At 43.8% G+C, this 143,032-nt stretch overlaps 8 protein-coding genes across 13 annotated transcripts; 2 read left to right on the top strand and 6 right to left on the bottom strand.

Annotated features, from left to right (window-relative positions):
* The first annotated feature begins 23,297 nt into the window (after positions 1–23,297).
* On the top strand, positions 23,298–30,879 carry LOC110487305 (hyaluronan and proteoglycan link protein 2-like). Of its 2 annotated transcripts, none has more exons than XM_036945880.2 (6): positions 23,298–23,445; positions 27,604–27,708; positions 27,930–28,286; positions 28,466–28,582; positions 28,702–28,884; positions 30,161–30,879. In XM_036945880.2, the coding sequence occupies exons 2-6, from the start codon at positions 27,630–27,632 to the stop codon at positions 30,436–30,438; spliced, it is 1,014 nt and encodes a 337-aa protein (XP_036801775.2). In that variant the 5' UTR covers positions 23,298–23,445; positions 27,604–27,629; the 3' UTR covers positions 30,439–30,879. The 2 variants fall into 2 exon arrangements, with proteins under 2 accessions (XP_036801775.2, XP_021414913.3); XM_021559238.3 differs by lacking the exon at positions 23,298–23,445 and adding an exon at positions 27,223–27,443.
* A 58-nt stretch (positions 30,880–30,937) lies between these two features.
* bcan (brevican) lies at positions 30,938–57,405 on the bottom strand. 2 transcript variants are annotated; one of them, XM_036945867.2, is made up of 14 exons: positions 56,883–57,405; positions 52,096–52,178; positions 51,328–51,714; positions 50,611–50,785; positions 50,333–50,460; positions 49,951–50,244; positions 48,324–49,835; positions 40,680–42,026; positions 33,885–33,992; positions 33,598–33,756; positions 32,968–33,050; positions 32,559–32,703; positions 32,291–32,473; positions 30,938–32,138 (listed from the first exon to the last, which is right to left on the bottom strand). In XM_036945867.2, the coding sequence occupies exons 1-14, from the start codon at positions 56,885–56,887 to the stop codon at positions 32,011–32,013; spliced, it is 4,737 nt and encodes a 1,578-aa protein (XP_036801762.2). In that variant the 5' UTR covers positions 56,888–57,405; the 3' UTR covers positions 30,938–32,010. The 2 variants fall into 2 exon arrangements, with proteins under 2 accessions (XP_036801762.2, XP_036801766.2); XM_036945871.2 differs by having other exon boundaries at positions 57,236–57,405.
* A 2,594-nt stretch (positions 57,406–59,999) lies between these two features.
* Positions 60,000–68,642, bottom strand: LOC110487327 (interferon-stimulated 20 kDa exonuclease-like 2). Of its 2 annotated transcripts, none has more exons than XM_021559257.3 (4): positions 68,434–68,642; positions 67,062–67,950; positions 60,670–60,870; positions 60,000–60,516 (listed from the first exon to the last, which is right to left on the bottom strand). In XM_021559257.3, the coding sequence occupies exons 2-4, from the start codon at positions 67,758–67,760 to the stop codon at positions 60,415–60,417; spliced, it is 1,002 nt and encodes a 333-aa protein (XP_021414932.2). In that variant the 5' UTR covers positions 67,761–67,950; positions 68,434–68,642; the 3' UTR covers positions 60,000–60,414. The 2 variants fall into 2 exon arrangements, with proteins under 2 accessions (XP_021414932.2, XP_021414939.2); XM_021559264.3 differs by having other exon boundaries at positions 67,062–67,858; positions 68,434–68,533.
* Positions 68,478–72,963, top strand: mettl25b (methyltransferase like 25B). Of its 2 annotated transcripts, XM_021559218.3 has the most exons (9): positions 68,478–68,745; positions 69,072–69,190; positions 69,288–69,504; positions 69,628–69,690; positions 69,811–69,948; positions 70,109–70,201; positions 70,475–71,019; positions 71,284–71,468; positions 71,605–72,963. In XM_021559218.3, the coding sequence occupies exons 1-9, from the start codon at positions 68,641–68,643 to the stop codon at positions 71,718–71,720; spliced, it is 1,581 nt and encodes a 526-aa protein (XP_021414893.2). In that variant the 5' UTR covers positions 68,478–68,640; the 3' UTR covers positions 71,721–72,963. The 2 variants fall into 2 exon arrangements, with proteins under 2 accessions (XP_021414893.2, XP_021414887.2); XM_021559212.3 differs by having other exon boundaries at positions 68,486–68,745; positions 70,109–71,019.
* Positions 72,964–73,951: 988 nt separating this feature from the next.
* Positions 73,952–76,435, bottom strand: s100a1 (S100 calcium binding protein A1). Its single transcript, XM_021559274.3, has 3 exons — positions 76,325–76,435; positions 74,820–74,979; positions 73,952–74,379 (listed from the first exon to the last, which is right to left on the bottom strand). Exons 2-3 carry the CDS (start codon positions 74,958–74,960, stop codon positions 74,230–74,232), a joined length of 291 nt encoding a protein of 96 aa, XP_021414949.1. The 5' UTR covers positions 74,961–74,979; positions 76,325–76,435; the 3' UTR covers positions 73,952–74,229.
* A 4,815-nt stretch (positions 76,436–81,250) lies between these two features.
* On the bottom strand, positions 81,251–96,647 carry tlr18 (toll-like receptor 18). 2 transcript variants are annotated; one of them, XM_021559175.3, is made up of 4 exons: positions 96,414–96,626; positions 85,784–86,785; positions 84,384–85,566; positions 81,251–84,184 (listed from the first exon to the last, which is right to left on the bottom strand). In XM_021559175.3, exons 2-4 carry the CDS (start codon positions 86,776–86,778, stop codon positions 83,696–83,698), a joined length of 2,667 nt encoding a protein of 888 aa, XP_021414850.3. In that variant the 5' UTR covers positions 86,779–86,785; positions 96,414–96,626; the 3' UTR covers positions 81,251–83,695. The 2 variants fall into 2 exon arrangements, with proteins under 2 accessions (XP_021414850.3, XP_090052933.1); XM_090196807.1 differs by lacking the exon at positions 85,784–86,785 and having other exon boundaries at positions 96,414–96,647.
* A 1,418-nt stretch (positions 96,648–98,065) lies between these two features.
* On the bottom strand, positions 98,066–115,684 carry si:ch211-113g11.6 (Sema and PSI domain-containing protein). Its single transcript, XM_021559185.3, has 14 exons — positions 114,941–115,684; positions 112,526–112,665; positions 108,424–108,486; positions 107,873–107,968; positions 107,539–107,644; positions 106,846–106,953; positions 106,158–106,297; positions 105,656–105,840; positions 105,012–105,120; positions 104,543–104,744; positions 103,835–103,950; positions 103,515–103,687; positions 103,218–103,273; positions 98,066–102,407 (listed from the first exon to the last, which is right to left on the bottom strand). Exons 1-14 carry the CDS (start codon positions 115,020–115,022, stop codon positions 102,061–102,063), a joined length of 1,923 nt encoding a protein of 640 aa, XP_021414860.3. The 5' UTR covers positions 115,023–115,684; the 3' UTR covers positions 98,066–102,060.
* Positions 115,685–122,275: 6,591 nt separating this feature from the next.
* lingo4b (leucine rich repeat and Ig domain containing 4b) lies at positions 122,276–140,364 on the bottom strand. Its single transcript, XM_021559194.3, has 3 exons — positions 139,806–140,364; positions 125,592–125,709; positions 122,276–125,465 (listed from the first exon to the last, which is right to left on the bottom strand). The coding sequence occupies exon 3, from the start codon at positions 125,451–125,453 to the stop codon at positions 123,612–123,614; it is 1,842 nt and encodes a 613-aa protein (XP_021414869.3). The 5' UTR covers positions 125,454–125,465; positions 125,592–125,709; positions 139,806–140,364; the 3' UTR covers positions 122,276–123,611.
* Positions 140,365–143,032: the final 2,668 nt, after the last annotated feature.

Genomic DNA, 143,032 nt, shown 5'->3' with positions numbered 1-143,032 from the left:
GGTGCCTTGCCTTGCATCTACCCAAAAGTAGATAAATCCCACTCCTGGTAGTAGCAGTGGGTTTACCGATGTGGTCCCGCTGTTCAAATTAGGATTTGTGGTGCAAGAGGGAGAATAATTAGTCTAGCCTGGGCTAATTGTATAGATTAATTCCACTCCGTCTTGCATCCCATTCCCAAGTCCTAATTTTCTAGCATCCCTGTTTATGAGTGTAGCCTAGTGTGTTCACTGTCAAGTCTCAAGAGGTCTGAACCTTTAATGGTACAACTAGTGCTCTCGCCATGTTAATGCAGAGTTGCTAGTTCAACCCTTAGGCCTGAAGATTATGATTGATAATGTCAAAATCTGCTCTAAAGTCTAACAAAACAGCTCCCACAATCTTCTTATTATCAATTTCTTTCAGCCAATCATCAGTCATCTGTGTGAGTGCCATACATGTTGAGCGCCCTTCGCTATAAGTGTTCTGAAAATCCGTTGTTAACTTGTTTCCTGTGATATAGGTGATATAGCATTGTATCTGATCAAACACAATTATTTTCAAAAGTTTACTTTTGGTTCGTAGCAGGCTGATTGGTTATTGGAAACGGTAAAGGGTGGTTTGCTATTATTGGGTAGCAGAATTACTTTTGCTTCCTTCCAGGCCTGAGGGCACACAGTTTCCTGTAAGATTTAAGAGATGGCAAATAGGAGTGGCAATATATATAGTCCGCTATCATCCTCAGTCATTTTCCATCCAAGTTGTCAGTCCCAGGTGGTTCGTCATTGGCAACAACAACAAAAATCACCTTTTCCACACTCACTTTTCGGAATTGACAATTACAATGCTCGTCTTTCATAATTTGGTCAGTTATGCACGGATGTGTAGGTTCAGAGTTTCTTGTTGGCATGTTATGCCTAAGTTTTCTAATCTTGCCAATGAAAAAAAGTATTAAAGTAGTATCAGTGAGATATGTGATAAATGAGACATCTGATTCAATGAATGATGGAGCTGAGTTTGGCGTTTTGCCCAGAATTTCATTTAAGGCGGTCCAAAACCATTTACGATCCTCCTTTATATAATTTATCTTTGTTTCATAGTACAGTTGCTTCTTTTTGTTAAGTTGAGTCACATGATTTCTCCATTTACAGTACTTTTGCCATTCCTTTTGCCTCGTCCTCTCAACCATACAATTTTTCAATTCCTCATCAATCCAAGGTATTTTTAAAATTTTCTTTAGAATTTTTTTGCATTTTCCAATTAAGAACATTCAAAACAAAAGTGAAAAGATATTAGACAATGATAGGACAAAGTGACAGTAACAGACGAGCGTAACAAAAAGAAATAATAATAATAATAATAATTATATAAACAAACATACAATAAGAAAAGAAAAAAAAGAAAATAACGAGACATTGGCTACATATTATACATTACGTGTGAAACATTATGTGAGGATTATATATAGATTCAATCAATGAGATGTGGGGGGAGATTCTCCATATAGTCAATAAAAGGTTGCCAAATTCTGTAAAATGTCTTTAACTTATTCCTCAAGCAGTAAGTGATTTTCTCCAAAGGGATACAACTATTAACTTCCGATAGCCACATTGCAACTGGCAGGAATCCAATTTCCATTTCAAGGCAATACATTTCTTGGCGATCGCTAGCAATATTTCTGTTAGCTTTATAGTATGGCTTTGTCTAAGATTGGTGTTAGTAAAGTTACCCAGTAGACAGACCTCCGGGTCTAAAGGGAATGCAACCCCGTGAATTGAGGATATGGTCAATCCAAGGTATTTAACTATTTTTGCAGTCATTTTCTTAATGGGTGCATGATTATTAGTAATACGTTTGTAGTGGATCCCCAATAAATTTGTAGTTCAATTTAAATCCTGTAATGCTTTATCAGTCGATCAACTCTCAATGAGTGAAAGAGACTGTAGGTGAATTATCACTGATCAATGATTTGGAGGAAACCAAACTACACTCGTTCTTCTCCCTGCATGTCACATTTTCCCCCCTTTGGTAGGCTACTGTTTAGGCCTATACTGAATAAGAATCTGACCCCTGGTATACATAGCAACCCTGTACAGTCGTGGGCAAAAGTTTTGAGAATGACACAAATATTAATTTCCACAAAGTTTGCTGGTTCAGTGTCTTTAGATATTTTTGTCAGATGTTACTATGGAATACTGAAGTATAATTACAAGCATTTCATAAGTGTCATAGGCTTTTATTGACAATTACATGAAGCTGATGCAAATAGTCAATATTTGCAGTGTTGACCCTTCTTTTTCAAGACCTCTGCAATACGCCCTGGCATGCTGTCAATTAACTTCTGGGCCACATCCTGACTGATGGCAGCCCACTCATTCATAATCAATGCTTGGAGTTTTATCAGAATTTGTGGGTTTTTGTTTGTCCACCCGCCTCTTGAGGATTGACCACAATCCATTGATTGACCACAATGGGATTAAGGTTTGGGGAGTGTCCTGGCCATGGACCCAAAATATTGATGTTTTGTTCCCCAAGCCACTTATTTATCACTTTTGCCTTATGGCAAGGTGCTCCATCATGCTGGAAAAGGCATTGTTCGTCACCAAACTGTTCCTGGATAGTTGGGAGAAGTTGCTCTCGGAGGATGTGTTGGTACCATTCTTTATTCATGTCTGTGTTCTTAGGCAAAATTGTGAGTGAGCCCACTCCCTTCGCTGAGAAGCAACCCCACACATGAATGGTCTCAGGATGCTTTACTGCTGGCATGACACAGGACTGATGGTAGCGCTCACCTTGTCTTCTCCAGACAAGCTTTTTTCCGGATTCCCCAAACAATTGGAAAGGGGATTCATCAGAGAAAATGACTTTACCCCAGTCCTCAGCAGTCCAATCCCTCTACCTTGTACAGAATATCAGTCTGTCCCTGATGTTTTTCTTGGAGAGAAGTGGCTTCCTTGCTGCCCTTCTTGACACCAGGCCATCCTCCAAAAGTATTCGCCTCACTGTGCGTGAAGATGCACTCACACCTGCCTGCTGCGATTCTTGAGCAAGCTTTGTACTGGTGGTGCCCTGATCCCGCAGCTAAATCAACTTTAGGAGACGGTCCTGGCGCTTGCTGGACTTTCTTGGGCGCCCAGAAGCCTTCTTCACAACAATTGAACCGCTCTCCTTGAAGTTCTTGATGTTTGATTTAGGTGCAATCTTACTAGCAGCAATATCCTTGCCTGTGAAGCCCTTTTTGTGCAAAACAATGATGACGGCACATGTTTCCTTGCAGGTAACCATGATTGACAGAGGAAGAACAATGATTCCAAGCACCACCCTCCTTTTGAAGCTTCTAGTCTGATATTCGAACTTAATCAGCATGACAGAGTGATCTCCAGCCTTGTCCTCGTCAACACTCACACCTGTGTAAACGAGAGAATCAATGACATGATGTCAGCTGGTCCTTTTGTGGCAGGGTTGAAATGCAGTGGAAATGTTTTGGGGGGGATTCAGCAGACTTTGTGTAAATTAATATTTGTGTCATTATCAAAACTTTTGGCCACAACTGTATGCCCAGTCTTAAATCGTTGGATAACAAAGGTAGGCTGTAATGATGAGAACATAAACGATTGACTTTAAGTCTGCTGTTTTCTGTCAATTTCTACAGCTTGTGTCATAAGGTGAGGTTCAAGGCCGGTTGGATTCATTTGCATAAAGGAAGGGACCAGGGAATCTGGTCACAATATGGACACATTGGGCAGCTCGAGACATTTTTATATACAGTGGGGCAAAAAAGTATTTAGTCAGCCACCAATTGTGCAAGTTCTCCCACTTAAAAAGATGAGAGAGGCCTGTAATTTTCATCATAGGTAGTGCACTTAAACTATGACTGACAAAATGAGAAAAAAATTCAGAAAATCACATTGTAGGATTTTTTATGAATTTATTTGCAAATTATGGTGGAAAATAAGTATTTGGTCAATTCATTTATTTATTTCACCTTTATTTAACCAGGTAGGCAAGTTGAGAACAAGTTCTCATTTACAATTGCGACCTGGCCAAGATAAAGCAAAGCAGTTCGACACATACAATGACACAGAGTTACACATGGAATAAAACAAACATACAGTCAATAATACAGTATCAACAACAACAAACATACGATGCGAGCAAATGAGGTGAGATAAGGGAGGTAAAGGCAAAAAAAGGCCATGGTGGCAAAGTAAATACAATATAGCAAGTAAAACACTGGAATGGTAGATTTGCAATGGAAGAATGTGCAAAGTAGAAATAAAAATAATGGGGTGCAAAGGAGCAAAATAAATAAATTAATTAAATACAGTAGGGAAAGAGGTAGTTGTTTGGGCTAAATTTTAGGTGGGCTATGTTCAGGTGCAGTAATCTGTGAGCTGCTCTGACAGTTGGTGCTTAAAGCTAGTGAGGGAGATAAGTGTTTCCAGTTTCAGAGATTTTTGTAGTTCATTCCAGTCATTGGCAGCAGAGAACTGGAAGGAGAGGCGGCCAAAGAAAGAATTGGTTTTGTGGGTGACTAGAAAGATATACCTGCTGGAGCGTGTGCTACAGGTGGGAGATGCTATGGTGACCAGCGAGCTGAGATAAGGGGGGACTTTACCTAGCAGGGTCTTGTAGATGACATGGAGCCAGTGGGTTTGGCGACGAGTATGAAGCGAGGGCCAGCCAACCAGAGCGTACAGATCGCAATGGTGGGTAGTATATGGGGCTTTGGTGACAAAACGGATTGCACTGTGATAGACTGCATCCAATTTGTTGAGTAGGGTATTGGAGGTTATTTTGTAAATGACATCGTCAAAGTCGAGGATTGGTAGGATGGTCAGTTTTACAAGGGTATGTTTGGCAGCATGAGTGAAGGATGCTTTGTTGCGAAATAGGAAGCCAATTCTAGATTTAACTTTGGATTGGAGATGTTTGATATGGGTCTGGAAGGAGAGTTTACAGTCTAACCAGACACCTAAGTATTTGTAGTTGTCCACGTATTCTAAGTCAGAGCCGTCCAGAGTAGTGATGTTGGACAGGCGGGCAGGTGTAGGTAGCAATCGGTTGAAGAGCATGCATTTAGTTTTACTTGTATTTAAGAGCAATTGGAGGCCACGGAAGGAGAGTTGTATGGCATTGAAGCTTGCCTCGAGGGTTGTTAACACAGTGTCCAAAGAAGGGCCAGAAGTATACAGAATGGTGTCGTCTGCGTAGAGGTGGATCAGAGACTCACCAGCAGCAAGAGCGACCTCATTGATGTATACAGAGTCGGTCCAAGATTTGAACCCTGTGGCACCCCCATAGAGACTGCCAGAGATCCGGACAGCAGACCCTCCGATTTGACACACTGAACTCTATCAGAGAAGTAGTTGGTGAACCAGGCGAGGCAATCATTTGAGAAACCAAGGCTGTCAAGTCTGCCGATGAGGATGTGGTGATTGACAGAGTCGAAAGCCTTGGCCAGATCAATGAATACGGCTGCACAGTAATGTTTCTTATCGATGGCGGTTAAGATATCGTTTAGGACCTTGAGCGTGGCTGAGGTGCACCCATGACCAGCTCTGAAACCAGATTGCATAGCAGAGAAGGTATGGTGAGATTCGAAATGGTCGGTAATCTGTTTGTTGACTTGGCTTTCGAAGACCTTAGAAAGGCATGGTAGGATAGAAATAGGTCTGTAGCAGTTTGGGTCAAGAGTGTGTCCCCCTTTTAAGAGGGGGATGACCGCAGCTGCTTTCCAATCTTTGGGAATCTTAGACGACACGAAAGAGAGGTTGAAAAGGCTAGTAATAGGGGTGGCAACAATTTCGGCAGATAATTTTAGAAAGAAAGGGTCCAGATTGTCTAGCCCGGCTGATTTGTAGGGGTCCAGATTTTGCAGCTCTTTCAGAACATCAGCTGAACGGATTTGGGAGAAGGAGAAATGGGGAAGGCTTGGGCGAGTTGCTGTGGGGGGTGCAGTGCTGTTGACCGGGGTAGGAGTAGCCAGGTGGAAAGCATGGCCAGCCGTAGAAAAATGCTTATTGAAATTCTCAATTATGGTGGATTTATCAGTGGTGACAGTGTTTCCTATCTTCAGTGCAGTGGGCAGCTGGGAGGAGTTGTTCTTATTCTCCATGGACTTTACAGTGTCCCAGATTTTTTTTGAGTTAGTGTGGCAGGAAGCAAATTTCTGCTTGAAAAAGCTAGCCTTGGCTTTTCTAACTGCCTGTGTATAATGGTTTCTAGCTTCCCTGAACAGCTGCATATCATGGGGGCTGTTCGATGCTAATGCAGAACGCTATAGGATGTTTTTGTGTTGGTTAAGGGCAGTCAGGTCTGGGGAGAACCAAGGGCTATATCTGTTCCTGGTTCTAAATTTCTTGAATGGGGCATGTTTATTTAAGATGGTTAGGAAGGCATTTAAAAATAATATCCAGGCATCCTCTACTGACGGGATGAGATCAATATCCTTCCAGGATACCCCGGCCAGGTCGATTAGAAAGGCCTGCTCGCTGAAGTGTTTCAGGGAGCGTTTTACAGTGATGAGTGGAGGTCGTTTGACCGCTGACCCATTACGGATGCAGGCAATGAGGCAGTGATCGCTGAGATCTTGGTTGAAGACAGCAGAGGTGTATTTAAAGGGCAAGTTGGTTAGGATGATATCTATGAGAGTGCCCGTGTTTAAGGCTTTGGGGAGGTACCTGGTAGGTTCATTGATAATGTGTGTGAGATTGAGGGCATTAAGTTTAGATTGTAGGATGGCTGGGGTGTTAAGCATGTTCCAGTTTAGGTCGCCTAGCAGCACGAACTCTGAAGATAGATGGGGGGGCAATCAGTTCACATATGGTGTCCAGAGCACAGCTGGGGGCAGAGGGTGGTCTATAGCAGGTGGCAACGGTGAGAGACTTGTTTTTAGAGAGGTGGATTTTTAAAAGTAGAAGTTCAAATTGTTTGGGTACAGACCTGGATAGTAGGACAGAACTCTGCAGGCTATCTTTGCAGTAGATTGCAACACCGCCCCCTTTGGCAGTTCTATCTTGTCTGAAATGTTGTAGTTTGGAATTACAATTTCAGAATTTTTGGTGGTCTTCCTAAGCCAGGATTCAGACACAGCTAGAACATCCGGGTTGGCAGAGTGTGCTAAAGCAGTGAATAGAACAAACTTAGGGAGGAGGCTTCTAATGTTAACATGCATGAAACCAAGGCTATTACGGTTACAGAAGTCGTCAAAAGAGAGCGCCTGGGGAATAGGTGTGGAGCTAGGCACTGCAGGGCCTGGATTCACCTATACATCACCAGAGGAACAGAGGAGGAGTAGAATAAGGGTGCGGCTAAAAGCAATATAATAATTGGTCGTCTAGAACGTCTGGAACAGAGAGTAAAAGGAGGTTTCTGGGGCGATAAAATAGCATCAAGGTATAATGTACAGACAAAGGTATGGTAGCATGTGAATACAGTGGAGGTAAACCTAGGTATTGAGTGATGAAGAGAGATATTGTCTCTAGAAACATCCTTGAAACCAGGAGATGTCATTGCATGTGTGGGTGGTGGAACTAATAGGTTGGATAAGGTATAGTGAGCAGGACTAGAGGCTCTACAGTGAAATAAGCCAATAAACACTAACCAGAACAGCAATGGACAAGGCATATTGACATTAAGGAGAGGCATGCTTAGTCGAGTGATCAAAAGGGTCCGGTGAGTGGAGAGGTTGGTTGGGGATCACGGCGATTTAGACAGCTAGCCAGGCCATCGGTAGCAAGCTAGCATAGGATGGAGGTCTGTTATTAGCCACCTCTTGCGTCCCGTCAGTAGATTAGTGGGGTTCCGTGTGGTAGAGGGGATTAATCCAAATCACACAACAACAACAAAAATAAAAACAATAGATATAGTTATAGAGGCCCAAGAAGAAAAAAAAAAAAAAATAAAAAATAAATAAATAAATTGTCCGATTGTCTATTCAGATAGCAGCCGATAAGACAGCTAACGGTTAGCAGGCCGCAGATGGGCGTTCAGGTAACGTCGCGACGGAGGAGCCAGCCGGATAACTCCTTTGGGTAGATAACGTTGGCAGTCCAGTTGTGAAGGCCCGGTGGGGCTCCGCGTAGGCAGTAAAACGGGTCCGGATAGGTGACTGCAGCCCAGGAGTGATTGATGGAACTCTTCAGCTGGCTAGCTCCGGAATAATTGATGTTTGCTCCGGAATCGACTAAAGCCGATAGTCACACGGATAGCAGCTAGCTAGCTGTGAGATCCAGGTATGAATGTCCAGAGTTAGCGGTTGAAATCCAGGGACATGGAGAGAAAAATTGGTCCAGTATGTTCCGTTCCGAGCAGCGCTGCGCTGCGCCGTACAAAACTGCCGATAGATTTTCGAGCTAAAGAATAGCTGATGACCACAAACCGTGGTTAGCTGAATACTAACGATTTGCCAGTAAAGAAGCTAACTAGCTTCTGAACTAGCTTCTGGCTAGCTCTTGGCTAGCTTCTGGCTAGTTTCTGGCTAGCGTCTTGGAGTTTCTGGCTAGCTTCTTGGAGGATTACAGATTTGAGGTAAATCATACTTTTTTATAAATATAAATTGCTGAGGCGGGTTGCAGGAGAGTGTTTTGAAGATGAGTTGATTGAAAATTTAAAAAACTGTATGTGAAAAAAGTTGTAAATATATATATATATATATATATATATATATATATATATATATATATACGGGACACGACAAGATGAGGACAAAAGACGTCTGAACTGCTATGCCATCTTGGAATCAATAACAAAAGTTTATCTCAATACTTTGTTAAATACCCTTTGTTGGCAATGACAGAGGTCAAACGTTTTCTGTAAGTCTTCACAAGGTTTTCACACACTGTTGCTGGTATTTTGTCCCTTTCCTCCATGCAGATCTCCTCTAGAGCAGTGATGTTTTGGGGCTGTTGCTGGGCAACACGGACTTTCAACTCCCTCCAAAGATTTTCTATGGGGTTGAGATCTGGAGACTGGCTAGGCCACTCCAGGACCTTGAAATGCTTCTTACGAAGCCACTCCTTCGTTGCCGGGCGGTGTGTTTGGGATCATTGTCATGCTGAAAGACCCAGCCACGTTTAATCTTCAATGCCCTTGCTGATGGTAGGCTTTGTTACTTTGGTCCCAGCTCTCTGCAGGTCATTCACTAGGTCCCCCCGTGTGGTTTGGGGATTTTTGCTCACCGTTCTTGTGATCATTTTGACCCCACGGGGTGAGATCTTGCATGGAGCCCCAGATCGAGGGAGATTATCTTGTATGTCTTCCATTTCCTAATAATTGCTCCCACAGTTGATTTCTTCAAACCAAGCTGCTTACCTATTGCAGATTCAGTCTTCCCAGCCTGGTGCAGGTCTACAATTTTGTTTCTGGTGTCCTTTGACAGCTCTTTGGAGTTTGGAGTGTGACTGTTTGAGGTTGTGGACAGGTGTCTTTTATACTGATAACAAGTTCAAACAGTGGAGGGCAGAGGAGCCTCTTAAAGAAGTTACAGGTCTGTGAGAGCCAGAAATCTTGCTTGTTTGTAGGTGACCAAATACTTATTTTCCACCATAATTTGCAAATAAAATCATTAAAAATCCTACAATTTGATTTTCTGGATTCTTTTTTTCTCATTTTCATTTTGTCTCTCCTATTTTTAAGTGGAAGAACTTGGTGGCACAATTGGTGGCTAACTAAATACTTTTTTTTGCCCGACTTTATGTGTAGACAAAACAAATCTCGATCAGATTTTTTTTACCTTTATTTAACTAGGCAAGTCAGTTAAGAACAAATTCTTATTTTCAATGACGGCCTAGTGGGTTAACTGCCTTGTTCAGGGGCAGAAGGACAGATCTGGGGATTTGTACTTGCAACCTTCCGGTTACTAGTCCAACGCTCTAACCACTAGGCTACCCTGTCGCCCCTCGATCAGATGACGACGATCACATGTTAATGCAAGGTGTAACCAGGGCTAGAGATGTGCGATATGGACCTAAATGTGATACAGGATTAGGTTGGCTATGCCAAATGCCTGTGAGATTCCAGGAATCCCTGTCATTCCAGCACACTCACTGAGGCGTAGTGGGGAGACACACATGGTGTCCCAACAGTTTTTGTAAGCCAGATGCAAGCCTGTCACGTGCTGGTACAAACACTATCTCTGTTGTCATGTCCTTTGTTCTGCTAAGAGTCTCAAACTCTGTAACATATTTCATCTATTTAACATGAACACTAGACATTGTGATATGCCATAACGCAGTTCCAATAGGCCTATGTATTGAAACATCTCAAGACTGTTCAAGTTTTACCACAGATTCCACCTCAAATAAAGGCCCATTAACATTTGAATAATTACTTTTCATTAGCATAGACCCACAATCCAAATAAATTACATAATATACACACACACACACACCTCAGTTTGTCAACCACCCCTGTCAACTGTAGAATTCCAGCAGCTGCACTACCACAAATATGCGTGCAAGATTTGTGCAATGAAGTGCTTTATTGTCACTCCATCTACAGGCTGGCTCCAGGGCCTCTCAGATAAGACAATCTGGCCATCAGGCATGGCTGATGGGACATGTGGCGACGGGGGAGTTGCTTGTGTAGGGAGGGGTTCAAATAAGGGACGTGCGCGGTAACAGAACCGGCTACTGGAGCCTTGGCACCTGATCCGATGCGATAAGCACAAGAAAGGACCTGTCCTTTATACAACCTGCGATAACATACACCATACAGGTACTTCACACATGGCCTGCAAACCTGTGTGTGTGGAGGTGTCTCTGTTACGGAACGTTATAGTACTACTGTGCTTCCATGCTTAGCAATGAGGCTCGGAGAGAAATTCTAAGGTGGGGGACTCCATCGAATACTGCCTATTAACTCCTCTTCCACAAGTGATATGAGAATAAGTGATTACGCTTGTGTGCAAGTCAAGTATGTGTGTTTAGGAAGGCATTTTTGTTATTACATTCCAAACCAAATGACAGTTCCTCTCTCTCTCTCTCTCTCTCTCTCTCTCTCTCTCTCTCTCTCTCTCTCTCTCTCTCTCTCTCTCTTTCTCATGCAGTGTGTTGCTAGAGCAGAGAGAGGTGTGGAGTAGCTGCAGGGGAAACGGAGCGAGAAAGAGATAAGTAAACAGTCCTATACCTGAGACCTCTCTGATCTTTGACTATGTGACTGCCCATCAAATGAGGAGCACACATGCCCCAAAACCAACTAGACTGAGAATCTATAGGGTTATCCAGTATGCTGTTGTCACCATGGGGGGGACAGTGACCCCTGGGCGACAGGTCAGAAATAACAGAGATGAAGAGATAGCGTCTCACCTAACCTCCAGAGCTTAGGTTCACTATAGTGAGTGAATCAGTGTTATCACTATAAGCTACCCTGATAATAATGTCTAAGTAAGAGATGCCTTGCTGTGCGCTACACATGGAACAGTAGGCCTAGGCATATCTACAAACCACATATAGAAGCTTGGCTTTTCTTTTTCATGAAGGTTGCAGGTGTGATGAGTACAGTTATGCATGCAATATCTTTGGAGAGACAATGTAATGGCACGGGTAACTCATTGAGGGAGAAGGCTCATGACAATAATGAACATATCAGCTTTTACAAGGGAGCACAGAGATAAGCCTCAATAGAACCGGTTCAGCAGCGTTTTGAATGAGCCAATCCATACAAGCTATGTGTGATTGGGAGAAGCATCTGGTTGTCCCCTAGGCCATCTGTATACCAGAACATCACATGACACATTTTAGACAACCGTCAGTAGACCCAAAAACTGAAATTAAAAACACAACCATTCACTCAGGTATGTGTGTAGACCCTTTATCAGTTCTCCCTGTACAATGGCAGTTTGTGAAGTAATAATGCAGTCAAACGCCCAACTGAAAGTGCAGAGAGGCAGACAGTCAAAACAAACTAACAAACGTACCATTTTACATATGTAGATTTTTTTTGTCAGGTCAGCATGCCTTTTAGGTTCACCTGACTAACATTCATATGAAAGGCAAAATGTATGGTAGGTTTCGTGAAACAAATCGAACTAGCAACAGACAAACAGAGAACACGGGAGACAGGCGACAAAGGGCTGTGAGACAAAGGGCTGTGAGACATGGGTTTAATTCTGGAAACATGAAAAGTGTGAGTTATACGGAGGGTACGGGGCAACAGAAGACGAACAGCAGAGGGGCACATAACCTTGGAGATGGGTAAAGGGCCGATAAACCAGGGGGAGAATTTGCGGGATTCCACCCGGAGGGTCAGATCCCGGGTGGACAGCCAAACCTTCTACCCAAAACCATATAGGGAAGCTGGGGTCCTGTGGTGATCCTCTTGTCGTCAATACCTGGAGGTGGTCTTCAGAAGGGCCGACCAGGCTCTCTTCCAGGTACGATGAAAGTGGCACATCTGGGCCGAAGGTACAGTGCCTTGCGAAAGTATTCGGCCCCCTTGAACTTTGCGACCTTTTGCCACATTGCAGGCTTCAAACATAAAGATATAAAACTGTATTTTTTTGTGAAGAATCAACGACAGGTGGGACACAATCATGAAGTGGAACGACATTTATTGGATATTTCAAACTTTTTTAACAAATCAAAAACTGAAAAATTGGGCGTGCAAAATTATTCAGCCCCCTTAAGTTAATACTTTGTAGCGCCACCTTTTGCTGCGATTACAGCTGTAAGTCGCTTGGGGTATGTCTCTATCAGTTTTGCACATCGAGAGACTGACATTTTTTCCCATTCCTCCTTGCAAAACAGCTCGAGCTCAGTGAGGTTGGATGGAGAGCATTTGTGAACAGCAGTTTTCAGTTCTTTCCACAGATTCTCGATTGGATTCAGGTCTGGACTTTGACTTGGCCATTCTAACACCTGGATATGTTTATTTTTGAACCATTCCATTGTAGATTTTGCTTTATGTTTTGGATCATTGTCTTGTTGGAAGACAAATCTCCGTCCCAGTCTCAGGTCTTTTGCAGACTCCATCAGGTTTTCTTCCAGAATGGTCCTGTATTTGGCTCCATCCATCTTCCCATCAATTTTAACCATCTTCCCTGTCCCTGCTGAAGAAAAGCAGGCCCAAACCATGATGCTGCCACCACCATGTTTGACAGTGGGGATGGTGTGTTCAGCTGTGTTGCTTTTACGCCAAACATAACGTTTTGCATTGTTGCCAAAAAGTTCAATTTTGGTTTCATCTGACCAGAGCACCTTCTTCCACATGTTTGGTGTGTCTCCCAGGTGGCTTGTGGCAAACTTTAAACAAAACTTTTTATGGATATCTTTAAGAAATGGCTTTCTTCTTGCACTCTTCCATAAAGGCCAGATTTGTGCAATATATGACTGATTGTTGTCCTATGGACAGAGTCTCCCACCTCAGCTGTAGATCTCTGCAGTTCATCCAGAGTGATCATGGGCCTCTTGGCTGCATCTCTGATCAGTCTTCTCCTTGTATGAGCTGAAAGTTTAGAGGGACGGCCAGGTCTTGGTAGATTTGCAGTGGTCTGATACTCCTTCCATTTCAATATTATCGCTTGCACAGTGCTCCTTGGGATGTTTAAAGCTTGGGAAATCTTTTTGTATCCAAATCCGGCTTTAAACTTCTTCACAACAGTATCTCGGACCTGCCTGGTGTGTTCCTTGTTCTTCATGATGCTCTCTGCGCTTTTAACGGACCTCTGAGACTATCACAGTGCAGGTGCATTTATACGGAGACTTGATTACACACAGGTGGATTGTATTTATCATCATTGGTCATTTAGGTCAACATTGGATCATTCAGAGATCCTCACTGAACTTCTGGAGAGAGTTTGCTGCACTGAAAGTAAAGGGGCTGAATAATGTTGCACGCCCAATTTTTCAGTTTTTGATTTGTTAAAAAAGTTTGAAATATCCAATAAATGTTGTTCCACTTCATGATTGTGTCCCACTTGTTGTTGATTCTTCACAAAAAAATACAGTTTTATATCTTTATGTTTGAAGCCTGAAATGTGGCAAAAGGTCGCAAAGTTCAAGGGGGCCGAGTACTTTCGCAAGGCACTGTATGTCGACCTCTTCCTCCTGCTTTGGGAAGAGCGGGGGCTGATACCCCAGGGAAAGGTCGATAGACCCGTGACAGAGCAAGGAAGGGTGTTGCGGACGTATTCGACCCACACTAGTTGCTGGCTCCAGGTGGTGGGGTTGGCAGAGACCAGGCAGCGCAGAGTCATCTCCATGTCTTGGTTGGCTCGCTCTGACTGGCCGATGGACTGGGTGTGGAACCCAGAGGACAGGCTGGCCGACGACCCAATGAGTGTGCAGAAAGCATTCCAGAGCCGAGACGAGAACTGAGGACCCCGGGCAGAGACCATGTCCACTGGCAGTCCTAGGATCCAGAAGGCATGCTGCACCATGGGCTGGGCCGTTTCTTTGGCAGAGGGTAGCTTGGGGAGAGGATTGAAGTGGGCGGCTTTGGAAAACCGATCCACTACGGTCAGGATGTTGGTGTTGTCATCAGACTGGGGGGAGACCCGTGACAATGTCCAGGGATATGTGAGATCGGGGACGGTGAGGGACAGGCAGAGGTTGAAGGAGACCAGCCGGAGCTTGCAGAGGAGTCTTGTTCTGTGCACAGATTGTGCATGCGGCGACGAATGCGGAGACATCAGGAACCATGGTAGGCCACCAAAAGCGTTGTCGCACAAAGGCCAGGGTCCGCCGGGAGCCTAGGTGGCAGGCAATTCTGGAGGAGTGGGCCCATTCCAGGCCCGAGCAGAGGACCGCATCAGGAACGAACATCCGGTTAACTGCCCCCCCTTTAACTGCCGGAGTCAATCTAGCCCTGCCCAGGTGCCTGGACTCCGAAGGAGGTGAGTCGGCAGCCCTCAGTGATTCCCAAGAGAACTCGGATGACATCGGAGTCACTCGGACATGTAGACTTCAGGGGTCTCCAGGATTCTTCGGAGGCGGGGTGGGAATCGAGGGTGAACAAGGATGACAGGGCACAGATTCCCTTTCCCTTCTATGTTCTCGAAGCCGCCCATCGATCCGGGTTGGTCAAGTCTATGAGAGAGTCAAGGTCCATGGGCAGCTCCCGGGCTACAAGCTCATCTTCGACCACCTCCGATAATCCGTGAAGGAACATGTCGAACAATGCTTCCGTGTTCCAGGCACTCTCAGCCGGCAGCGAGCGGAATTCCATTGTGTAGTCTGCCATACTACGGGAGTTTTGACGTAGCTGGACCAGCTTACCAGCAGCCTCTCTCCTGGACAACGGAGAATTAAATACCTTCCGAACTTCCACCACAAACTCCTCTAGACTGAGGCAGACGGTGGACTGTTGCTCCCACACCACCGTAGCCCATGCTAGTGACCTCCCGGACATCAGCATTATGATGTACGCTATCCTCGAGCGGTCCGAGGGGAACGAAGAGGCTGCAGCTCAAAAATGAAGCAGCACTGGGAGAGAAAAGCTCGGCAGGTTCCGGAATCTCCAGCGAAGCGCTCCAGAGAAGGTAAGCGGGGTTCTCAGGACACTGGGGTAGGCTGGGAGATTATGGATGTGCAAAACGACAGGTCAAGGGCAGGCAGAGGTCAGTAATCCAGATCGGAGTCCAAAAGGTACAGAATGACAGGAAGTCTCAGGGTCAGGGCAGGCAGAGGTCAATAATCCAGTGTGGGACAAAGTACAGGACGGCAGGCTCAGAGTCAGGGTCAGGGCAGGCAGAATGGCCAAAACCGTAATAACTAGAAAACAGAAACTTTAGAGAAGACAAGAGCAAGGAGAAGGCTTGACGAACAAAACGAACTGGCAACAGACAAACAGAGAACACAGGTATAAATACACAGGGGATAATGAGGGGAGATGGAAGACAACTGGTGGGGGGTGGAGACAAGCACAAAGACAGGAGAAACAGATCAGGGTGTGGCAGTTCCAGTGTGATAGCCATAGCCAGCTAGCTAACATGGCATTCCTCTCTTTCTGAGGCGGGTGTTTGAGTAGGCTAAACTAGTTGGCTACTGTACATTCGCCAGCTAAGTGAAAGTGAAAAACACAACGGATTATATAGATAGCTCTCTGTCTCTCTCTATCTCTCTTACTCTCTTAATTTTTATAGAAATGAATTTGTTCAAAACTTTTCAGCTATTGCCTTTCCCTCTCTTTGAGTCAACTACTCACCACATTGTATGCACTACAGTGCTATCTTAACTTGTCCCAAGATGGCATAGCAGTTCAGACGTATTTTTGTCTTCGTCCTGTCGTGTATATAAATATATAGATATATTTACAACTTTTTTTTTCACATACATTTTTAATTTTCCAAAAACTCATCTTCAGAACACTCTCCTGCAATCCGCTTCACCAATTTATATTTATATAAAAAAGTATTATTTACCTCAGATCTGTAATCCTCCGAGAGGCTAGCCAGAAATTAGCCAGAAGCTAGCCGGGAGCTAGCCAGAAGCTGGTCCAGAAGCTACTCTGAAGCTGGTTCAGAAGTTAGTTAGCTTATTTACTGGCTAATCGTTAGTACTCAGCTAACCACGGTTTGTGGTCATCATTTGTCCTTTGGCTCGAGAATCTATCGCCAGTTTTGTACGGCGCGGTGCAGCGCAGCGCGGCTCGGAACGGAACATACCGGATTTCGGCCGCTGGCTCTGGACATCCATACCTGGATCTCACAGCTAGCTAGCTGCTATCCGTGTGACTATCGGCTTTCGTCGATTCCGGAGCTAACATCAATTGTTCCGGAGCTAGCCAGCTGAAGAGTTCCATCAATCACTCCTGGGCTGCAGTCACCTATCCGGACCCGTTTTGCTGCCTACCTATTCCCCAGGCGCTCTCTTTTGACGACTTCTGTAACCGTAATAGCCTTGGTTTCATGCATGTTAACATTAGAAGCCTCCTCCCTCAGTTTGTTCTATTCACTGCTTTAGCACACTCTGCCAACCCGGATGTTCTAGCTGTGTCTGAATCCTGGCTTAGGAAGACCACCAAAAATTCAGACATTTTAATTCCAAACTACAACATTTTCAGACAAGATAGAACTGCCAAAGGGGGCGGTGTTGCAATCTACTGCAAAGATAGCCTGCAGAGTTCTGTCCTACTATCCAGGTCTGTACCCAAACAATTTGAACTTCTACTTTTAAAAATCCACCTCTCTAAAAACAAGTCTCTCACCGTTGCCGCCTGCTATAGACCACCCTCTGCCCCCAGCTGTGCTCTGGACACCATATGTGAACTGATTGCCCCCCATCTATCTTCAGAGCTTGTGCTGCTAGGCGACCTAAACTGGAACATGCTTAACACCCCAGCCATCCTACAATCTAAACTTGATGCCCTCAACCTCACACAAATTATCAATGAACCTACCAGGTACCTCCCCAAAGCCTTAAACACGGGCACCTTCATAGATATCATCCTAACCGACTTGCCCTCTAAATACACCTAAATACACCTGTTTTCAACCAAGATCTCAGCGATCACTGCCTCATTGCCTGCATCCGTAATGGGTCAGCAGTCAAACGACCTCCACTCATCACTGTAAAACGCTCCCTGAAACACTTCAGCGAGCAGGCCTTTCTAATCGACCTGGCCGGGGTATATTCTGGAAGGATATTGATCTCATCCCGTCAGTAGAGGATGCCTGGATATTTTTTTTAAATGCCTTCCTAACCATCTTAAATAAACATGCCCCATTCAAGAAATTTAGAACCAGGAACAGATATAGCCCTTGGTTCTCCCCAGACCTGACTGCCCTTAACCAACAAAAAAAACATCCTATGGCGTTCTGCATTAGCATTGAACAGCCCCCGTGATATGCAGCTGTTCAGGGAAGCTAGAAACCATTATACACAGGCAGTTAGAAAAGCCAAGGCTAGCTTTTTCAAGCAGAAATTTGCTTCCTGCAACACTAACTCAAAAAAGTTCTGGGACACTGTAAAGTCCATGGAGAATAAGAACACCTCCTCCCAGCTGCCCACTGCACTGAAGATAGGAAACACTGTCACCACTGATAAATCCACCATAATTGAGAATTTCAATAAGCATTTTTCTACGGCTGGCCATGCTTTCCACCTGGCTACTCCTACCCCGGTCAACAGCACTGCACCCCCCACAACAACTCGCCCAAGCCTTCCCCATTTCTCCTTCTCCCAAATCTGCTCAGCTGATGTTCTGAATGAGCTGCAAAATCTGGACCCCTACAAATCAGCCGGGCTAGACAATCTGGACCCTTTCTTTCTAAAATTATCTGCCAAAATTGTTGCCACCCCTATTACTAGCCTGTTCAACCTCTCTTTCGTGTCGTCTGAGATTCCCAAAGATTGGAAAGCAGCTGCGGTCATCCCCCTCTTCAAAGGGGGTGACACTCTTGACCCAAACTGCTACAGACCTATATCTATCCTACCATGCCTTTCTAAGGTCTTCGAAAGCCAAGTCAACAAACAGATTACCGACCATTTCGAATCTCACCATACCTTCTCTGCTATGCAATCTGGTTTCAGAGCTGGTCATGGGTGCACCTCAGCCACGCTCAAGGTCCTAAATGATATCTTAACCGCCATCGATAAGAAACATTACTGTGCAGCCGTATTCATTGATCTGGCCAAGGCTTTCGACTCTGTCAATCACCACATCCTCATCGGCAGACTGGACAGCCTTGGTTTCTCAAATGATTGCCTCGCCTGGTTCACCAACTACTTCTCTGATAGAGTTCAGTGTGTCAAATCGGAGGGTCTGCTGTCCGGACCTCTGGCAGTCTCTATGGGAGTGCCACAGGGTTCAATTCTTGGACTGACTCTCTTCTCTGTATACATCAATGAGGTCGCTCTTGCTGCTGGTGAGTCTCTGATCCACCTCTACGCAGACGACACCATTCTGTATACTTCTGGCCCTTCTTTGGACACTGTGTTAACAACCCTCCAGGCAAGCTTCAATGCCATACAACTCTCCTTCCGTGGCCTCCAATTGCTCTTAAATACAAGTAAAACTAAATGCATGCTCTTCAACCGATCGCTACCTGTACCTACCCGCCTGTCCAACATTACTACTCTGGACGGCTCTGACTTAGAATACGTGGACAACTACAAATACTTAGGTGTCTGGTTAGACTGTAAACTCTCCTTCCAGACCCATATCAAACATCTCCAATCCAAAGTTAAATCTAGAATTGGCTTCCTATTTCGCAACAAAGCATCCTTCACTCATGCTGCCAAACATACCCTTGTAAAACTGACCATCCTACCAATCCTCGACTTTGGCGATGTCATTTACAAAATAGCCTCCAATACCCTACTCAACAAATTGGATGCAGTCTATCACAGTGCAATCCGTTTTGTCACCAAAGCCCCATATACTACCCACCATTGCGACCTGTACGCTCTCGTTGGCTGGCCCTCGCTTCATACTCGTCGCCAAACCCACTGGCTCCATGTCATCTACAAGACCCTGCTAGGTAAAGTCCCCCCTTATCTCAGCTCGCTGGTCACCATTGCATCTCCCACCTGTAGCACACGCTCCAGCAGGTATATCTCTCTAGTCACCCCCAAAACCAATTCTTTCTTTGGCCGCCTCTCCTTCCAGTTCTCTGCTGCCAATGACTGGAACAAACTACAAAAATCTCTGAAACTGGAAACACTTATCTCCCTCACTAGCTTTAAGCACCAACTGACAGAGCAGCTCACAGATTACTGCACCTGTACATAGCCCACCTATAATTTAGCCCAAACAACTACCTCTTTCCCTACTGTATTTTATTTATTTATTTATTTTGCTCCGTTGCACCAAATTATTTTTATTTCTACTTTGCACATTCTCCCATTGCAAATCTACCATTCCAGTGTTTTACTTGCTATATTGTATTTACTTTGCCACCATGGCCTTTTTGCCTTTACCTCCCTTATCTCACCTCATTTGCTCACATCGTATATAGACTTGTTTATACTGTATTATTGACTGTATGTTTGTTTTACTCCATGTGTAACTCTGTGTCTTTGTATGTGTCGAACTGCTTTGCTTTATCTTGGCCAGGTCGCAATTGTAAATGAGAACTTGTTCTCAACTTGCCTACCTGGTTAAATAAAGGTGAAATAAAATAAATAAAAAATAATCTAGCTGTAGCTTATGCTTTCAGTACTAGATTCATTCCCTGATCCTTTGATTGGGTGGATAACATGTCAGTTCCTGCTGCAAGAGCTCTGATTAGTTGGAAGACAAAATTCACTGAAGATGATGGTCCTCCCCTTCCTCATGTCACGACTTCCGCCGAAGTTGGCCCCTCTCCTTGTTCGGGCGGCGTTCGGCGGTCGACGTCACCAGCTTTCTAGCCATCGCCACTCCATTTTTCATTTATCCATTTGTTTTATCTTGTTTGCTGCACACCTGGTTTTCATTCCCCAATCACACTACATGTATTTATTCCTCTGTTCCCCCTCATGTCTTTGTGTGAGATTGTTTTGTGTTACGTGTCTATGTTGACATGCTTTACTGGTATGCGTTTATTCCGTGTTTTATTTCATGAGGTATGTTATTGTGTTTATACAATATTATTGTGACTGTTTTGCGCGTTTGCACTTTTGCATTGGCTGGAGGTTTCAACGCAGTGGCGTCCGTCTGTTGGTTTCTTCTGCCTCAATAAAGTGTGCGCCTGTTCACAACTCTCTGCTCTCCTGCACCTGACTCCGCTCCCAGTACGCACGCCATTGACACCTCCTCTGAGGAGTCTCCACTGGCTGAAGCTCATTGTCTTGATCTCAAATTGGTAGGGGGCTGGCCCAAGTGGGTGAACATTTTGGAAAATGTCAATCACACAGCTTTCAGTAAACAGTCGCTTTCAAACGAAGGATATTGTGGCTAATTTAAGTAAGTAAGACAGTAATTCTACTCATAGATTATGCATGTATGAACTGCACATTGACACATCCAGCTCAAAGCAGGAGGTTGTGCCTCCTGGGTGGCGCAGTGGTTAAGGGCGCTGTACTGCAGCGCCAGCTGTGCCATCAGAGTCCCTGGGTTCGCGCCCAGGCTCTGTCGTAACCCCGTGGGGCGACGCACAATTGGCCTAGCGTCGTCCGGGTTAGGGAGGGATTGGTTGGTAGGGATCTCCTTGTCTCATCGCACACCAGTGACTCCTGTGGCGGGCTGGGCGCAGTGCGCGCTAGCCAAGGTTGCACGGTGTAGCCTCTGACACATTGGTGCAGCTGGCTTCCGGGTTGGATGCGTGCTGTGTTACTGTGTTAAGAAGCAGTATGGCTGGTTGGGTTGTGTATCGGAGGACGCATGACATTCAGCCTTCGTCTCTCCCGAGCCTGTACGGGAGTTGCAGCAATGAGACAAGATAGTACAACAATTGGATACCACAAAATTGGGGAGAAAAAGGGGTCAAATTAAAAAATAAAAATAAAAAATAAAAAAAGCAGGAGGTTGTAAAATGACTTAGTAATTACCAAAGTTCCGGAGCATGTATTTAACTGGAGGGAAAGGGCCTCTTGCAAGTTGATAAAGACCTGTCAGAATTTCGTACCTTTGGCTTTGAAAACCTTTCATGGCCGCTTTCATCAACACTGTCATGCACTGGTGATCCCAGTAAACTGATACTACATAAGGGCTTCAGGGCTGGTCGGCCAAACCTGCTCTTTATCATTCTTTCTTATATAGGCAAAGAAAAGGTCATTCAAAAGCTCTAGTTCAACTGACACCCCCAAAATATAAAATGTCACGTTAACTTTTTGTACAATAGGTTTACAGACTATATTTTAAATCTATAATGTAAAACTATATTTCTTCACACTTCTAGAAGTGAAGAGCTAAATTACACTAAAATGTCTAGTTAGGTAAAGAAAAGAAGTGACCTTTTTTACTGTACATCTATTCATTCATGGTTAGTTAGCGTACACTATATAAGTAATGCAGCTCCACTGTAATAGTCATGATACTCATGACCCTACTGTAGCTTCTTGAAAAACCTGTCGGTTTACCACAAAGATTATTTCCAAGAAGCCACAAAAAAGTCCACAAATCAAATTGATATGAAATATCCGAACATGTCTTTAGTTGAGTCAGGATATTTAGTACTGTTTCCCTAAGGGCAAGAGAAATTGTGAGGGTAAGAGTAAAAATGTTTATAATGAGAATGGGAACAAGCGATAACGGAGAGAAGCAATATAGAGAGGTGTCGATACATTTGTGCTAACTTTCAACACAGAGTACATACAGTACACTAGTAGAAAACACAGAGAAAACCTGTCAGTTAGTCTTGTGTTAGTCAATCTACCCTACCTCGTGGCCCTAATGACAGTTGTGAGCATTCATAGATGGCAAGGGAAGCCAGGCTTCTTCCAAAACTTTACCAAGAACAAAACATACAAAAATTACAGCCAGAAAGCCAGTTTGGACTTGGCTTCAAACCAATCACATTAGAAGCCAAACGTCATTGACAGAAATAACTTGAATTGTTGCATTTGCATCTAGCTAGCTAAAATTATCCATTTCCCAAATTAGCCATGGATGGAGATAGGGATTTGGACTTGTGGTTTTATTACATTATCCGTACCGGCCAATGATTATAACGGCGATTCTGATCCAACCCTAAATTCATACAATGACAGGATGGAAGTTCAACATGTAGGTAGATGTAGTAGGCTAATGTTATTAATTAGCTGGCCTGGCACATCATTGCCCATGAAAGGAAGTTAGGCTAGTGATGAACCATTTTAGCCAGGTAGTCTAGGACAACAAAAACTAAAATTGTGTACTGTATGACAGAATCATAGATTGTTTCTGCAACATGAAAGAGAAGGATGGCATTGTGTGTAGCCCATGTACACTGTCTCAGTGAGTGTAGCCAATGTATCTGATGCTGTCTGGACAAAAAGAGTATGACATGTTGCGCCTGTAGCATTAGATTGATTGATGCCAGCAATCATTTGGCCTTTAATAAAACAAATTTAAGATAATTTGCCAATTAGTGCTGAGCTGAGCTCAACAGTGGGTTGTCCTGGTGCATCAAAATGCCCCCAAAGGGAGGCCAGTTTGGATTTAGCTTCACCCCAGTCAAATCTCACCCTAAGCAAAATGTAATTTTAGTTTCTGGTCTTCTTGTGTTGATGTCCTGCAGTAGCTATCGGCCCTTTCCTAATCTATGGATGGAGATGGGGATTTGGACTTGTGGTTTTGACTTAATTCTCTGCACAGGTCAATGATTATGATGTGATTCTGATGTAACCATAAATGAATATTCTGTGCAATTTGCCTGAGAAGATTGAAGTTCAATATGTAGTCTAGATGTAGCCTAGCCCTTTAAGGCTCAAAATTAACTAGCTAGCTAATTTAGCTGGTCAATATTTGCCCATGCGGGGAAGTTAGGCTTGCAAGCATGTTAGCTAGGTAGCCTAGGACAACGAAAACTAAAAGCTTACTTACTGTATGACCGAGCCATGGACCGTTTTGCCAACATAAAAGAGAGGAGGATGACATTGGCGTGCAACTAGTCTACAAGTAGGGTGAGTCCAAAAATGATTTTGCTTGCTCGCACACGTACTCACACACATGCACACACACAACATTGACTAAATCGTTTTTGTATCTTTATGTTTGTTTTCAGTGTATGAAACTAAGCATGTGCAAACTAAGCAACCCCGTTGATTTGACAATGTTTAAATGTTTGTTGAAATAGTGTTGAAATAGCTGAGGCAGTGCTCCTGTTGCCTTTGTGCAGATTTGCAATAACTCTGCGGTTCTAAATCATTAGTTGTTTAGTAAACTGTCAAACATTAACTTGCTTGACCATTCTGCACGTGATATAACGGTTTGTTACATGCAATATTTGCTTTGTGGACTTCACCAGACAGATGTGGCTCTCCGGTTTGTGATGAAACAAACATATGTGTAGTTGATTTTTTACTGGCTTGGCTTGGCTTCCTCTGTGATTTTACCCACATGCCGCTACTGAATGGTACCTCGGTACCGATACCCCCTGTATATAGCCTCATTATTGTTATTTTGTTGTGTTACTTTTTATTATTTTGTTACTTTAGTTTATTTGGTAAATATTTACTTAACTCTTTCTTGAACTGCACTGTTGGTTAAGGGCTTGTAAGTAAGCATTGCACAATAAGGTCTACAGTTGTTGTATTCGGTGCATGTGACAAATACATTTTGATCTGACTTTGATTTGATTTGAATGGAAATAACAAAAACCAGCAAACACTCTGCCCTCCGTGGAATGAGTTTGGCACCCCTGATCTAACCCCTGAACTTAACTCAAATGTACACTGCTCAAAAAATAAAGGGAACACTTAAACAACACAATGTAACTCCAAGTCAATCACACTTCTGTGAAATCAAACTGTCCACTTAGGAAGCAACACTGATTGACAATAAATTTCACATGCTGCAAATGGAATAGACAGGTGGAACAGGTGGAAATTATAGGCAATTAGCAAGACACCTCCAATAAAGGAGTGGTTCTGCAGGTGGTGACCACAGACCACTTCTCAGTTCCTATGCTTCCTGGCTGATGTTTTGGTCACTTTTGAATGCTGGCGGTGCTTTCACTCTAGTGGTAGCATGAGACGGACTCTACAACCCACACAAGTGGCTCAGGTAGTGCAGCTCATCCAGGATGGTACATCAATGCGAGCTGTGGCAAGAAGGTTTGCTGTGTCTGTCAGCGTAGTGTCCAGAGCATGGAGGCGCTACCAGGAGACAGGCCAGTACATCAGGGGATGTGGAGGAGGCCGTAGGAGGGCAACAACCCAGCAGCAGGACCGCTACCTCCGCCTTTGTGCAAGGAGGAGCAGGAGGAGCACTGCCAGAGCCCTGCAAAATGACCTCCAGCAGGCCACAAATGTCCATGTGTCTGCTCAAACGGTCAGAAACAGACTCCATGAGGATGGTATGAGGGCCCGACGTCCACAGGTGGGGGTTGTGCTTACAGCCCAACACCGTGCAGGACGTTTGACATTTGCCAGAGAACACCAAGATTGGCAAATTCGCCACTGGCGCCCTGTGCTCTTCACAGATGAAAGCAGGTTCACACTGAGCACATGTGACACGTGACAGTCTGGAGACGCCGTGGAGAACGTTCTGCTGCCTGCAACATCCTCCAGCATGACCGGTTTGGCGGTGGGTCAGTCATGGTGTGGCGTGGCATTTCTTTGGGGGGCCGCACAGCCCTCCATGTGCTTGCCAGAGGTAGCCTGACTGCCATTAGGTACCGAGATGAGATCCTCAGACCCCTTGTGAGACCATATGCTGGTGCGGTTGGCCCTGTGTTCCTCCTAATGCAAGAAGACACTGCTAGACCTCATGTGGCTAGGCATTGATGCTATGGACTGGCCCACCCGTTCCCCAGACCTGATTCTAATTGAGCACATCTGGGACATCATGTCTCGCTCCATCCACCAACAGTTGCACCACAGACTGTCCAGGAGTTGGCGGATGCTTTAGTCCAGGTCTGGGAGGAGATCCCTCAGGAGACCATCCGCCACCTCATCAGGAGCATGCCCAGGCGTTGTAGGGAGGTCATACAGGCACGTGGAGGCCACACACACTACTGAGCCTCATTTTGACTTGTTTTAAGGACATTACATCAAAGTAGGATCATCCTGTAGTGTGGTTTTCCACTTAAATTTTGAGTGTGACTCCAAATCCAGACCTCCATGGGTTGATAAATTTGATTTCTATTGATAATTTTTGTGTGATTTTGTTGTCAGCACATTCAACTATGTAAAGAAAAAAGTATTTAATAAGAATACTTCATCCATTCAGATCTAGGATGTGTTATTTTAGTGTTCCCTTTATTTTTTTGAGCAGTGTATCAATAAGACCAACACATACAGTATGATATAAAATACATGGAGAGCTGGGGTCGAAGTACAGTGAGAGAGGGAGTGAGAGAAAGAGATAGAGCTGGATGGAAAGAGGGAAGGACAGAGACGGACAGTTGTCACTTAAGCGTGTCCTGATGAATACTAATTGCTGTGAACTAAAGAGCCAGAATGAGTTCCATTGATGGCTGGGCACAATGGAGAAGGGACAGGGGAAGCAGAGGAATTCTATTATTTCATTTTTCCCTTCTCCTCGTGTTTGTATGCCAGCCCGCCGCCTGTTGTCTTTGGGGGGGAAAGGAGACTGTGGCTCTCACAATGCAGCCCTTGTGTCTAGGGCCAGAGTAAGCCAGGGCTCACACAACTTCCTCCCTCCCTGCAAGATGGAAAGGTCCTCAGCGTACAGGCAGGCTTGCGATCAATAGGGTTTTGGGATGATAAATTGAGCTCACTGGCGTAGGGGAAACCCCAGTAGCCCCTGCAAGGTGGGGGTCCCATGAGCTCTGGGTGCCCATGCGCCCATCATCTCACACCTACAGTATGTCTAAATGTTATTATATTTTTTGATAAATAATTTTGACAGTAACCCTCCTTTTCAATGTCAACATGTAGCAAGCAAAGTGTTTGTGTTGTCAATCTACATTGGGCTGTTACATGGAATATTCATTTTACAATCTGCAATGTTTGAATTTCCAACTTTAATTGCTGAACAAGTACATAAAATATTGTCGCCAGCCATCATTCTAAATAGCAGACACAGTAGGCCTATAGCTTCGTGAAACATAAACGTTCGGCTTAACATGAGAAAATGCAGACCAAATAAAAGTAAACATGAATCCATTAAAGCAAAGCTATAGGCTACTACAAGCTTTAGCACCACATAATGTGATAGGCAGCAGTGGAGATGTCGCAATTTAAGAACCATGGACAGCGATCAGTAAGTAGTCTAAACTTCGTGAGTGGTTGAAGCATGAGATTTTCTGAGGTCCAGAAGACTCCAACTTTTCTGGGGTTCAGAGAAACTGCGCTACGCCAGTGGTTGAGCTAGCAGTAGGTTACATCCTTGCTACTGAAAGTCACAGCATGGACTAGCAACATGGTTACTTCCATGGGGCTATGCTGCTGTTTTACCCATAGACAATACCAGGCTCAAAACTAAACATGTATAAAATATCCCTTTCTCTAACTGTTTCTCTATTACATAAATACAGTAACAGACACATAGTTTCAAACCCTTTGAAAACGGGCAACTCTTCCTCACTTCCTCTCACGTGTCCCTTATTGACAAGTAGAGGATGGAGGCAGAGAGAGACACAATGGCTGCCTGTCAGATCACATCCTCATTAACATCTGGAGCAGAAAGGAGAACAAGGGTCTAAGAGGGGGGGGGGGGGGGGAGAAGGGTGATGGAGGAGGCGCTTGAAGAAGGGAGCGGAGGGCGAGGGAGGGAAAAGGGGAGAGGGGGCAAGGGAAGGAGAGAGAGAGAGAGAGAGAGAGAGAGACCCCCACACACACACCTTGAAGGTCAAAGAGAGGAGGGAGAAATTGCAGTGGCAGAAAGGGTCTCAGAGAAACCAACGGTCATGTTTGGCTGAACAACCCTCAAAGGTGATCAGTCACCACTGTTTTGAAGAGAAAAATCAATCTTCATCTCATCTCAACTGCTGCAGGTTAGAGCTTTGGGATTTTCTTTTGGTGTCTGTTGATCTGTTGTGGTCCTCCTAGGGGCAAATGTTCTATGTATAAAACTGTTCTTCTTAGTATAATCAAAAATGCTCTACCACATTATGTAACCATTCTAAATCAGATAATGTCGTTATTCTATTGCAGGGAGAGGGAGGGTGACTTGCTTCATTATGAACTGTGCTGCTATTTTGATACTAACCACAAGTTGTTTCAGTTGGACGTCTGCTATTTATCTCCCAAACAGACAAGGTATTTATCATTTTCTGAGTATAAAAGGTATTTTAGCTTATGACAGGAGAGTATGCAGAATTGCATCCATCTATTGAATCTGTTCAATTTAGGCCACTAGCTATAGGTCAGTGACATTGCTTTATGATGACCATAAAAGAATAACCCAATGTAATGTATGTGACTTTCATTGTTGAATGATGGAGGAATAGTCTACAAGGAAGCTGTTTTAATTCCCTCAGCAACAAAGAAATTGAAGTATCTGCTTGAGCCACCTGTTTATGCCGAAGTAACCGGCCCTCGGGGAGGAAATGCCACTTTGCCATGTGTACTGCGATTCAAACCAAGCCATTACAAGGTGAAATGGACAAAACTGGAACCACTTCGTCATGGAAACGAGAACATTGTCATGATCACAAACGGTTCAGCCCACAAACCCTATGGCCTGCTTGGGCCACGGGCCTCGCTTCGTAAGGCTCATGCCATGGATGCCTCACTACGACTCAGCAACCTGGAACTAGAAGACGGTGGTAGATATCGCTGTGAGCTGATCAACGGTATCGAGGATGAGAGTGTCATCATTACATTGGGGATAGAAGGTACATTTAGATGATTCTTGTAACCTTTCTAAACATTTCAAATGTTGTAAAGAAACCGTATTGCTTGCTATTCAGACAAAAATATATTTGGAGAAAAAAAAGGAAAATCAGACAAAGTTTTTGATATGTTGTGTGACTTAACATCAACATAAAAAGAGACAACTTCTATTTACTTTTAGGGATGGTGTTTCCATATCAGAGCAAAAACGGCCGCTACAAATTCACCTACCAGGAAGCTAAGGAGGCCTGTGTTGAACAGGATGGCACATTGGCCACATTCAAGCAGCTATACAGAGGTATTCAATATTCAATCAGTAAAACATTGACAGTTTACTCTGTAACTTTGCTGATGCCATAGAGGTTTATGTAAGGCTAACTTTCACTAAGTAAACAGTAACACATTCTCATTGTGTAGCCTGGACAGAGGGTCTGGATTGGTGCAACGCAGGATGGCTCATCGATGGGACAGTCCACTACCCCATCCTGCACCCACGAGCAGAATGTGGGGGGGAGCTGCTGCCTGGAATTCGCAGCTATGGCCCCCGGGACAGGATCCGGGACCACTTTGATGCCTTCTGTTTCACCTCTAGAACCACAGGTCAGCTGAGTGGGTTTTGGTGCTTTGTGAAGCTGTCAAATAGCAATGTCAGTACAGTCTTCATGTGCCAAATTAGTTCCACCCCTTTTAATTCGGGATGCTGCTTATTGAAAATGAATAAAAGGAGTTCAATTGGATTTGGGCGATGTGGTACATTTTAAAAATAGTCTGGAACCAACATATTAATCAAACATGAATAAGATTGCAATTATGTTATAGTATTGGCAAAAGACTGTGTTCAGAACAGTTATGTTATTCTGATTGTAAACTTTCCATAGCAACAGGGTGACCTTTGGCGATACATAGGAGTGGGCTCGTTAATGGTCCTGAGAGGATGAGCATGGACAATAAAGGCTGTTGTTCAGGCCCACTTGTGAACAAGTCCATCTGTGAGAAACTAGTTGCCCTTTAGTGACATTAGAACATCCACTGTAATCTGAAAATACAAACCTCAGTGGAAATGTTGAATTATAAAGACAGTGGCTGGTTTTACCATATAGCACGGTTCCCTAACAAGTTTACTTTTTTTATCGTTGGACATAAAAGACTGTACATTTTAATTTAGGAAATATGTTTGAAAGTATTCCCACACATAATAGAGAGATATACAGGTATGTGATCATATAAGCAAGGTTTGAAATGATTATGTTTCAGTCAAATGTTATATCTGGTTGGACTTCTTGCAGTCAATTTGCAGTCTACAAACTATTTGTAATTATTATAATTATTTAAAGAATCTGTGCTGAATCTAGTTGATGATCACTGCCATATAGGGATGGATACAGCACCATACTTAACTTAAATAACAGTAATGATATGGTTGTGAGTGCATGTCAACACTTCAGATTCAGAATGACTGAGACAACAAATGACTTCTAATGCTTTAGCACAGGGGTTATCAACTAGATTCAGCAGAGGGATGATTTTTTTCTTGAGCAGATGGTCATGGTGCAGGGACATACTTACAAATAATTTGTGTTCTGCAACAATTGACAGCAAGAAGCCCAAACAGATACTGTATAACATTTGACTAAAACATAATCATTTTGAACCTTGCTTACATTTGTATACGATCACAGATTTCCAAAATTGAAATCACTTTGAGCTGATTTGCTGATGTTTTTACAGTCTTTTATGTCCAACAATAAAATAAAAAGGCTCATACTTGGGGGGCTAAATAAAATCACCCGCAGGCCCAATTCGAACCGCGGACCGCCAGTTGGCGAACACTGCTTTAGCAGGTTAAAGAACTTGTATTCCCCTTCCTCTCTTCCAGGCTTTGTGTTCTTTGTTGGAGGGCCACTCACGTTTGGGGAGGCAGTGGAGGCGTGCAGGGGTGAGGCAGGAGAGTTAGCTCTGGTTGGACAGCTCTATTCAGCCTGGCGTTTCCTGAGCTATGACCGCTGTAATGGAGGTTGGTTGAAGGACGGCAGTGTGCGTTTCCCTATCACCACCCCTAGAGAGCGCTGTGGCGGTATTCCCGAGGCTGGGGTGCGCACCTTTGGGTACCCCAGCAAGACCCTGCGTCTCTATGGTGCCTACTGCTACAGGTAGCTTTCATGGGACCCATAGCGTGTGGAACCTACATCCACTGACTTCATAGATCCAAGACGCAGCCATTGTGAAGACTACCAGTGACCCCTACAGGTTTCATTACACTTTTCTGCAATACTACAATATGTTATTACAGGAAACCTCAAAGGTTTAACACCTTTTTTTCATGGGACACATCAATAAAAGCCTGCCACTTTTTTGAGCTTTACTGCTACAGGTAACAACTGCTGTACATGTTTCCCTGCGTTTGTGTAACATGCTTTTTGTGATCTTTGTTATCCAAGAAGCACTATTCTAATGTAACAGGAAAGTTATTACACAATGACAAATTCCTAAAATGCTGTTAGCTTCTTATCTGATGTAAGAGAGTGCGTGAATAGCAGAATGGGAGAAAGTATATGCATTGAACATAACTGTAATACAATAAAAGATCTTGAAAGTGTATTTGAACAATGGCATTAAAATATAATTCAAATGCAACTATATTCACATGGATAAATACATTGTAATCGTTTTATTAGATATTTATTTTCTATTCTCCAATAACTCAGACTACATTAACAAAATTACGTTTTAATTCGTTTTACAATGACCTTTTTTCTTTCATAACAAGTTCATTGTGTAATTGTGCAGTCACAAATGGGATTAACAATTAGAATGATTTGATTACTGTTAAACACTACCAACGTAAAATCGTACTTCCACTGGAACTAAGACAATGATGTAATTGATGCATGAAAATTGAAATACCATTGTGGACATTTTCACATGTTCTTCCTAGTATCTTAGTGATTACGTTTTAAAATAACAAACTTTGGATTCTGGCTATTTTCAAACCAAGTACTTTTAAAGTGGATATCGGCTTCTAATATTGGGTCTAAAGTTTAAGACACCTGAAAAGCAAAGAGCCACATAAGAGGACATGTTGAGAAAATGCTTTGGGTTGTGGGAATTGAGAAGATGTGGATTGATTAGGAGATCTTCTTATACAAAAGCATACAAAAGTGGAAATCTTAATTCTGTCTTTGTGGCAGAGAGTGGGAAAGTGGCTTCAGTTAATGTCAGACCAGCTGAGGTTGAGATTTAGGTTGCACATTACTAAAACTCTCCATCAAAATCATACTGTATACCATCATAAACATGTCATAATATATGTTACTAGCAGTCAAATACAGTCATCCAACAGTGTCGTAGCACAGGTGGATATTGAAGTATTTCACTAGTCAACAATCACACGCAACATACAAGCCCAATGATGGATGGGACATCTTCGTTAAAGCTCATTCCAATGACAAACTGTACTGTGCAAATGTGATCAATTTCCTCTAATAGTGGCCTTATGTTGGGATGTACTCTTATTGTAAGTGTGATCGATCAAGTCTGTTGATGTTCTAAATGGGTTTATTCTGGAAAGAGCTGGTGACAGGAATGTGATGACTCGTTCTCAGGGAGAACATTTATTTTACAAGGCTCCACCTTGTTGGAGGGACAAGGTTGGACAGTCTTTGAGTGGAACATAGGATTCCAGGGAAGGGGGCAGAGGGAAGGGGCATATTGAGTTTGATGAGCTTATTAGTTCCACTTGATGTCCCAGAACTCTGAAGTGGCTTTCTCCGTGGCTGTGTCCACCACCTCCACCCCCTCGTTCTGATAGGGTGGCGTCGTGACCTTCTGCTCTCCCTCTGCCAAGTTGGTCTGGGCTGGAAAAACATTGCAGGTACATCATGTCATTATCACAGTGAGCATAAAATAACTTAAGCGGGTCATACAATGATAACATTAGAGACCTATCCCACACATCATACATTTATTTAGTTGTATGTCAGTCAATAGAATTAATGTCTGTCCTCACCAGGGTGACAGGTGATCAGAGCCTCCTCCCATTGGCCGTTGGATAGGCACTTAATGACGGGGTTCTGTGTCTGGAGGAATCCTTCTTCACAGTAGTAGCGAACCTTGGAGTTGGTCTCGTAGCGCAGACGCGACTTACCAAACACCTTGGCATTGGCAATGATGGGGGGCTGGCCACAGAAAGCTGAACAGAAATAATGCGGTTAGGAGTGCAAATACATTAAAACTTCTATGCTACACTACCGTAGTGGTTTTGGTTGTGTACTCACAGGTGCCCTTCTTGCAGGTGTAGGAGAGGTGGTAGTTACAGGGCACATCGCTCCAGCGCCCCCCATCATGCCATACCATCACCACACAGTCCTCTCCAGACAGGAAGTAACTGTCAGGCTGGCCCCGGTACCAGTTCTCATACAACTGGCAGAGAAAGATGGGAAGTAGGATGAAGAAGTAGGGGAGTTTTAATAATGTTAGTTGACATTTAAAGTAGCTGAGAAGTAGTATAAGAAGCAGATCACATACCAGGAGGAGGTTATTTTTGCATCAGGTCTTACAAACCATAAGTGAGGATGTTCTGTATACCAATAGGATACAATCCCAGAGGCATGTTCATGCAAATAACATTATGTTTATGGAGAACCTAGACATATTTCATGGGTACACAGACTATGTGAGATTTACCAGAGGATTCCCGTCAGACCAGCGGAAGTCTCCCTCTATGGTTCTGTCATTCAGTCCCGTCCACTGGTACTCTCTGTACTTATCTAAAGGGAAAGAGAGAGCGCACTGTAACTTTGGGCCTGCAAACACTCGCTCACTAGCAGATAGGGGTCAGTGTCAGTCTACAAGCCATGGGAAACAACTAAGGAATGCTAGATAATCTCTTCCATATTTCCAGACATAATACTAACACTGGCATCCAAGCCCTCCCATGTTTCATGGTAAAATGAGTGAATGGCAGGTAAAACATGAAAGAAGACAAAGTTGCCTCTTCTTTGGACGATACAACCTTAAACAGTCAAAGCCATCTGTTTAAACAATTGTTTTTAGTTTACAAAACATTCATCACAGATGGTACTGGGGTTACAGAGGGTTCATTACGCATTCAGTTTATGCATTTTGGGACTGTAAGTTCTGTTCACACTGAATAAAGCTACGACAAAGAGTGAAATTAACACATTTCCCCATTTAAATGTTTGAATTACACCTTTTTAACAATCCACGGATGAGGGTTTACAGAGGTCAAGTTATGCAGAGCACTTGGAGCTGTCTGTTACAAGATCAAAGTACATGTTTTCAGGCCCGCTGTACCATTAATGTAGTTCTGTTCCTCAGGGGTCATGACCGAGATCAGGTGACCGCCACACATACGACAGTGCTGCTCTGCCACCTCCCAGCCCTGACGCTTGGTGAAATGTTGGTAACAGAAGCCCATGAACTTTTCCCAACCCGGCTCACACACCTCCAGGTCTGACCAACATGACGAAGAAGAGGTTAGATGCACACAGAGGAGACAAAAATATACACAAGGGGGAGTGATATGTTAATTGTTTGAACATTATCTTTGAGAAAACAAAACATGAAATCTGTTACTGTACCTGTCTGGCACATGTGTCCTCCATAGGTGTGCAAGCAAAGGCACTTGGTTGAAGACCCACTGTCAACACATGTTCCCCCGTTATAACAAGGATTCTCATGGCAGGAATCTGAGACAAAGGTAGGAGAGAACAACTATTGACACCAATGTAAATGCAGTAACAACGTATCTAAAATATTGTTGGTGTGTGTGTGTGTGTGTTCCATTTTTGAATCCCCTCTTTATAGTGTCAAAGTAAAGGACAGATATGATGGGATCACTTTATTGTTGATTTACATGGGAATTTATTTGGCTGCCACTGGAGGGAGCCATTATACCAACAGTACTCAGACTGACTGACTGTAGGCCTACAGTGGCCTGAGAGTTCAGTTTACAGAAAATATAATTTTACCTATTCAAGCCCCTGTGCTGAGGAACTTTTACACATAGGTGACCTTTTCAAATGTTTTCAGCACATATGCTTCCATGCTCTTTTTTACCATGCCATTTTGTTAATGCCCCCATGCAGCCCTTTTAATTTAATTGTTTAAATCATCACTGTATGTCTAATAAATCACTGTGTTTATTTCATGAAAATAAGTCCCCGAGTCTCCTTTTGCCATTAAAATGCCCAGTATGATCGTGTGAGCGTGTTGATACAAATTGAAATATATTTACATATACAGCCCTGCTTGGCGGATATGATTGTCTAGACCAGGGGTGGGAAACTCCAGTCCTCAAGGGCCTGATTGGTGTCACACCTTCTCTTCATCCCTAGCAAACACAGCTGATTAATCAAATTGCATTCTAAACAAAAGATCATGATTAGGTGATTATTGGAGTCAGGTGTGTTAGCAGGGGCTGGGGGAAAACTGTGACATCAAATAGGCCCTTTAGGAATGGAATTTCCCACCCCTGGTCTAGACTCTAGAGCCCCTTCAAAGTAAGAGGATACATATGCAAATAAAAGATGACAGGTCATTGGTCAGAATAATCAGATCAGATTGTGATGTTATGCTGTGGGCCAAAAACTCCCACCCACCTGAAAAGGTTTATTCCTCTTCAAAAAGCTCTTCCACTAAAATGGAATTATCATCATTTTTTACAATTTCAGAGTGTTATTTTGACCTCATCGTGTGGAAATATCATTACAAAAAAAACAGGAAATCATGTTTTGACTGCACTGACCCATTTATTTTTGTTTTGGCTCGGTACTCCAGCACTTTGAATATATACAATGAATGTGAGCTTAAAGTGCAGACTTTAAACTTTAATGTAAGGGTAATCTCGTCACTCTCTCCCAAGATGGCATAGCAGTTCAGACGTATTTTTGTCCTCGTCCTGTTGTGTCCCGTATATATATATATATATATATATATATATATACGCAACTTTTTTTTCACATACATTTTTAATTTTCCAAAAACTCATCTTCAGAACACTCTCCTGCAATCCGTTTCACCAATTTATATTTATATAAAAAAGTATTATTTACCTCAGATCTGTGATCCTCCGAGAGGCTAGCCAGAAATTAGCCAGAAGCTAGCCGGGAGCTAGCCAGAAGCTGGTCCAGAAGCTACTCTGAAGCTGGTTCAGGGGCTAGTTCAGAAGCTAGTTAGCTTATTTACTGGCTAATCGTTGGTACTCAGCTGACCACGGTTTGTGGTCATCGGCTGTCCTTTGGCTCGAGAATCTATCGCCAGTTTTGTACGGCGCGGTGCAGCGCAGCGCGGCTCGGAGCGGAACATATTGGACCAATTTTTCTCTCCATGTCCCTGGATTTCGGCCGCTGGCTCTGGACGTCCATGCCTGGATCTCGCAGCTAGCTAGCTGCTATCCGTGTTACTATCGGCTTTCGTCGATTCCGCAGCTAACATCAATTGTTCCGGAGCTAGCCAGCTGAAGAGTTCCATCAATCACTCCTGGGCTGCAGTCACCTATCCGGACCCGTTTTGCTGCCTACGCGGAGCCCCACCGGGCCTTCACGGCTAGACTGCCGACGTTGTCTACCCGAGGGAACTGTCCGGCTGGCTCCTCCGGCGCAACGTTGCCTGGGCGCTCATCTGCGGCCTGCTAGCCGTTGGCTATCTTATCGGCTGCTATCTGAATAGACAATCGGACAATTATTATTTTATTTTTATTTATTGATTTTTTTTTTCTTCTTGGGCCTCTATAACTATATCTATTGTTTTTATTTTTGTTGTTGTTGTGTGATTTGGATTCATCCCCTCTACCACACGGAAACCCACTAATCTACTGACGGAACGCAAGAGTTGGCTAATAACAGACCTCCATCTTATGCTAGCTTACTACCGATTTAGCTGTCTAAATCGCCGTGACCCCCAACCAACCTCTCCACTCACTGGACCCTTTTGATCACTCGACTGAGCATGCCTCTCCTTCATGTCAATATGCCTTGTCCATTGCTGTTCTGGTTAGTGTTTATTGGCTTATTTCACTGTAGAGCCTCTAGTCCTGCTCATTATACCTTATCCAACCTATTAGTTCCACCACCCACACATGCAATGACATCTCCTGGTTTCAATGATGTTTCTAGAGACAATATCTCTCTCTTCATCACTCAATACCTAGGTTTACCTCCACTGTATTCACATCCTACCTTACCTTTGTCTGTACATTATACCTTGATGCTATTTTATCGCCCCCAGAAACCTCCTTTTACTCTCTGTTCCAGACGTTCTAAACGACCAATTCTTATTGCTTTTAGCCACACCCTTATTCTACTACTACTCTGTTCATCTGGCGATGTAGAGGTGAATCCAGGCCCTGCAGTGCCTAGCTCCACTCCTATTCCCCAGGCGCTCTCTTTTGACGACTTCTGTAACCGTAATAGCCTTGGTTTCATGCATGTTAACATTAGAAGCCTCCTCCCTAAGTTTGTTCTATTCACTGCTTTAGCACACTCTGCCAACCCGGATGTTCTAGCTGTGTCTGAATCCTGGCTTAGGAAGACCACCAAAAATTCAGACATTTTAATTCCAAACTACAACATTTTCAGACAAGATAGAACTGCCAAAGGGGGCGGTGTTGCAATCTACTGCAAAGATAGCCTGCAGAGTTCTGTCCTACTATCCAGGTCTGTACCCAACAATTTGAACTTCTACTTTTAAAAATCCACCTCTCTAAAAACAAGTCTCTCACCGTTGCCGCCTGCTATAGACCACCCTCTGCCCCCAGCTGTGCTCTGGACACCATATGTGAACTGATTGCCCCCCATCTATCTTCAGAGCTTGTGCTGCTAGGCGACCTAAATTGGAACATGCTTAACACCCCAGCCATCCTACAATCTAAACTTGATGCCCTCAATCTCACACAAATTATCAATGAACCTACCAGGTACCTCCCCAAAGCCTTAAACACGGGCACCCTCATAGATATCATCCTAACCAACTTGCCCTCTAAATACACCTCTGCTGTTTTCAACCAAGATCTCAGCGATCACTGCCTCATTGCCTGCATCCGTAATGGGTCAGCGGTCAAACGACCTCCACTCATCACTGTAAAACGCTCCCTGAAACACTTCAGCGAGCAGGCCTTTCTAATCGACCTGGCCGGGGTATCCTGGAAGGATATTGATCTCATCCCGTTAGTAGAGGATGCCTGGATATTTTTTTTAAAATGCCTTCCTAACCATCTTAAATAAACATGCCCCATTCAATAAATTTAGAACCAGGAATAGATATAGCCCTTGGTTCTCCCCAGACCTGACTGCCCTTAACCAACAAAAAAAACTATGGCGTTCTGCATTAGCATCGAACAGCCCCCGTGATATGCAGCTGTTCAGGGAAGCTAGAAACCATTATACACAGGCAGTTAGAAAAGCCAAGGCTAGCTTTTTCAAGCAGAAATTTGCTTCCTGCAACACTAACTCAAAAAAGTTCTGGGACACTGTAAAGTCCATGGAGAATAAGAACCCCTCCTCCCAACTGCCCACTGCACTGAAGATAGGAAACACTGTCACCACTGATAAATCCACCATAATTGAGAATTTCAATAAGCATTTTTCTACGGCTGGCCATGCTTTCCACCTGGCTACTCCTACCCCGGTCAACAGCACTGCACCCCCCACAACAACTCGCCCAAGCCTTCCCCATTTCTCCTTCTCCCAAATCTGCTCAGCTGATGTTCTGAATGAGCTGCAAAATCTGGACCCCTACAAATCAGCCGGGCTAGACAATCTGGACCCTTTCTTTCTAAAATTATCTGCCAAAATTGTTGCCACCCCTATTACTAGCCTGTTCAACCTCTCTTTCGTGTCGTCTGAGATTCCCAAAGATTGGAAAGCAGCTGCGGTCATCCCCCTCTTCAAAGGGGGTGACACTCTTGACCCAAATTGCTACAGACCTATATCTATCCTACCATGCCTTTCTAAGGTCTTCGAAAGCCAAGTCAACAAACAGATTACCGACCATTTCGAATCTCACCATACCTTCTCTGCTATGCAATCTGGTTTCAGAGCTGGTCATGGGTGCACCTCAGCCACGCTCAAGGTCCTAAATGATATCTTAACCGCCATCGATAAGAAACATTACTGTGCAGCCGTATTCATTGATCTGGCCAAGGCTTTCGACTCTGTCAATCACCACATCCTCATCGGCAGACTCGACAGCCTTGGTTTCTCAAATGATTGCCTCGCCTGGTTCACCAACTACTTCTCTGATAGAGTTCAGTGTGTTAAATCGGAGGGTCTGCTGTCCGGACCTCTGGCAGTCTCTATGGGGGTGCCACAGGGTTCAATTCTTGGACCGACTCTCTTCTCTGTATACATCAATGAGGTCGCTCTTGCTGCTGGTGAGTCTCTGATCCACCTCTATGCAGACGACACCATTCTGTATACTCCTGGCTCTTCTTTGGATACTGTGTTAACAACCCTCCAGGCAAGCTTCAATGCCATACAACTCTCCTTCTGTGGCCTCCAATTGCTCTTAAATACAAGTAAAACTAAATGCATGCTCTTCAACCGATCGCTACCTGTACCTACCCGCCTGTCCAACATTACTACTCTGGACGGCTCCGACTTAGAATACGTGGACAACTACAAATACTTAGGTGTCTGGTTAGACTGTAAACTCTCCTTCCAGACCCATATCAAACATCTCCAATCCAAAGTTAAATCTAGAATTGGCTTCCTATTTCGCAACAAAGCATCCTTCACTCATGCTGCCAAACATACCCTTGTAAAACTGACCATCCTACCAATCCTCGACTTTGGCGATGTCATTTACAAAATAGCATCCAATACCCTACTCAACAAATTGGATGCAGTCTATCACAGTGCAATCTGTTTTGTCACCAAAGCCCCATATACTACCCACCATTGCGACATGTACGCTCTCGTTGGCTGGCCCTCGCTTCATACTCGTCGCCAAACCCACTGGCTCCATGTCATCTACAAGACCCTGCTAGGTAAAGTCCCCCCTTATCTCAGCTCGCTGGTCACCATTGCATCTCCCACCTGTAGCACACGCTCCAGCAGGTATATCTCTCTAGTCACCCCCAAAACCAATTCTTTCTTTGGCCGCCTCTCCTTCCAGTTCTCTGCTGCCAATGACTGGAACGAACTACAAAAATCTCTGAAACTGGAAACACTTATCTCCCTCACTAGCTTTAAGCACCAACTGTCAGAGCAGCTCACAGATTACTGCACCTGTACATAGCCCACCTATAATTTAGCCCAAACAACTACCTCTTTCCCTACTGTATTTTATTTATTCATTTATTTTGCTCCTTTGCACCCCATTATTTTTATTTCTACTTTGCACATTCTCCCATTGCAAATCTACCATTCCAGTGTTTTACTTGCTATATTGTATCTACTTTGCCACCATGGCCTTTTTTTGCCTTTACCTCCCTTATCTCACCTCATTTGCTCACATCGTATATAGACTTGTTTATACTGTATTATTGACTGTATGTTTGTTTTACTCCATGTGTAACTCTGTGTCGTTGTATGTGTCGAACTGCTTTGCTTTATCTTGGCCAGGTCGCAATTGTAAATGAGAACTTGTTCTCAACTTGCCTACCTGGTTAAATAAAGGTGAAATAAAAAATAAATAAAATAAAAAATATAGGGTGAACTTACAGCACTTTCTGTAGATAGTCCCCCCACTTTAGGCAACCAAAAGTATTTGGACAAATTCACTTGTGTATTTGGTCCCATATTCCTAGCACGCAATGACTAAATACAGTATATCAATCTTGTGACCCTACAAACTTGTTGGATGCATTTGTTTTAGTTGAGTTTCAGATTATTTTGTGCCCAATACAAATGAATGGTAAATAATGTATTGTGTCATTTTGGAGTCACTTTTTCTTGGGGGGGGGGGATGTTATCTATGTCTCTGTAACTTTCTCAGTCATCATCATTCACAATTCATTCATGGTTATCCGTAATCATGGTAGCATCCACATTAATGTAGAAGTGGTTAGAATTTCATAGTCATTGCATCATTTCAAATCCAAGGTGGTGGAGTAGAGCCAAGACAAAAAGAAAAAATGTCACTGTCCGAATACCTTTGGAGCTCACTGTATATTATGTTCCCAATCCTTTGCTGCTATGAACAGAGACAGCTCCTCCTGCTGTGTGTTTACCTCCAACAGAAACAATGATAATCCCCTTCTTTCTAATGACTTTCTAATGACTAAGCAGAGTGGGGGAGGCAAGAGACCATAAAATAAATACAAGAGTCAAGTGAGTAATTTAAGGTGAGGTATATGGTAGAAAGTATGCAATTATGATTTGCATTAACACATGTATTCAAATAATTGTCATGGTTTGAGTTACATTGAACGTTACCTGAAATGTTCCCAAATCTTGGAGTAGTAGGAATGGTAATCAGTTTCTCCTCATCAACGTCCTCTGGATATAGGGGTGCTGCCGTCGTAGTCTGGTCATCGTAGTCCTCTGTGGTGGGCGTCGGGCTGGGGGTCTCCTCAGGCTCCTTAGTGAGTGGAGTGATGGAGTCAGGGTCCTCAGTGAGTGAGGTCTCCCCACTGTAATCCAGATTTACATCAGCCCGGGACTCTTGGGGTATGGTGGGGGAGGGCAGGGGGGTCTGGGACAAGTCAGAGAGCAGCGTGATCTCCATATCAGTAGAAGGCGCATCTGTGCTCGACTCAGGCTCGCTTTCATCTGTGCTATTGACAGTTGTGCTATTGATGGGAATGACAGTTTCATTCATGTATGGGACTTCTGGTTCAAGGATCCCTGAGCTTTCTCCAGATTCAGAGTGCTCCTCGTCTGATCCTGATCCTAGGCCGGACTCCACTCCCTCTTGGCCACTCACCTCCTGGTCACTGTCCTCATCTCCACTCACCTTCAGATCACTCTCCTTGCCTCCACTCGCCTCCTGACCACTCTCCTCATCTCCACTCGCCTCCTGACCACTCTCCTTGCCTCCACTCGCCTCATGACCACTCTCCTTGCCTCCACTCGCCTCCTGACGACTCTCCTCATCTCCACTCGCCTCCTGACCACTCTTCTCGTCTCCATTCGCCTCCTGACCACTCTTCTCGTCTCCACTCGCCTCCTGACCACTCTCCTTGCCTCCACTCGCCTCCTGACCACTCTCCTCATCTCCACTCGCCTCCTGACCACTCTTCTCGTCTCCACTCGCCTCCTGACCACTCTCCTCTTCTCCACTCACCTCCTGACCATTCTCCTCATCTCCACTCCCCTCCTCACCAGAAGCTGTCTCTGGAGTAGTAGTTTCGACTACTTCTGGGATTTCACCCAACCCCTCTTGCTCCACCTTCTCCAGCCCTTCCTCCAGGGGTTCAAACCCAGATGGAACGCTGGATTCTGGGATGACGGTTATGAAGTCACCTGGGGAGCTGGCCCCTGCTTCCACGGAACGCTGGGTCGGGGGGGAATAGGTTATAGGTATGGGGGATGTCAAAAGGGTAATGTCAAGCATTACCTTGTGGACCCCAGAGGTTTCACTAGAGTCAGTGTCATAAATAACTGTAAGGACTTTGTCAGTTGGAACTGAACCCAGGTCAGTGTGCTCATCCTGGTCAGTGGAACCATTGGAAACGTCTGGTAATGAGTCCACTGTGCCTCCTGCCTCCTGCTCCACATGGTCATCTAGGGTAGAGGAGTCGGGTGACGTGACACCAGACTGCTCCTGAGTGGGGTCATAAGCTGCCAGGAAACAGATCACAAACATTATTCAAGCCTACAGTTAGTGTAACCCTGTCCACACTTGAGTGTTCAGCTCTTTAAAAACATTTTAGCACACATTACATATGCACAAAGGTTTTATGTAATTTAATAAAGTCTTCTGGTCAGGCTCCGTAGACGGGCACATCGCCCAACGCTCCCGAGTATACTACTCGCCAATGTCCAGTCACTTGACAGCAAGGTAGACGAAATCCGAGCAAGTGTTGCCTTCCAGAGAGACATCAGAGATTGCAACATTCTCTGTTTCACAGAAACATGGCTCACTTGGGATACGTTATCAGAGTCGGTACAGCCACCTGGTTTCTTCACGCGCCGACAGAAACAAACATCTCTCTGGTAAGAAGAAGGGCGGGGGTGTATGCCTTATGATCAACGAGTCGTGTTGTGATCATAACAACATACAGGAACTCAAGTCCTTTTGTTCACCTGACCTAGAATTCCTTACAATCAAATGGCGACCGCATTATCTACCAAGAGAATTCTCTTTGATTATAATCACAGTCGTGTATATTCCCCCAAGCAGACACCTCGACGGCCCTGAAAGAACTTCTTTGGACTCTATGTAAACTGGAAACCACATATCCCGAGGCTGCATTTATTGTAGCTGGGGATTTTAACAAGGCTAATCTGAAAATAAGGTTCCCTAAATTTTATCAGCATATAGAATGCGCAACCCGGGCTGGCAGCATTCTGGATCATTGCTACTCTAACTTCCGCGACGCATACAAAGCCCTCCCTCGCCCTCCTTTCGGCAAATCTGACCACTACTTCATTTTGTGGCTCCCAGCCTATAGACAGAAACTAAAACAGGAAACGCCTGTGCTCAGGTCTGTTCAACGCTAGTCTGACCAATCTGATTCCACGCTTCAAGATTGCTTCGATCACGTGGACTGGGATATGTTCCGGATAGCGTCGAACAACAACATTGATGTATACTCTGATTCGGTGACTGAGTTTATTAGCAAGTGCATCAGTGATGTTGTACCCACTCCTACTATTAAAACCTTCCCCAACCAGAAACCGTGGATTGATGGCAGCATTCGCGCAAAACTGAAAGCGCGAACCACTGCTTTTAATCAGGGCAAGGTGTAACGTTCGTCGTTGGAATGAGGTGAGGACCAAAGCGCAGCGTGGTAAGTGTTCATCATTATGTTTATTAAACAGAGAACACTCAACAAAATAAGAACAAAATGAAAAAGTTCTGTAAGGTGACATACACATAATAGAAAACAATCACCCACACCACACAAGTGGGAAAAGGCTACCTAAGTATGATTCTCTATCAGAGACAACGAACGACACCTGCCTCTGATTGAGAACCATACCAGGCCAAATACAAAACCACAACATAGAAAAAAGAACATAGACTACCCACCCAACTCACGCCCTGACCATACTAAAAACAAAGACATAACAAAAAAAAAGGTCAGAACGTGACACAAGGCGACCGGAAACATGACCGAATACAAACAGTGTAGCTATTCCCTCCGCAAGGCAACCAAACAAGCTAAGCGTCAGTATAGAGAAAAAGTAGTGTCGCAATTCAACGGCTCAGACACAAGAGGTATGTTGTAGGGTCTACAGTCAATCACGGACTACAAAAAGAAAACCAGCCCCGTTGCGGACCCCGATGTCTTGCTCCCAGACAAACTAAACAGCTTCTTTGCTTGCTTTGAGGACAATACAGTGCCACCGACACGGCCCACTACCAAAACCTACGGGCTCTCCTTCACCGCAGCCAACGTGAGTAAAACATTTAAACGTGTTAACCCTCGCAAGGCTGCCGGCCCAGACGGCATCCCTAGCCGCGTCTTCAGAGCATGCGCAGACCAACTGGATGGTGTGTTTACGGACATATTTAATCAATCCCTATCCCAGTCTGCTGTTCCCACATGCTTCAAGAGGGCCACCATTGTTCCTGTTCCCAAGAAAGCTAAGGTAACTGTCACACCCTGACCATAGTTTGCTTTATATGTTTATATTTTTTGTTTGGTCAGGGTGTGATCTGTGGGCATTCTATGTTGTGTGTCTAGTTTGTCTGTTTCTGTGTTTGGCCTGATATGGTTCTCAATCAGAGGTAGGTGTTAGTCATTGTCTCTGATTGGGAACCATATTTAGGTAGCCTGTTTGGTGTTGGGGTTTGTGGGTGATTGTTCCTGTCTTTGTTACACCAGATAGGGCTGTTTTCGGTTTTTCACATTTCTTGTTTTGTATATTGTTCATTTATCATCTTCATTAAAGATGTATCACAATAACCACGCTGCGTTTTGGTCCGCCTCTCCTTCAACAGAAGAATCCCGTGACAGAATCACCCACCAAAACAGGACCAAGCGGCGTGGTAATTGGTAACAGCAACAGCGGCGCAAAGGGGAATGGACATGGGATGATGTGTTGGACGGCAAGGGTTGCTACACATGGGAGGAGATCCTGGCGGGAAAGGATCGCCTTCCATGGGAACAGGTGGAGGCTGCTAGGAGAGCAGAGGCAGCCGGAGAGAGGAGCCGGCGATATGAGGGAACACGGCTGGCAAGGAAGCCCAAGAGGCAGCCCCAAAAATGTATTGGGGGGGCACACAGGAAGTATGGCGAAGCCAGGTAGGAGACCTGCGCCAACTTCCTGTGCTTACCGGGGGGCTAGAGAGACCGGGCAGGCACCGTGTTTTGCACGGTGTCCCCAGTGCGGGTGCGAAGCCCGGTGCGGTACATACCACGTATCGGCCGGGCTAGAGTGGGCATCGAGCCAAGTGCCATGAAGCCGGCTCTACGTATCTGGTCTGCAGTGCGTCTCCTTGGGCCGGCTTACATGGCACCAGCCTTGCGCATGGTGTCCCCGGTTCGCCTGCATAGCCCAGTGCGGGCTATTCCACCTCGCCGCACTGGCAGGGCGACCGGGAGCAGTCAACCAGGTAAGGTTGGGCAGGTTCGGTGCTCAAGAGCTCCAGTGCGCCTGCACGGTCCGGTCTATCCGGTACCATCTCCACGCACCAGCCCTCCGGTGGCAGCCCCCCGCACCAGGCTGTCTCTCCGTTTCATCCTTACAGGTGCTCCCACCTGTCCAGCGCTGCCGGAGCCTTCCTCCTCTCCAGCGCTGCCGGAGTCTCCCGCCTTTCCAGCGCTGCCAGAGCTTTCCTCCTCTCCAGCGCTGCTGGGGTCTCCAGTCTGCCCAGCGCCGCCTGAGCTACCCGTCTGCCCAGCGCCATCAGAGTCGCCAGTCTGCCCAGCGCCATCAGAGCCACCCGTCTGCCCAGCGCCGCCAGTGCCGCCAGTCTGCAAGGAGCCGCCAGTGCCGCCAGTCTGCAAGGAGCGGCCAGTGCCGCCAGTCTGCAAGGAGCCGCCAGTGCCGCCAGTCTGCAAGGTGCCGCCAGTCTGCAAGGAGCCGCCAGTGCCGCCAGTCTGCAAGGAGCCGCCAGTGCCGCCAGTCTGCAAGGAGCCGCCAGTGCCGCCATTCAGCCAGGATCTGCCAGAGCAGCCAGTCAGCCAGGATCTGCCAGAGTCGTCAGCCAGTACGGAGCTGCCCCTCGGTCCCGAGCTGCCCCTCGGTCCACTGGGTTCATTTAGAAGGGTCGCCGTGGTCAGGAGGCCACGGAAGCGGACAATAGGGCGGACTAAGACTATGGTGAAGTGGGGGCCACATCCAGCACCAAAGCCGCCACCGCGGACAGATGCCCACCCAGACCCTCCCCAATAGGTTCAGGTTTTGTGGCCGGAGTCCACACCTTGGGGGGGGGGGGGGGGGGGGGGGGGGACTGTCACACCCTGACCATAGTTTGCTTTGTATGTTTCCATGTTTTGTTTGGTCAGGTTGTGATCTGAGTGGGCATTCTATGTTGTGTGTCTAGTTTCTCTGTTTCTGTGTTTGGCCTGATATGGTTCTCAATCAGAGGCAGGTGTTAGTCATTGTCTCTGATTGGGAACCATATTTAGGTAGCCTGTTTGGTGTTGGGGTTTGTGGGTGATTGTTCCTGTCTTTGTGTTTGTTACACCAGATAGGGCTGTTTTCGGTTTTTCACATTTCTTGTTTTGTATATTGTTCATTTATCATCTTCAATAAAGATGTATCACAATAACCACGCTGCGTTTTGGTACGCCTCTCCTTCAACAGAAGAATCCCGTGACAGTAACTGAGCTAAACGACTATCACCCCGTAGCACTCACTTCCGTCATCATGAAGTGCTTTGAGAGAATAGTCAAGGATCATATCACCTCCACCCTACCTAACACCCTAGACCCCCTCCAATTTGCTAACCGCCCCAATAGGTCCACAGACGACGCAATCACACTGCCCTAACCTATCTGGACAAGAGGAATACCTATGTCAGAATGCTATTCATTGACTACAGCTCAGCCTTTAATACCATAGTACCCTCCAAACTCATCATTAAGCTCGAGACCCTGGGTCTCGACCCCGCCCTGTGCAACTGGGTCCTGGTCTTTCTGATGGGACGCCCCCAGGTGGTGAGGGTAGGAAACAACATCTCCACCCCGCTGATTCTCAACACTGGGGCCCCACAAGGGTGCCTTCTCAGCCCTCTCCTGTACTCTCTGTTCACCCATGACTGCGTGGCCATGCATGCCTCCAACTCAATTATCAAGTTTGCAGATGACACTACAGCGGCAGGCTTGATTACCACTACAGGGAGGAGGTGAGGGCCCTCGGAGTGTTGTGTCAGGAAAATAACCTCACACTCCAGAGGGTAGTGAGGTCTGCACAACGCATCACCAGGGACAAACTACCTGCCTTCCAGGACACCTACAGCACCCAATGTCACAGGAAGGCCAAAAAGATCATCAAGGACAACAACCACCCGAGCCACTGCCTGTTCACCCCGCTATCATCCAGAAGGCGAGGTCAGTACAGGTACATCAAAGGTGGGACCGAGAGACTAAAAAACAGCTTCTATCTCAAGGCCATCAGACTGTTAAACAGCCATCACTAACATTGAGTGGCTGCTGCCAACATACTGACTCAAATCTCTAGTCACTTAATAATTAAAAACTGGATGTAATAAATGTATCACTAGTCACTTTAAACTATGTCACTTTATATCATGTTTACATACCCTACATTACTCATCTCATATGTATATACTGTACTCTATACCATCTACTGCATCTTGCCTATGCAGTTCAGCCATCGCTCATCCATATATTTATATATACATATTAATAAGAATATTCTTATTAATTCCTTTACATTTGTGTGTATAAGGTAGTTGTTGTGAAATTGTTAGATATTACTGCATGGTCAGAACTAGAAGCACAAGCATTTCGCTACACTCGCATTAACATCTGCTAACCATGTGTATGTGACCAATAACATTTGATTTGATTTGATTTGAAAGAGAGTCGCACAGTCTATATACTGTACAAGCTTCCAGTAATTTATTGGGTAAACCACCAACGTTTCGGCATCACTGTGCCTTCTTCAAGGTAATGTCATGAATGCTTGAAGCAGGTTATGTAGACATTCACGTTCAAGCATTCATGACATTACCCTGAAGGCAAAGTGATGCTGAAATGTTGCTGGTTTATCCAATAAATTACTTGGAGCTGGTATATAGACTGTGCGACTCTCTTTAAAAAAACAAAAAAACATTTATAGCCTATAATTTTATAGCCTTTTATAGAGTACCACCCTCCATCCCACTGCTGTCTTGGCTCTGAAGCTAAGCAGGGTTGGTCCTGGTCAGTTCCTGGATGGGAGACCAGATGCTGCTGGAAGTGGTGTTGGAGGGCTGGTAGGAGGCATGCTTTCCTCTGGTCTAAAAAAATATCCCAATGGCAGTGATTGTGGATAGTGCCCTGTGTAGGGTGCTGTCTTTCAGATGGGACGTTAAACGGGTGTCCTCTCTGTGGTCACTAAAGATCCCATGTCACTTATCGTAAGAGTAGGGGTGTTAACCTCAGTGGCTAAATTCCCAATCTGGCCCTCATACCATCATAGCCACCTAATCATGCCCAGCTTCCAATTGGCCGTTCATCCCTCTCCTCTCCCCTGTAACTATACCTCAGGTCGTTTCTGTAAATGAGAATGTGTTCTCAGTCAACTTACCTGGTAAAATAAGGGTTACATCAAATTAAATAAGTACAATTTACTCGCCGTTAATCAGCACCTCCACCACATTTTTGGGGGGTGTGCCAGCTCATGCTTTTAATGTCATTCAATACCATATAAATATTTACTGCACTAAATCTTCAGTACATTACATAAAGAAAAGTGTAAAAAAAAATACACAAAAAGGCTTGTCTATGGACTCACCATATTCAGAGGTAGGGATCAGTTCATAGGGGTCCATCTCCACTGGGCTTCGGGTAGCCAGGTCTCCTGACTCAGCCGTAGCAGAGCCACTGTTCTCCCCTGTCTGGAGGACCAATGAGTCCAGTGATGTGGTATGCTCCTCAGGGAGAAGGACACTGGCACTGTGGTCCACAGAGTTGGTTTGGTGGTATTCAGGTGTGTTCTCCCAGTATGGAGGCTGAGTGGTGGACTGGTCAGGGAAGAGCTCCGTTTCCTCATGAGGTGAAGTGGAAGATACAGATGTATCCTCGACATTCCCAGTGATGGCTCCCTCAGGCCTGAAGGACCCTCCTGAGAGGTCATAAGAGGTGCTTGGGTAGACCGTGTCCGTGACATGCTCCACCTGGATGGCATGCTCATCTCCGGAGTGGTCCTCCTCAGGAGGTATGGGCAGCCTGCTTTCCAGTTGCTCCTCTGGAGAGCTGTCATAACTAGTAGTGGCTTCAACTCCTGATACATTAGAGCCTGTGGTCTCAGAGGTAAAAGTGTAGTGTTCGGTCTCCTGGGTGATCTCTGTTTGCATATGGCTTTCCTCTGAAATACCATACTGAGACTCTGTTGGCTCACCACTCTCAGGGGTTGTGCCAGGAATGGGATGTGGATCACTGGACCTGTCCACCTCCTCATATGCTGTGGTGGGCACGGGGGCCTCCAGAGCAGTCCCTGGTACACCCTCTATAGAGGGCTCTCCTGATTCCATGTTTGACTCTAACGAGGGCTGGTAGAGATCGGGGATACCAATGTTGTCTTCATGAGCAGTTGTAAGATCATCTGATTCATAATTTGTCTCGGGAGAAGGTGGATAAAGTGTTGGGTTTGCATTCAGCTCATCATAGTGTGTGACTGGGTAGTTTGAATCTAAGTTTGCCTCCTCAGGGGCAGGCTGATATGATTCTGGGTTGCTGACCTCTTTCACCAGCTGCCAGGTGTCCTCTGTGGGCTCCAGGTCTTGGGGGAAGGATGTGGGGGTGAATGGGTCTTGGGGTTCAACCGGAAAGGGTAGCTCCTCGTGATAGACTACAGTAGGGCCCGGGCCATCGACAGCCCCCTGCTCCTCTCCAGGCTGGTCTGGGTACTGCTCCCCATGATGAACCCCCTGTTCCTCTCTGTGCTGCCCAGGCACAGCCTCCTGCTCCTCTCCGTGTTCTCCAGGAACAACCCCCTGTTCTTCTCCGTGCTCCCCAGGGACAGCCCCCTGCTCTGGGTACTGCTCTCCAGGGACAGCTCCATGCTCTGGGTACTGCTCTCCAGGGACAGCCACCTGCTCCTCTATATGCTCTGATGGGTGCTGCTCCGCTGGAATAGGGAGCGCAGTCAGGTAGCCCTGAACTTCTTCGCTCATCACCTGCTCCGTCACCTGACCCAGGCTGAATTCCTCCAGAGGCTCAGACAGCGTCACAATGTCCTGGCCGATGTCCTCTGGCTCTGTTGCTAGGTAATCATGGGGAGATTCGGTGTGAGTGTTGCTGTTGCCTGTCAGATGCAAGGGCAACGAAACAAAGTTAGGCCAGAGGATGAGTTAGAATACCGTAGGAACTGCGTTGGGATGCCACTACTGAAGCCCAGCATAACTTTCAAAACCTCTTACCTCGGAAGCAGTAAGTGTCATGGCGAGTGTGTGCCTCTGGAAAGCCTGTCTGGTTCAAATGGCGATAGACAGTCCTGACCCCAGGCTCCCCTCCACCACAACGCTCCCTGGGAGTGACAATGGGGTAGCGTACACTCCCATCAGCCAACCACCCCGGGCTGCAGGCGTTCAGTCCGTCATTCCAGGCTGCATACAGCTGACCTGTGGTAGCCAGCTCCGCTCCCTGAGCCAGACAATAGGCCTTAGCTTCCCACAGGGTGAAACTTCGGGGGGAAGAGCCATGGAACACTTCCCCTGTAGACATGGAGGGAGAAGTCAGGTTGTAATAATCTGCACTTGATCAAATTCATGAAACACTCCAATAAATAACATATTTTCCTACCCTCTATGTTCTCCACATAACAGTATACATCGTACAGCTCATCAGGTTCCAGCAGCCCATAGTTCCTCACTCCAGGATGCCCGTCCATGTCTCCAAAACATCCCTCTCGTGGCATCTGGATGGGATATCTGTGGAGAAGAGTGTTGATATTACATAGTGTTATACAACTGTTATAACAAAGGGGAAAGTCCATTGAAGTGCATGAAAGCATCTCTCTATCTGTGTCCACTTGATATGAGAGAACATTTACAGTGGTCTTTTATCTGCCTGGCCCTTACCTCACTGAGTGGTCTGAGAGCCAGCCCGCATCACACTGCTCATAGCCACTGTGGTAGGCTGCCAAGAGCTGCTCTGGGGTGGCGATGTGAGCCCCGATCTCTTCACAGGCGTCCCGGGCCTGCGCAAAGGTAAAAGCATAGCGACTGGAAGCATCCCGGTAGTGGAACACCACCCCTGTTGAAGGTCCACAGTCTTGCCGTTATTTCAGATTCAGTCATTTGTGTGAACTACAGCTACATTCACAAGCATAGGCTATATCTGATTCATTAGGTTATAAACTGCTCTAGTCTTGCCCATTCACCCTCTGAATGGCATACATACACAATCCATGTCTCAATTGTATCAAGGCTTAAAAATCCTTCTTTAATCTGAGTCTTCCCTTTCATCTATACTGATTGAAGTGTATTTAACAAGTGACATCAATAAGGGATCATAGCTTTCACCTGGATTCACATGGTCAGTCAATGTCATGGAAAGAGCAGATGTTCTTAATGATTTGTACACTCAGTGTAAATGGTAATGTACAGTCAGTGTCTATGCTGTGTTTTGTAGGACATTCTCTGTTTCTCCTAGAGCCGTCCTGTGACTGACAATTCTGGCTGGCTCACTGCCTGCTGAGATACAAGCATTGACACACACACTCCTGAGTTGTTACTGTCATAGGTCAGGAACTCTGGCTTATCCCCAACATCTATGACATCAACCCCTGGCCTCACCTTTGACCTTGACCTGAGCCACACCGTCAGCATCCTCCAGGCCCTGCTGCACCTCACAGCGGTAGAAGCCAGAGTCGTTGTACTGCAGGCCATCCAGCCTCAGGGTGAGGTCGGCCGAGGAGGAAGCGTAATGGAGCAGGGAGGCTCTGTCCTTGTAGGCCTCGCTGACCTTCACCCTGTCCCCTCGGGCCACCAGGATCTCAGTCTCGTGCCCCTGGGACAGCATGCTCCACTTGACCCTGGGTAGGGAGAGGACGGCGTGGCGGCCATTCGTGTTGGGGGGCGGGTGGGACAGAGACACCAGGCAAGGTAGGGTAAGAGAGCCCCCCAAGACGGCAGATAAGGGAGGGGTCGTAGGGATGGTCACCTGTAGGAGTCTGGAGTCATCTGGAGAGTGCAGACCAAAGGGGTTCAATTGCTGACTTTATACAGTCAAAAAGTTCACAGGTTGTCTCAGGTTGCAGTTGATGTTATTTGTTAAAGTCTGGAACCCATTTAAAAGTCTTGTCAGTTGCCATTTGCCGTCATGGTGTTGTTGAAACAAATACCGGATGAGATACTTCCTCTTCACACCTGTGCACATCAGTTAACCTTGATTTTTGCTATTAAAGTCACACCCTCTAAAATAGTTTCCAGAGTGTGTGTCAGCAAAAATGGTGAATGACCGAGGAGTGATTAGAAAGTGCCCCTATACCCTTAGAAGTCAAATGTCATAGATCATTGAATGGATGTCAGTATAGCCGAGGCTGACGGAGGGTGGTCACGCACCTGAGGCTTGGCTGGGGGTAGAGGAGGACGGTAGGATGAGCAGACAGATGGCACACAGCAGCAAAGACAGGAGCATCTCCAATCTGCAATAGAGAGAAATAGAGAGGTGAGGGGGGGGGGGGGGGGGGGGGGAAGACACAAAGAGATAGACATTATCATTATCGTGAAAGCTTAATAGACAAATGGAGAAGTGCTGTAAAGAAAGTGAGAAAGAGGAAAAGAGGTAGGGATGACTCCCTCAATAACTCTGAGGGTCCTGTGGCCTCTTTGGATACCTGGAGACAAGTTAAGACATATACAAATATTGATTCAAGCTTACAGTCATTCATCAACCTCAGAGTATATTACTAGACAGTGGCAAGAGGCCAGCTTTCACCAACCACCTCAGCCTCTACGACCGTAAAGTAAAAGCCGTGGCTAAGACGTCAGCGCTGTCATTTAGCAGAGACCTTGAGAACGGATAGGATGGTGTGTTAATCCATCACATGCAACGTCAGTCCTGATCAAGCTGAAGTCCTTTTGAAATAACAAATATTCATTCTTCATTTTGACAAATTGATTTGTATGACAAGTGTGAGGGATTGTTCTTTAGTTCTGCAGAATTTTGTTGAGCTTCCAATAAGTTAATTGATGAGTCTATGGATATGTCTTTGTGGGGTTTTTGTTTTGCATGTGTATATAAATCTCTTTAAGTCAGGGAGTGTCTTTAGTCAGATAGTGTGTGTGTGTGTGTGTGTAAAGTAGCTATGTACTGCATGTGCCTTTTTGCATCAGTCAACTAAAGTGTGTTAGAGAGTTACTGTCTGTGTGGCCTTGGTGTTATCCAGCTGGCATGAGTCAGCCTTTGGGAGCTCTCGAGTGTGAGCAGAATTCTGATGTCCCACAAATTCCCCCAGGATGGCATGGCACAAAGCCCTTTCTCCAACTCCACTGCTTTATCATCGTTATATCCCTTTTAGCAACCTAAATGTTAAATCCCAACCACCCCCACCCCATTAACATTACCCACGCACCAAAGACACACAGACACAGTGACACATTTCCCCCACTGACTCGATAGGACCGCCACATTACCCATTCTGAGCAGGCCGGTATATTCAAATAAGCAGTGCGCTTCTTAGAGGGTGCAAAAATGTAACGTGAATAGAGTCCCCCCCCCCCCCCCCCCCCCCCACTGGATGTGTTGGTGAATGAACTGCGCAGTCATGCTGCAAACCCAGTGCACTGGGTGCTTTAGTGGTCAGTCACAATTAGAGAACACCTTCCTATTATTGATCAGACCCCTTTTGCCCTCAGAGCAGCCTCATTTCGCCGGGGCATGGACTCTACAAGGTGTCAAAAGCGTTCCAAGTTGGCTGGATGTCCTTTGGGTGGTGGACCATTCTTCATACACATGGGAAACTGTTGAGCATGAATAACCCAGCAGTGTTGCCGTTCTTGACACAAACCGCTGCGCCTGGCACCACCTACCATACCCCGTTCAAAGGCGCTTAAATATTTTGTCTTGTCTAAGGAGGAAGTGATGAAATGTCTACTGACAGCCCACAGTAGATTGTTGATTTACTGTAAACGTCACATCCAGACCCTTTATTCTTTTTTACAAGCAACCAGTGATGAGGTTAGAGGAGGAGAATCTCAACCTATACACTACATTGCCTGTCTGGATTGTTGCTTCACTTTTATATAGAACCCTGATATTTTGGAAAATCACATCAGGAACTGGAATTAGGTCAAGAAGAACTAAATCCACTCAAAATCAAGGCAGAAATGATTGTTGGTTTTGTAGTAATCCGACTGCGCTTAATGATCAATTACCCAAAGTTCCCGTGTAAAACTCTGTTTTCAAAGTTTGAAGTTCAGTGACCTGTTGCATAACATAAACTGTAAATCCATTAGTAAACATGGGGGTTGTCAGAGTGTGATCTCGACTAATACAGTAGAGAGGAGTGGTGATGATAGAAGAGTGGGTCAATTGCACATGAACGAAACGGTCTCGAACCTGTGAAGAACATCATTGGGTAAATCATCCACATCATAACTGTTGGTTGAAATGAAATTGGGGAGCTGATGGATCTGTGGCAGTATCCATAACAGTAGATTGTGAGAATGTGGACAAGCAAATGAACCGTCATCCTGTCAGCCTTCCCTCCCCTACTTGTCTCAGCTCCGGTTTCTAGGAGAATTAAGTCTTTTTTGTCCGATTCCTCAATTACCCTCCATTCAATCTTCCTCAATCCTTTGACTGTTAATGAAGTATATAAGCAGACAGCACTGATATGTGTTCATTTCCCCCAACACCCAAAACATCCTCACCCCCCCCCCCCCCAATATCCACACACACATACAAATAAACCCCAAAATGATCGATACAGACCGCACCAACCGTTCCTCGAGGGCATTTTACTGCTATCGATAATAATGATAAGTAGCCTTTACTAGAGAAATGTGAAGTTTGAAATTAAACGGCACAATGGTAGCCACAACATTCAAAGAGGTAGAAGTAGTTTTAAGTGTAATATAAAAAAAGTAACTAGTGCACATTAATGTTGTAAACTTACCGTTCAACTCATCATGATAATTCAGTAAATGTATCATGATATGGATTTTTGTTCATACCGCCAAATTCTCACACACACACATAAACACACGGAAATATACACACGCACACACACACACAGTAGTTTTCTTCCCTGCTGTGTTGGGCACATGGCCCTTAGCCACAACCACATTTCCATACTCCAAGGAGAGAGGGAGAGGGCTTCCTCTGGGGAGGGAGAGAGGGCTTCCTCTGGGGAGAGAGAGAGGGGAGGACGCATCCCAGGCAACCTCAGACATGCATCACAAGTGGCTGGAATAACCAATGACTTCACCTTGGTCTGACCAAGAAAGGTAATTTCAGGCTGATGGACTGCAGTATACAGTGTTGGTGATGGGGATGATGGTGGTGGGAAGGGGGAAGTGTGTGAGTGTGGAAGTACCTCTGTAAGTGGACTTATGCTTTCTTGAACTGAATCAATGAGGGTTAGTAACAGATTATTTATATTTTGGCTTATGTAATGGTATGATACGTCACTCTTTATGGTCAAATAGAATGAGATACTGTGAACATGAACACACACCCGACACACACAGTCTTTCTCCTCTGTAGTTTATCAAACACCAGCTGTCCTAGTCATTATTTTTGACACACACCACCACCTCTGCCAGTCTGCCACCCTCCATTACCCAGCCTCGTTCCACCCCACCACCACCACACCCACCCTCCAATCCTGCCTCACGTTACCTCGAATGACTCCATCTGCACATCTCTAGGGGCAACCCATACCCCCTCACAGGCCCGGGCTGGCAGGAAGCAAAGTTTTGGGGGGGGGGGGGGGGTGGAAGAGAATGAGAAAGAAAGGGGCTATGAGGGAGAGAGAGATAGGGGCCCTCCAGCAGGGCAGGACACAACAGAAGGTCCAGCTGAGGAGTGGTTTTAGCCATATTGCTATTAGCTTTAGCCGTTAGCCACTCCAGCCAAAGGAACTGACTCATGGAGGTGGATGGGGGGCAGGGGCCTTGGCCCATTTGTAGCCTGTGCCACGGGCTGATTAGGCAGAAATGTAGGGCTTCTGAGCGCTTTAAGGGCTTATGGGAGACTGTCAAGGCAAACTGTGGCAACTCTCACAGCAGGTCACCAAATCAGTCCACTTTCTTCAGTCAACAACACAAAGACCTATTTAGAAACCAGTGATATCACATTTGCAATGGACAGTCATATTTGCAAGGTTAGTCAAACTGAGAAGAGTAACCCAGATACCACAGCATCAAAGCATCTTGTAAAAGTACAAGGCTTGTTGACATGTATCAGACAGGTCCTGATTGGGGCATAGTACTAAACTAGGTTAATGTACTGTATGGGTCGATGTTCTTTTAAAACGACAACATCAACTTAGAAACAGAAGTGTTGATAAATCAACACTGAGATGTCATGCGTGGAACCCAATCACTTGAAATAGCCTAAACATTGTAAGTGCCCCTTACTATGACGAAAACTAGCAAAATATGTATGCTGACTGTGACAGGTGTAGAGCAATTACCTAGCCCCTTTCCCTTTCCAGTTCAGAGATCTGTATGTCTTAATCAATATTTTTAAACAAAGCCACTGGTATTAATGGCAATACAGTAGTTGGTTGGGGAAAATAGGCTTTATTCCCTGTCACAGAATGTCCATATGTAGCCAGTTTGGAGTACAGTACAACATGTATTTCTATAGGTACAAGTAGGCCTGCAACGACAGTGTGCATTGCCCCATGCCCGTATGATTTACTTAATAAAATCAGTTTGGAGGGAATCCTTACACAGCACTATAGCAGGTACAATCTGTCTGGATCCTGCTTAACTGTGCTCAGAAAACAATGCATGAGGAAAATGTTATTTTACATTGAATAATTGAGATTGTGGGTTCAAGGGTAAGTCAAAATAACTTTATATATAAACAAACTTCAATAAAATTGTCCTTTTGACCTACAGAATAGCATTAACAGTAGGACAAAAGAGGTAATAGAAAATATTTAAAATATATATTTGACGAAAAATAGGCTGTATTGTTTAAAACGTTTTTCGAAAATGTCTCTCATTTGCTCTAATTATGGCAAATGTATTGAGGATTTTATGTTTGACTTATACAACTAAAAAACATTTGTTGGCTAATTGATGAGCAAAACGTGTTATTTTGCGACAGAAATGTATTCTTATATTTATCAAGGACATGCCAAAAATATATGATTTATAAATCCATCACCTACCTCATTTAAACGACGCACTCAAACGATCCTTTCTGTGTACCTTTGTATTTTGAAGCAGACTCGACAGGTGCAACTTCTAATAAATATTTTTCCGGCAAATTTGAATGAAATTAGACAATGAGTTGTCAGGTACGAGGATTCCCCACGTTGAATTGAAAAAGCTAAATAACGATTTGAGCTCCGTCCGCCAGCGAAGGAAGCAAAGTAAAGAGGGATTGGGGGGCAGAGAATTATGCACACCAAAATCTTGAACAGCCCACTTTCTTCCTCCGACCAAGAACACTTTCCCATTTGCGGGATAATGGAGAAAGGGGGATGTGGGGGGATAACGAAAAGACAAATCAATCACTCACAAGGATGCAGGTTGAAGGAATCACTTTAAGGGAAAATAATATCAGAAGTCAATAGCCTGAATTCAAAGTTGCAAGTCAGTCCGTCAAAGCAGGACTCAGGATGCTTTGCGGTCCGATAAGCAACACATGTGAAAAGCATGATCCCACACCATCTTGCAGCAGAGGGCACCACTGAGAATGCTGAAGTGGGAGTACAATAGAGCCCTATAGGCTACCAGCAGCGCCCATTCACATACTCCAGTTACCGATACTACAATTAAAAGAAAACAGCACTTCAGTCTGCTGGTTTTTCAATCTTTCAATTTTTATTTAGAGAAATATTGCATAAATGTTTAAATTTATCAACCAAACTTGTAAACCACAAATTATTTGTTTCCATTCTGCAAATTCAGTGAGAAGAGAACATATCATGGTGATTTGATTAGGCCTATTCATTGTCTGTCATGAAGAATATGACCAGTTATGACCATCGCTGATCACTCATAAAAAGGCGAGAGGGAATCTTCATTAAAATACTCCTATAAGCTCCCCTGAAATATTGCAAGGCTCTCAAGAAATTTGTAATTCATGCAAGACTGAGGGTTAACAGCTAATGGTGAACAATCTAACATTATCCTCATTATGTACCCCTGCACAAAGGGATTGATTAAGGGTTAGTAATCTAGGATAATCTTGACTAACGTGGATGATAGCAGATGTTTTTGCTCAACCTGTCGACATGAAAGGCCAAACAAAGTGTCACAATCACATTGCTTTGAGTTCCATTTGGATGCTTATGCAATTCCAGTTTCCAATTTAACTAAATCTCTATGGTTTCATCAAGACCTGTATTGGATTACTTGCACAACAATATTAGTGTGTGGAGGAACTATTTGTCCTTTCACAGCTATCAGAGTTAACCCAGTTTCCTATAAGTCAAACACATGATACAGGTTGAAAGTACGTGGGAAACGATTATGTATAGATTTCCAACTAGACACAAAGCAGGACCTTGCTTTCTCGTGGACAGTGCTGCAGAGTCAGAGTCGTGATTCATGTCTGCTATGCTCACCACTTGTGGACAGAGTGTGGATGCTGGCCACCCACAGAGGTTTTAATGGCCCAACAGTATAAACAGACAGAAGTTAGAAAAGTGGGTGTAGCATAGTAGTAGTGCTGAGCAAGAGGTCTTGGTAAGAGGGGAGGGTGAATACCGCTTTGTTCATAGCCTTGCTCAGCTGACAGTTGCGGCTGAGTGGCAGGCTGTGAAGGAATTTAACATATAGGCATGGTGCGGGATGGTCAACATGGGTGCTGGGAAGCCAGTGGAACGGACAACGCTGTTGGACTGCAGGCCCAGAGGTATGGATATGATTGTAGGCTGGCTCAGAGAAGAGTCGCCCGATATTTTCACCATGCACTTCCCACCCCCAGTCTAGTTCATTATTGGTTATTGCCACCATCCATGTCAATGTTATAAATTGATAATGTTGTGAGGGCCAAAACATCATTGTAGAAAACACATGTATGTTACAACTTTAACTTGCTCTGGACATACTTTCATTCCAGGCAACATTGCCCAATTCATTCAGCTATATCCCTTCATGGCACAAAGACATGCATTCCACCTGCGATTAAATCTGATCACTGACCTGATTGTTCCACTGCTATAATACTTTACTGCCTTTTCAAATCAACATTAATGAGAACTTGTTTGGCTCATCTCTCAGGCTGCAAACCTCTTCTGCTGTGTCACTGATGAATGCGTTGGTAGAAGGTCATGTCTCAACCTTTTGCAATGACTTCTCTGCACAGCACCTACAGGCATTTTGTGGCAGAATTTAGAGCTCAGGCTTCTCTGCCATTTGTAAAGGTCCACTCTGCGGTGCCTACACAAGTGGGAGTAGAGTTAAAAGTAAATATGCATGAGACAATTTATTCCTTGACGTGAAATGGTAAAAACCATCTGACAAGAGGAAACGATGGAAAGCTCCAACAAGTCAAAAAAAGTATTTTAATCTCAGTGGATAGTTGTGAAGAGTCAAGATGTCCGTCCAGATAAAACAAGGGTCCACATAACCAGTGAATGGATGGCAGCCGGGAAGACTGGCATAGAGTGGCGTGCCCTCTCAGAATCACTGGTACATTCTGGCGAGAAGGTGTAATGTCCTGGATTTAGCCATCAGGAGCTCTGGCACCAGCGATACCGTGGTTTTCAGTTGCCTGCTCAGTCAATAGAGGTTAGGCCAAGGCTGACATGAGAAGAACAGAACGGTTCTTTTTGAATACCTAGCATAGGTCTTCACAGAAGGAGGGGGAAAACAGAACAGCCAAAGGCAGTAGCACAGTTCACACCCTGACCAAGGCAGGAGAAGATACAACAGGGGCCTCTCTTTATGGGTCCCACAGCACTGAAGTCCACAGTCAGCTCCAACAGATGCAAACAGCAACATGAATCAATGGGATTTCTAGTTGAAATCTTTTTTAGTTTTGACACAAATGCTTTTAATTGAGTATTGCCATTAAGCTAATGCGTTGCTAAATTATCCACTGAAAAGAAACTGGACGACAATGCATGATGTCTGTTTAATGACTACTGGGGCTGTAGTCTAATCACAGTCTGGCACTGTTGTGTTGAATGGTGTCTTGGTAACAGTTGTGTCAATAGGACCAGTCTACTTTCACAAGAACCCCTCAGGAAAGATTCTAGAAATATCAAGTCCCTGGACAGACATACAATTGCCTCTGTGTAATGGTTATTATCAATAAGTAATGTAGGCTTAAAAAAGTTTGCAATGGTAATTTATTTATTTATGTTAACAATTGAATATATAAAATTAGAAGTGTCTGAACAAATAACTCTAGACAATTCAAAGCAAAAAAAAATGTATAACAGTACTGTATTAGGAATTCATTAATTAAACCGAGAAAATAGACTGCACCCTTGTGGCAGAGGACTGTCAGCTTGTGGCATAGGTTATCCACCACAAAATAAACAACTGCAACCCTGAAGGCAACTGTTTTTTTTGTGTGTTTTTTTACAGAAGTAGAAAAAGAGACAAAAGTGGCTGAGGTGAGAAGTGGAAGACCTGATAGTGATTTCTGAATGTTAAAATTATGTTAAACATGATAGGTCCATACCATCGCTCAACACGTTCACCAGGTCAGTCAAAACAGGCTTTCACTGGCTTTTTAAAAATTTATTTGGAGGCTAAGGTCCTCTCCCACTCCACCTCCACAACTTTGTACAGTTCCATGGTGGCTTTGGCATCCTCCACAGACGAGTGCCCCTTCTTCCCAGTCTGAGAACACAAGGGGAATTCCTTGTTACTACAAATAACATAAGCTATACAATGAGGTTTACTAGCTTACAACTTTTGTCGAGAACAACCCAGACTGAATCACTGTAGATTATATTCAAATCAATCCCGTTTCAATCAGAAGTCTCTTCTCACCTGGATGTTGCGGTTGAACAGGGCCTTGGTGAGTCTTTTCAGTGAGGCAACATCTTTCTCTGGAAAGCCAGCCTTCTGGTTGAGGAGAGGAATGCGGGAGGTGTCCCGCGTTAAGACAGCAGGATGACTGTAACTTAGGGACTTGAAGTCATTGTGGACAGCATGCCCTATCACCACCTTTCCTGCAAGGATCTTCAGAATCTATAGGAGGTGGGAATACAAATAAGAGATCAAATGATATCATGGTCATGTTCAGTAAAGTAAAGGTCCAAATAGAATCGATTAAGGGGCAATTCCACAGTAACGGATTTACTCTCACATTTTCAAGTGAAAAACTATGCCAAACAAAATCCATTGATTTCAAAGTTCAACAAACCATACAACCAATGTTCCATCAATTCTTTTTAATCACTGAGCAAATTTCAGGTCTGCTGAGTGCAAACCTGAACATTGTGAAAATGCAGTGCAACTTCCGGTGCACGTTTGCTGTGAACACTGATGCTGTACCCACTTTAGGTAAGTTTAAACAGTGGTCAAGTAGGCTACTGTGAGTATTTGATCATAATGTAGTTCTACTAGAGTGGCCAACCATCAAAAACAACAGGCCAATGTGTGGGTTCAATGTAGGCCTACATTACAAGAGACTTTTGAAAAAAACATGCAGGGCTTGACATTAACCTGTTAATCCACTTGACCTTCAGACAAGGTGACTAAAATTATATTGTTTGATGCAAGAAAGTACTTTACAAAATAAAATGCATAATTATTCCGAAAGCATTGTTACAGAAAATCAAATTATGCTACCCTCTGCCTATTGGCTACTTAGTTTATTCAAGCCTGTCTCAAAATACAACACTGCCCCTTTAAGACAAAAAAAAAAAAAAAAGCTCTTTACCTGACTCGCTTTTCAAAAGAAAATACTCATGTTTGTGCTCTTCTATGCAGCAATAAATCCCCCATTGCTGACTACAAATTATCAATAATTGGGCTAGTAACTCACTAACTAGCAAAGGATATGAACAAATATGCACGCCACTACATGTCACTCTCGCTTTGATCTCAAAACAAGCGCATCTACTCATTCTGTAAAAACAAAGGTTACGTATGTAACCATGGTTATGTCAGCTATTGGTATCACTCCGCAGCAGAGGGATACATTTGAGGTGAGGATTTACAGATTTACTCCCTGGGGTCCGCCCATATATATAGACCCCATGGCCGCGACAAGTTCTCTACATCATTTTTAAGTGCCTATAGCACCGTTTAAGTGCCTCTAGCGCCACATAACTGTGGTTACATACGCAACTTCATTATGTTTCACTATATTGGATCACTCAAATATATTGGCATACACATACCAGATTAGTCAGGGCTAGAGGGACCGTGTCCGCTCCACAAAGGCAACCAGTGCTATCACAGGGCACAGCATGCCAGAGGGAGGCCCAGGATCCCCCGCAACTGCCGGGGGGGATCGTAAGCAGACAGGATAAAAGGTATGTTCACATGCCTGTCTGACAGAACCGTCGGGAGGAATGGAGGGTTGGGGCGGAGTGATATACTCCTCCCCCCTGGGTCAATCCGCCACTCAGAACTTACCGAAAGAGCATGGAGGTGTTTTAGGGAGGTAGACTCCAACGGTTCGAAAGGTGGCTTTGCCAAAGCTGCCAAGACCACATCCAGATCGCCATTGAGCGGGTCCTAGCTGGACGCAGGTAACAAACCACCTTCATAAACCTGTAGACCAAGGGATGGCGCCCCACTGGCCTGTCCATCCACCCCACATGGCAGGCAGATATAGCAGCCAAGTACCCACTCAGTGTAGAGGCTGTCAAGCCCTCAACCAAGCGAGACTGCAGGTATTGGAGGACATACTGCACCCCGCATGACTCGGGCACAACCTCAATACCAGTGCACTAAGAGCAGAACAACCGCCAACGCAACTGGTATGCTGCGGTTGTAGCCGGCGCTCTTGCGCTCTGCATGGTGTTCATTACACCCTCCTGTAATCCTAACATGGATCATTGGTGCCGTTCAGTGGCCAAGCCCACAGACCAAGGCAGTGCGGCCATAGGATGCCACAGAGATCCCCCAGCCTGAGACAGCAAGTCCGTTCTCGGGGGAAGTTTCCAGGATGTCCCAGACAACAGGGACAGGAGAAGGCTGAACTAGGGTCGTCTGGGCCAGTATGGGACCACCAGAAGCAGACGATGCTCTGCCATCCTGGTCCTGTCCAGCATAGCCTGGATCAGAGGAAAAGGGGGGCTCCAGCTCTGGTCAATCGTGAGCCAGAGCATCCAAGCCCAGAGGCCCTGGTGGCGCCGAAATGGAGTACCACAGGGGGAAGTGTGCATTCTCCAGGGAGGCAAACAGGTCCACATGCACCCTCCCGAACTTGCCCCACAGGTGCTGCACCACCTGGGGATGTAGACACCAGTCCCAGGGTGGCGGACCCTCCTTTGAGAGGATATCCGCTGCCACACTCAGGATGTCAGGTACGTGTGCTGCGCGTAGAGACGTTAGACAGCCCTGAGCCCAGAGAAGGAGCTCCCGTGCTATAAGTTTGAGGCAGTGGGACCTCAGTCCACCCTGATGGTTGATGTAAGCCACCACTGTGGTGTTGTCCATTCTCACCAGGACGTCTTCCTTTCAGATGTGTAAGGAAAGACCGCAGGGCCAGCAGTACAGCTCAGAGCTCTAGTGTATTGATGTGCCTGCTGCTCCAAGGGAGTAGCCAACAGCCGCTGGCCGACCTGCCCTTGGTCACAACCCCCCAGCCAATCTGGGAGGCGTCGGTGTTGACCAGCTCCCGGCGGCACATCCTCAGCATCTCCACCCCACCTGAGAGAAAGGAGCGACAGCACCACCTCAACAATGCCCTGAGGCTGGCAGTGACGGTGGTGCTTTGGGTGCAGCCGGTGGACGTTGAACCACTATTGAAAAGGCCAGAGATGGAGCAGGCCCAGGGGAATCAGCAACAAGGACACCGTCAGCAAGCCCAACAGACGTTGGCAGGTCAGGGCGGACACCACCCGCCTCTGCAGAAAGTGGCCACGGCAAGATGGATCGCCTGAACCCTTCTCGTGGGCAGGCGTGCTCTCATGAGGACTCCAGTCCAGTTCCATGCCAATGAAGGCCCCCCTCTGGGTGAGCGTCAGATGACTCTTCTTGCCGTTTACAGTAATGCCCAGCCTGCCGATGTGGGTCAGGAGCATGTCTGTCTGGCAGGACCTGGGTCCTGGTCAGGGCACAAATCAGCCAATCATCCAGGCAATAGAGGATCAACAATCCTCGGGATGTGTGAGGTGGCAGGACAGCGTCCATGCACTTTGTGAAAGTGTAGGGTGCCAAGGAGAGCCCGAAGGGAAGAACCATGAATTTGTAAGCTGTACCTTCGAAAGTTAATCGGAGGTACTGCCAATGAGCTGGGTGACTAGGAACATGGAAGTACGTATCCCTCACGTTCAGCGCCACAAACCATTGGTCCCTGGACATGGTCTGCAACACTGCAACATGGTGACGCCATAGGTCCTGAAGGACGGGGGCCGGCACCGGAATCAGTGCCCCTTGAGCATTGTGGTAACACCCAGGGGGACTCCACACCCTCCTCCCACTTCACCCTTTGAGACCTGGAGAAGCGCCAAGGCCGGGGAAGGGTGTATCAGGGGTCCTGCCGGGGCCCGCCTCTCCTCTGGTGCCATGAGCACCTGGGTCGTGCAGTGGCACGAGTGAGTAGGCTCCTCATAGCCTCTCGAGTTGCTGGGGGCGATGAAGCCCTGCTGGTGGCTTCCGATGGCCTGTCAGCCCCGCTCAAGGTGGTGAACAGTGCCAGCATTGTCCCCCGGGAACAGCTTATCACTGGCCAACAGGGAACAGCTGTTGCCGCCACCAAAGCCATCGACCTCCTGACGCAGAGCATGTGCCCTCCGTTCAAGGTGGTCCCAGCTCTGCCTGCGGTGGCTCTGGCCACGCTTCCTGGGAGGGGTACTGGGCCCAGACTAACAGCTTGCTGTCGCACCACTCCTGGGGGGAAGCTTGTCCCCAGCCTGAGCCCAAGCCTGGCCGACCCACTCGCGCATGGCCTCCAATCGCCAGGCGCAGGCGTTCTGAGAACACCACACAAAACAGGCATCCAGTAGGGCGCTCCACCACCCTCTCCGCGTGGCTCAAACCCAGACAGTGCCCAGACAGTGCATACACGAGGTATCGCACCATCACACCTGTCACAAAGATAAGCCATAAGCCCAGCCAATCCAACAAGTCCACTGACACCCTGGGAGAGCTACAGTGGGGCAAAAAACGATTTAGTTAGCCACCAATTGTGCAAGTTCTCCCGCTTAAAAAGATGAGGCCTGTAATTTATCATAGGTACACTTCAACTTCCATTTCCTAATAATTGCTCCCACAGTTGATTTCTTCAAACCAAGCTGCTTCCCTATTGCAGAGTCAGTCTTCCCAGCCTGGTGCAGGTCTACAATTTTGTTTCTGGTGTCCTTTGACAGCTCTTTGGTCTTGGCCATAGTGGAGTTTGGAGTGTGACTGTTTGAGGTTGTGGACAGGTGTCTTTTATACTGATAACAAGTTCAAACAATTGCCATTAATACAGGTAACAAGTGGAGGACAGAGGAGCCTCTTAAAGAAGAAGTTATACAGGTCTGTGAGAGTCAGAAATCTTGCTTGTTTGTAGGTGACCAAATCCTTTTTTTCCATCATAATTTGCAAATAAATTCATTAAAAATCCTACAATGTGATTTTCTGGATTTTTTTTTCTCATTTTCTGTCATAGTTGAAGTGTACCTATGATGACAATTACAGGCCTCTCATCTTTTTAAGTGAGAGAACTTGCACAATTGGTGGCTGACTAAATACTTTTTTGCCCCACTGTATGTCGTGACCCGCTTGGAGGAATAGGAACCCTGTGAGGGATAAATTACCCAGTACCTCTGCAAACACAGGGGAAGACTCCTGTGGTAAAAACAGGCAGACAAAAAAAAAACAGCAACCTGGTAATGGATTGATTTATTTTACTCCAACATTACCTACCGGTTTAATATTCAAGCAGTAAAAACAGCACCATATAGAGTAACACCCGTTAAGGAACCCAAAGTTAATGTCTCAACGTAGTTTTCCAGAATACTCGCACTCTGCAGCGGAATGAACAAGAAGAAAACCATGTAAGATAATTAAGAGGCGCGGGGATCAGCATGAAAAAAAGCTATTCACAACACACACATTGTACAAGTCAGTCGGCAAGTTGTGTAAGGTAAATTACAGTTTGTGGCAGCAAGAGCCACCAATATATTAATGCACACGGAGTCGTAGTGTAACGCTAACGAAACACAAGCACGACAAACCACGGGCAGAAGATACAGATCAACCGCGAGTGGAGCACTCAAGAGGGTCTGGCCATGTCGCCAGCTGCTTCAGGCTACAAACAGCCAGTGAGTATACTTCCACGCAAGATATTACACTTACCAAGCGAACTTCAGCAAGTTTGTACCTCAAACCATACGGACATCCGCCGAGAAAATGAAAGACATGTCGCGGCCATGGGGTCTATATATAGGGGCGGACCCCAGCCGTGACACAGGTGTACACCGGAGAAAATCTGTAAATCCTCACCTCGGATGTAATCCCTCCGCCGCGGAGTGATACCAATATATTGGAGTGACCCAATACAGTGAAACATAACAGTCCAGTTCAAAATGAATGACCACCGCTTCATGGTGAGAGAGTGAGGCTTATCCAGACTGTTTTAACACTTTGTGACTTATGATTTCCCATTGTAGCCAATTCAGTTGCAGTAATTCCGTAACTGATTTGCTGAGTAATTACGTTAACCATTTGGTAACAGAATTATGAGTTTGAATCACTTAATTCATAAACAATATTTATGTCAGTAAAATCACTATAACTTATTGGTAGGTCTACCATTACTTGTTACTACTGTGAACTTTCATTATCCTCCTTCCTCATGAGGGAGAGAAGTTTGAAAATATTTTAAACATGTGGGCTTTGGTAATGGAATTACAAGGCAATATTTATTAAACTTACAGGAGGTAAACAACTTACCCAAAACTAAATATAAGTGTTGCTATTAATTGGCAGGGGTCTTTACATTACTATGTTTTGATGTATTTCTGATACGTTTTAAATACTTTTTTTGGAATATGTTTTCTAAGGCCCCTTTTCCATCTGTTTATCCAGAAATCAAAGCCTTTGCTAATATCACATTTTCAAGATAGAAAATGGTTGAAAAATGTATCTATGCCTTCAAAATATAGACTCTGCTTTCATTTGACACCGAATTTGATATGCTCATAGGTCCTTTTCGGTGAAAAAAAACAAACATTTTTCATCCTCCTTCGAACATTCTCCCCAGGGAGGCTTCTTACCTCCTTCCTGGCATGTTGAAATGGCATGGCTTTGACCAGTTGATGCCAGGAGATGCCACTCCAACGAGTCCGGTAGTCAGTGACTGCGTTGGTGGGCTTGATGTACCTGTCATACACCACGTCTCCATCATAGGAGACAATACTGCATCGTGCTAGCTCACTGTTGCGACCCTTGGGGCCCGTGCCAACCATCTCACAGTCCATGGCAAGGTACTTCAGGGGGTTACAAAATGGGGCTGACCCTCTTGGGACAGGGGCGCAGTGGGCAACAGTCCTGGTGGGTGGGGGTTGGTGCCCCGGGGTGATAGTTGAAGTGGATTGCTCAGGATTGGTCGAATTCTTCACAGTAATGGTCAAGGATGTTGAGCTGCTTGTGGATGATGCAGGCTTGGAAGCAACACCTCTGCCATGCTCTGAACTGGGTATGTGATATGAACTTTTACTGTGAGTATTCTGAGTGTGAGCAGAGCTTTTGTTGTGTGCAGCATTGGGTTGAGACGGCCGATTGGCCCAGGGAGGCGGGCCCTGATGTTTATTCCCCTGTCTATGATTGTGCTGGTTCTGCTTCTTGTTGAGGTAACTCTTTTTCTCCAAGAGTCGCCGCCTGTTGTTGAATGCCTTGTGTTTGTTGCTTCCCGATGAGTCTTTACAGGGCCCTCTGCTGCCAGAACAGTCCAGGTTTAACATCATGTCCGACATCTTGGAGGGGAATCTTCCTCAGCTGGGGGGGACTAGGTTTGTTCTTGGACTAAAACTGTTGACGTCCCACTCCCTCCAACTGGACATAAAGGCCTTCACTGCTGTGCAAAATTAGGTTCAAATATTTGTTTTAATAAAATGTCATTCTGACCCAATTGTCATGACGTCAATTGAAGCGGTATTGTGATACCTGGACAAAAATAAAATTGATGTATGTTAACAAATCAGCTGGTATGTCTGAAATTGTGGGAAAACATTCTAGTCATGGCAAACAAAGAAGTTTGTCGCCGTTTATATAATCTAGCTAGTTTGGTACTAGCTTAGCTTGAAACACAGAGGCCACGTAACTAACTAGCCACAATTAACTTGAGGTATTTTCGAAAAGTATGTGTAATCCGTGAGGTGTAAATGTTAGTTGTCAGGATATTACAGTAGAAAATACGGCTTAGGCGAGCTAGCATTGGGCCCTTGGCTAGCTTGCTATCAAGCTACAGTAATACTAGCTAGCTCTGATGCTAAACTACCCGAAACAGTGACTCGAACATTAGCTAGCTAGGAATTCAACCTTATTCTCCAGACAGACTAATTTAACTGTATGTCTAAACGTATATTGTGTCCTGATAATATGGTGCACAAATCAGCGTTATACAACAAATTACACATATACACCGACCTATAAACATAGCACCATGCTTCCGACATCCTTAACAGCCAAACAATCGACTACTTCCGGTTCAGAGGTCGTGTTGTGAGGAAGAGCTACAAACAAACACTTCTTATCGTCGTTATATAAAACTCTTTCACTCGGTTGTAATAGTGTATTGTTGAAATGTTTAATGTTCACAATTTATAACCGGTCAGTTGCCGATTTGACGGTCGAATGATGTGCTCACCGACACTTTCAGCAGAGCAGCAAAGAGAGTTGGCAAGAAATCTTACATATTTTCTGTCGACATACAAACACATCTCCGATTCCTTCATAATTGTACGTAGCAAACAACTCATTATTTTTCTCTGTTTTCTAAGTTACGCTGCTGCAGATTTTTATAATGTTATTTGATTATAAGATGATCACGTCCTCTGCTCCAGGTTGAAGTTTCCCCTACAGATCTAGGATTAACTTCCCCTCCCTCAATCCTGACCTAAACCATTATTTGGAAAAATGCTAAACTGACCAAAAGTCAGCGTCTAGAGGCAACTTCACCTACACGCTCCCATGAAGCTTGATCCCTGGATCAAAGGGCCCCTGAATCGATTTCTCTAGCTACTCTTCAATTAATGTGTTATTGATCATGTTTTCTCCTGCCATAGGAATTCTTCAGTGAGGATCTATGGGCTACATTGCCTACCAGATGGCAACAGATCCTCTGTGACCTGTCACCCCCACAAATAGCTGACCTCCTATTGGACAGATTGAATGTGAATAGAAGGTATTCAGTCATACCAGTGTATTTGTTCAATTTGAATTTGATTCTACATCATAAAACAGTTTGAAATAACTTGTACAATTTAACTTTTTTATTTCAGCTACTCTTGTGTATGGCCTCTTTCACTATTGGCTTTCCGGGCCACCGCGCATGCTCTGACGTTCCCCAGGACACCCCAAGGCAAGCGGAGACATGAAGTGGGCATGCTGAAGACAGAGGAGTTCTTGGAGAACAAGAGTCAGAGCTCACTGCTGGGACACATATTTAGGAAACATGTGAAACCCAAGAAGCAGCATGAGATCCGGAGTCTGGGAACGGTAAAGATGTGCATACTCATTTGCATAAATATGGATGTGCATACTGCTTTTTTTATATATGCTGCTGATTCAAATAAGCATTTCAGTTGTTGTTGATAGTGATCTGTTCATCTCTCTCCACAGTTGGTGAAGCAGCTTTGTGACCTGACAGACTGCAATAGTGTGGTGGATGTGGGTTCTGGACAGGTAACCTAATATTCAGTCTTGTTATCAGACCTAGGTGTCACACAATATTACTTTTTGTAATCTGCCTAACAATGAGATTTGTCACGGTACATGATTGTGTATCCCTACTGGTCTCCCTAGGGCCATTTGACTCGTTTCTTGTCTTTTGGGCTTGGTCTGTCTGTGACTGGAATTGAGGCTGATCCCACTCTAGTTTCCATGGCATCCAAATATGATGGACAGCTTCTGTGGACGCTGGAGAAGGAGCGGCAGAGGAAGGTAATGCACCAGGACGCTCAGTAAAGTGCAAAAAAGGCACAGCTGATTGGCTCAGACTAGGCATTTTTTGTAAAACCAGGGTTATTAAGAAATTAGGTGAATATTGCTAATATGCAATGTAATGAATAATTAAATATTTATACTGCTCTTACTCTTTCAGAATGGACCTCCAATCTCTAGATCTGGCCCCTCACCCTGCCATGTGGCTGGCTGGGTCAACCCCAAAGCATCATGGAAAGACTTCGTCAAGCAGGTAGGAAATGGTAAATGTGTCTGTGAGGATCGGACCGCTCCGGCTGGATCCAGTAAGAAGAGACAGCGGGAGTCCATGTCAGAAGCTGATCAGCAACATGGTCACGGAGACCAGCCTGTGTTGACTGCAGAATCAGAATTCCTGGGTTGTTCAGACAATGGCCAGGCTGCATCCCCACTCAAGAATAATGACAATACATGTACAAACTCTTTTACTAGTGTAAAACATGAACCCCGGTCTAGCTCACTCTTGTTTCCAAAACGTCTCTGCAAGATTGAAGCCGGGCAAGGCCCATATGTCCACCCACTCTGCCAAGAGAGTTCATCCACAGAAGTTGTTGTCTGCCCTGTAGAAGAGGGGCAGGAATGTCCAGATTTTATCCTAACGGGCCTCCATGCCTGCGGGGACCTCAGTGCCACCCTCCTTCGCCACTTTGTCAGCTGCCCTCACGTTCGTGGCATCACCTCCGTGGCTTGCTGCTACATGAAGATCACCACCAGTGAGAACCCCAACCCCCCTGGCCTCATAGCCCCTCCCCTATCCCCTTTGCCCACCAGTGAGGCTTCTCACTCAGAGTTTGGCTACCCAATGAGCTCCTGGGTGCAGGGGTTGCCGGGACACCAGCTGTCCTATAAGGCACGGGAGGGGGCGTGTCACGCCATAGAGGACTACATGCACAGGCTGCGGGAGGAGAGTGGGTTGCTAAGGATGCACTGTTATCGGGCAACCCTAGAGACAGTTATCAGGGAGGCGAAGCCAGAGCTGCGCAGGCCGGGAGTCCAGGCAATAAAGAAAGCACATCTACTACCCTTTACAGAGTGAGTGTTTACCCAAGTTTGTATCCATACCTCTTCAGTCTATCATTAGGCAGCAGCTTTCACTGTATGTTAGGATGAAAACTTAAGAAATGTATACTTTGCATATGTCTCAGAAACTATTTGGTATTATCCATGTGTATAAGGATAATTTTTATGATCACATTTAGGAATTCAATATCTGCGTTCTCTCTATATTGCTTTTAGGTCAAACATGATCATCTATCTTATATGTACCCTTGACCCCCTCTCACCATGTACCCACAGGTATGCCCGTCTGGGTCTGCCCCGCGTTGGCCTGCCCCCTGACCTGCCCCTGGACACCTGCAGAGTGGGGGCCATGCTGAGGCAGGAGGGTCGTGTGGTGGTCTACTTCAGCCTGGCTCTGCTACTGGCACCGGTGGTGGAGACACTGGTGCTGCTGGACAGGATGCTATACCTGCAGGAGAAAGGTGAGGAAATGTACAGAGACTGTATTATCAGATCTTAATGTATTAATGTATTATTGTATCTGGAATCCATACATATTTTCTTGTGGGCCCAGTGCTAACAGTAAAGGTGTTATTTGTTATTGCTTGATTGATATAGGTATAAAGAGTCAGCTGGTGCCACTCTTTGACCCTGCGTTCTCTCCCCGAAACCTGGTACTGATGGCTTTGAAGCAGCCGACAAGGGACAAAGAGACTGAGTGCACCCTTCCGTAACCAAGGACACCTCTAGAACCGTGTGTTGTGTTCAGAGTTTACACCCTTACTCATTGGTGCTCAAGGACTTGAGTGTAAGTTTAGAAGTGAGTAGCTGTCTGAATATCCATACTAGCGTACTACATACTTCAACTGTATACTCTGTACTCATTGTCACAAACTATTTTGCACGTACTGTCTGAATAGAATAGTAATGGAGTTATAGTTGTCTTGATGTCCTTTGGGTTGTGAACCATTCTTGGTACACATGGGAAACGTGTGGAAAACCCAGCAGCGTTGCAGTTCTTGACACAAACCTGTGCACTTGGCACCTACTACCATACCCTGTTCAAAGGCACTTAAATCTGGTTTTCGTTTCATTAACATATTTAGTCAAACCCAAGTGCATATATAAATGAAATCAAATACCCTAGTACACACACAAACTTTTCAAATGTTCAAATCGACAAAAAAAACGTTGTCGGGTGCATCGCAAATTCAAAACTGCTGGACAGCAACATAAAACTAAAGCACTGATAATTGGGAATGACAGAACACTTTAATGAGAACAGAAATCCACTTTGGGTTAAAAAAAATAATAATTCAAAAGATGTAGCCTATGACGCTACACTCATGATCACTTTAAAGAGAACAAAAAACTACTTGGCCAACATTACATTTGAACACCACTGCAGAAGCGTTGCTATTCAGCATCTTCCTAATTAAGTTGTTTAATTTTGTTAGGCCCTAGTTCTAAGTAGCCAATCACTCGCAGCCCCCCTCTTCCAATGCATTGTGGGAAAATGTGCATTGAATTCTACTAGATGAGCTGAATGAGTAACATTTAAACCATACTTGATATTTGAAAATTGTATACTATAAAACTTAGTTTTCCCATACTGAGAATGCATCATGCAAAATGCATTGTTTCATGTTATTGGTTAATTTTGGTAGCACATCCCCATATCTAGTTGTCAAAGCTGAAATAAGGATATCTGGCTATTTAAAGTATACTTGATTTTCATGTTGCATACTATAAAACCTTTTTTTGCATAATCAAAATATTTAGGATGCAAGTATGGGTATTCAGACATGGCCAGAGTCAAATTACTATTTCATCACAGAATGTGGAAAGAAGTGAAGGGCACGCAACCATACACAATGTAATTGCTTTTTCATATTCATGTCTGGACAAACTTGCTTTAATGGAATGTGCCCCTTTTTCAAATTGTGTAAATGAATAAAGACTAGTATTTAAACTTCACCAGAGAATCGTTATTTTCCAAAGCCTGTTTCCAGTAATTGTTCATGAATATTTTTCGGGATTGACACATTTGTCGCGGACACTCAAATCGACCTGTAGTTTTGAAGGATTAGTCCAACGTAGCCAATGTATTTCACACAGCAGCCATACATGAAACCCCTGACCTGTTGCTCAGTGCACGCTCATTTTAAGCCGGCAAGCTCTAGACGTCTCAACCTTATCCACAGACCTTGTTTGTTGGTGCAGGGTGGTGCTATTGTTCGATTTATTCAACCCGCTAGAGTTACACCAAGTACATCGTGATCAGCCACATTTTATAAGAACAGTCGCCACATACCATTGGTCGTATCCTACTTGTGTCCATGACTCATGACCACAAATGTGCCATATAGACAGTATCTTGATGTACCTCTATTGAACCAAAAAAATTGTTTGAATTTTACAGTCTGCACCACGTGACAGTTTGTTACAGGGCGTGTTTAACACATGACTGAAGCATCCTGACTTAGGCCTCAGACGCCAGTATTAAGTTGTCAGACTGCAGTGTTCTGTTGCTGCCAACGCATCGTCACACACAAGTTAGATTTATAGCAAGCCTTGCATGTAATTAAGATTGGCTGGCTGCATTCTAATCAGTTTCACCAGTCTGCTGTGTGGGAACTTGGAAATTGGTTTAGAACCGTTTGTTTTTAGCCAAACAGAAGGAGTTAGGTATTTCAGTGGAAATCCTTCACTATAATGTTGGGTGCAGTTTGCCATGTTTAAGCATAGGTAGCAGACTAGGGGCCAGATGAAGAGTCTCAGTACAAGTGCTGTTCTAGGATCAGGCCTCTACTGTCCATGTAATCTTAGTCATTGTGATCTAAAAGGCATAACTGATCCTAAATCAGCACTCCTGAGAATGTATTCATACTGCCCCATATTCCGCATGCAAAAGACATGTACCGGTATTGTGCATTCAAGTTTACGATGAGCTGAGTTTAACATATTTAGACAGCAATCACCTTTATTGAGCTGAGCAGAATGTTAACTACTAGTGCAATGAGAGTGATAGTACACTGAAAGTGGTCAGTCCATTGCAGGATTCTCTACAGCGGCAATCATTTTACAACAGTCAAAAGAGCCTTTGTTAGAAATAACCATTATGTGACAATATTGAAACCTTTGCTGGTTTCTGTCAAAAAGTATTTAAAAAAATTAAAGCATACATGTTTTATTAACAAGGAATAATGAGTAGAAAGCCGAGGTCACAGACTGTTTCCAAACTCATTCATTCAGGCTCTCGACAAAGAACTCGTTACAGGCCACGGTCAGCGCAGCAACCAAGATGACAAACTCCTGAAAGTCCACTTCGCCATCTTTGTTTTCATCCAGATCACTCATGATCTTCTCTACTACCATAGGGTCCTTACTTGCCTGAGGGAGAAGAGTAGGAATGGTTAATGAAATGTAGGTCCAGACCAGAAGCAGCCGCATGACTCTTGGAACAGTTGTAGATATGAAATAATTGGAATAGGCAATACACAGAAAATTGCACAAAGCCAATCAGATGGAAAGATCGATGTCATGCCATATTGTTATACCCGTCAAATTATTTCAGATTTAATTAATGTCTAGGTGATAAGCGTTGTTTCTAGGCAAGGCCATAGAATTATTTAAATTATTCTAGTAGAATATGTCTTGAAGGTGATGGGTCCCACAACTGTTCAATAAATCAAGACTTCCCCAATACTTGTTTGTATGACTTGCTTTGGGGCAGTTCATTTTGTTTATGTCCATAAAAATGTAATTGATCAGAATGTCATATTGAAACCACACATATCCCTCCCCTCGACAGCATTAGGAATCAAACTCACCGCCAGGAAGTCACTCAGTTCGCCCTGTAACAGATTCTTCAGCTCAACTTTGCTCAGCTTGTACTTGTCCCCTTCTTTTGAGGAGTATGAGTGGAACACTCGAATTAGCCCCTCCATTGCACTCTCGAGTTTGGAACCCATTTTACAGCACTGTGGATACCTAAAAAAAGGGATAGGTCAATCCATGACAGTGTATAAGCTGTATGGACAATTAGATTTTACAGTAGAAGTGAACCCCTTACTGGTTCCTGTTTATTTGAACACATTTTTCTGTGTAGACTATTGTAAACTGTATGCAAAAGCCACTGGGGCAAGTAGTCTTTTCATTTCATCCCGTTCCAAATGATCATGTAGGTTAAAATCTAGCCGCCTTTCAAATTCTCTTTGAAAAACAAAGTACATGCTAAACTATGATCTAGATACAGGCAGCTGATAACTAGCAACCCATGAATTACAATGTTTAAATAATATTGACACCAGCAGCAACTAGAATTGAAAAATATTGATCCAATGGAGAATGAGACATTGCTATTGGTTGCCCAGGTGAGCACACGTCACCAATACAGCCCTGGTGGGCCTACACAGAGGAAACCGTCAGACCTTGCTGTTCTCAGGGGTCCAGTATAAACCGCAAAACGATCAGGTATCTCAGTAACTTTCTAGATGGTTTCCAAGCTATTGATTGTCATCCCCAGAGATGCATAAATAATGTAGCCCAGTCTTTTGTGTGCGGTGGGGGAGTGATGAGTGCAGCTATCCTAGTAATTCAAGCTCTGAAGGGGGGGGGGGGGGGGGGGGTAGGCCTAATTTTATCTTACCTTTATTTAACTAAGCAAGTCAGTTAAGAACAAATTCTTATTGTCAATGACAGCCTAGGAACAGTGGGTTAACTGCCTTGTTCAGGGGCAGAACGACAGATTAACCTTACAGTTACTGACCCAACACTAACTACTAGACTACCTGCCATTCAGAGGGTGAGTGGGCAGACAAAAGATTTGTGCCTTTGAACCGGGTATGGTAGTATATGCCAGGCGCACCAGTTTGAGTGTGTCAAAAACTGCAACACTGCTGGATTTTTCCACTCACAATAGTTTCCCATTTGTATCAAGAATGGTCCACCACCCAAAGGACATCCAGCCAACTTTACACAATTGTGGGAAGCATTGGCATCAACATGGGCCAGCATCCCTGTGGAACACTTGACACCTTGCAGAGTCCATGCCCCAACAAATTGAGGCCCTGCTTAGAGTAAAAGGTGTACCTAAAGTTTTGTACACTGTATAGTTATCAACAGGCAATTATAAAACAGATGTCAAAATGTGCAATAATCAAAAGAGAAGCACTATAAAATAAACTCAATGCTACCCCCCACCCACATAAAAAAAAGATTTCTCACCAGGTAGCCTATAGGCTGCAATGGCACAGAAATATACATATGCTCAACAAGAAATAGGAATGCAGGTTATGTTAAAAATCTATTGACCACAAACACGTTCGCTACTCACCTCAACGCCGATGACAAACGAAGCAGAAGTGGCGTCGATCCTCATCTTACCTGTTTTATGCATCTCACCTCTGAGAAAATTAAAATCAGGCGCCTCCCATCGGTGAAACCTGCAACATCACGGATACAAATGACACGGGTAGACCTAATTCATTTGACCATGTAAGGTTACATTTGGCGGTGCAACTACTAATTACAATTATTATACAGAATGTATTAATTAGCCTACCGCAGAAACAATACAGTATCAGTATACTATCGTATAGGCTGTATTTAACAACGACGTCTTCAAATGATGGGACCTATTGGTTTAAAGCAACTAAAACGACGGACTTCCATTCCGAGTTTATTAGCAGGTTTGTATTCATTACGTCTGGAAGTTGCAACGGAAACCGTTTACGGTTAAAGAACCAAACTGATGGAAACAAAGGAAACGGGAATGGGACCTAACTAAATTTGGCCAATAGAAACTCTCAAGAAACTTGGAACAGAATGAACGTAGTGAATGAATATACCCCATGTAACCCTTATTCTATTGCATTACATGAGAGATCGGACTTTCTCTTTAGTCTTCTGAGGGAAATGCCATGACGCTTCCCAAATGCTCTGTCTAAACGCAAATAGGCACGAAGGATACCGTTTTGGAAAGATTTGGAATAACTTTCACGTCTGTGAGAAAGTATTTATAAAAATAAATACAAAAAGGTTAAATGACTACACACATTTTTAGGATTAGAGTTCCCATGCCGGGCGGCCATATTTCCATGTTATAGCGCTTGTTTAGGCCCATGGAAGACAGAGGCAACCGTGAGAAGTGTGCAGGAGGGCATGTAACAAAGGAATATGTAGTATCGGTGGAAACAGTTGTGTGTTAACTGTGGGGGTACCCATGATACTGAGGATCAGAAGTTTCCAGTGAGAGAAAGGCAGACTGAAGTTGCCAGGATCAGAGTAGTACAGAAGGTGTGGTATGCTGAGACGGTGAAGAGAATAGGAGAGGAAGATGGGTACAGGGCTAGAGCTCCAGAGAGTGTCCCTGTGCAGAGGCTGAGGCGAACAGAGAGTGAGGCATAGCCATGGTTATTAACTGTACCACAGAAATGGAACGTAAATCACATAAAATATATGCTGTGGTGGCAGCTGCAGAGAAGTACTTGGGTGTACGAGATTTTACTGCAGAAGATTTACATGGTGTGTTTAATGATAGTGTCTCGTCCTCCCAGGATTGTTGGCCTGGTGTCGGATCAGATAGAGCCAAGTAGTGGAAAGGTGGTGAGGTTTTTAATGGGTATAAGGTTAGTAGGTCCCTTTTCCCTGTCCCCTTCCCTTTTTGTGTCACAAAGTGTAATGAATTCACACTCCAGAATATTAGGCGGAAACACAGGCCTAGATAAGGAAATAGATGAATAGGGAGGCTGTGACCGGTCTCACACTCCAGTACACTAGGTGGCGCTGTATGTACCTTTCAGTTTGTTGCGGTCCTCCAATACAAATTTGTAGAATAATAATGATAATAAGAAGATGAAGAGCAGAAGATGCGACCACCTCTTCTAATTAGCTATCGAAGCATCTCCTAACATTTGTGTGTAATAGTGTTGTAACTGAAAAATACTGTCGGCTGCAACTGTGTTAAAAGCGGTTTAAACAGTGTACAGTAAGTATTTGTTTTGCATTTGTGAAATTATTTTGATGTGAAAGTGAAAGGCTTTATGTTTCCAAAACCGTATCGCAAGGGAGGATTGTTAACGTTTCTAAATGTTTAAACAGAGCGTCAGGATTGTAATTCACATGGAGCCAGCTGTGTTCCATACCATCTGCTGAGAACCCAAGACGGGGACCGACTGTAAGCAGAGAGAAAGAGGCGAAGCAAGAGGTTTTACTCTGCTCAAAATCTGTCCACAAAAAATAATCCCCCGAATTTATGCACAAACTGACAGAAACCGTCTCAGGGAAGCTCATCTGCGTGCTCGTCGTCCTCACCAGGGTATTGATCTGACTGCAGTTTAGCGTTGTAACCAACTTCAGTGGGGAAATGCTCACCTTCGATGGCCACTAGCACACTGGAGAAGTGTGTTCTACAAGGAAGAATTCCTGTTTCAACTGTACCGGGCAGATGGCAGGCGTGGGCGAGCGGTTTGCTGACGTCAACGTTGTGAACAGTGCCCCATGGTGGTGGGTGGCTTATGGTATAGGCAGGCATAAGCTTTGGACAACTAACACAATTGCATTTTATCAATGGCAATTTGAATGCACAGAGATATCGTGACGAGATCCTGAGGCTCATTGTCGTGCCATTCATCCGCCACCATCACCTCATGTTTCAGCATGATCATGCACAGCCCCATGTCGCAATGATCTGTACGCAATTCCTGGAATGTCCCAGTTCTCCCATGGCCTGAATTCTCACCAGAGATGTCACCCATTGAGCATGTTTTGGATGCTCTGGATAGACGTGTACGACAGTGTGTTCCAGTTCCTGACAATTACCGCACAGCATCTTCGCACAGCCATTGAAGAGGAGTGGGACAACATTCCACAGGTCACAATCAACAGCCTGATCAACTCTATGCGAAGGAGATGTGCCACACTTCATGAGGTAAATGTTGGTCACACCAGATGTTGACTGGTTTTCCACTCCCCTACCTTTTTTTTAAGTATCTATGATCAACAGATGCATACCTGTATTCACAGTCATGTGAAATCCATAGATTGGAACATAATTCATTTATTTAAATTGACTGATTTCCATAGATGAACTGTCAAATCTTTGAAATTGTTGCATGTTGTGTTTATATTTTAAGTCAGTGTAAATTGAATCCTAATTTAGGGGATAGGCGTACATTAGCCATGGGATATGACAGTACATTAGCCATGGGATATGACAGTACATTAGCCATGGGATATGACAGTACATTAGCCATGGGATATGACAGTACATTAGCCATGGGATATGACAGTACATTAGCCATGGGATATGACAGTACATTAGCCATGGGATATGACAGTACATTAGCCATGGGATATGACAGTACATTAGCCATGGGATATGACAGTACATTAGCCATGGGATATGACAGTACATTAGCCATGGGATATGACAGTGCATTAGCCATGGGATATGACAGCAGCAGGTCAGATATGTATAGGCCTAATACAGTATGTTCCATACATTCACTCTCTCTCTCACACCATTGTCCCTTGCTGGGCACCCAAAATGGTTTGCCAGCATTTATCACCTCAAATGGCATCACATGGAAATAATCTCCCTCTGTATGCTTCTGCGCTCATATCAGACGCTAACTACCATATTCAAATCAGCTGTAGCCGATGAATGAGCCATCTTTCATCACACATGCTATATTCTATGAGACTGTAATTCATTCATATGCTAATGTACACGTTGACATACAGTGTCTGTCCTTTTTCAAGATTACATGCTCTTATGCCACGACTATGGTAGATTAGATAAACACACGCAATAAAACAAACACTACTTCAGAAGTATATTTGCAGAATACAAAACCAAGGGGTCAATTAAGTGATAATGCCTGAGAAGCCGTGGTTTATAGGATATCTTGGCAAAGGTGCTAGGCCTGATATGTGTTAACTGTCCATGTTGTCAGAATACAGACCTCTGTCATAAGTATTCACATGTCATATACTTTGTGTTTTACTTTGTAGGCTATTCTTTGTGTTTTACTTTGTAGGCTATACTTTGTGTTTTACTTTGTAGGCTATACTTTGTGTTTTACTTTGTAGGCTATACTTTGTGTTTTACTTTGTAGGCTATACTTTGTGTTTTACTTTGTAGGCTATACTTTGCTTAACCTTCCAAGATTAGACAGCTCCAGGACAAATACTGTAAGTCTGGTGGAAGTCATTCATCGAGGCTTGGCCATGTCGAGGCCACAAAAGCGGGCTGTGCAGAGTGCGTTTCCGAGGTGATCTCACTTAAGTAGATGTCAACCTGAGTGACCCGGAAAAAGAGCACTCACCTTTCCCTTTTGTGTGGGAAACTAAAGCCACCGTCTCTCATTACTGTGCAAAGAAGCATAACCAACTGTTAGAATCTCTTACAGCCTGTGCAATCTTCAACTTAATCATACCTTCAATTATCTTGTTGATAAACACAGTTCACACGGATTATTCCAGAACACTGAAAATACAGGTAGAAATGATAATGCACATGGGATTGAAAAATGCATAGAGTGATACCATGTTTTCTTCTTATGTTCTGTGCTCAGGTGGCGATTTCTGTAAATAACCAGCACATAATACATTTTGATTTAGTCTGGGTAGCAATTTTCAAATTTAACAATTGGAAAAACACAAAAGGAGACGTACTAGAATAGGAACAGCCATATTTAATACTGTACATCAAATCAACGTTCAAAAATTTGGATATTGAATCTGGAAGCATTGCAAGATATCAAAATTGTATAAAATAAAAATATACACCCAGATAGTAATATCCCATGCGAAAGGATCTCAGCATATTCTTCCCAGAATCGTTATTAAAATCAATCTGAACTTCCTGTGACCCCTGTGGCATTATGTCATGTTTGTTGTCTTGCTGGGCATATAACTACAGGCAGATGCTGTTTGTTATATCATGTCTGACATCTGCCAGTTTCTGTGATATAAGTCGGATCTCTTCCTCAAAACACACACACACACACACACACACACACACACACACACACACACACACACACACACACACACACACAAACACACACACACACACACACACACACACACACACACACACACACACACACACACACACACACCAACTAAATGTGAAAATGTAAAAGGGTGTCATCTATTGTTTCACAAAGCAGCCCTTCACACTGATATTGTAACACAGAATTACACTGCATTTTAACACATCCCTATTTCTAAATACCCACTCAACAGTCAAGTATAAAACACACCACTGTTTTATTAGAGTTATTGGCTTAAATTCATTTGCATTAGGCAATATGTTATGATAAGCAATTAACTCATTTGTTATTTACTTAATTAGTAAATACCATTCACATTAACAATAACATTCACATGTACATTAAAGCATGTAAAGAGTATAGAAAAGTAAAACATATTTAGGAAACTATATTTCATTATTATAATGTATTTTGTATATTGTTTTAAATATTTGGATCACATTTTTCTCAAAATTACTGGACATGAATACATTGCATAAGCTACATTTTTCATTCTAAACAACTGTCATTTAACATGCAGTCCCCACTGGTTCCCTCTTTCATATGAGATTTGTGGCTTGCATACCCAGAGCAGATTCTACATGGCATGTGTATGTGGCACCTGCACATAAAATGTAATTTGCTTTGAATTAAAGTGTCTGCTAAATGGCATCCATTTTGTGTTACAGTAATTGTGATCAGTGGCCGAGTGGTGTTGGGAGTGTAACCACGCTGCATGACACCTGTCACCACATCTTCCTGGCACCTTGCTTGTTATCTCAAGTGTGACACGGGAGATCCCATTTGAGCTGTTGAGTTTGTGGTCTTTCAACACCTGTCAGCAGGGCCCTTGGCCTGGGTCGCTTAGAGAGCACATGGGGCAGAGAGCTTACAGTGCCTATAGAAAATGTCTACACCCCCCTTGAATTTCTTCACATTTTATTGTGTTACAAAGGGGATTTCAAATTGATTTAATGGTCTTTTTTTGTCAACGATCTACACAAAATACTCTATCAAAGTTTTTTTTAGCATAATTGAAAAATAAAACGTTCATGCACCTTGATTAGATACGTTTTCACCCCCTGAGTCAATACATGTTGGAAACACCTTTGGCAGTGATTACAGCTGTGAGTCTTCTTGGGTAAGTCTTATACGAGCTTTGCACACCTGTATTGTGCAATATTTCCCCATTATTCTTTTCAAAATTCTTCAAGTTCTGGGAAGGTGTTGGGGATCACGGCTAGAAAGTCATTTTCAAGTCTTGCCCTAGATTTTCAAGCAGATTTAAGTCATCTGTAACTTGGCCACTCAGGAACATTCACTGTCTACTTGGTAAACAACTCCAGTGTAGATTTGGCTTTGTGTTTTAGGTTACTGTCCTGCTTCAAGGTGAACTCCTCTCCTAGTGTCTGGTGTAAAGCAGACTAGCAGGTTTTCCTCTACGATTTTGCCTGTGCTTAGCTCCATCCTGTTTCTTTTTATCCTGAACAATTCACCAGTATTTGCCGATGTCAAGCATACCCATACCATGATGCAGCCACCACCGTGCTTGCAAATAAGGAGGCAGTTACTCAGTGATTTGTTGTGTTGGACTTTCCCCAAAGATAAAGGCTTTGCATTTAGTCCAAAAACTGTATTCCTTTGCCTTGTTTCTTTTTCTTTCAGTATTACTTTAGTGCCTTGTTGCATACATATGCATGTTTTGGGGAAAATATATATTCTGTGTATTTGTATTATTCTTTTTCTCTGTCATTTATTGTGAAGTCACTACAATGTTATTGATCCATCCTCAGTTTTCTCCCATCACAGCCATTGAACTCTGTAGCTGTTTTAAAATCAGCAATGTCCGCATGTTGACATCCCTAAGCAGTTTCCTTCTTATCCTCCAGCTCAGTTCAGAAGGACGACTGTTTCTTTGATGTGTCTGGGTTGTTTGATACATCCTCCACAGCATACTTATTAACTTGGCCATGCTTAAAGATATATTCAATGTCTGATTTGTTATTGTTACCCATCTACCAACCACTGCCCTTCTTTCAAAAGGCTCCTTGGTCCTTGTAGTTGAATCTGTGCTTGAAATTCAAGACTTGACTGAGGGACCTTACAGATGTTGTGTGCGTGTGTGTGTGTGTGTGTGTGTGTGTGTGTGTGTGTGTGTGTGGGAGACAGAGGAAAGGGTAGTCATTCAGAAATCACATCAACCCCTATTATTTCACAGAAAGTGAGTCCATATAACTTATTATGAGATTTGTTAAGATTATTTTTACTTCTGAACTAAATGCAACGACCATATTTTAGTTATTTAAATTGTGTTCATTTGTAAACATTTGTATAACTTTTTTTTCACTTTGACATTGTGGAGTATTTTGTGAAGATCAATGACAAAAAAAATACAATTAAATCTATTTCAATCCCGCTTTGTATCGCAACAAAATGTAAAGAGTTCAAGGGGGAGTAAGCACTGTACATGTCAGAAGGGTGGGTGGCAGACGGATCGTGTTATTCACTGTCATCATTATGAAACACTTGCTAATGCTACAAGCAGCTTGGAAAACACATTATCTGCCACAGCATGGCCAAGAAGTCACTCAAGCTCAGCACTTCAGAGAGAGATTGGTCTTGGGACACTTTGCACATTACAAGCTACATGCTTGGCTTATTTTGTCTCATGCCACGGCTACAGGGATCAGTCTTTGCCCACAAAACTCTGCACTTCTCACTGAAAGATTTTTGATCTCCCGAGGAACTACTTTGTGGAGCTCTGCTTCTCTGTCTAAATTTGGCATAGCTATCGCTGGCTTCTCATCCTCTAGAGGAATCTCTATCACAGGCACAGCGCCAACTGAGGATACACTGCTGCTCCTACCACTAAGAGCCTGCTCTCTAGTCACTGTGGGCTTGCCCAGGCAGCTCCTAAGTTGAGCCCAGAAGAAGGTCTGCTGCTTGGCTTGCTGGGGCCACTCTAGGTACGTTTTGGTGTTCAGCATCTTCTTGAGCTTACAATACTTGCTGGGCAGAGATTCAGGGTCGATGGGTTCTTTAACCACCAGAATAACATCGCTGAAGGTCTTGCCGATGGCTCTTTGCTGGGCAAAGTAGAGCTCGTAGTTGCACCAATCGCTGTTCACAAAGTGGTGTGACAACACAAATATGACCTGGATTTGGAAACAAAAAATTCAGAGGATAGGGTGTATTCATTTAGGCAAATGCACAGTGCAGGAATTAGGATACAAACCTAAACAAAACATACATCTGACATTTTGGGTTGTTCAATTGACCTTTTATATTCAAAAGTCTGTTACTATTTATTTGTTAAAACACCTCTAACTTGTCTTCGTGGGTCCTCAACCTTACCTTTTCGCTGCTCTCAATATTTTCAATGATGTTGTCGATTATCCATTTTCCTGGCATGAAGTCTCTCTCATGGATACAGAGTCGGTAGGGGGGCTTGCTGTTCTCCAAGCAGGGCAACAACTGGTCCCTGACCCAGTCTGCATCTGGTTGGCTATAGGAGATGAATGCATGGTAAGCATAGATTTGTGATTTTCCAGATGTTCCTTCCTGATGAGCCCTGTATTTGGCTCTGAGGATCTGATATGTGGCTTTAATGTACCAGGGAACATTGAATATGTAGCATATAAGCATCAACACTAAAACCACAGCAGCAGTAGTAGCCACACAGATGATGATGACCAGTCTGATATCGCAGGCCACGTGACCCGGGAAGAAATTTGCCACAGCGGTATTGAGCAGGGCCTCTGGATGGTAACACTTGTAGTTCTCTGGCCAGTCAGTGATGGTGACTTTCCCCTTGGAAATGGTGTCCTGGATGAAGGCGTGGAGGTCGCATGTGCAGTGGAATGGGTTGTTCCCTGCTGTCAGTCGAGAAAGCTGGGTCATGTCCTGGAAGGAGCCCATGCTGATGAGCCCAAAGGAGTTCCCATCCAGAGCCAGTGACTGCAAGGAGCAACTTCTCCACCCAGAGGGGATGAACTTGATCTTGTTCCCATTGAGCAGGAGCTCCTTGAGGCTGATGGTTTGTTGGAAGTAGGCCATGTCCAGCTGGTCCAGGTCACAGTACGAGAGGTCCAGGAATTGTACTGTGGTGGGCAGACACTGGAGGGCACCACTTTCGAATCGGTTGTGGTGAGCGATCACCTGGGTGATGTTCTGCATCCAGTTACAGTTGCGACTCTTCTCAGCAGAACCCAACATGTTGTGGCTGACATCCAGGACCTTCAACTGTTTGAACTCCCTGGTCAGGGAGGCTAAGTCCTGAAGGCTGGTCAGTTGGTTGGTGCTGACATTGAAGGAACGAAGAGCTGGCATGGTGCCCCTGTAGTCGCATCTCTGGTTGAAGAGGATGTTGTCCTGCAGGCGGTTGTTTGAGATGTCCAAAACCTCCATGCCTTCCATATTAAGCCAGGCATCGCAAGGCACAGATTTGAAGTTGACATTCTGAATGGACAGCAGTCTGACTTTGTTGAACCATGTGAAGCGCCAGTCGAATCGCAAAATATCTGGATTGCTGATGTGCCTGAGGAGTAATGGAGACAAAACATGTAAGCATGAAAAAAAACGTGGTCAAGATGATAACATAATTGGTACTTTCACACTACATAGATATAGAAACAGATTTCAATTGATGAAAAAATACACTTGTGACTTTGAACCTGTATTTGTTTTTGCATCTTCTGGGTAGAAATGTCTGCATAGTGCTTTTGTAATAGAATAGTAGAATAAGATATGCTTACCACAGATTTAGTCTACTCAGAGCAAGATATTTGATACTGGAGTCCAAGCCATTATCCACAAAGTTGGGCGAGCGAGCAAAGTCAATGTATTGAAGTGTCAGACGTTTAAGGGGGGTGATCTGTAGATTAAACAGAGCCATCCTCATAAGGTTCTCATTGAATTTTCCACGGTGAAAGATGAGCGAATCTACTTTGATGTCTTGCAAGCCTCTGAAAATATCCTCATCTCCCAAGTAATACATGAACTCAAAGAGGTTCCTGAATTGGATGAGACTGAAAGTCTTGTTGGCCAAGTCTCGTAGAATCAAAGGTAGGAAATTCGGCTTCTGATCTATGGCCATGTCAAAACCCATTCTACCTGTCTGGATTACCTTCAGACTACCCGGTTCATAGTAACTGATATTTGATGAAGTTTTAATGGCAAAGTCCTGCAACTGAATGTTCCTCAATGCCTGGAAGTCCCCTTTCCTTAGACCCTTGACCAAGGGGCCGCCCATGGACAGGGCCTTAAGGTGGGTCAATCTGGAGAAAACATCAGCTGACAATGTAGCCTGGGTGTAAAGGTTATTCGACATAAGGAGTTCCCTTAGATTAAAGAGGTCCTGCAAGGCGTTGGCAGGGATTTCCTCTAGGGAGTTGTTAAAGATGTTAAGATGCTCCAGGAGGGGGTTGTTGTGGAAGGCACGGTCCTCAATCACAGAGATGTTGTTGAACTGCAGCTCGAGGACACGAAGATGAGGTAGGCGAGAAAAGTAATTAACATGAATGGTATGAAGTTCATTGTAGGAGAGATCTATCCTTTCAAGCGTGGAAGGGAGGTGCTTCCATGGAACATGATCCAGTCGCTGACCAAGGCAGTTTGCGGAGCGACCAGAGTTGTAGATTTGACAGGGGCCTCTCTTATCATTCGAAGCAGGGGTTGGTGAGGCAAGGATCACAAGAAGTGGTGGACTAAACCACACAAAACCCAGTAGAATCATCGTGTGTATGTACATTTTGGATCTGTAAAGGAATGTAAAAATCTGTCAAGTTTAACAAATGACAAGATTGCATTCTATTGCATTCTCTAGGTCTTTATCATTTGAAGTTTGACTATAGTCTCCTCTTTACGTCCTTCAATCCTCAATTACAACTAATAATAGGGAGGGAGAAAATGGATTTCACTCTGATGTTACCCAGTATTTATGTGTCTGTGCCCAACATTACCCACACATTTCTGTTTCAAAGCCAAGAGAAGGGATTTGTGAAATATCGCCATGACACTCTTATCTATGGATACATGTTTGGTTCTACAGCTGCACCATCGAGAGCATAGTTGCATCACTGCCTGGTATGGCAACTGCTCGGCCTCCGACAGCAAGGTACTACAGAGGGTAGTGCGAACGGCCCAGTACATCACTGGGGCCAAGTTTCCTGCTATCCAGAACCTCTATACCAGGCGGTGTCAGAGGAAGGCCCTAAAAATTGTCAAAGACTCCAGCCACCCTAGTCATAGACTATTTTCTCTGCTACCGCAGGGCAAGCGGTACCAGAGCGCCAAGTTAAGGTCCAGGAGGCTTCTAAACAGCTTCTACCCCAAAGCCATAAGACTCCTGAACATCTAGTCAAATGGCTACCCAGACTATTCACATGCCCCCCCCCTCCACACCACTGCCACTCTCTGTTGTCATCTATGCATAGTCACATTAATAACTCTACCTACATGTACATACTACCTCAACTAACCGGTTCCCCTGCACATTGCCTCTGTACCGGCACCCCCCTGTATATAGGAGATGGCGTAGCAGTCAGACGTCTTGTCGTGTCGTGTCCCTTGTATATATTGTTTTTTATTTTTATTTTTTTACATATTTTTCTTCGCATATCTTTTAAAACATTTTGCTAAACCTCAACATCTAAATACTCTCCTGCAACCCGCCTCACCCAATGTAGCGCGGATCTGCTTTTTTTTTCAAAAGTATTTTTTCTAAAGTATTTATATTTACTTCGGATCCGGAACCCCCTCAACTGAAGCTAGCCAGCTAACTACCAGCTATCAGTCAGCAAACCATTGCTAGCGGTCATCAGCTAACCGGTCATCAGCTAACCTTTAGCTCGGAAAGCTCTCGCCAGTTCGAACAACGCGACTCTAACCAGAGCATAACGGACCTATTATTTTTATCCCCGGATTCCCACCGCAAACGGAACATTTTTCAGCTGGATCTTCACAACTAGCTAACCGCAACCCCTGATGATTACTCCTGGCTAGCGTTTCCATCCGCTTAGCTTGAAGCTAGCCCGGCCAGAGCTCCTGTGCTACCACCGAAGCATACTCCTGGGCTACAATATCCCGACCCACGACCGGTCTATCGATGTCACCGCATGAGGAGGCATAAACAGACTCACCCCATCGCGACGTCCCCCAAAGGCTAACTTTCTAGCCCTTGCTATCTGCTTGCTTGCTAATTCGGCCTGCTAACTGCTAGGTTGTTTAGCCCCGGTCCGCTAACTGCTACCTTGTTTAGCCCCGGCCTACTAACTGTTAGCTTGTTAGCACAGGCCTGCTAACTGTCTGAATCGCCGCGTCCCAACCACTCACTGGACCCATATTTACTTTCAATCTCTTTTCGATTTTTAATTCGATTATACCTTCCGGTAACCTGCCTCACCCAATGTGATACGGAATCGCTATTATTTTTAATTTTTAGAACACATTCAAGAACCTCCAGAAGCTAACCAGCTAACTAGCTACAAGCTATTTAGTCATTGTTAGCCACTGCTAGCGGCTTTTACCTTCTGCACAGCCAGCCAGTTTTTTTAACCTGGATAATACTCGCCAGTCTAGCTTCCCTGCCCCATCCACCGCTGCCCCCTGGACACTGATCACTTGGCTACATAGCTGATGCATGCTGGACTGTCCATTAATCACGGTACTCCATTCTGCTTGTTTATGTTTTATCTGTCGGCCCCAGCCGCACTCAGGCTCTGTGTGTAGTTAATCCGACCCTCCCTGCCTAGTCAACGCCATTTTACCTGCTGTTGTTGTGCTAGCTGATTAGCTGTTGTTGTCTCACCTACTGTTTTAGCTAGCTCTCCCAATTCAACACCTGTGATTACTGTATGCCTCGCTGTATGTCTCTCTTAAATGTCAATATGCCTTGTATACTGTTGTTCAGGTTAGTTATCATTGTTTTAGTTTACAATGGAGCCCCTAGTTCCACTCTTCATACCCCTGATACCTCCTTTGTCCCACCTCCCACACATGCGGTGACCTCACCCATTACAACCAGCATGTCCAGAGATACAACCGCTCACATCATCACCCAGTGCCTGGGCTTACCTCCGCTGTACCCGCAATATATTCTACCATGCCCAGAAATCTGCTCCTTTAATTCTCTGTCCCCAACGCTCTAGGCGACCAGTTTTGATAGCCTTTAGCCGCACCCTCATACTACTCCTCCTCTGTTCCGCGGGTGATGTGGAGGTAAACCCAGGCCCTGCATGTCCCCAGGCACCCTCATTTGTTGACTTCTGTGATCGAAAAAGCCTTGGTTTGTCAACATCAGAAGCCTCCTCCCTAAGTTTGTTTTACTCACTGCTTTAGCACACTCTGCTAACCCTGATGTCCTTGCCGTGTCTGAATCATGGCTCAGGAAGGCCACCAAAAATTCTGAGATTTCCATACCCAACTATAACATTTTCCGTCAAGATAGAACTGCCAAAGGGGGAAGAGTTGCAGTCTACTGCAGAGATAGCCTGCAAAGTAATGTCATACTTTCCAGGTCCATACCCAAACAGTTCAAACTACTAATTAAAAAAATTACTCTCTCCAGAAATAAGTCTCTCACTGTTGCCGCCTGCTACCGACCCCCCTCAGCTCCCAGCTGTGCCCTGGACACCATTTGTGAATTGATCGCCCCCATCTAGCTTCAGAGTTTGTTCTGTTAGGTGACCTAAACTGGGATATGCTTAACACCCCGGCAGTCCTACAATCTAAGCTAGATGCCCTCAATCTCACACAAATCATCAAGGAACCCACCAGGTACAACCCTAAATCTGTAAACAAGGGCACCCTCATAGACGTCATCCTGACCAACTGGCCCTCCAAGTACACCTCCGCTGTCTTCAACCAGGATCTCAGCGATCACTGCCTCATTGCCTGTATCCGCTACGGAGCCGCAGTCAAACGACCACCCCTCATCACTGTCAAACGCTCCCTAAAACACTTCTGTAAGCAGGCCTTTCTAATCGACTGGCCCGGGTATCCTGGAAGGACATTGACCTCATCCCGTCAGTTGAGGATGCCTGGTCATTCTTTAAAAGTAACTTCCTCACCATTTTAGATAAGCATGCTCCGTTCAAAAATGCAGAACTAAGAACAGATATAGCACTTGGTTCACTCCAGACCTGACTGCCCTCGACCAGCACAAAAACATCCTGTGGCGGACTGCAATAGCATCGAATAGTCACCGCGATATGCAACTGTTCAGGGAAGTCAGGAACCAATACACGCAGTCAGTCAGGAAAGCTAAGGCCAGCTTCTTCAGGCAGAAATTTGCATCCTGTAGCTCCAACTCCAAAAAGTTCTGAGACACTGTGAAGTCCATGGAGAACAAGAGCACCTCCTCCCAGCTGCCCACTGCACTGAGGCTAGGTAACACGGTCACCACCGATAAATCCATGATTATCGAAAACTTCAACAAGCATTTCTTAACGGCTGGCCATGCCTTCCGCCTGGCTACTCCAACCTCGGCCAACAGCTCCGCCCCCCCCGCAGCTACTCGCCCTAGCCCCTCCAGGTTCTCCTTTACCCAAATCCAGATAGCAGATGTTCTGAAAGAGCTGCAAAACCTGGACCCGTGCAAATCAGCTGGGCTTGACAATCTGGACCCTCTATTTCTGAAACTATCCGCCGCCATTGTCGCAACCCCTATTACCAGCCTGTTCAACCTCTCTTTCATATCGTCTGAGATCCCCAAGGATTGGAAAGCTGCCGCAGTCATCCCCCTCTTCAAAGGGGGAGACACCCTGGACCCAAACTGTTACAGACCTATATCCATCCTGCCCTGCCTATCTAAGGTCTTCGAAAGCCAAGTCAACAAGCAGGTCACTGACCATCTCGAATCCCACCGTACCTTCTCCGCTGTGCAATCTGGTTTCTGAGCCGGTATCATAACCGCCATCGATAAAAGACAGTACTGTGCAGCCGTCTTCATTGACCTTGCCAAGGCTTTCGACTCTGTCAATCACCATATTCTTATCGGCAGACTCAGTAGCCTCGGTTTTTCTGATGACTGCCTTGCCTGGTTCACCAACTACTTTTCAGACAGAGTTCAGTGTGTCAAATCGGAGGGCATGCTGTCCGGTCCTCTGGCAGTCTCTATGGGGGTGCCACAGGGTTCAATTCTCTGGCCGACTCTTTTCTCTGTATATATCAATGATGTTGCTCTTGCTTGCTGCTACACCATTCTGTATACTTCTGGCCCTTCCTTGGACACTGTGCTATCTAACCTCCAAACGAGCTTCAATGCCATACAACACTCCTTCCGTGGCCTCCAACTGCTCTTAAACGCTAGTAAAACCAAATGCATGCTTTTCAACCGTTGGCTGCCTGCACCCGCACGCCTGACTAGCATCACCACCCTGGATGGTTCCGACCTTAAATATGTGGACATCTATAAGTACCTAGGTGTCTGGCTAGACTGTAAACTCTCCTTCCAGACTCATATCAAACATCTCCAATCGAAAATCAAATCTAGAGTCGGCTTTCTATTCCGCAACAAAGCCTCCTTCACTCACGCCGCTAAACTTACCCTAGTAAAACTGACTATCCTACCGATCCTCGACTTCGGCGATGTCACCTACAAAATTGCTTCCAACACTCTACTCAGCAAACTGGATGCAGTTTATCACAGTGGCATCCGTTTTGTCACTAAAGCACCTTATACCACCCACCACTGCGACCTGTATGCTCTAGTCGGCTGGCCCTCGCTACATATTCGTCGCCAGACCCACTGGCTCCAGGTCATCTACAAGTCCATGCTAGGTAAAGCTCCGCCTTATCTCAGTTCACTGGTCACGATGGCAACACCCACCCGTAACACGCGCTCCAGCAGGTGTATCTCACTGATCATCCCTAAAGCCAACACCTAATTTGGCCGCCTTTCGTTCCAGTTCTCTGCTGCCTGTGACTGGAACGAATTGCAAAAATCGCTGAAGTTGGAGACTTTTATCTCCCTCACCAACTTCAAACATCTGCTATCTGAGCAGCTAACTGATCGCTGCAGCTGTACATAGTCTATCGGTAAATAGCCCACCCATTTTTACCTACCTCATCCCCATACTGTTTTTATTTATTTACTTTTCTGCTCTTTTGCACACCAATATCTCTACCTGTACATGACCATCTGATCATTTATCATTCCAGTGTTAATCTGCAAAATTGTAATTATTCGCCTACCTCCTCATGCCTTTTGCACACAATGTATATAGACTCTCCTTTTTTTCTACTGTGTTATTGACTTGTTAATTGTTTACTCCATGTGTAACTCTGTGTTGTCTGTTCACACTGCTATGCTTTATCTTGGCCAGGTCGCAGTTGCAAATGAGAACTTGTTCTCAACTAGCCTACCTGGTTAAATAAAGGTGAAATATATATATATATTTTTTTATTGTTATTTTTTACTGTTCCTCTTTAATTACTTGTTACTTTTATCTCTTATTCTTGTCCGTATTTTTTTTTAACTGCACTGTCGGTTAGGGGCTCGTAAGTAAACATTTCACTGTAAGGTTGTTGTATTCGGCGCATGTGATAAATAAAATGTGATTTGATTTGATGTTTACATCCATGTTTACCATCACTGTCTTGATTATTACAGGTTGAATATTAACATGCTTGCATGGGAGAATGGTCCAACAGTGTGCATCTTTCAAGTTAGGCTTTAGTGTAGAAGTCAGCAAATTATTAATAATATAGGCAAAAAGCTACCAGATGAAGAATACCAACAACCAATAATTTCCTGCCCATTATGTATAGTTCTCTCTTTGTGGGCAATACAATGAGGAAATGTATGTTAGTTCTGGCATGCACATCACCTGATCTATTGACTTAGTTCAGACTACTGTTGTGGTGTTGGGAAGTGAAATGCTCAAATTTCCATAGCAAAACTAAAAAAGGATATATGCAATTCTAGGGGGCTATTTCCAGGACCCAGATTTAAACCTATTTATGGGCTAAAATGCATGCTCATTGGAGAACCTTTAAAGTACATTTAAAGATACATATTTTAAAAACGTTTAGCTGTACCTGTTAGTGGAGGGGATGCTGGTATCTGTTCAAGACCAGCTGACGTGTTGATATGCCTTACACAAGGGACTGAACTGCTTCATCCCCCTTGACTGAGATGAAAATCCTCTTGCAGACTAATTGTCATGACTGAATGTTTCTACTAACCCTCATAAGACACAGTACTCTGCCCATGGCTGTTAAGTACAGTCCCCCAAGTCCTCATAATCCTTTATTTATACTACAAACCAACGGTAACTCACTGTTTTGGCATTACCTTCACGTGGGAAATATATCAAGTTTTTTTACCACACCACAAATAGTTTTAGTAAAATTGTATCCAGTGAGTGACAAGAAGGGTGTAAACATGTATGTAATGAATAAATATTGACTGGCTTCAGAATTATTGCTTCATTATATTTACACCTGACTTATCAGCCAACACTTTCCTCGCCAATATTTAAGAAAATTGATATCTGATTGTCGTGGATGACATATTCTGACATCTCATCAAAGTGAACCAGTGAACCCTTTGACTGTTGTTCTATAGGCCAATGGATCCCAAACTGTGGGGCGCGCTCTCTAGGGCAAACAAAGTCCGGCTTTAAACTTACTATTGAAAGTTGTAATAGTAGAATGCACAAGGTGCAATTTCAAAATTGGGTAGTGGGTCATCACTTCTGCTTTTAATGTTAGTTGTAGCATACCTTAGAGAGCTATTTACAACTTGTCAGAAATGACCAGATCAGCTAGCTCATGTCAGCTAATGTTTTTTTATGTCGTTTTTGCAGCCCATAAATATTGTTGTCATTTTTTTGTCACTGCAATATAAGATGAATACACATTAGACATGGCAAAATGTATAGAATTGCAAGTAAATTAGCTTTAAAACTGCAAAATGTTACTTGCACCCCATGACAAAATGTGTAGAATTGCAGGAAATTAGCTTTAAACCTGCAAAATTCTATTCACCAACAAGAGGGCTTTGAACAGTTGTGTCATGAACAGTGCTTGTGCCCATAGAAATAGACGTGGCTATTCGTGGGACGTGGGATGTTCCCCAATGCTGGAAGAGGGGCCCCGAGTGAAAAGGTTTGGGAACCCCTGTTATGGCCAACAGTAAGTTTGGTATTCTATCAATGTTTTATGATATTTTGAATAATTCCAACTGATGAAACATGAAACAAAAACATTTTATTTTCAGAAGCCATTGCTTTTCTCAGTAAAGATTCTGGATTTGTTTTATTTTTTATCTGTGGCATATTGCATTTTCTGATAACAAAATGTCTAAGGTATTCCATTAGCCTCCACTTTGTTTACGGTATACATTGGGTGGCATATACTTAGGCTATGGAATGCTTCCTGGAGACTAACCCTTTCAAACTTCAGGTCAGAGTTCTGCTCTCCATATAGAGGTAAATATTTAGGTAATGAATGCCTTCTTTCTGCTGGAGGGGTTAATTTATGATGTTTATAATTCATTGGTCAGTCTGTTAGACTGCTGTCTTTATCTTGATCTTGACCTCTTTTTCTGAGGTGCATCTCCTTCACTGACATTCATATCTGTCAGGGTTCCTTGACTCGTAAATATTTCCTTACTATGTGGGGTTGTTTTGTAATTTAACATAGAGGAAATATGCCCTTCTATGTTTCTATGGGTGTAAAAAAAAATAAAAAATAATCATAGCTTTATTTCACAATGGTACCTACTGTACCAGTAGTTTAGAGGAATCAGTTCTCTAGCCAACACTGATAGTTATTCCTACAAATTAATGAAAAAAATATCAACTATGTCATTAATATTGATTCAGTAAAATGCCTTACATGAATATAACCCCATTACAAAATAATAACCCAATATAATGACCAAAATAAAGCATAGGCCAATCATGAAATGGTTCAATATAAGTATTACCAATCTTATTGTTATTGTACCAGGAACTCAGGAAAGGTATTCCTCCTTTAAAATCTGCTTAGATTAACACTAGACCTTGCGTAGTGATTAAATCAATATCAGCCAACTATAACTGAGTGATTGATTAATGTCCCACGGACCAATGTCAGACCGCATGGTAACTCATAAATATGAAGCAATGAGTGGCTGATGAGAAGGGAAGGATTTTTTTACCGGAAAGTAGGAGGAGCTTCCTTCTAAAGCTGGTCTCTATTTACTTAAAGTTATTGCTTACCACCCGGTCAGAGCAGTCAACCCTGAGCTATGTGCCTCTAACCTACATGTTTAGAGTATTAATAGGCTACATGAACTCTGTTAGTTAGCCTGGTTAGCCATCAACTCACTGGTTGTGTGCTTCTGAATGTCTAATATTGGGATCAGATGACTTGCCTACCCAAATATGTGTGATTTACACTACAAATACAAAAGTTCACTTTTGATTATTAACTACAAATGAGTGACATACAGTACCAGCCAAAGGTCTGGACACACCTATTCATTCCAGGGTTTTTCTTTATTTTTTACTATTTTCTACAATGTAGAATAATAGTGAAGACATCAACACTATGAAATAACACATATGGAATCATGTAGTTACCAAAAAAGTGTTAAAACAAATCAAAATATATTTAATATTTGATATTCTTCAAAGTAGCGACCCTTTGTCTTGATGACAGCTTTGCACATTGCTCCCAGGTAATGACTTGCCCCAAAGTATTTTGTCATGGTACTGTCCGTTGTCTGATTGCCTGACACACATAATGTTAACTGACTCTGACTTGAGCTATAGTTTTTACAATTATATTTAATTTTTTTTTTCATACAGGTTAGTCTCATTGACAGAATCTGTTTTTCAAGAGAACTGGTCAAAGGTCTTCAATATAAAGTTGTACCCTGACACATTAACATGAAATACATATGTGATAAAATGTCTCAATTGCACAGACTGCACGAAACGATGGCCCTCACCTGAGTCCTTCAGTTAGTTAGCACAATATTAATGGAGTCAAACGCACCCTCATCCACCTGGCAGATCACTGTTCCTGGACTTGAGGGAAACATTTGACAGAGCAAAGCTCATGATGGTGACTCCTTCTATAATTGCAGTGTGGTTCTATAATTGTGTTTTACAGCCTGTCTAGACATGCTTACTTGAACTTGTTTGATTTCTCAGTCACTTAAACAGTTCAAATTTGCATATCTAGATTTTTTTCCCTTGATGCCCGACTGCCCAACAACCCTTAGCGCAAAAACAGTTACTGCTAAAATATTTGAGGTAATGTGAATCTCAAAAATATCTACATATGTGAAAATGGCTGGTGCTATCACCATCTCCCTAATGTGAATATCTTCATACTGCTAAAATGATCAACATTTTACATTAAGTAGTCAGACAAACTCTCAGAACTCACCTTAAGATGAAATATTAGTGAACCAATTCAGCCCTTCAGTTACCAGTTTTCAACAACACATTAACATGTGTTGTCAGTGACTGACCGTGAAGGAAGAAGACCAGCCCTTTAAGTCTTATTTTCCACATTGCTCTGTATGTAAGCGCTCAGGAATGTGGAATGTGGGGGATAAAGCCATTCCCTTTCCTGCAGGCAGTGCTTGACTTGTTCAGGAGCCTACTGAAGCTGAGTACCGGCACCTCAAATGTTCTACCGTATCTCATAGAATATTAGCTCAAAAGTATTGCAGAGCTCCTGCACCTAAATATAACAGGTACCTGCACCCAAAATGAGTACCGGCACCTATTTCAGTCCAAGTCAAGCATTACTGCCAGGGTTTGCAACCTTTAATTGCATACGATGTCTTTTGAGGTGACGGTGGGGAAAATAAGATGTGGGTCCATCTTGTGCAATAGTACATTGAAATAGTTTTGTCTCTGTTATTATTCCACCCTGGGTATTCTGACACATTGGAGAAAATGCTAAGTCAGATCCTTCAAAGATCATAGTTAAAACCTCTCTGGCAATTATATTGATTTAGTGAGACGTGTCATTAGATATACTTGTATTGGGGTTGTCTTTGCACCGAGGAAAGCTTGAACCTTATAAAATGAATGATTAATATACTGTTATGTTTGTATGTGGCAGGGGTTTTGATTTTGTTTCGTGTGGCTATCTCTGGCAGTCGATAAGTTAGCCTGTCTGTTATTGAATAAGATTAGTTGTTTCTCTTCTTCATTCCGAATAGGAAACTAACTTCATGAGAAATGGATAGAAAGGATCTTAATGGAAAAGAGAGGGGGATGGGGGTTTGTCGTGGGTTGTATTTTGGGAGAAATAAATATGTTCTTCATTATGGTTGCCTCCGTTTGTTGGTGGGTGTTAAAAAGTGAATGACAGCCCATAACAAATGCAAGCTGTCTTGTAAGATCTTGTTATTAATCATAAGTGATCCATCACCATGTCAAGCCAAGTTTCCTTTGGGGGAAAAAGTAGAAAGTGATGGATAGAAAATGAGCTTACAGTGAGTTGGCAAAAATAGTATGTCCTAGAATGTCCTAGAATAGGCATTCACAAGTATAAATAGGGTTCATCACCAGTATAAATAGGGTTCATCACCAGTATAAATATGGTTCACCTGTCTGTTTCATGGTTTAAGTGATGTTTTTATTTTATTTTACTAATATGACGGAGCATGTGGAGCGTTGACACTGAACTGTCATACATTTCTACACCAGTAGATGGTGCAACATTTAACATAGTTCACTCAATGTGGAATTCAACCATTTTGTGGTTCTCAAGCATGAATTTAACACAATCTGCTACAATTTAAAGTAACCCAACTTTCCACTGTGCCGCAAACCGTGCCATGCTCATGTTTTATACCATTAAGTATGAATCACTCTCTCCCTCTCCTCGTTTGATATGCTTGTCCACATCCCTTCCTCTGCCCCCCCCCCCCCCTCTCTCTCTCTCTCTCTCTCTCTCTCTCTCTCTTCACAGACACACATGCAAATTAAAAAAAGACCAATGATATACATTTTTGCTTCCAGTTTGTGAAAAAATACATAATTGGGCTACCCTGAATAAATAAAAGTTCATAAAAAAGGAAATACTGTAGTTGATTACTTTATTGATTTTCACTGTACATGTTCAGTAAAAGGAAACATATGGAGTTACAGATGTGTTACATGAACATGTATTAACACTTCATATAGACAGACATCTGTCCTTAAAACAAAGAATGATTTTGGTAACAAAACGTACTAAGACACAGAATCAACACTGTCCAAAGCGCCAGAGAAAGGATTTAAAGACAATAGATTCACTTCACTCTATTTCTCCGCTGGCATTATTTATCGGACGGGTAAATTGAACAAAAACAAACCGGTTTAAATCTTTCTAGGATAAGGATAATCGCCCGCATGCGATATAGCCACTGTTTATGTCCACGTCATAGCAGGGACTCCTGGCTACGAAGGTGGTCATTAAATAAAGTGCTCCAGAGAAACGAAACTCCCATATCAATTTTGAAATCCATGAAAGGCCAAATACAATCAACTCTGCACAGACATGATTCATTGACCGTTTTTAACAATACCCAGTGACTCTAGGCCATCTGTCTTGGTAAAAGAGCTTGTATTTCTCTGCAGTGAGTGATACAGGTTCAGTTGCCTAATTAGTGTTGGCTAGCGTATGAGAGGCTTCTGTTCACTGTTTTCAGAGACACACCAGCTCCAGTAAAGAGAATGAGATTGAAGTGAGTGATTGGTAAACAAGAGGTGTGTGTGCGCACCGATATGCCTGTGTGTATTTGTGACATATTTAAGAATATGTGTGAGTTTGAGAAAGAGATTTGGGAAACCAATTACTCAAAGTGCTAAGTGAGTGAGAAGCGGCAGGCGGCGGATGAGGCGGCACAACACAGCTTATGTTTGGCACAGTCAATATCCCGCATCAGTGCAATGCAGCAGGCAGATCCTCCTGAGACCTCGAGACAACAAACGTACAGCCACCCCCAGAGAGAAAGATGGAACCTGCAGAACTATGGCTAAAACTGTTCCAAGAACAGCATGTATGTAGCCTGTTTTCGACCAATATTTTCAGGCGACAGTGGTTTTTTGCCATTTCAAAATTTGCCACAATGCTCAGGGGCACAGTTCAAAACACCGTAGTGGTTGTAAGATGGTGCTTCAGTACTGAGATACTACAATCAATAAATGGGAACAATAGACTTGCATTTTGTTGCAACTACATTCATATTACTATATTACATTCAACATTTGCTCTGAGTAAACCACTCCCTCCCAGCAAACATTCTCTGTCTCCAACATACTTTTATTTTTTGAGGTCAGGTGCTAAATTAAAAAACATCTATTGCTTAAAGAGGAATTTTGTTCCAAATCTTCCAAATATGTAAATCATTAATTTCAGTCTTTCTCCCCAGAGTATGGTGGCTGCTCAAAGTGTTCTACTTCACAAAAGGAGCCCATCAAATTATGTAAAGCGCTTGTCACAGCATACAGATACAAGTATGAAAATAACCCCTTTGAGAATTATGCATTGGATTTTCCCATTGAGAATAGGTTAGTTAAAGCAGTCAAAGAGTTATATCATTGTATAACCACAGTATTACGGAAACCCAGAGAGGACATATGATTTTAACAAAAAGTTCCCTCGTTATGTCGAGATCAAGACATATTAATTTCATAACAAAAGTTGTTTTGTCGCGATCACAAGATAATCAAAAGTACCATGCATCATCCATTCATTTCTTCAGATGCACGATAACCACTTCATCAAGGAGCCCTGTGGCTGTGTTGATCGCAAAGTGAGGCATTTAAGCCCTGAACGATGCCTGACACATTTACAGTGGGTGAGCTGCATTCCTGACAGGCTGATCAGATTACATTTCAGCCTCAGAAGCTGATAAATCAGGATGCTGCCTTGTAGGCTGTTTCATATGTAAGGCTCCTTGCAGACACCCTACTAGGCAGGATCCCTACTAGGCAGGATCCTGACTTATCAGCCTCTGAGGCTGCTACTGAATCAAATTAGCCTGCCAGGAAACAAGCGCACTCAGTCTTGATCATATACATAATGCACTGACTGCTAATCTGCCTGCAAGAAGCGGTACCTATGAAACACCCTACAAGGTGGAATCTGAGACTGCTATTGAATCTGATCAAGCTCTGAGGAAGAAATATAATCTTATCAGTCAGGAATTGAGCTCACCCATGCTGTAAATTGTAATATTATCCATAAAACATGAAGTGCCCCTTACAATTATACACATTAGTTATGCAAGCTAACAACAACCAGCATATATAACAAGCTAGCTAGCTAATAAGACTACCTAGCTAAGACACTCACAAGACTAGCTGCATTGTTGCTTGCATGCAATTGGCACACCACCTGGGAAACAAGCCAGCCTTTCAGGTATCAGATGCCCCAAGAGCTCTTTTATTTTTTAACCTTTATTTAACTAGGCAAGTCAGTTAAGAACACATTCTTATTACAATGACAGCCTAGGAACAGTGGGTTAACTGTCTTGTTCCAGGGCAGAATGACATATTTGTACTTTGTCAGCTCAGGGATTTGATCTAGCAACCTTTCAGTTACTGGCCCAATGCTCTAACCACTAGGCTACCTGCCACTCTTAGCTCAAGGTAAGGGACATTTAGCTTGCTAACATTCTAATTTATAAACTGTCAATGAGCAACATGTTAGCATGAAATGTACCATCCCTTAGTGTAGCAATCAATAAAAATATATGTGCTGATCCACCATGGGCTCTATCGCCTCTGCCATAATGTCAATCTATCATCAATGCGTCTACTCCTATTTATAGAATTCATCTCGTGATGTCGACAAAACAACTTTTGTTATGTCGTGTTCACGAGATAAATAAGTTATCTCGCCATGACAAGGATTTTTTTATTGTCCTCTCGGGACTTCCGCACAGTATAAAACCTTGAACCATCAAGAATAACTTTCATATACATAGGCAGCAATGGTGGAAATCAGCATTTGCGGAGCAATAAAATACCTAACACACAGTACTCATATAATCACAAGCTTTTTCTCATATAGCAAACTGCAAAATGCCATTAACTCTACATGTCATCTACTCAATTCTGATTTGGCCTCACCTGCCACTGAATGATGTTTACTGTACTTATGTTTATTGAAAATGAAGTAGCATAATATGAATGTCTGATACTATCCAATAAAATGATGCAAAAACGGCCTTTACTGCAGAGGACTTGCCGAGACACAGTGATGTTCGAGGATGAGCTCATGTTCTTCTACCTACTTCCTGTCAAAAATATGACTTCTTGTCAAAATGATGACACTTCCTCCCAGCATCAAAGTAAGGCTTGGCCACCTCATTCACAGTTTCAAGTCAACATAATTGATCAGTTTTGCTTCCACTGCAAATTGTGCTTAGGAGGTATGTCCCAGAATTGTTAAGGCTTTTTTCTACACAATACCAGACATTTTCTAAATACTATCCTATACTTATGACATTCAACAAGATGTTTGGATGTTAGAGCAGTATTCAAGCTTCAAATATTCACAAAGTAGGACAATCAAGTTTAAAAATAAGTAGAGAAATTGGCCTGATATGGTATTTAACGCAACTCATGAGATGTCATTTCTTGGGTGGAACAGGCAAGGTTCGCAAAGCACATCTTGTGGTTTGAATCTGTATTTAAAATTCAGACTAAGACATGATATTATAGTTTGTCTTTCCATAAAACCCATATTGATGTTAATGTATTAATTCAGTTTAAATGTTGTGTATTTTCAGTTTGTTTTAGGTATTTTTTTTTGTTTAAACAGTACAGTATTGATTAGTATGGTAAGCCCATATATAATTTAAAAATAAGTGGCTTTGTTTATTTTCAGGCATTTCCTGAACAATGTAAATTAAATTAAAAAACACTTTTTCTGAAAACAGTCTCTGTGGGCAACACTGATCGCATTACCCGACCATTAATAGCAATGCTCTGCGAACCTAATCTGGGTATGGTGGCCCCTCCTCTCTTGTCTGACAGAGAGAGGGCCTTAGAGGCTAAGGGGTTAGCTTTAGCATTTGCAATGGTTACAGGAGCCAGAGGGTAGCTGCAGCAAGCAGGAGGCAGGGCCCCAGGGTGGAGGCCAAGGAGGCAGGCAGAGGCCCACTGTTGATCACCAGCCTGTAGGAGACCACCTCCACCTTGTAGCCGTTCTCCGTGGCCATGCAGCGGAACACCCCCTGCTTAAGGGGCAGGTCAGGGGTGGGTTCCAGCACACAGGAGTCTCCAATGATGAAGCAGGGGTAGTGCTGGATACAGTTGTCCTTCTCCCAGCGGTAGGTGGCGTGAAAGGAGCGCACGGGGCAGGGGAGGTTAACGGGGCCGTCCGAGTCAATCACCACCTGTTTGGGGTTTGTCCTATGGGTCTTCGGTGCTGTGGGGGTTCAGATGGCACAGCCTGGTTAACATTGATCTCACCCTAATGAAATACTTACTTATGGGCTCCCTAGACTAGAGAATATGCTATGGTTTCATACCTATGGATTGTTTACGTATATACGGTAACAATCATAGGTGAGTTCAAAATGGGAATGGAAGGACAGGATTGGCAGGACTGCTGCATTATGTGACAAATGTGTGGGTAAGAGGCCACACTAATAGTTGTGAAAAAATATACAGGTTATTGTAAATTATAACTTTGCTCTCAGTTAGTAGGACAATTGTGACTCAAACCCCGGTAAACCTAAAACCAGACTAACGTGTACAAACTGACACAGAGATGCATCTATTTTTTTCTGTGGTCTGATACTTGCTCTCTCTGGAAAATATCAGCTAAAATAACAGATCAAAATATAATATCTTTATATACGATATTGCATCACCTTTCATCCTCCACTCCCTAAGTTTAAAAAACACTGTTCTAGGAATGGAAGAAAGGGAAACAGTCAACGAATATGCATGATAGCTGCACTGAGACTGCGACCAACAGAAGTAATGGAAAAAAGAGACTGCTAACAAAGACAGTACATATCCCATCATTTGTTTGGATTATTAGAGGTTAATAATATGGCTGAAGCTATTGGGCTTTGAAGTGAGGGCAAACTTTGATATTAAACCACCCAATGGGTTTGAGCATCCGCTCAATTATATGATATCATCTTCTGAGTTAGGCTCTGGAAAAAAAGTTCCTTATTTCAGTGAATAAAGATACAGAGAGTCAGAGAGGAGGCGGAGTGGCACTCACCAGCAGCTTCACCACAGATAGAGGCATTGGAATGGTCCAGACTTTGAGTGAGTGCCCTGTGGTATGAAACAAATTATTGAAGGAACATCAAATTAGCATGTACCATTTTGAACAATCAACCATTTTATGTGAATGAAACAATTATCATAAAACCTAGAATAGTAGTTGGAACCTCGACACTCCTCTGCAAGAAATGATATGTTATGGCTGGTATTGATTGTTATTTTTTTGGTACACTGCATGTTTTCCATAGGTATCTAAACTGTAATCCAGGAGTGACATCATCACATCTCATACCCAGTGCTGATGTTGTATCCAGCTGGGATGGGTGTGCACCTCCTCCTGGCTGCGTCCCAACCACAATAGGGATCCCGAGACAGAATGCACTCCCGGCAACTGTCTCCATAGCGACCGCAGTCAGCCAATGGTATGCGCTGGACCTCCATTGCCGTGCCCACATAAAGGTGGCCCTGGGGGAGAAGGCAGAGAGACACACAGTGGTTATCACTAGAAGTGCATTGTTTAAATGGATTGGACTGCAGCTACGTCATAAACAAATTATTCTATGGATATTAGTGTGAGCTGCTAAGGAGTGTTCGCTGATGGTCTCACAGTACCTTCTTAGAGTCGATGGCCATGCTTAGAACAGGACCCTCGTTATGGAAGAGGGAGTACTGGGATATGATAAAGGCCTCCTCGATAGTGTGCAGAACCTTGAGCACTTTCCCCTGTTCTATCACCAGAAAGAGAGAGAACATTATCAGAGGAGAGAGAGACACCATGGTCGAGACCTGTTCCTTTTTATGTATCCCGGAAACTCAGTGACTATTTTTGATTGAATATGGCCCCAGGTTTATAATAGCACATGCTGCCTTTTTCCTCTACTGGTCAATTCATCAGTGGGTGACTTACGGAGAGGAGCCGGCCTGTCCTCTCTTATCTCCTCCCCACATTGAGAGGCTATTACTTCCCACAGAAGACTAACTGCTCTAGTTTGTTATTAGGCCACCTCAGAGACCCATGGCTCTGTTCACAGCTCTATCACTACTTTCCCTGTGGTAGCAACTGACTTCTTTATCAGAGCACATCGATTAGTCTGTAGCTACTTTTTATTTTATTTTAAATTCAGTCAATTTATCTGGGATTCATGCCAAAAATGCACTCTTATAATAAGCCCCAACTCATGCCTGCATTTAGCAAACAACTTGTTTATTTACTTTTTCAAGGAGACTACGTCTTCTAAAAGATAACTTTTAAATAGGTTACACCAAACGCCTGTACATGGGATACAGCTTGACGGCAAAAACACACACACACACACACACCTGTTCCCAGGTACAGCACGCTATAGTGCTCGTCGTTTACTGCTAGTACAATGGCAGCGACAGTGTGTGTGAAGTGATCGTCGGTGGGCAGGTTCAGCGGAGCTCCCCCGACCGGACTAATCACGTCCTCAATCTCCGGGTGGTCCCTGATCACCACTAGGGTCTTAGGGTTGTGGGCTGCCGTGGAGTTCTTGAAGGCACACTGGGACAGGAAGTGATGTAATGAAAGTGATGTAATCAGGAAGGGAGACAGACTTAGGCTGTGGCTTTGCCTTAAACAATAATTTCACAACCAGCGTCTGTCATCTGCAACTGTTCCAAAATAGAAACACAAGTCTTCCACTTCCCCAAAATTGACGGACTCACATGCATGAGCTTATGCAATTGGCCTTTGTAAAATGACTTTGATTGGCATTACAAAACGTTAATTCAAATAAAGTTCATTTAACTGATTCAGTGGGTGTCTTACTGTGCCAGGGCGATGTCCAATCAGAGGACTGCTGTAACCCTTCAGTTTGGACGTGGCGAAGGCCTGGTCAATGTCCTCAATGGAGTAAGCACATATCACTGTTGTGTCCCTGGTCAACCAAACAATACAACACTTAAAAGCCTTCCTTCCTTCTACTTACTTTATTCAAACTTAATGTGAATCGGAATGTTGTTAGCAATTCAATCACAGACTGATTACTATGACTCTCTAAAAGGACGTAAAAGATTTAAGGCCGCTCAAATATGCTAATAAAAGCACTCAAGCTCAAAAATAATTGGCCGCCTCCACAGAGCATAGCCCACTTCTGATTCAGAGGGGTTGGGTTAAATGCGGAAGACACATTTCAGTTGAAGGCATTCAGTTGTACAACTGACTAGGTATCCCCCCTGTCCCTTTCCCTTTCAAATACAATCAAATATTTTCCTCACTGAAACTTTTCATTGCTGTCCATGTCTATCCAGCTCCTGTGCCCCATTTGGATGTGCTGTGCATAATTCATCCTTTCCTCTGATTATGTTGTTTGTGCAGCTCATTCCTCTCCTGCATTTTAAGCATGATACAGTCTTAAGCAGCCATATGGGTTGGAGGGTGTTGAAGGTGTAAGGTGTAAGGTGTCTACTCACCAGGCGTTGGCAAACAGGCCGTACATGACCCCAGTCCTCTTCTCGTGGGCCACGTCAGACAGCACAAAGGCCTGTCTGATGTTGTTGTACTGCTGGGGGGTGCTACCCGCACCACACATCACCCTTGCCTTCAGGAAGGTAGTCCACGAGTCCGCCAGCAGGTTCTTTATGCCCCCTTCGTCCACCTGGAGACGGACACACAGTATACAACAGTTGAAACGGCCAGGTACGTTTGCAATATTACAACAACAAAGATGTTACTTCAAACAACAAACCCAGTTTTGTCCCCCCTCTGACATCATTGCACGGATGAACATCAGAGTATGTGCTACGTTTTATTTTTACCATGAGGCTGGATGCTCATCTCTTCTGTTTTAAAAAAACTCAACAATAACAAATGTGCATGGGGTGACCAGTGGTGCTGTTTCTCATTTCGCGGAGCTCTGCTTTAATACGCAATAACCTTGCAATGCAGCTGATATAGTGATGTTGTTGTGGTTACCATGCAGATTCGGCCGATGCGCGACCTGTAGGGCTCCTCGTCCACCATGGCCGTCTTGTTGATCTCACTGAAGAAGAAGTAGATCTCCTCCTTGTGTTTCTGAGAGGCTGGCATTACTGCTGCTCCACCAAACTGGGGGCCTGCAGCAGGAGAGAGAAAGGACTTCCACCAGTGCTTGAAGTGGACTGAAATAATACTCTTTATATTTGGGAGCTGGTACTCATCACTATTTAACAGGCACTATGTTATAAACACTAATACTCAATCAGGTAGTAAAACATTTGAGGCCAGTGAGCACCAGGCCAACTCAGTCACTGGTTGTAACTATCTGGGCCCATTTCAAACTAATGCATTTCATTCTAGTAGGGCCATCTAGTGTGTACGGAGATAAAGGTGTATTTAAAAAATACATTGTGATAAAAGTGTTTGCTTGGAAGTTTCATAGGCTAATAAAGACTTCCAGTACATAATGCAGGGAGTTAAAACATTGTATGACTATCACAACTGTGAACTTAACTTATGATCTTTAAAATGGAAGAATTCATAGGGATTACATTTCTGCATGCAACATGTTACAGTTACAAGATACTAGATCATATAGACTTGCTATTTCCATGCTCATCCATTCCAGTGCCTCATGCAGCTCTCCTACATCATTATAGTTCCATGTTGCTCTCATCCCACTCACTCTGCAGCCACTTGGTCTCAGTCTTCAGGAGCTTCTGAGTGCCGTAGGTCCGGCGGATAGAGCCAGGGTGACGCCCCACTGCTGACAGAGCAGAGTATAGATTCCCATCTGAGTGCGAGAGGGGGGGGGGGGGGGGTAAAGATAAAGAGAGAGATACAGAGGAGAGAGGGAGAGAGAGAGAAACAGAAGTTAGAGGGAGAGATAAAAAATAAGTCAACAGAAGACAGCTGACTGCGCCAACACCCTCCCATAACCGTATTACAATTACCCCACTTAGGGCACTGTCTCCATAGCAATAAGGGAGGTAATTTGGATCATGACATTAATGGTTCAATGAGAACTGAACGTTATCAGAATGCTGCCCCACTCTAGCAAATGGCTCATTGGTTCATCACTCCAGTCTAGCCTGGTCTGCGCTATCACAGAACCTGCTATACAAAGTAACCTTGCCATGATTCCGATAATACTGTGAGTTACAGCTTCGCTACATGTCGTGAACCATCTGTAGTACTATAGTACCATTTTAAACAGATCTCCTATCCCATACCAAAGCCAATGTTGAGGATCTGATTGGTCTGTATAATGATGAACATAATGGCTGGATGGAGGGGTGAGGGATGGGTTTGGTATTGTGCCAATAGCAGAGTTTCTATGGATGTTTGGCTGGAGTGTCTGTCTGTCCTCTCATCGTACCTGCGGACAGACTGACAGACCTCTGGGAGGGGTAGGGAGGGGAGATGTCAGAGGCTGGTGCCATCTGTCCATTGGTGGGGGCGTCAGTCAGCACAGTGTCATTTACCTATGGAGAGGAAATTACATCACAACCTCACAAGCCATATCCTGAATGCTCTTACCTCCTTGTATACAGTACAAATAGAGATACAAATTAAAGTTTTTTATTGAACACTATTACCAACTTTTATAAAAGTGATACAGGAGATAAGTAAGATGAAAGTGTGACCGTTGTGAGAACACTAAACACACGTTGAAGACAATAGCTATTCTATTCATCATCATGTCATCTTACCAGCAGCCAGCATTTGGGGGTTCCTGCATTTGTCCCGCATACCACAAAAGTGTCATTGACTTTCTGAATGACTGTTATGAAATTGTCACACTCCAACTGTATCAGAGAGAGAGAGAGAGAGAGAGAGAGAGAGAGAGAGAGAGAGAGAGAGAGAGAGAGAGAGAGAGAGAGAGAGAGAGAGAATATTGGAACTGATCCATTTTCCCTAATTTGGCAGATAGCGCAACAATTACCTCTGCAGTACTGAGGGAATGCATTGTCTGCATAACTTCATATGCATTGCATCACTTATTCATTAAGTACAGTGGCAGGACTTTTATCTCAAGAGAAACTTCCAGATGTAATTTGTGTCTGAATACCAAATACAGCATTGTACCATTCCCCTGTCCCAACCTTTAACCTTTGGGACAGTTTCTACTGGTGTCGATATCATGTTGATATTATGTCTCTGTTTAATTAACATTCTCAGTAGCAACAAACTTTCCTCACTGTAATTATGGTGATAATGATGACGAAGATTGATGATGAGGATGATGGTGGTGACCACCTACCTTTGGTGGGTCTGATTTGGCGATGCAAGCTGCCTTTGCGTTTTCATCGGTTACCACAGGGATCTGTAATAATATAAGATACATTCCAGTATGTCATACAATTTATCCATAACTCGTATGCAAATTAGGCCTTTTCAAATACTCAATTAACTGCAATCAAATTCAGTGCTGATTGAAAATGACAAAAGTCTGGTCCTGTACCATAAACGAACAAAGGGAGGATTACTTTACTGTCTCTAATATTTGATCAACTAAGCGTAACTATAGGGCACAGACAATCAGAAGTCACAACACAAATGATAGGCTACCTTTTGCTCATGTTTGTCGAGTCAACGTTGACATTATTAGCTCAGTGTATTATCTTTATTGTATTGTGGTATCCCAGGAGGTCTACCCCGAGGGGTGGTAATGGAGGGGAGGTACGTGATGCGACGCTGGCTCCCTCTGCTGGGAGTATGCGAGCTGGGCACACCGACACAGATAGCTCCAAGTGGAGATAATTAGTGGAAAGTGCCAACCAGCCGTGGAGGCCAAATAAAAGGAGCACTGTGGCACACCACGAGGGAGAGACCGACACCGAGCAAAAGCAGAGAAGAAGGACTGAGCCAAACCTAAGTGAATTTTCTTTGTTATGTTTATTTTCTGTCTTAGTAAAGTTGTTTTGCGGACATAAACCTCCCTGTCTCTGTGTCAATCTCTGCACGCTCAATCCAACACCCCACGGTTTACCACATACGGTGGAGAATGTGGGCAACTCAGTAGCTTTAGGTGCAGTGGGGTCAAGTGTACAGAGATTTCCATGGAGGAGCTGGTGGCTCAGTTCATCCTCAGCCAGCAGAAGCAACAGGCTCTCCAGGAGCAAGCACTGGAGGAGCAGCACCAACAAAACCGCAGACTGGTAGTGCAGGTAGCCCAGTTGAAGGGAGGAAGGGAGGAAAATGACGTGGAGTCGTATTTGTGCACGGCACAGAGGGAAGGATGGCCCAAGCCCAAATGGGCCAGCCTGTTGGCACCCTACCTCTCTGGGAAGGCCCAGAAGGCCTACTTTGATTTGAACGCTGACCAGGCCGCGAATTATGAGGGACTCAAATGGGAGATCCTGAGCCAATATGGGTTCAGCCTCGCCCGCCGTGCACAACTGGTCCACGACTGGACCTTTGACCCCACCCTTTCCCCCCGTGCTCAGATCAGCGACCTGGTGCACCTGACCAAGGGCTGGCTACTGACGAAGTACCGTCCCCCAGGATGCTCGACAAGCTCATCCTGGATCAATACCTTCGGGTCCTGCCATACGAGATGAAGAAGACGGTGAGCATGCAGAACCCCCGGAGCCTGGAGGAATTGCTGACCACTGTGGAAATTCACCAGAACACCCAGGACCTTCTAGGGGCCCGAGCAGAGAGAGGGGGACGAACAACACAAAGAGAGGCGAGGGGCTGAAGGGGGCCCGGACGGAACCAGCCGAGGCTTTGAAGAAGGAGGATGACCCAAACCGACAACGTCGGCGGCTGCTGGACCCAGATCAGAGACGCTGTTATGAGTGCGGTGAGCTGGGGCACCTCGCCTGGAGCTGTCCCAGCCGGGAGGAGGCCATGCCCACCGCATCCCCCAGCTCTGGGGTAACCCGGATGGCGAGTTAGGTCACCTCCTGTTGGGTGCACACAAAGACAGCTTTATGGAGGTGGAGGCCCTAGACGGACCTCCCGACTCGGGAATCCTCACAGGTCAGTTTGGGACGGCCCAGTTAGAAGCCCCCAATCTCCAGAACGCTAAGGGCCAGGTGATTGCGGTGGATGGCGTACTATTACCTGGGGTAAGTGATTGGCGTTACCCCCACTTCGCAATCAAGCATAATTTATTGTATCAGGCAGTAAACCATAATGGGGAGACAAAAGATTGGTTACTCATATCCAGCCAGTATGTTAGGACTGTGTTGCAGCTTGCCCACACCCACCTACTTGGGGCACACCTGGGATGGAGAAAATAACCGGTTCCACTGGCCCGGAGTCAAGCGTGCCATGGAGGACTACTACCTTAGTTGCCTGGAGTGCCAGATCACAGCTCCAAGGGTACAGTATAGAAACCCTTTGGTTCCCTTGCCCATCATAGGAGTGCCATTCGAGTGGGTGGCAATGGATCTGGTGGGTCTGTTGGCGAAGACCGCGAGGGGACACCGATACATCCTGGTAATCGTGGATCACGCCACCCGGTATCCTGAGGCAATCCCGCTATCCACGGCGGCAGCAAAAGGTATCGCATGGGAGCTCTTCCATTTATTTAGCCGGGTGGGTATTCCGCGGGAAATCCTGACGGACCAGGGCACCGCGTTCATGTCTCGTGTGACGAAAGATGTCTGCAATCTGTTACGAATAAAACAGGTGAGGACCAGTGTGTACCATCCACAAATGGACAGGTTTCAATAAGACCCTAAAACAGATGCTGAAGAAGGTCATCGAGAGAGACGGGAGGAACTGGGACCAGCTGCTGCCCCACCTGATGTTTTCAGTTCGCGAGGTACCCCAAGCATCCACTGGGTTCTCCCCCTTTGAGCTCCTGTATGGCCGTCAGCCCCGCGAGCTGCTGGACCTAGCCAAGGAGGTCTGGGAATTGCATCCGACCCCCCCTTCGCAGCATAGTCAAACATGTGGAGGAGATGAGGGGGAGGATGACGGCGACTTGGCCAGTGGTGAGAGAGCACATGGCCCAGGCGCAACGTACCCAGGAGCGTGTCTCGAACCGGGGGGCCCAACCACGACAGTTCCAAACAGGTGAGAAGGTCTTGGTGCTGATCCCTACAATGGAGAGTAAATTCCTGGCTACGTGGCATGGGCCCTACGACATCGTTGAGCAGGTAGGCAACGTCAACTATAAGGTCCGCCAACTGGGGCGTAGAAAACCCCTCCAGCTTTACCATGTGAACTTACTGAAGAAATGCCACGCACGCGAGGCGCTGTGCGTAACGTGGACCCGGTCACAGCATGGCACGCTCTCTGTCGATGTTGCAATGGGGGAAGACCTCAGCCCGACCCAACGACAAGAGCTCCGAGAGTTAGTCCAACAGAATATGTCCGTGTTCTCCGAGGTGCCAGGGCGCACGGATCTCGTGGAACATCATATCCACACACGTCTGGGAGAAAAAGTGCGTAAGTGGCCATACTGGATACCAGAAGCCCGGAGGGTGGCGGACCAGCGGGAAGTGACAACAATGCTAGAAATGGGGGTATTGGAGGAGTCCCACAGTGAGCGGTCTAGCCCCATAGTGCTGGTTCCAAAACCGGATGTAAGCGTCCGCTTCTGCAATGACTTCCGGGGTCTGAACGAGGTCAGTAAGTTCGATGCCTACCCCATGCCCCGGGTGGACAAAGTGATCGACCGCTTGGGGATGGCGAGATACGTCAGCACCTGACAAAGGGGTCCTAGCAGGTGCCACTGGCAGCGGCCTCCCGGGAGAAGACTGACTTCTCCACCCCGGGGGGCTATACCACAACCGAGTTCTGTCTTTCGGGCTCCACGGGGCACCAGTGACCTTTCAGCGACTCATGGTCCGCGTCCTGCGGCCGCGCAGTGAGTACGCAGCAGCTTATCTGGATGACCTAATTGTGCACAGTGACAGTTGGGAGTCACATCTTTGCAGGTTACAGGTAGTGGTTGATGCGCTAAGGGATGCAGGTCTGACCGCGAACCCCCACAAGTGCAAGCTGGGCTACGCCGAGGTGGAGTACCTGGGCTATCAGATCGGGAGGGGAAATGTGAAACCCCAATAAAAATACATTTAAAAAATAAAATAAAGTAAAGTAGTAAAGTTGTTTTTGCGGACTAAAACCTCCTTGTCTCTGTGTCAATCTCTGCACGCTCAACCCAACACCCCACGGTTTACCACAGTATGTTGACCTCATAAGCCCACACTATATAATCACTTCCTTTTCCGATTGGACAGAGATGAGATCTGCTCTATAAATGTATGCATGACCCATCTCGAGGCTGTTGAACTAGGTCGACAGCTGCTGCCTCCTCTTTAAGCCAGTCTCCTGTGCCTGCATTGGGTTACTGTGTCACCACCACCGAGTATCTCTGTTCATCTCTATGGTTACCAGCAACTCACCTGCAGGTCGCGGACCCCCCTGTCAGTGAAAGTCAGCACGTAGATCACTGTCTGGCCCCCCACGTACAGCACATTTGTGCCCTCCTGGTGGTACACTGACATGTAGTTCTCCGGTTTCGAGAAGTGGTACCTGGCCGGCTCTGTGGGCCATATCAAAGTAAATTAAGAGAAGGTGTTGTTACAAAGTCGTTATATGATATACCAGTAGATCAGTGTCGTTCATTAATTGGATTTAACAAGAATGTATTAATTGAGCTTTGGTGTGGTCATGTAATGTCTAAAATAAAATTCAAAAAGCTGCCAGTCTACCTTTTGGCCCAAGTCTTTTAGTTTTGATATGAGGCTAAAGCTGTACAGATCAGAGAGATAGTTTGTACTGAAATGTAATTGGTTGCCATGGTTAAGGTCAATTTACCCTTGGGACTCCTATTCCTACAGGCACAAGCAAATCTGACACTAGTGTGTCTACCAATTCAGTGACTGACGTTCTCAATGATACAGGAAAGTAGACCACAATTTCCTCAATTGGCCGACAAAAGAGTGGCAAATGGCGCTGTCCCAGGTGTTGACTTAGGCTTATGCTTCATCAATGTAATCTTTCTGTTTTGACATGGCTCTGTCGGGTACACTAAGACTGAATGTCGTTAACATGACATCCCTTTATAGGTTTGTATAATATAAGTTTGATATGTTAAAAAAATACACCATGTTGTTCTGTATTTGACTGCTGATCTGCCAAGAGGAATACTGTCCTTTACACCTGTAACGACTATAGCGTCCATGCATCTTGTGAATATATTAGACCACTGTGCAAGGTGTGAGGCATGAGTTTGGAATTATAATTGTTAGTTTGCTGCGCGGAATTCTCATAAATATTAATTGGGTTGTGAGGATGGATGTGTGCGCGTGCGCGTGTTTGCGCGCGCTTGTGTTCGCGTGTGTTAATGAGGTCCTGGAGCTAATGCTGCTGCTCTGTCCTCAACAAGCCTCAGCTACTGCAGTACCTACCATCAACGCGTCAGCTCGTGCACCTGCATTGCAGTTCTGCAGCGCGAGCTAACTATTCACCATACTGCTGGGTTTTAACTGTAATGTAGTGGTTTTGCAATACGTTCACTGACATTGTGTGTTTAAGTAAACTTAATGACATTACATGCAGAGCTCCTCAGCACTCTTTTCAATTAGCACGTATTATTTAGCCTTATATTCTGTCTTGAAGACCAAATGAGGTGCAGATCAGAAGAAATATCCGGGCATTGATCACAAATAACAGTCTGATTGGTAAACAACACCAGGACTGCGTTTCCATGACAACTGGCAAATGTCTACCCACTGCGCTAGGTTGAACCTCACACATGGATTATTAATGACCGAAATGCCAAAACGTGCAACACTGCGAGCCTGTCAAAACCCGTAAAGGACCAATGCAGCCAAATTTGGTGTTGGTGACTTCACCAGGCAGGCTAAAATTCCATCCCACCAAACGGCCTTTTTAAACAGGTCTTACACTAAAGGGGCATTATAAACTTTTTTTTTTTTTTTTTACAATTTCACAGTATTATTCCAACCTCATATTGTGGAAATATATATAAAACACAGGCAAAACATGTTTGACTGCACTGGGCCTTTAACATACAGCCTCGGCATTGACATGCTGATGTGCGCTCTGAATTCAAGATTAGATGTCTTCGTAGGAGTGGGTCACTATTGTATAGGACAGGCTACCCGAATAATCAACGCCTAAATAGCAATAATAGGCTATCTTAATTAAGCTAGTTTCTTGTAAAACACAATTGGTTCTGAATAATTCCACCGTTCCCGCTGCCATAAACCTGTTCCAAACGTATGAACACTTCTGTCCCTTCCATTTCATTACAATGGAATAGGCAACTGGGCCTAAATGATATCACAAGAAGATTAATCTAATCTAATACACAGTGCTTAATTTATTCCATTTAATTTAATACAAATTGCTTATTTTATTTCCTTTAGTTGAGAACTGGGACGCATAAACAATTTGACAAATCGGCTATTCAAATTATACAATTATACCAAGTCCAACATGTTTTCTCTCTCATCACATTATTTGCGTTTCTCTGAGATCCGTTCTCATTGACACAATGCCTATCATTCTGTCAATTTAATATAGCCTACTATCATTATTAGGCTACATTTCTATTTTGTGGAACATTTTACATGATTGTCTGCCTTGAATCATGCATGATGTCATGCATGTATAAACGCGTGATGAGGAAAGTGATCCACTACTTTGATTTTCAAGTATACTACAGTCTATTGTTCATTGTTAATCTAACTATTTCCATGGAGGAAAAAACAAGGTTCTCGTTTATACCCTAATACACAGACAGGGCGTATCTGACCACTCTAAACGCAAACAGCTAAATTAGCACATACCTTTTACAATGAATTTCAGCCGAGGTGACTTTTCGGCAAAAACCATGGAAAAAACGGTCGCCAATATGATATAATTCATCATTCCACGTCCTCAATGTGCCCGAACCCTTTCATGCGTGAATTCCAAAACTCTCTAATAGGTTGACCACACCGCTTGCGTCGCGTGCGCGAGCTTTGCAAAATAAATGTAGAAATCTATGTTATTCAATTATTGTACCCACACTGCTCAGCGCGTCAACGAGCGTCTGCGTTGCCAAGGGCTAAAATAGAACTCCTTTCTATTTCTGATGCAGCGTGCCATATCCTCATTGGTTATACCCACATGGGTGATTGAAAGAAGAACTGTGTTGCAGGTCAGTGTAGCAATTCTATGAATGTTTAGATGCCAATCTCCATTTAAATTCAAAGATGAAAAAGTCTGGAAGGAGGAGAGATGACTAGAAATTATTTGGTTGACTGTTTTATGTGTGGATTAATTGTCGGAGTAGAGGACCTTGTGCATTTCAGGTAAAATAACAACGCAATGTTTATATCCTAGGACAAATTAGCTAGCAAATGCAAGCTAGCGAGCTAAATTGCCACAAAGGTTTAATGACCTGTTCCCAAATTAATGCAATTGGTTCAGAGTTTGTTTTGATATTTTAACTTGCGTGTCGCAATCGCGTTTGGTGTAGGAGGACAAAATAAATAAATGCACGATGGCGCGCAGCCGGTTTGGGTTCCGTGTAATGGCTGCCCCAGCGTGAGTTTTTTTATGCACGTGATGTTAGAACGTTCTCTGCATTCCAGAATGTGATTGTTATGCAACAGTACATTTAATCTGCTCTGCCCTCAAATCAAAGCATGCAGACTGTTTTTATTTATAGGCTGTTTTCAATTTGTCAATTTCAAATTATTTTCGAACCATTTTTTTATTTTCTAAAAACAGTTTGAATTGAGGTGTGTTCCGCCTCATTCATTCACATAAAAGTAGTAATTTTTACTTTTGCAGACATTTCTGACCCGGACAAAATTCTGCAGACATTTGCTCATCTCCCGTCCTGCACACACGTGTTCACAATTTCCATCTGCTGCCTGCATCGCAGTCATAGTTGTTTTTGTTACCAATAATAACTTTGGAAATGTGTGCGTTTCTATCAAAGTAAGTGTCTTGTTACATTATAATAGTTTCTGCATGTCGTTTCTACTGTAGCATAATTTTTGGGTGTATATTCCTTATAACAGTGGACACGCGGGGTAACGTTACTCATTTCATAACCTTTATGGTGTTTTACTCAATGCTTAGGTAGCTAGCTACGTTCTTCTATTAGCTCTGGAAAACAATGCTAATTGCGTCAGAGAAGTATTAGCATGTGTGGTATTTTGAAGCTACCCTGGCCTTATGAATCCCAAGTGGTGCAGCTGCCTAACACGGAACCCAAACCGCCTCTAAAAATGTAAATAAAACCCTATAAAGAGTTTATATAATGTGTCATTTCATACCTATTTGAAGGTTTGTGTCGAATTTGAATCTGGTTTTTAGGGCGGTGCTAAAGTGATCTTAGAAGTAAACAGCGGCTTTGAGAATGATGATCGCATGCAATGATCATTAAAAAAATTACTAGGTATCCCCCCCTTACTGTCAATTTCTTGTTTCTAAAGGATGATAGAAGTGCTACACCTGGTGGAGAGAGATTGTAAGACAGAAATAGTTGCTTTATGCGTGCTGTACATTACGACATGACACGTCAAGATGTAACGGAGGGTCAGTTTTTTCAACTTTTCTCCAATACTATAGAGCCATTACCATGTTGATCAACGCTTGAATAGAAACATAGTTCACACCCCCAATTTTGAAGTCAACACAGGCGCTACAGTCCCATTAGTTTTCTTTGTAGCCTCGTTTGAATGTTGAGGTTGCGCACATTTGTATGGAATGGGGTGAGTTTACGTTATATGGTGATTGGCATCTAAACTTTTTTAGTGTTACCACGACAGCCGGCAACACAGTTCGTCTTTCAATCACTAACATGGGTATAACACACCGAATCGTTTCTTGTCATCTCTCTTCCTTCCAGGCCTTTTCTTCTCTTGACTTGATATTGCGATTGGCAACTTTCATAAATTAGGTGCATTACCGCCACTGACCTCGTTCGTCTTTCAGTCACCCACGTGGGTATAACCAATGAGGAGATGGGAGAGGCAGGACTTGCAGCGCGATCTGCGTCAGAAATAGAACTGATTTCTATTTTAGCCCTTGGCAACGCAGACGCTCGTTGGCGCGCGCGAGCAGTGTGGGTGCAATAATTTAATAACATAGATTTCTACATTTATTTTGCAACGCATGTTCAAATCCAGACTGCGTTTCTATCAAAGTAAGTGTCTTATTACCTTATAATAGTTTATGTATGTTGTGTTATACCGTTTCTACTGTAGCTCACTGTGTTTATGGAGCATAATATATGTGTATATTCCTTATAACCGCGAACACGCGAGGTAACGTTACTCATTTCATAACCTTTATAGTGTTATATTCAATCGTGCTTATGTAGCTAGCTACATTCTTCTATTAGTTCTGTAAAACAATGCTAATTGCGTCAGAGACGTATTGGCTTGCTGTATTTTGAAGCTACCCTGGAAAAATGGAAATATATCTTATATCACTAGGTCGTTTTCTGAGTGCATTCCACAAAGCTGTTTATCATGTCCTCCTTATCCACTGCCCCCATTTTGAGGCTATAGTCAAGCACGCGGTCTGGTTTGATTTTTCTCTCTCCCGTCAGGTGGTCCACCTTCCCTGTGGCTGACATGGTTGCTGTATGGACAGTGGAGAGGACATGGATGTCTCGTTTGTCATGTCACTTTACTGCCAGCTGTTGACATTTCTTATTTTATATAACGGGTCATTTAGGATGGCAGTATCATTGTTGATGAAATGCAGTCATCGCAGCAGAACTAGGAAGCAGTCTTGGGAAAAGAGGGTGGCAAAGAAGGGAGTTGCAAACATAGGATCTGTGCTCCAGTATTCTCTTAGGGAGTTCTTCTTTACTCTCCCCATGAGAAGGACTGTCACCAGGAAGGTATACATTTCACAAATTGTGGTTGTCCCCCCCACTCCTGGCTCTCTCTTCTCCTGTAGCTCCAAGGCATAGTGATTGGTCTCTGCTATGTCTCCCACCAGCTCCTCTGTCAGAAACAACTTGAAGCACTCTGCCTCAGATGGAAATGGCAAGGGGCGGTGCTCTCCAGACTGGGACTCATCAAAGCAAACAACAGGGCCAGGAGGGGTGAAATGGCTGGCAGCCTTCCAGCTACCACAGAACTCCTGTACTTCATCCACTGTCGATCTGCCTCCATCACCACCAGCATCTTCAAAGGGAACTAGGACGTTGTCAGTGGACAAGGGGTCCTCAGATTCAGGGTTCTCAATGGCTGGGAGGCAGCTCCTCACTGTCACTGTCAGAATCTAATTCCTGACTTTCAGACACATTGTCAGAATTTTTTTAAATCTCCAGAATTTCTGCATTTGTGAGTTGTCTCCTTTTGAAAGACATTGCTAATGCTACAACTTAACTCACTAGCTACATCCATAAAACAACAACACCGAATGGCTCAGAGTGGGAGCGAGAGGTTACGTGATTGACTGCCTGCGCTCGCCATTTGTATCAATAAATCACTATCAGAAAATGTTTTTTTTGTGGTAATTATTTATATATTTACTGTTTTATTAACATGTTTTTCAATTACCGGTGATAAATCATGCATTCCGATTCTTGCATGGATTGTAATAAGCACATAGTATGTGTGTAAAATACTTTTTTGAAGGTTGTACTGATTATGAGGAGCTAAGATACTTTCAGCTATGTGTGGAGCCATGTTTGTTGACATACAATGCATTCTGGGTTTCACGTAATCGTCTTTCGCACCAAAGATGCTATAACAAAAGGAGGTGAGTAAGGATACACTTTTTGAGAACTTAAGGAAGTGAATGGTGGGAATTGAACGATGGTAGACGACACACCCTTTCAACATGCATACTATAAACAGACCAATCTCATCTTGTCTTCTCTTATTATCTTAGGTGTCTGTGAGGAAAAGAAGCATGGCTGCGCACTGAAACTAATCGTTGTCGAATTACTTTCGATTTCGAGAAAGTGTTTAACTCAATCATTTCTATCAATGTTAAGGTCACCCGTGATGTGATTTTGGCCCACTCCTCCATACAGACCTTCTCCAGATCCTTCAGGTTTCGGGGCTGTCGCTGGGCAATACAGACTTTCAGCTTCATCCAAAGATTTTCTATTGGGTTCAGGTCTGGAGACTGGCTAGGCCACTCCAGGACCTTGAGATGCTTCTTACGGAGCCACTCCTTAGTTGCCCTGGCTGTGTGTTTCGGGTCGTTGTCATGCTGGGAGACCCAGCCACGACCCATCTTCAATGCTCTTACTAAGGAAAGGAGGTTGTTGGCCAAGATCTTGAGATACACGGCCCCATCCATCCTCCCCTCAATACTGTGCAGTTGTACCTGTCTCCTTTGCAGAAAAGCATCCCCAAAGAATTATGTTTCCACCTCCATGCTTCATGGTTGGGATGGTGTTCTTGGGGTTGTACTCATCCTTCTTCTTCCTCCAAACATGGCGAGTGGAGTTTAGGCCAAAAAACTATATTTTTGTCTCATCAGACCACATGTGTAGTTCTGGGCTGATCCCTCACCTTTCTCATGATCATTGATGCCCCACGAGGTGAGATCTTGCATGGAGCCCCAGACCGAGGGTGATTGACCGTCATCTTGAACTTCTTCCATTTTCTAATAATTGTGCCAACAGTTGTTGCCTTCTTACCAAGCTGCTTGCCTATTGTCCTGTAGCCCATCCCAGCCTTGTGCAGGTCTACAATTTTTAGCCCTGATGTCCTTACACAGCTCTCTAGTCTTGGCCATTGTGTAGAAGTTGGAGTCTATTTGATTGAGTGTGTGAACAGATGTATTTTATACAGGTAACGAGTTCAAACAGGTGCAGTTAATACAGGTCATGTGGAGAACAGGAGGGCTTCTTAAAGAAAAACGAACAGGTCTGTGAGAGCCGGAATTCTTACTGGTTGGTAGGTGACCAAATACTTATGTCATGCAATAAAATGCTAATGAATTACTTAAAAATCATACAATGTGATTTTCTGGATTTTTGTTTTAGATTCCGTCTCTCACAGTTTAAGTGTACCTATCATAAAAATTACAGACCTCTACATGCTTTGTAAGTAGGAAAACCTGCAAAATCGGCAGTGTATCAAATACTTGTTTTCCCCACTGTACATATGAGATGAGTAATGTAGGGTATGTAAACATTATATAAAGTGGCATTGTTTAAAGTGGCTAGTGGCACATTTATTACATCAATGTTTTCATTATTAGAGTGGCTAGAGATGAGTCAATATGTTGGCAGCAGCCACTCAATGTTAGTGATGGATGTTTAGGGGGCGGCCCGTCAGGAAGTCCAGGACTCAGTTGCACAGGGCGGGGTTGAGACCCAGGGTTTCGAGCTTAATGACGAGTTTAGAGGGTACTATGGTGTTAAATGCTGAGCTGTAGTCGATGAACAGCATTCTTACATAGGTATTCCTCTTGTCCAGATAGGTTAGGGCAGTGTGCAAAGTGATTGCGATTGCGTCGTCTGTGGAACTATTGGGGCAGTAAGCAAATTGGAGGGGGTCTAGGGTGTCAGGTAGAGTGGAGGTGATATGGTCCTTGACTAGTCTCTCAAAACACTTCATGATGACGGAAGTGAGTGTTACGTGGCGATAGTCATTTAGCTCAGTTACCTTCGCTCTCTTGGGAACAGGAACAATGGTAGCCCTCTTGAAGCATGTGGGAACAGCAGACTGGGATAAGGATAGATTGAATATGTCCGTAAATACACCAGCTAGTCTGAGACACTAAAGAAGAGCGTTCACAGCAACTCCGGAGTAATAGATATTTAGACACTTTTAGCAAAATACAATACTTACATAATACAGAGATCATTTGGCATCTGTTATTTTAGATATAGGCTACTGTATCTGCAGCATATGTCATACTTGTACCCATCGCCTAGATTAATTAGTCATTGTCACCTAAAACTACATTTTATTTCCCTTCTTATAAAATCCAATCAGTAGGAGTTCCACAAAATTATTTCCCAAGAAACGGTGACCCAGCACCTTTCTATAATTAATACAAATAAAATATGTTTGGTAAGTAATGGATGAGACTTGAGGATCTTTAACCATGGCGTTTTAGCACCACTCAGTGGCCAGCATCTGGCCAGATAATGGGAACACAAAGCATCATCGTTATTTTATCACCTGGAATTCAGACACAAGGGTCCCAATTCAATCAATTATAGGTAAAGAAAAACTGCACTGTGGGTTCATTAAAGGTGTTAACCATGTTAGAACTCAGTCACCTGACACGTTCTTTCTCTTGTGGGCATATCTGTGTAAGAGGTGCAATAATACTGTAGACCTGTACTGTAAACCATGAGACCTACTTGAGAGTATATTTTTCTTTGGGAGCCTGTTGTAAACCTAAATAGATTTATACCTACAAAAAATAATGATTTCCTGTCCTCGCTGTCTTTAACATAGGGAGCATTGGATTATGACGCTACAGTAAAACCTTTGGATTCCATTCCATGAGAGGAAATAGTTGCATTAAAACAGATAATATGACAGGCCAGGCCTTGGGTTAGCAGCCACCAGATAGACCTATATAACAGATTGAGACATGCAGAGGTAATCCAAAAGGGTTTAAATCTCTGCTCATGCACGTGATTATCATTTTTTCTAGATTATTCTGGGCAAGGGCAAGAGAGAGAAAATGATTTGCTCTCCACAGAATCCACTTAGAGCTGGTGGGCTTCATATCTGTCTGGACGGGAAATTGTCAGTGGATCGTGGATCTCCTGAGGTTGACCTTCATCCTGTCACCTTCCACTGAACTAATGAAACAATATACAGCAAAACCATAATTTATTATTTCCCCCTTTCCCATCAGAAAATTAAGACTAACAAGGAAGGGTAACAGACAAACACAGCTCTATCAAATAACCATCTGCGTTTGCGCTGAAACAAATCTGTTTATTTTCTCTGCTCTAATCGATTTAAATGATCTGACAACTGAGTCAAAACATTGAGATTAATAACGTACGGTGTCTTATGTAGGGAAGGATGTCTTAGCAATTCTTTAACAATGTACTGTATAGTCATTTAAAATAGAGCCCAACTCAGAACCACTGAGGTTTGTATGTTGTAGCAGACAATCGTTTTTTTGTCATTTCATAAAAGGCTATGGGATATTGCTGAATCAATCCAAGGCAATAAGGCAGGTTAAAATAGGTTTTTAATCATTTCAAAATGCAAAAAGATTATATTTTACAAACAAGATAGCAAAACAACAGACTTAACTATAGATGTGTACATCATTTACATTGTATTGGAATTTTGGTTTGTGTGTACCTACACAACAAGTGTACATGAAAGAAGAGTGGCATATTTAAGTGGCACTAATCCACAGGACTAGATACAGCCATAAAGTAACCTAGAGCATGGAAATGTCCATGACCTACATTTGACATTGTACAAGGTACTGTTCGCCATTACAGTTCATCATTGTTTCTTGAATGGCGAGTGAGATTACTCAGGCACATATTTTCAATACCCTGTGATTGATTAACATTCAGGAAAAATAAACAGTGTGAGGTTACATGAATGTTATACAGTTATATTATCATTGAAGCATTGTTGCTGATTGCAATATCTTACCAAATTATACAGTATAAAAAGAAAATGACTTGCTAAAAATAATATTGAATTCTCTGTATTTGATGTGTGCAAACTATCTTACTTTGTTGTAAAAAAGAAAATGGAAATAGGATTTAAAGCTTAAAAGATTGTTTATAATATGACATGGAATTGATACATTCTCATGTACAGATTAGAATTTCATCACCCGCTGGACACTGTCAAATTCTGATAACTAAATAATACTCCTGTCCCCAAAACAACATGAATTTTCGTAAACTAGAGGCTAGTCAAAAAGTGAGCCATGAAATGTTACTGTACAGTGAAACTGATTTATCTACAGTATTTTAATATAGCCTAGTACAATATTCTATACATCTATTATAACTATATAACTACAGTCATGTGTTTGCATATTATTATAGTTTCATAGAGCCTTAAGCAAATGGTGAGTATGCAGTCTCTGAATGGATCCTATGTGGATAAGCATAAATAGTTATCCTCAGGTCAGAGGGCAATTCTTGCTTGACCTGTATTGGCAAGTTGACACATGATATCCACACTTACTATACATCAGATCCACCAAGCACACCTGATATGAGTGAAATGAACCTTGACACTTTAAGAGCATTCCTTATACACATGAACATGTATAATGTTTCATATCATCATGTTCGATTTGTAGCACTGTAATTGTAATGTTGAATAAATACTGACACCATTTAAATAAACCAGTTTCTAGACAACCACTGTTCATTATTTTCTTCTCCAAGATATTTAGGATGATATGTATAATTTCAGTATGTTATAAGGGTGCACTGAGGATCTAGCTTTTATGAAGGCAGGCAGTGTCCCTGTAGAGCCTTCACCCTCAGGGAGTGACACAGTCAATGTGTCCCAAGTCCTCTCCCACATAACCTTAGATAAGCTTCATGGTGAACTTGCCAGCATCACCTCCACCCCCTCCTCCTCCTCCTCCTCCTACCCCCATTGAGGTACGGGGCACATAGTCGATGGTGGCTGTGTGTTTGATTTGCCCCTTGCTCTGGCTCCAGAAGAACATGAAGACGAAGCAGATAGCCACTGAGCTGAGGAAGGACAGGAAGCCCATGGTGGTGGCGATGATCAGAGTCTTGGCATCAAACGGGTACTGGTTGGCCACCTGGGCAGAGGAGTTGGCAGTAGGGGCGTGTGAGGACTCTATCCAGCCTTCGTCGGTGAAAAAGGGCATGGTGCGGTTACGTGGGAAACCCTTCACATAGAGGCTGACGTACAGGCTGTCGTTGCCAGCTGCGTTGCCCGCTGTGCACCGGTATGTGCCGCTGTCCTGAACCTGGGCATAGCGTACCTCTAGAGTCCCATTGGACAACACCCTGATGCGCCCCGTAGTGGAGAGCGGAATCCGCTGGGCTGACAACCAGGTAAAGGAGGGCATTGGGTCACCGTCCGCCTTGCAGGAGAAGAGCACCGTAGTGCCCTCCTCCACCCTGACCTCCTGGGACCTGCGGTCTACAATTCGGGCCTGCCGGCAGGTGAACAGTCTCGGGAGCTCTTTCTCTGAGAAGTCCCGGAATTCCCGCTCTCGCACCATGTCCGGGGTGGAGCAGGTGGGTTGGCGGCCGTCGAAGTTTAGACGCTGTCGCCGGCGGACCACCCAGAGCAGTCGGCAGTCGCAGGCCAGGGGGTTCCCATCTAGCCGCAGGACCTGCAGATTCCCCACCGAGTGGAAGGCACTCTCCTCCAGCGTGCTGAGCTGGTTGGATGTCACGTTGAGCAGACGGAAGTAAGCCAGCCCCCTGAAGGCCCCTGGCTCGATACGGAGCAGGTTGCCCCCAGCTAGGTGCAGTTCCTGCAGCCGCAACAAGTCCCCCAGCAGGTTACCTTGGATGGCTGTGATGGGGTTGTAGGACAGGTCCAGGTAGCCAAGGTAGACCAGGTGGCGCAGCACCTGGTATGGGACAGCGCTGAGATTGCAGCTGCTGATGACCAGCGAGGTGAGGTTGAGGCCAATCAGGCTGTTGCTGGCCAGGGTGTCCAGCAAGGGCCAGTGGGAGATGACGAGGCTGCGCAGTCGATGCAGGTGGCGGAAGGCATTGTTGGGCAGCGCCGAAATAGTGAGGCGGAACATGCGCAGCCGAGTCAGGCTCTGGAGCTGGGACAGTGCCTCGGTGGGGATGGAGGTCAGGTTGCTGCGGTCCAGATTGAGCTCCTGCAGGTTCTGCAGGCCGGTAAAGGCCCGCTGGGAGATGAACACCAGATCATTCTCCCCAGCCTCCAGCTGGTGCAGGCTCACCAATTCACGGAAGGTGTAGTCCAGAAAGACTAGGATCTCGTTCTCACTCAGGTCCAGGAAGCGCAGGCTGGGCAGTCCGGAGAAGACCCCCACAGAGATGATCTTGAGGCGGTTGCTCCTAATGCACAGGGTCTTGAGGTTCTGCAGGCCCTGGAAAGCCTCCACTTCAATCATGGCGATGACATTGTCACTAATGTCCAGATCCTCTAGCTGGGTCAATCCAAAGAACTGGCGACGACCCAGTGTCTTCAGCTTGTTACGAGATAAGTTAATGCGCTGGGTGCCACTAGCGAAGCCCTGAGACACAGAAGTCAGCTGTTTGTCAGAGCAGTTCACTTCTAAAGTCTCAAGCCGACACACACACCTGGCAGGGCAAGGCCAGGGGAAGTCCCCTGCTGACACACCCAATAATCCACACTGGAGCAAGATGCTCCATGCCCCCCATCGGACAACAGACTCCACAAACATCTTGCCTCCTGCCTAAAAAGGGAAACAAAAAGGACAAGTTATGAACCGATAGCTAAAGAACAGTCATGCTTACTTGCAATGCCATAACAAATGAAAACAAAGGTATGAATATATTTTAGTATTTGTTAAGGAACTTACCGATTTACTATGAGGATGCAGGTTTTCATAACCAGTGGTGGTCAAGTTGGGATCAGACTTGAGTTAAGTCTTCTATAAGAGATGATGTTCTTTAAAAAAACATGTCCTTGCAAATGGCCTAGAGAGACAAGAGAGACAAGAATGAATCTTCCCCCTCCCAAAAAAAACATAAGCAATGATTCTTTGTAGCATTTGTAAATCGTGGATTGCAAATGCTAGATTTATGGACTAAGCATGAGTTTCCAACATTTTGAGATAAACCTAACAAAGTGGTGAATTTGAGTGTGGAATCAAGAGAATAAAAAATGTATTAAAAATTATTATTAACGTCAGAGCATAATTAGGGTACTATTTAGAGCAGATTTCATAGTTACTATCGGCCTACATCTCTGTTTAATACTGATAGCATCTCTACTAATTGATTACCAAATAATAGATCCTTTACCACTTGTACTCTGTACCTTATATCCTCAGTCTAAGCTGCAGGCTAAAAGGTAGTGGTACGGTAATGAAACATACGCCCATGACTGTGCCCCCATCTTGATCTGCACAAAAAAAATCCTCATTAGTGCATCCAGACCTATGCTCACTGATTCTAAAAACCCTGATGAAGGCCAGTTCGGATGAGAGCTGTGCCCCCTGGCCAGACATCTGGATTAGGCAGGCTATCTGGGCAAGGGCCAGTGACACGTGACATGTGACGGCAGATGTGCACACGTAAGCTATACAGGACCAAGTTGAGAAGGTTGAGTAGGGAATAGTCAAACATTCCCATGGAGGCACATCATACATACCCCAAGAAACAAAAAGATTGTCGTAATGTGCAGCCTCATTTTCATTTAATTAAGCAGGACAAGAAATTAGGGAACATTTTCCACTACACTGTATTAAAAGGGATAGTTCAAGATGTTTTTCCTTCTATTTACCCATAGTCAGATGAACTCATGAACACAATGCTAGCAGCTATTGTAGACTTCCAGTCATTGCACTAACGCTAATAAGCAATAGCTCCAGAAACTACCGTTGACTTCCTTTAAACTGCACACAGACACATACATTTTTTCATTTGACTCTGGGTAAGTAGAAAAAAAAGGCTTAATTGACAAAAATCTCTAACTATCCTTAAGTACAAATATATAAAATATGACATACATTTCTGTGATTCAACTACGGTACAAATCCGATTTTGGGAATGCTTTTAAAAAGTTTTAATCCTGATGACGACTAAAGCACAAACTCTTATACCGACACAAATGCCAAAAACATTAGTCGTAACTGCAACTACATGTAGATCTACAGTAGACCTCAAACACTAAAGGGCAACATCGAAATCAACCACATTAAAAGCAGTGTAAAGTACTTAAGTAAAAATACTTTAAAGTGCTACTTAAGTAGTTTTTGGGGTATCTGTACTTTACTTTTTATATTTTTGACTACTTATACTTTTGCTTCACTACATTCCTTAAGAAAACATGTACTTTTTACTCCATACATTTTCCCTGACACCCAAAAGTACTTGTTAAATAATAGTGAAGACATCAAAACTATGAAATAACACATATGGAATCATGCAGTAAGCAAAAAAGTGTTGAACAAATCAAAATCTATTTTATATTTGAGATAATTCAAAGTAGCCACCCTATGCCTTGACAGCTTTGCACACTGTTGGCATTCTCTCAACCAGCATCATGAGGTAGCCACCTGGAATGCATTTAATTTAACAAGTGTGCCTTGTTAAAAGGTCATCTGTGGAATTTCTTTCCTTCTTAATGCGTTTGAGCCAATTAGTTATGTTGTGACAAGGTAGGGGTAGTATACAGAAGATAGCCCTATTTGGTAAAAGACCAAGTCCATATTATGGCAAGAACAGCTCAAATAGGCAAAGAGAAACGACAGTCCATCATTACTTGAGGACATGGTCAGTCAATGCAGAACATTTATTCAAGTGCAGTTGCAAAAACCATCAAGATAAACTGGCTCTCATAAGTACCGCCACAGGAAAGGAAAACCCAGAGTTACCTCTCCTGCAGAGGGTAAGATCATTAAAGTTACCAGCCTCAGAAATTGAAGCCCAAATAAATGCTTAAAAGTTCAAGTAACAAACACATCCAAACATCAACTGTTCAATCAGACCTTCATGGCTGAATTGCTGCAAAGAAACCACTACTAAAAAGGACACCAATAATAAGAAGAGACTTGCTTGGGCCAAGAAACACGAGTAATGGACATTAGACTGGTGGAAATCTGTCCTTTGGTCTGAGTCCAAATTTGAGATTTTTGGCTCAAACCACTAATCGATTACTAATTGATTACCAAATAATACATCCTTTACCACTTTTACTCTGCACCTTATATCCTCAGTCTAAGTTGCAGGCTAAAAGGGATTGGTACAGAAACATACGCCCATGACTGTGCCCCATCTTGATCTAAACAAAAAAAATCTGCTGTGTCTTTGTGAGACAAAGAGTAGGTGAATGGATGATCTCTGCATGTGTGGTTCCCACCATGAAGCATGGAGGAGGTGTGATGGTGTGGTGTTGCTTTGCTGGTGACATTGTCTGTGATTTATTTAGATTTCAAGGCACACTTAACCAGCATGGCTACCACAGCATTCTGCAGTGATACACCATCCCATCTGGTTTGCTCTTAGTGGGACTATCATTTGTTTTTCAACAGGACAGTGACCCAACACACCTCCAGGCTGTGTAAGGGCTATTTGACCAAGAAGGCAAGTGATTGAGCAGTGCATCAGATGACCTGGCCTCCACAATCACCCAACCTCAACCCCAATTGAGATGGTTTGGGATGAGTTGGACTGCAGAATGAAGGAAAAGCAGGCAACAAGTGCTCAGCATATGTGGGAACTCCTTCAAGACTGTTGGAAAAGCATTCCATGTGAAGCTGGTTGAGAGACTGCCAAGAGTGTGCAAAGCTGTCATCAAGACAAAGGGTGTCTACTTTGAAGAATCTAAAATACATCATATATTTTTACTTGTTTTTGGTTACTACATGATTCCATGTGTTATTTCAGTGTTGATGTCTTCACTATTATTCTACAATGTAGCAAATAGTACAAATAAAAAAAAACCCTTGAATGAGTAGGTGTGTCCAAACCTTTGACTGGTACTGTATGTCCATGCATACACCATGAAGTTAGATTGCAGTCAATGGTCATGACCTAAGGACCACAAAGAGACCTGACCACGTCTGTCAAATTAGACAGTATCAGGAATCTAGATTCCACAGTCACACGGTATCATATTCCTCTTTATTTATGCTAAGTACATTCTAACAGGTAAAAATAGTATTCAATTTCAACTATTGTTCCGATTGAAGTAGTTGTTGTCGAGGAAGCTGCTGAATGAAGTCTGTCCTGGGTGGTAAGGGTATTGGGCTTGTTTTGTTGCCTGATTGGCCGATATGATGCAGCCGTAAACCTTTTGCATAACACAAAAACCCAGCCGTCCAAACCTGTGCAGCGGCCAGCTCTTATCTAACAGACAACCACAACACCAAATGCAAACAATATCAAAGCCAACCTGATGTAACATCCACTCAGACAATCCCATGGCAGATCCAGAAACCATGTTTGGTGTTTGGGTTGGTCCCCACTGTTGCTTAATTCTTTCAAACATTTGGACTTTCCCACTCAGCTCTCCCCCATCATCACACAAAACTCATCAAGTCTTCTCAGCTGTCATCGTGTTACATCAAACTGTGGACAGATGTCAGAACATTCTGAGTGTCAAAACAGTGACCTTGCAGTGCGTGCCTAGCTACAGAATCCCCATTACTGACGCTATGGAATCACTTTAGGTAACCAACACACTCAGCACTGTGGCTCAAGAGCCTCCTCCTCATTTTGACATGACTCGCAGCAGAAACGGAGCAAAACAACAACCCCAAACTAAGTTTAATCTGTTTTTTTATGTGATTCATTGTTCTTAAGGGACATCTGCTCTGCAGCCTGCCTAGTATTTCCCAGAGCCTTTGGTCTTTCCTACCTCAAGACATATTTTTTCCCAATCAGCACTGGCAGGAACACTTAAGAGATTATAGGCAAAAAGACCCAATTGAACCGGTGCATGATGTCTAGCTAGGGGCCGCTTTGGATGGGCCACGAGAACAGTCTTATGTTCATTCATTGTATTGAAGTCTGTCCTCAAAACAGACACCCTGGCAGACTTTTCCTCCCCTCCCCACATTGGTCACTCTCTAAATCACATGGGGTTAGAAAGAGAATGCACAATGTAAGCCATGCTACACTTTGACACTTGCTTAAGTGCTATTCTTAGACCAATTAAGATGGCTGAAATGAAACAACAGCACGGACCTGGGGGCCCATGTGTGTGTTACACTCTGTTGAAAGTGTCTCTGTGTGTATATCTGTATGTTTTTATATGCTAGAAAGACATTGTTTATTGCTCCTGGCACCTGCCAGTGTACCAGCCCCTGTGATATGCACCAGAGTTCTACAAGCGTGTATTAAAAGGTTTGTGAGCAGAACAGCTGCTAGGCTGAGGGGGAGAGAATAGCAGTGCTCTTCAGAATGCCAGATTCTTTTTCCATTGGGTCTGCCAGGAAAAGGAGAAAGGGCTTGTAAACAACCTCAAGTCAAGCGAGCCATTTCTGATTCAATCACTTTAAAACATTTTGTAAAGACAAGGTATATCTCAATAATATTGCATGTAGGGAAGCCATAAAGAAGAGTATGTTTGTCTGACTGTAAGCTTGCAACTGTGACAAATATGATTATATTAACTGCGTGACACTGTGCCCACATTTGCAATTACATTTGTTTCATATGGATTAAATGTGTTTTATACAAATGCTTTTTGTGTGTATTTGCAACTTAAATGTCTGTGGGTTTGGGGGAGTTTTTGGTCTTTGTATGGTGGAATGTGTGTTTATGCGTCGGTATGCTTAGGGTTAGGCGTTATGCATTTTGTGTGTGTGTGCTCTGAATATTTTTGTATTTACACTCTCACTCTGTCTCACAGGCAGAGGCAGAAGTGGGTCACTGTGACAGCCCACTTAAATAAATTTGGTTCCAGAGACACTGTTCCGTCGTATTGCAGGGTGCACTATATTATAATTCTTTATCAAGGCAGTCAGTTAAGTCACTGCTCGCACAAAGTGCACTATCTGAAAATTAATAATAGCACAAATAAATGAGAAAAGTTAATTGGTTTCAGTGTAGCACAGATGTGACATGCCAAATGAGGTCGTTTTAGTTAATAGCATGGACAGATTGAATCCATCGAGGTACAATGAGAGAAAGAACAATGTCTGACAGGAGGAGATGGATGGTAAACAAGGATTCCAGCAAGCACTCTTTAAAAAAAGGTACTTGATTCTTCTGAAGGTGGACTTCAGCGGTCAGGAAATGTTCTGCCTATGGGAAACATACCAAGAATAAATAACAGCGGCCAATTATACCATTTGTGGATTACATTGGGCCTCTGTTACAAGGTCTCCTTTAGGCTACACTTTCATTAGAAAGTCCTTCCATTTTCAGCATACCCTCTCTGTTTTCACTATTCCAAAACAGCTTTGAGAGGACAAAGATATCAACCTCTTGAAAGAGAGCCACAACAGTTTGTTACGGGTTGTGTTTTTCACAGAAAAGCAACTACACTACATAATCCTCCACACACACATCACTAGACAGGTGGAGCTTTTTCCCTTTGGCACACTTACCGGGCTGCTTGCTAATCTGATCAGAGCCATCCACAATCCTAACTTGATTCCAATAAAGGTAACCTGCTATGGTGGTGCTAAAGCTATACTGTGGGTCAAATCATGTGGAATGGAAATAAAACTCACATACTGTACTCTCTGGGTACAGCACATACTGGGGTTGTTCTCTCATCCAATAAATGTGATAACCGCGGTTGAGTCTAAAATAATACATCATCAAATAAAGGCTCCAGAGAAACAGAGTCCATTTCCTTGTGACCTCAGAGTAAGTATGCAGGTTTTTGTTTCAAACATGCTTACTTTTGCTCAAATAGATTGGTTGGCAAGTTAACAATGAAGATGTATTATAATGCTGTGATGTTGTGTTTACATCATTGATTATTTTAATAAGTCCTCTGATATGCAGAAACACTACGGAATTTAGTTGAACATAATCCAATTTAAAGGTAGAATGAAAACATGCGTAAACATTAGTCCTAGTCCTTTAGCACCTCTCATAACCACTGCAATGATGAAAATAAGTAATTTGCTGGTTTGACATGAGCCCAAGTGTATTGCCATTTAAATATTCATATTGTGACTAATTATGTATGCATAATGTTTTTGAACAATCGTTCCAAATGGGTATTGTTTGAGGCTAATGATATGGCATTCAAAAAAGAGAACGACAGAAACAATCCTTTGAAACGGTCAACCCAGGACAGAGTTGGTGTGAACAGAATACATTATCCTCCAGAAACAGAGGGGGATACATTAAAAAAATATGATTTGCCTTGTGTAAGTTTAAGAAATATTGCCTAGTGTCTTGTCATTCTGTTACCAAAAACCCACATATCTTTAAGATATTTAAAAACAAAAATTATGAAAGTTCACAGAAGTAACAAGTAAAAGGTAGACCAACCAGTTAGTTCATGATTTTACTGATAACAATTTGGTTCATTATTTATTAAGTGATTAAATGAAGTGATTATTCTGTTACCGAATCAGTGAAAAAAGAATAACCAAAATATCTGTAACAGGCTGACTGCAACTGAATGGCTACAATGGGAATTCATAGTAGTCAGAAACCACAGTTGGGTCACCTGATCCTGTCCTCCCTTCCACTGACATACTGTTATGTTCAGCTCATAACGGTTTTCTTTCTGTCACGTGGTGGTTAAAGCAAGAGTTTGAAAACAATCTGGATAACCCACCTCTTACTGACACCCACCCACTGAGCACTGACCTACACCGGACATCCATGGATGTTGAAAAGTAGTTGAAATTTGGTCCGCCCAAATCTGAACCAATCATAGACGTCTGTTTCACAAGTTTGGACAGCACAGTACAGCCCATCACAGTATAGTACAGTACAGAAAAGTAGGTCAGTGCAATACAGTAATGTACCGTAGACTTCAGTACAGTACAGTAGAGCAAATGTACTGAACTATACTGTACTTTAATGTTGTGTGCTGCACTGTGATGTCTAAACTTGTGACATCTATGGTTGGTACAGATTTGGTCTGGTTTATAGTGATGTATTGTGGGTATAAGCCCAGCTAGCACATAATGTTCTGAAAACAATATGTTTCTTAGAGCTTGATGAGAGTGTGGTTGTCCATTGTGAATGTTCTCAAATTGTTCTTTCCATAAAAAAAACCACAAGAAAATGTTAGTAACGTTAGAGAATGTTTTAAGAATGTTATTTAAAAACATATACATTCCGTTCTACGCATCAACAAAATTCTCTCTATCCTCTATCTTGTTAAGTGTGTTCAGGTCTATTGGCCAGATCTTAATGGAGTCTGTTTGAATAGACTAAAATGAACAGTTTTGTGTGCATAAAAAAACATGTCATGCTACCTCCATCCTGGTGGCGCAGTGGACTAATTCTATGGAAAAATAACAGAAGATTATAGGCTCAATGTGTTCTGTGCTTGGAGTTTCAAAAAGTAACCCAAAATAAAATAGCAGATTATTAAAACTTCTTCAAGATAGGTGGGTCCCCCACGGGACGGTTGAGCTAACGTAGGCTAATGCGATTAGCACAAGATTTTAAGTAACAAGAACATTTCCCAGGACATAGACATATCTGATAGTGGCAGAAAGCTTAAATTCTTGTTAATCTAACTGCACTGTCCAATTTACAGTAGATATTACAGTGAAAGAATACCATGTTTGAGGAGAGTGCACAGTTAGGAACTTTAAAAGTTATTAACACACCTATTAGGCACTTTTGGGCAGCCTTGATACAACATTTTTAACAGAAACACAATAGTACATTGGATCAGTCTAAAACCTTGCACATACACTGCTGCCATCTAGTGGCCAAAATCTAAATTGTACCTGGGCTGGAATAATACATTATGGCCTTTCTCTTGCATTTCAAAGATGGTACAAAAACAATGTTGTTTTTTTCTTTTTCTTTTATCAGCTCTAATGTGTTATATTCTCCTACATTCCTTTCACATTTCCACAAACTTCAAAGTGTTTCCTTTCAAATGGTATCAAGAATATGCATATCCTTGCATCAATGCTTGAGCTACAGGCAGTTAGATGTAAATAGTCCAGTGGCCATTTGATTAATTGTTCAGCTGTCTGATGGCTTGGGGCTAGAAGCTGTTAAGGAGCCTTTTGGTCCTAGACTTGGTGCTCCGGTACAGCTTGCGGAGACCTCCCTTGGCAGAGAAAATAGTCAATGACAATTTTTTGGGGCGTTCCTCTGACATCACCTATTATATAGGTCCTGGATGGCAGGAAGCTTGGCCCCAGTGATGTAATGGGCCGTACGCACTACCCTCTGTTGCGTCTTACGGTCAGATGCCTAGCAGTTGCCATACCAGACGGTGATGCAACGTGTCAGGATGCTCTTGATGGTGTAGCTGTTTGGACCATGATAGTTCGTTGGTGATGTGGACACCAAGGAACTTGAAACTCTCGACCCGCTCCACTACAGCCTCATCGATGTTAATGGGGGCCTGTTCAGCCCGCATTTTCCTGTAGTCCACGATCAGCTACTTTGTCTTGCTCACATTGAGGGAGGTTGTTGTCCTGGCACCACACTGCAAGGTTTCTGACCTCCTCCCTATAGGCTGTCTCATCGTTGTTGGTGATCAGGCCTACCACTGTTGTGACGTCAGCAAACTTAATGATGGTGTTGGAGTCGTGCTTGGCCACGCAGTCGTGGGTGAACAGAGAGTACAGGAGGGGACTAAGTACACACCCCTGACGGGCCCCAGTGTTGAGGATCAGCGTGGCAGACGTGTTGTTGCCTACCTTTATCACCTGGGGGCGGCCCGTCAGGAAGTCCAGGTTCCAGTTGCAGAGGGAGGTTTTTAGTCCCAGTGTCCTTAGCTTAGTGATGAGCTTCGTGGGCACTATGGTGTTGAACACTGAGCTGTAGTCAATGAACGGCATGCTTGGCAGCGGAGCTCATTCAAATAATAGCCAGTATGCGCATGTGACAAATAAAATTTGATTTGAAATAAAAAAGTTCCCAGAAATGTTTCATACGCACAAAATCTTAATTCTCTGAAATTTTAATTTTGTGCACAAATTTGTTTACATCCCTGTTAGTGAGAGTTTCTCCTTTGCCAACATAATCCATCCACCTGACCGGTGTGGCAAATCAAGAAGCTAATAAACAGCATTGTCCACAGCACAGGTGCACATTGCGCTGGGGACAATAAAAGGCCACTTTAAAATGTGCGGTTTTTGTCACACAACACAATGTCACAGATGTCTCAGGTTGAGGGAGCGTGCAATTGGCATGCTGACTGCAGGAATGTCCACCAAAGCTGTTGCCAGAGATCTGAATGTTCATTTCTCTACCAAAAGCCACCAACAATTTTTGAGAATTTTGAAGTATGTCCAACCAGCCTGACAACCGTATGACGTTGTGTGGGCAAGCAGTTTGCTGATGTCAACGTTGTGAATAGAGTGCCCCATGATGGCGGTGGGGTTATGGTATGGGCAGGCATAAGATACGGACAATGAAAATGATTGCATTTCAAGCCTGGGGCCAATTGTCATGCCATTCATCCGCAGCCATCACCTCATGTTTCAGCATGATAATGCACTGTCCCATGTCGCAAGTATCTGTACACAATTCCTGGAAGTTGAAAATGTCCCAGTTTTTCCATGGCCTGCATACTCAGCAGACATGTCACCCATTGAGCATGTTTGGGATGCTCTGGGTCGGCATTTACAACAGCGTGTTCCAGTTTCCGCCAATAGCCAGCAACTTCGCACAGCCATTGAAGAGGAGTGGAACAACAGGCCACAATCAACAACCTGATCAACTCTATGTGAAGGAGATGTTGCGCTGCATGAGGCAAATGGTGCTCACACCAGATACTAACTGGTTTTCTGATCCACACCCCTATCTTTTTTTAAGGTAGCTGTGACCAACAGATGCATATCTGTATTCCCAGTCATGTGAAATCCATAGGTTAGGGCCTAATGAATTTATTTTAATTGACTGATGTCCTTAAATTCTTTGAAATTGTTGCATGTTGTGTTTATATTTTTGTTCAGTATATATTTAATCTCCGATGTTTATTGAAAACAAATACATTTGCAGAATGAGATCTTGTCCTTCAAATACATTATTACAGATGTTGGTTAGCTAGCTAGCACATTTTTGCCATATTAGCATTGACATGAAATCAGTCAAAACACCTCAAAACAAGACATGGTATCAAGAACAACATTAAACTAGCTGAAACAACTCCCCTCATGGCAGTTTCTTATCATTATTGCTAGCTATCTGGCCATCCAGAATCACAACAACACACTGCCTTCTGCCCCATTAAAGTGTTTGCATTGTTTTTGTGACATCTGCTAACCCGTCTATAGTACAGATCAGGGACCCATGATGTCATTTTGTTACCATTATTCTGTTACCATGTGTTAATCCACTTCACTATAGTTCAATAACCAAAATATATATATATTTTCAAACTCAAGGTGCCATACACTACATGACCAAAAGTATGTGGACACCTGCCTGTCGAACATCTCTTTCCAAAATCATGGGCATTAATATGGAGTTGGTCCCCCTCTTCTGGGAAGTCTTTTCACTAGATGCTTCAGGGACATGCTTCCATTCAGCCACAACAGCATTGAGGTCCGGAACTGATGTTGGCCGACTAGGCCTGGATCACAATCGGTGTTCTAATTCATCCCAAAGGTGTTCGATGGGGTTGATGTCACAGCTCTGTGCAGGCCAGTCAAGTTCTTCAAAACCGATCTAGACAAACCATTTCTGTATGGACCTCGCTTTGTGCACAGGGGCATTGTCATGCTGAAACAGGAAAGGGCCTTCCCCAAACTGTTGCCACAAAGTTGGAAGCACAGAAGCATTTAAAATGTAATTGTATGCTGTAGCGTTAAGATTTCCCTTCACTAGAACTAAGGGGCCTAACCCGAAACATGTAAAACAGCCCCAGACCATTATTCCTCCTCCACCACCACTTTACAGTTGGAACTATGCATTGGGGCAGGTAGCATTCTCCTGGCATCCACCAAACCCAAATACATCTGTCAGACAGGCAGATGGTGAAGCGTGATTCATCACTACAGAGAACGCGTTTCCACTGCTCCACAGTCCAATGGTGGCGAGCTTTACGCCACTCCAGGCAACGCTTGGCATTGCGCATGGTGATCTTAAGCTTGTGTGCAGCTGCTTGCCCATAGAAACCCATTTTATGAAGCTTCCCGCAAACAGTTTTGTGCTAACGTTGCTTTCAGGGGCAGTTTGGAACTCGGTAGTGGGTGTTTCAACTGAGGACAGGCGATTTTTACTCGATACGCGCCTCAGCACTTGGCGGTCCCATTCTTAGAGCTTGTGTGGCCTACCACTTTGCAGCTGAACCGTTGTTGCTTCTAGACATTTCTACTTCCCAAAACAAGCACTTACAGTTGACCGGGGTAGCTCTAGCAGGGCAGAAATTTGACCAACTGACTTGTTGTAAAGGTGGCATCCTATGACGGTGCCATGTTGAAAGTCACTGAGCTCTTCAGTAAGGCCATTCTACTGCCAATGTTTGTCTATGGAGATTGCATGGCTGTGTGCTCGATGTTATACACCTATCGGCAACGGGTGTGGCTGAAATAGCCAAATCCAACTATTTTTAAAGGGGTGTCTACATACTTCTGTGTATACAGCATATCATAGCAGACACCCCATTATTTCTGCAGACATCTTTGAATCTTAACATGGTAACATAAAACACTGATGGAGATTTCACTGTCATTCTGTTACCAAACTTTACATCTGCACTGTTCTTTGAGTAAACTTATTTTTTTTCAATGTTCTGTGGAAATAAAAAGTAGTCCTTGTGCATAGAGTTGTATGGTTTGTTTAATTTTGAAATCAATGTTTTTTGTTTGGCATAATATTAAAGTGTCGTCTCACCACCATTATTTTACTGTTGAATTGCCTTGATGTTAATCCCCTGGACTATAAGAGTCAAATTGGAGCAGAATGGATGAAAGTGTGCAGGGATCTGTGGCGTATTCTTTCGGGTTCAAAAGGCAAGGCCATGCGGATAGAGGGGTCACACTCCCACTTTAAAAATGGGCATATCTTTTTTTATAATTGGGGCACATCTTAAAGGTGCTATATGCAGAAATCGTTCTGCCATTTCCTGGTTGCTAAAATTCTTATAATTTTTGTTTACGTGACAAAACAAGCAATAAATAGAGAATTATTGTACCATCTAAACCTCTGTGAAATATATTTTCAGTAACCAAAAATATTGTGTTTTCAGCTCTTTGAAGCTGGTATACAAAACTGAAAGTAAAAGACGCAAAAACTAAACTTAATGACTTAGTAACTAAACTTAATGACTTAATAACCAAACTTAATGACTTAATAACCCACATAGAACATATCTACCGCTTCTTAGACTTCCTTTCAATGAGAATGATAGATCTATAACCCACATTTCTATGTGAATTTGGTCAGGTCGCCCAGAATGTTATGTATTGCATCTTTAACGATTATATTTATAAATATATATGTATTTTTTAGTGCCGTACTAGTTAGTGCAATACTAACAAGTAATTGTTTAAATATATCTTTAATGCAAAATAATGATTAGTGCTTGATGGAGTCACAGCTGCCCAGCAATGAAATAATGCAGCTTAATTGTAAGCATTTATTGACTCCATGACATCTTAAAAGATATGGCCATTTTTATAGTGGGAGTGTGACTTCGTTACCGCGTGACCTTTAAGGGCTGCAGATGAAGCTAAAAGCTGCAGCTGAGCAACCCGTCAAAATATATTCCCATTCCTGGATTGTTGGGACTGTATAAACAGCCCTGCCTCACAGAACTTTAAAATGAAGAACAAGTACATTCGAAATATTGGCTTTACACTTCGGTAACGATGACCAAGCAAAACAAAGAAGGCACTGATGAAAAATACTTTCTTGCTTGACCCAGATCAGGTCTCGTTAATAATTAAAAGTCAGGATAAATCAGTCCCCTAACAAGGAGACTGAAATACTTCCTGTGCATAAAGCACCTCCTGATTAAAGTGCCTATTTGGCCAGTCACCAAAGCGTACTCTTTGGCACTCAGCTTTGCCAGTCGCACTATATTGTTGTGATATTTGCCTTCTCTCTGGCTGGGAAAAAAAAAGAAAAAAACAATTCTACAGGCTGGATTATTAACATTAGTGTATCTTTCTCTCTCCCTTGATGAATTATAATTGAAATGTTAATTTTAGTTTATCAGGCTACAGATGAAAATGAATTCTGAAATTGAAAATATATGATAAACGTCTAGTTATCTAAATATACATTTTAATGGATATTTATATGATTGGCTCATCCAACTTACATTTACCATGCTCAATCAGGATTGCTTTAAAAATGTTTTTTTTTTTAAATGGTCACCCCCGGAAAAAATTTGCATCATGCATACACTTACATCTGAAGATAACTCAAGTAGTCTAGCCTTTGCTTCTTTCACAATATAGCCTAGCCAACCCAGGTACTGTATTTATGTATATTGATTTATATTCTGTTTTTGTTCCTTCCATATTAGGTTGTGGACCTGTTCAAATGTTGTGTCAAAGGAACAAAATGGAAATGGCAGTCACCATTTTGGCACTTATTGTGGGATTAAAGTCGAAAGCCATGTCAAGACCTCTTTGAGCAGGTCTCTGTCCAGAAGCCCACGTTGACCATAAAACTATTACATGGGGTCTGAATTAGGCTGACCCATAAATCAATCGACGTCAAAGGGCGACAACACAAGTTTGCTCCTGGACGACTGTCTTGCTTGAGTTTCCAGAAACAAACAAGTATGATGTAATTCACAATATGTAACGTTACAAAATATTGTTGCCCACAGGTGCTTAGTTCATATTATTGACAAGTAGCCTACAATGCAGATTGGTAAATCAGTAGCCTAGTTTATGAACTATGCCTGATATAAAAACACAATTGCAAAATCAATTAGGGTTATGGTTACACAATTTAAAATGTACACTGAAAATTGTATACAATGAACGAAAACTCACCAGCTAATGACTTCAATGAAACGTTGATAGTACAACATTTCCATATTTTACCCACAACTCCAAACGTTCGGGTTCCTTCTCGCCTAAGCTTTTCGTTCGGTTGCTGGTTTATTTATCATGTTTTACAAGACTTTAAAACATATGCCTTGAGACCTCACACAATTTAATTCGTCCTCCTTCATTAATTTCTTCTGATTACTGCACCACCCTCGGGGAGTAGTAGGATAATTACGCTACGGAAAATAATTTAGGTCGACTACTTTATTCTCTTCTGACGCTGTTGAAAGCCCGCCTTCTTGCCCCTGCTCGTGCTCTTCTGCGTGGTAGTGATGCTCTTGCTTAAGTCGCAATCGCATCCCACAGACAAATATCACAATTACCTCAAGCGAACTGGAGGAAAGTAGCCTATAGGTGTGAATCAACGAACCAGTCAACGACATGAATGAAACACTTGTCCATGAGGACAGAGAGCAACGGCCAAGTGTGCAACAACGGGTTCATAGTAGGCTACCATTGATGCGCGAATATGGTGGCGAAATCCCTGAGCTCTCAGCATTCTGACAGGATTTGTGATTTTATCCACTAGACTGATTGAGTTCTGGAAATGATCCAGGACAGTACATTACTATCGCGCTAGGTAGGCCAATATTTAGGAATGATGGGCAAATGTGCACTCTGGTCAGCCAATTTTTTGGGACTTAGGCAAGACACCAGCTGGATAGAAAATAAAGAAATATATAGAAATAAAAAACTATAGGGCAATCACAGACTAAATTCATCCCCTTCAGTGTTAAATTGGAGAGTCCATGCCTCAAAGTGTTCATACACATGCATATAATAATGCATGCAATCATTCGTGGATTTGCCTCAATAATCCTCAAAAAACACTATTTGATATTTGAATTGGTACAAAAGCATGTTGGTATGGTTGATTCTAACCTGACATTAAGCATTCCCTTTAGGTTATACAAGAGATTTGTGTTCAAGAAGAATTCTGTCTAGCACCTTATCAAGTGTGGCCAACCTGACAATGCCCTGTGAACTCCCCATCAGTGGGATTCGGGCAAATTACTCTGGGTTTTGTTTTAATCTAACACTGTGACTGTTTCTCAGAAAGATGCCAGATGGGCTAGATGTTGGGCCTTGGCTCCCGCTAGTAAATGGTAGATTGGGTCTCAATCTCACGTTCCATTTTAAAGAATCCTGGTTTTCTCTGATTGGAGCAGGGCAGCCTTGCGGTTCCTCTCTATGGAGCATAACATGGAGCATCTGCCAGCCGGTATGTTCCTGATGAGGAGCAAGAGGAAAAGTGTGTCTGAAACTGAGGCAGGTGCAGAAGGTTATTGCGTTTAACAACACTCAACACATGGCCATGTTAATTTGGAGAAACTGCCCGAGGCCTTGTCAAAGTTCGTTTTGAACAGATGATATCCCTACAAGCTCTCACATTCTCACGTCAGAATTAGACATTCATCCATGTTTCTCAAATGTCAAATTTCAAAGTGTTTAAGGTTAAGTTTATGCATCAACTCCACATTTTTAAGGTAATGTTTAAGGTTAGGCATGAACTCCGATAGGTTAAAGTAAGGGTTAAGGTTTGGGATAGGCTTAACACAAAAATATAGAAAACTACTTTCTATCACTGGATTCAAACATGCAACTTTTGGAATTAGAGGCAGATGCTTGAACGTAACATCGCTCACTGTTGCCCCTAGTGGCTGGTTTCCACGTCATCTCCTGACATCCTCAGACATGGATGGACGTCAGAATACTGACTTGTATCATGGGTGACCTGCCTGCAATATCCAGCATTCAGATAGAATGGGATTGATATTTTAAAAAATGCATTAGAGATACATTATGTCTTGATTGTACAGGAGTACCACGCTCTCCACATGACATTCTGTTACATTGTTTTGTCTCTGAGGTGCATTAGTTGGCGTTGGTTGCTTTGCCGACACAATGTAGCTGACAGTCACTTAATTCATTTTGATGACCAGTATGCTACATTTGCTGTAGTGATCGTGAGTAGCCTTTTATTTCTCTGTATCTGAAACTGGTGCGCCATCCATTAGTGATTTGGGAGGACAGTGGCACTCTTGGCAAAGCCCAAAGGACTTTAATTACGTTTGGCCACTGGGGGGAGAATGTCTAAAATGAACAAAGGGAGATGGAGCCGGTTCTCTATAATTAGCCAGGTTCACCTTTACCACCGAATGGAGTTCACTTACTTTAATCTGAATTAAAGTAGTACAACAAAACAATCTAGTGGACTACATTAATGTCACATACTCCATTTCACATATATCAGACCTGAACGAAATCTGAGAAAACACAACGAGGAATGATTTGAATCATTGTCCAAATCTTTATATCAACATTGTCGATTAATGTAGATATATATTTCTAGCCAAAAACAAAACATGTACAGAATAACAGAAAGATAATGTTATGCTTCATCAGAATGATACTGTAAAGGATCATCATCTGTATAATATGAATAATCTTCATGTTTTTCTCTGCGCAGGAAGGAGCCTGAAATTAAGGATGAGCTCTTTCCTGAGGGTTTTTCTTTTTGTAGCGGCTGCCACAGACAGCTGGTCAAAGACCTGCTAACAGGCTCTGCTTGGTTAGCGGCCAGCACTTAGTTTTGTAACCAAGAAGATTACATTGGGATTATTTGTTTTGGGTGGCTCTGATCCATCCTTAAATGTTTTTATATAATGAAAACAAGGGAAAAACAAAAACAAAACACACTCCCTTCTCCAAAGCAAGATTCAAGAAATGAATTAAATGTAAATGCTAATCTCAGACAAACATGTAATTAGTAAAACATTGTTGTGATGAATTCGTTAAATGTTTTTGCAAAACAGAATCATGTGTTGGTAATGTTGCTTGGTTGATGCAGATAATAGATTCTGGGATACTGGGAATTTGTGAAACTGGCTTTCATCTGTTATAATAGTTTGACCACCATTTCAATTTGAGATTTGAGTTTAAAATATATTACAGACCGAACCAACCAACCAAGTAAACAAACACACACATACCCACACACAAAATAGTAACTGTGGTGCATGGAATTTCAGATGATGTCAAATGTCATCCTAATACTTTTTCGTGGTCAAAGCATGGAACTCCAAATAGACCTATTGTCACGTTCTGACCTTAGTTCCTTTTTATGTCTCTATTTTGGTTTGGTCAGGGCGTGAGTTGGGGTGGGCATT

The sequence above is a fragment of the Oncorhynchus mykiss genome, chromosome 2 (assembly GCF_057628025.1).
Source record: "Oncorhynchus mykiss isolate SJ-2025 chromosome 2, ASM5762802v1, whole genome shotgun sequence".
NCBI classification, from domain to species: Eukaryota; Metazoa; Chordata; class Actinopteri; order Salmoniformes; family Salmonidae; genus Oncorhynchus; species Oncorhynchus mykiss.
The sequence above is the reverse complement of the archived record's forward strand: the minus strand, read 5'-3'. Positions and strand labels throughout refer to the sequence as shown.

Bases quoted from the DNA above. Each gene is read 5' to 3' on its own strand.
- LOC110487305 (XM_036945880.2), top strand. From the start codon at position 27,630: ATGAACTGTGCTGCTATTTTGATACTAACCACAAGTTGTTTCAGTTGG. The intron at 28,287-28,465 runs GTACATTTAGAT...ATTTACTTTTAG, and splicing joins CATTACATTGGGGATAGAAG to GGATGGTGTTTCCATATCAG. The intron at 28,885-30,160 runs GTCAGCTGAGTG...CCTCTCTTCCAG, and splicing joins TTTCACCTCTAGAACCACAG to GCTTTGTGTTCTTTGTTGGA.
- bcan (XM_036945867.2), bottom strand. The intron at 32,704-32,967 runs GTAAATCTCACA...TTTCTCTGCCAG, and splicing joins GGTCTGACGGGAATCCTCTG to TTGTATGAGAACTGGTACCG. The intron at 32,139-32,290 runs GTGAGGACAGAC...ATGTTTTTCCAG, and splicing joins TCTGATCACCTGTCACCCTG to CCCAGACCAACTTGGCAGAG.
- LOC110487327 (XM_021559257.3), bottom strand. From the start codon at position 67,760: ATGTCGGACATGATGTTAAACCTGGACTGTTCTGGCAGCAGAGGGCCC. The intron at 60,871-67,061 runs GTAAGAAGCCTC...CACCTCCTATAG, and splicing joins TTCAACATGCCAGGAAGGAG to ATTCTGAAGATCCTTGCAGG. The intron at 60,517-60,669 runs GTGAGAAGAGAC...TTGTGTTCTCAG, and splicing joins TGTTCAACCGCAACATCCAG to ACTGGGAAGAAGGGGCACTC.
- mettl25b (XM_021559212.3), top strand. From the start codon at position 68,641: ATGATGTGCTCACCGACACTTTCAGCAGAGCAGCAAAGAGAGTTGGCA. The intron at 69,191-69,287 runs GTATTCAGTCAT...TTTTTATTTCAG, and splicing joins AGATTGAATGTGAATAGAAG to CTACTCTTGTGTATGGCCTC. The intron at 69,505-69,627 runs GTAAAGATGTGC...CTCTCTCCACAG, and splicing joins AGATCCGGAGTCTGGGAACG to TTGGTGAAGCAGCTTTGTGA.
- s100a1 (XM_021559274.3), bottom strand. From the start codon at position 74,960: ATGGGTTCCAAACTCGAGAGTGCAATGGAGGGGCTAATTCGAGTGTTC. The intron at 74,380-74,819 runs GTGAGTTTGATT...CTTCTCCCTCAG, and splicing joins AACTGAGTGACTTCCTGGCG to GCAAGTAAGGACCCTATGGT.
- tlr18 (XM_021559175.3), bottom strand. From the start codon at position 86,778: ATGTACATACACACGATGATTCTACTGGGTTTTGTGTGGTTTAGTCCA. The intron at 85,567-85,783 runs GTAAGCATATCT...ATTACTCCTCAG, and splicing joins CTGAGTAGACTAAATCTGTG to GCACATCAGCAATCCAGATA. The intron at 84,185-84,383 runs GTAAGGTTGAGG...TTCCAAATCCAG, and splicing joins ATATTGAGAGCAGCGAAAAG to GTCATATTTGTGTTGTCACA.
- si:ch211-113g11.6 (XM_021559185.3), bottom strand. From the start codon at position 115,022: ATGATGAATTATATCATATTGGCGACCGTTTTTTCCATGGTTTTTGCC. The intron at 103,951-104,542 runs GTGTGTGTGTGT...TTCTGGTGATAG, and splicing joins CGTGCTGTACCTGGGAACAG to AACAGGGGAAAGTGCTCAAG. The intron at 103,274-103,514 runs GTATGAGATGTG...TTCATACCACAG, and splicing joins GGATACAACATCAGCACTGG to GGCACTCACTCAAAGTCTGG.
- lingo4b (XM_021559194.3), bottom strand. From the start codon at position 125,453: ATGTTTGTGGAGTCTGTTGTCCGATGGGGGGCATGGAGCATCTTGCTC.